This window comes from Lepidochelys olivacea, assembly GCF_965140295.1.
Source record: "Lepidochelys olivacea isolate rLepOli2 genome assembly, chromosome: 8".
Taxonomy (NCBI): Eukaryota; Metazoa; Chordata; order Testudines; family Cheloniidae; genus Lepidochelys; species Lepidochelys olivacea.
Window position 1 is genome coordinate 65,186,705 of NC_140418.1, and position 144,179 is coordinate 65,330,883.

At 39.6% G+C, this 144,179-nt stretch overlaps 1 long non-coding RNA gene across 4 annotated transcripts; it reads right to left on the reverse strand.

The window, feature by feature from the left end:
* Nucleotides 1-9,662: 9,662 nt before the first annotated feature.
* On the reverse strand, nucleotides 9,663-94,720 carry LOC311524639. 4 transcript variants are annotated; one of them, XR_014712597.1, is made up of 8 exons: nucleotides 94,320-94,720; nucleotides 88,359-88,456; nucleotides 52,216-52,329; nucleotides 37,116-37,260; nucleotides 29,810-29,893; nucleotides 15,671-15,772; nucleotides 10,449-14,576; nucleotides 9,663-10,364 (listed from the first exon to the last, which is right to left on the reverse strand). It is a non-coding gene; the product is annotated as an uncharacterized lncRNA (long non-coding RNA). The 4 variants fall into 4 exon arrangements; XR_014712598.1 differs by having other exon boundaries at nucleotides 9,663-14,576; nucleotides 94,320-94,713; XR_014712599.1 differs by lacking the exon at nucleotides 88,359-88,456 and having other exon boundaries at nucleotides 9,663-14,576; nucleotides 94,320-94,712.
* Between the last annotated feature and the right edge of the window lie 49,459 nt (nucleotides 94,721-144,179).

The following is a 144,179-nucleotide window of genomic DNA, read 5'->3' on the forward strand; positions in this document are numbered from 1 at the left end:
TGATCAGTGGCTTTCCCTCTCAGACAGCTTCTTGCTGAGAAATACGACAGGATGGAACTCTTGATTCGGTCCTTCCTGCATTAAGACTGCTCCCACACCACGCTCGGACACATCTGTGGTTACTAGGAACAGTTTGTCAAAGTCTGGGGCCCTTAGCACAGGATCAGACAGGTCTAAGCTGGTTAAAGGCCTTCTGACACTCTTCGGTCCACTGAACAGCATTTGGCTGTTTCTTTTTGGTTAGGTCTGTCAGTGGGGCAGCGATTTGGCTGTATTGTGGTACAAATCGCTTGTAATATCCAGCCAAGCCTAAGAAGGATTGGACCTGTTTCTTTGACTTTGGGACAGGCCACTTTTGGATAGCATCCACTTTGGCCTGTAGGGGGTTGATAGTTCCTTGACCCACCTGGTGTAAAAGGTAAGTCATTCTGTTTAGGCCTATTTGACACTTCTTAGTCTTAACAGTTAGTCCTGCCTCCCTTATGCGCTCTAAGACTTTTTGTAGATGTTCCAGGTGTTCTGCCCAGGAATCCGAAAATATGGCCACATCATAAAGGTAGGCGACTGCATATTCTCCCAATCCCCCAATACAAGTTTTTGGAAGGTGGCAGGTGCCTTCTGCAGCCCGAAAGGGAGCACATTAAATTCATACAGCCCGACGTGTGTGATGAAGGCTGACCTTTCCTTGGTGGATTCATCTAGCGGTACCTGCCAGTACCCCTTGGTTAAGTCTAAGGTAGAGATGAACTGGGCCCATCCCAGTTTCTCCAATAGTTCATCTGTGCGTGGCATTGGATGGTTATCTGGGCGAGTTACAGCATTTAGCTTACGATAGTCCACAAAAAAATGTATCTCCCCATCTAGTTTGGGAACTAGAACCACTGGAGATGCCCATGCACTGCCAGAGGGGCGGATTACACCCATCTGTAGCATATCCTGGATCTCCCATTCTGTAGCAGTTTTAGCTTGAGGAGACACCCGGTAAGGTTGGGCTCTAATTGGGTGAGCATTACCTGTGACAATGGAGGGGTATGCCCGTTCAGTCAGTCCTGGGGTGGCTGAGAACATTGGCGCGTAGCTAGTGCACAGCTCCTTGATCTGCTGTCGCTGCATATGCCCAAGAGTCATGGAGAGGTTCACCTCTTCCACGCCACCATCACTTTTCCCTTCATAATAGACACCTTCAGGCCACTCAGCATCATCTCCTCCCTGGACTGTAAACTGACAAACCTTTAATTCTCTGGAATAAAAGGGATTTAGAGAATTATTATGGTACACCTTAGGCTTTTGGTTGGAGGTGTGGAATGCTATGAGATAATTAACAGCTCCCAGGCGCTCTTGGACCGTGAATGGCCCTTCCCACGATGCTTCCATTTTATGGGCTTGGAGCGCCTTTAAGACCATGACCTGGTCCCCTACTTTGAAGGAACGCTCTCTGGCATGTTTATCATACCAGGCTTTTTGCTCTTTTTGAGCATTCTGTAGGTTTTCTTTAGCAAGGGCTAAAGAGGTTTGGAGGGTGTTTTGTAGTTGGTTACAAAGTCCAGAATGTTAGTTCCTGGAGAAGGTGTAAATCCCTCCCATTGCTGTTTCACCAACTGTAATGGCCCCTTAACCTCGCGGCCATATACAAGTTCAAATGGTGAAAACCCTAAACTGGGATGTGGTACAGCTCTGTAGGCAAAGAGCAACTGCTGCAACACTAGGTCCCAATCATTGGAGTGCTCATTTACGAATTTACGTATCATGGCCCCCAAAGTTGCATTAAACTTCTCCACTAGACCATTTGTTTGATGGTGGCAACCAAGTGGTTCACCCCATGAGCTTCCCAAAGGCTTTCTATAGTTCCTGCCAGGAAATTAGTTCCTGCATCTGTAAGGATGTTGGAGGGCCAAGCTACCCTGGCAAAAATGTCTGTTAGTGCCTGGCACACACTTTTAGCCCTGGTGTTGCTTAGAGCTACTGCTTCAGGCCATCGGGTGGCAAAATCCATGAAAGTTGGTATGTACTGCTTTCCTCTGGGTGTCTTTTTTGGAAAAGGACCCAGAATATCCACAGCTACTCACTGAAATGGAACCTCAATGATGGGGAGTAGCTGGAGAGGGGCTTTGACCTGGTCTTGGGGTTTTCCCACTTTTTGACACACCTCACAAGACCAGATATAGGTAGAAACATCCTTGCCCATTCCCTCCCAGTGGAACGACTTTCCCAAATGGTCTTTGGTTCTGTTCACCCCAGCATGGCCACTAGGATGATCGTGGGCTATGCTTAAGAGCTTTACCCGGTACTTAGTTGGAACTACCAGCTGTCTCTGAGGATGCCAGTCTTCCTGGTTTCCAGCAGAAAGAGTTTCCTTTGTATAAAAGTCCTCTTTCTACAACAAACCTGGATTGATTAGAAGAGCTGAGAGGTGGTGGGTTGCTCCTGCTGCTGTTCAAGCTCTCTGGAGGCTTTCATCTGCTTTCTGTTTGGTCTGGAACTGTTCCCTTGATGCTGGAGATATCGGTTCCTCATTGGATTGTGGACCTGGGCTTGGTCCCTCTGGAAGTGATGCAGGTGATGGGGCTGTTTCCATTGACTGTGAACCGCTCTCCGCTGGTGCACTATATTGGGGTTCAGGCTCTGGCTGAGCCTCTTGTGTAGGGTTATCTGCTGCTGCCGGTGCAGGTTCAGTGGGGCCCTCTGGTGTTAGGGTTGCAAGTACTGGATTCAGTGCTGGCAATGGTTCTGGTGCTGGTGGTTCCGCTGGTTCTGGTTCTGAGACTTGCTCTGTCTGGGTCTCTGGGACTGGATCCACTACTGCTGTTGCAGACGTTGGCATGGGGTCCAGTTCCATCACCCCAGACCAGGTCCTGGTAGATGTTTCCAGAACAGAGCTCGGTACGACAGCTTGCCTAGCCAGGCTGCGGATGACCATTCCCACCCTCTTGGCTAGCTTCACATGACTGGCTAAGTCTTCCCGCAACAGCATGGGGATGGGATAATCATCATAGACTGCAAAAGTCCACATTCCTGACCAGCCCTTGTACTGGACAGGCAACTTGGCTGTAGGCAAGTCAAAAGAGTTTGACTTGAAGGGTTGATTCATCACTTGGATCTCTGGGTTGATTAAATTGGGGTCCACTAAGGAAGCATAGATAGCTGACACTTGTGCTATGGTGTCCCTCCATGCGGTGACCTTCTTCCCGCCCACACTCAGTTTCCCTTCTCTCTGAGGGTATCTGGGAAGCATCTGGGCCTGAGGATCTCTGGTGTGATTCCGGTGCAATGAACTGTAATCTGTTGGGGTTCTTGGGGCAGTTGGCCTTTACATGCCCCGGCTCGTTATATTTAAAACATCGTCCAGCTGATGGGTCACTGGGGCGAGGTGGGTTTCTGGAGAACGGTGTGGCGGGACGATAAGGTGTCTGAAGTGTTCCTTGGTGTGTAGTTGGGGCCTTGGGCTGCCCCTGGTAGTAGGGTGTGGTCTGAGGGTGACCCTTCTGGTATCCACTCCAACTGCGACCAGGGTTGTTCCTCTCTCCTCCCTCCATCCATTTTGTTCCGGCATGCCCCGCCTCTCTGATGGTCTGGGACTGCTTGTATTGTTCAGCATAAGAAGCAAGACATTTGTCTGAGTCCATTTTCTTATCCCATAAACACTGTTTTATATCCTCCTTAGACATATTCAGGAATTGTTCCCGAGTCATCAAATCACACACTCCTTCAAAGCTAGTTACATCCCTTCCTTTGACCCATTTATCTAACAGATCCTTCATCTGGTTCACTTAAGACACATTACTTAGTCCTAGGCCCTCTCTTAAGGGCTCTAAATTTTACTCTGTAAGTTTCAGGTGTAACTTGAAATTGCTTTAAAACCAAATTCTTAAATTTACCATAGTCAGAAGCCTCCTCAATAGGCATCTTATTGAATATGTCCAGAGCTCTTCCAGTCAATTTTACGACCAAGGTGGTCATCTTGTGAGCTTCAGGAATTTGATGGAGTGTGCACAGTCTCTCAAAGGTGAGAAAATATTCAGCAATATCACTGGATTCATCATACTGTGGACATACTCGCTCCCATTTGTGGATTGTTGGGGAAGGATTGTTAGGGTTATCTGGTATATTCTGCTGAGCCTTTGCCTTCTCTATCTCCAGTGCATGCTTCCTCTCTTTTTCCTTTTCCTCCTCAGTATCCTCCCTTTCTTTTTCTTTTGACTCCATTTCTCTCCTGTGGGCAGCCTCCCTTTCTTTTTCGTTGGCTGCCATTTCTTTTTCTTTTGCCTCCATTTCCATCTGTCTGAGTTCTACCCATCTTTCATGTTCCTTTTGTTTTTCCTCAGCCTCAAATCTGGCTAATTCCAGCTTCTGTTGAACAGTGCAGTCTGTCATCCTAACCTCTCTGTTTTTAACTAATTTTACACCCGAGAATTAGAAAGAAAACAAAACAAAAACTGGCTTGTAAAATTTTGCTGTGCTGTAACCTGGTACCTTTTTCTCTCACAGCTGTTCTCAGACTACAGAAAAATCCTTTTGTTATGTCTGCTGCTCTGTCCCCCAGGCAGAGAGACAGAATCTACAGCTGCAATCACCTTTTACAAAACCTTTTAAAATCCTGCTGTGCTTCTGGTTCAAAATGATCTCTGGTTCAAAATGATCCCACCACTCTGCCACCATGTCAAGGTTCCTTCCCCACTCTGAACTCTAGGGTACAGATGTGGGGACCTGCGTGAAGGACCTCCTAAGGTTATTCTTACCAGCTTAGGTTAAAAACTTCCCCAAGGTACAAACTTTGCCTTGTCCTTGACCATATGCTGCCACCAGCAAGCGTTTTAAACAAAGAACAGGGAAAGAGCCCACTTGGAGATGTGTTCCCCCAAAATATCTCCCCAAGCCCTACACTCCCTTTCCTGGGGAAGGCTTGATAAGAATCCTCACCAATTTGTATAGGTGAACACAGACCCAAATCCTTGGATCTTAAGAACAATGAAAAAATCAATCAGGTTCTTAAAAGAGGAATTTTAATTAAAGAAAAGGTAAAAGAATCACCTCTGTAAAATCAGGATGGTAAATACCTTACAGGGTAATAGGATTCAAAACATAGAGAATCCCTCTAGGCAAAACCTTAAGTTACAAAAAGACACACAAACAGGAATATACGTTCCATCCAGCACAGCTTATTTTACCAGCCATTAAACAAAAGGAAATCTAACACATTTCTAGCTACATTACTTAACAGGAGTTGTAAGGCTGCATTCCTGGTCGAGTTTAGGATCCTGACATAGGGAAGAAAGGAGAGCAGCAGAATATGGACCCTGGACTTCAGAAAAGCAGACTTTGACTACCTCAGGGAACTGATGGGCAGGATCCCTTGGGAGAATAACATGAGGGGAAAAGGAGTCCAGGAGAGCTGGCTGTATCTTAAAGAATCGTTATTGAAGTTACAGGGACAAACCATCCCAATGTGTAGAAAGAATAGTAAATATGGCAGGCGACCAGCTTGGCTTAACAGTGAAATCCTTGCTGATCTTAAACACAAAAGAGAAGCTTACAAGAAGTGGAAGATTGGACAAATGACCAGCGAAGAGTATAAAAATATTGCTCAGGCATGCAGGAGTGAAATCAGGAAGGCCAAATCACACCTGGAGTTGCAGCTAGCAAGAGATGTTAAGAGTAACAACAAGAGTTTCTTCAGGTATGTTAGCAACAAGAAGAAAGTCAAGGAAAGTGGTGGGCTCCTTACTGAATGAGGGAGGTAACGTAGTGACAGAGGATGTGGAAAAAACTAATGTACTCAATGCTTCTTTTGCCTCTGTCTTCATGAACAAGGTCAGCTCCCAGACTGCTGCACTGGGCAGCACAGCATGGGGAGGAGGTGACCAGCCCTCTGTGAAGAAAGAAGTGGTTCGGGACTATTTAGAAAATCTGTGCGAGCACAAGTCCATGGGGCTGGATGCGCTGCATCCGAGAGTGCTAAAGGAATTGGCGGATGTGATTGCAGAGCCATTGGCCATCATCTTTGAAAACTCATGGCGATCGGGGGAGGTCCCGGATGACTGGAAAAAGGCTAATGTAGTGCCCATCTTTAAAAAAGGGAAGAAGGAGGATCCTGGGAATGACAGGCCAGTCAGCCTCACCTCAGTCCCTGGAAAAATCATGGAGCAGGAATCAATTTTGAAGCACTTAGAGGAGAGGAAAGTGATCAGGAACAGTCAGCATGGATTCACCAAGGGCAAGTCATGCCTAACTAATCTAATTGCCTTCTATGACGAGATAACTGGCTCTGTGCATGAGGGGAAAGCAGTGAACGTGTTGTTCCTTGACTTTAGCAAAGCTTTTGACATGGTCTCCCACAGTATTCTTGCCAGTAAGTTAATGAAGTATGGACTGGATGATTGGACGATAAGGTGGATAGAAAGCTGGCTAGATTGTCGGGCTCAACAGGTAGTGATCAATGGCTCCATGTCTAGTTGGCAGCCGGTATCAAGTGGAGTGCCCCAAGGGTCGGTCCTCGGGCCAGTTTTGTTCAATATCTTCATAAATGATCTCGAGGATGGTGTGGATTGCAACCTCAACAAGTTTGCAGATGACACTAAACTGGGAGAAGAGGTAGATATGCTGGAGGGTAGGGATAGGATACAGAGGGACCTAGACAAATTAGGGGATTGGGCCAAAAGAAATCTGATGAGGTTCAACAAGGACAAATGCAGAGTCCTGCACTTAGGACGGAAGAATCCCATGCACTGCTACAGACTAGGGACCGAATGGCTAGGCAGCAGTTCTGCAGAAAAGGCCATAGGGGTTACAGTGGACGAGAAGCTGGATATGAGTGAACAGTGTGCCCTTGTTGCCAAGAAGGCCAATGGCATTTTGGGATGTATAAGTAGGGGCATTGCCAGCAGATCGAGGGATGTGATCATTCCCCTCTATTCAACATTGGTGAGGCCTCATCTGGAGTACTGCGTCCAGTTTTGGGCCCCACACTACAAGAAGGATGTGGAAAAATTGGAAAATGTCCAGTAGAGGGCAACAAAAATGATTTATGAGGAGAGGCTGAGGCAACTGGGATTGTTTAGTCTGAGAAAGAGAAGAATGAGGGTGGGTTTGATAACTACTTTCATCTATCTGAAAGAGGATCGGTCTAGACTGTTCTCAGTGGTGGCAGATGACAGAACAAGGAGTAATGGTCTCAAGTTGCAGTGGGGGAGGTTTAGGTTGGATATTAGGAAAAACTTTTTCACTAGGAGGGTGGTGAAACACTGGAATGCGTTACCTAGGGAGGTGGTGGAATCTCCTTCCTTAGAAGTTTTTAAGGTCAAGCTTGACAAAGCCCTGGCTGGGATGATTTAGTTGGGGATTGGTCCTGCTTTGAGCAGGGGGTTGGACTAGATGACCTCCTGAGGTCCCTTCCAACCCTGATATTCGATGATTCCTGATCTGTTCCCGGCAAAAGCATCATCTCTCTCTCTCTCACACACACACACACACCCCTTTGTTCTCTCCCCCCCTCCAGATTTGAAAGTATCTTGTCCGCTCATTGGTCATTTTGGGTCAGGTGCCAGCGAGGTTACCTTAGCTTCTTAACCCTTTACAGGTGAAAGAGTTTTGCCTCTGGCCAGGAGGGATTTTATAGCACTATATACAGAAAGGTTGTTACCCTTCCCTTTGTTTTTATGACAGAGTGGTTAATATATAGTCCTTGATGGCTCACACCATATACACATGCCAAACTCAGTCCCTCCTAATTTCTGTATGTGAGATGGAACTTGTTCTTAAGAACTTGTAGAAATTCTTGGCTTTTTTGTTTTCTGTTTCTCCTTTATCTGTCCAAATGTTCTTATATCCATGTATCTGGGATATCTGTCTTGAAATTCACATAGGGTCAGTCTACATATCATGCTTAATTTCATAACCTACCGCTGCTTTGAGTATAACCTGGTCCAGGTGAAAATGTTTATATGCACGCACGTGTGCGCACACACACACACAGATACACTCTTTATGAAAACCATTTAAATTATAAGTTTTTCTCTGTGATAAGGCTGGTCTCCTCATAAGTGTCTGTATAGTGCCTAGCCTAATACTGATGTAACCTCTCTGCACTACTGTAATATAAATGTTAAGTAATATTGAATCAGTGCAGGAAACAAAATAAGGTAGAGCTCCTCTGACACAGGAAGGTAATCAGGTATTATAAAGAAAGATCCCTTATACAAAACAATATATTCAAAATCAGCTTCCTTCTATGTGGAGCTGAAGTTCATATCTTCACACCAATTCTAGTATGCAATTTTGCTAACCAAAGAGCATGAATGATTCCCATTACTTCTCTGTGTTAGGATGATTCCATACCAGGTGGTTATTCTTCCTGTGTTGCCAAATTCCAGGTTCTTCTATTCAGATGAATACCATGTCTATTCATAAACTCATAGCACACCATAGCTATCTATCTAATATTTAAGAGGCTCCCTGAGGACAACAGGATATAGCATATTATAAATCATGTTTAAATAAATCTGAATTCACACTAATGCCAGGAGATATTAGCTGCACCTTGATCTGAAAGTTACTACTTTCAGTTATAAGATGTAGCTTTTGTGATCTCCAGAGAAAATGCTCCCTTTTTTTAATATACTTTTGGGGTACTTAGAGTAAGAACTTCTATAGTCATCTGGGGCACCATGCCAGAAAAGAAGAGGGAACACAGAGAGAGGATGTGGGTGGGTACCACTTAAAATACCTTGGGCTGGGAGGAAAAGAACCTTAGGAAAAGTGATGGGACAAAGGACCCAATGAATGCAGTCTAGAACCTTGCAGTGTCTCCAACAACAGTTCACCTGGAGCTATCCCCTCTTTATTGCAGTAACTAGAACAAAGCAAAATGTATCTTCATACTAAGGGTACCACACAGCACCAAAGTTAACTAAAAATCCATACGTTTCTAGGAGGACACGGCCTTAGAATTTCAGGTATTTGTTTAGCGAACTGGTGCTCTATGCATTCTATGTGCATTGATCTCCCATTGGATGCATGTCAGATCTCTGTTGTAAAGAATAATTAAAAAAAAAAGTTAGATTCAATCACCCCATCATGATCAAGTTACAGAAGAAAATGCCATTTCATTAGCATGGTACTGTATAATACACTACTTGTATATGAGCAGGATGAGGGCCAGATACCCTAATATTTACCTGTTTGAGCTAAGAAGGAAATCTTAGGTGAAATGTGTTTGAAGCTTCTATTTATATGCATAATAAAAAGCAGACATTGTCAGTGGGAATGCATGTCACAAGGGAGAGACAAAAGAAATGATTTGTCATTCTTCTCCTTTTGGGAGTAATGGCTATGCAAAAACTCACCAACATACTAGAAACTGAAGCTCATGGATGAAATTGGCTTAGAGAATTGCATGATATTTCAGTACCCATTCAGCTGGTGTTAGAAATTTAGGTTGGTGCCTGAGATTTGTAGGTGAAGCATCGGTGGGGATGAGGAAGTGGTGGTGTGTGTCGATTTTCCCTTTTTATTTTTTTTCCACTTACACCCAGCAGCAGGGAATGCAGCATGACCACTCACCACTCTATCCCACAATTGAAACAATGAGCAAAACTTCGTTACCAGCCACACAAGTAATTTCTTTCCAGCTTATCTCAAAACAGTACAAAGAGGCAAGTCCAATAAGGTTTGTATTTTAATGTTTATTAGGTGTTTAAATAAACTTCACATAACAATGAATTGTATTACACCAAAATAAGGAATATTATCGCCGTTCTTTAACTAAGGCTCCCATTTGCAAGAAATTTTGGGGTGGGTTTGTCTTGTTTTGCCAAGGACACACACAGCTGTCATCTCTTTGCATGTGCAATGTTGCAGTGCATAAATTTGATGATGATGATTATTATTTATTATTTTAGAAGTGTTTTCAACCATCTTTCCTGTGCTCAGTGTCCTCAGGCATGCACACAGGGAAGCTTTTTCTATACCAGAGTTTTTGTTCATATCTGTAGTAAGTAAGAGATATTAATGGCCGAATGATCTCCCTTTATGTTGTAATCAACTCCAGGGAGGAGTGATTGTTGTCTCAACCATCTGAGTCAAACCAGCTTAAAACAAAAAATCCTGAAGATATTAGTCTTTTGATCAGAAAAGTTTCATATCTGAAAGACTTTCAATGCTGCTTTCAGAGCTGATATTCCTCTTGACTGTGATCGCAAAAAGTGGGGCCACAGTTGCATTCATTGTTCAGTGAGCTTGTCCACATAGTTAAACCCACCGACAGCAATGAATGTTGATTGTGACCTTTTTAGTAAAGCTTTGCAAGGAGGATGGGGTGGGGGTAAGAGATACCTTGTTTGCTGGTTTGGCAGCTGTCTTCAGTGAAAGTCCTGAAAGCATGAAGCAAGGAGGATGATGGTTAGCTGGAGGGTACAATCAACGGTCGATGGTTTTCACTTTAATTCCAAACTCACCGACAGCGTTGAATGTTCACTGAAGCAACCACTAAAAACAGAACTCCACGGACTTGACAGCATCCTTAAAAACTGAAAGGGGAGGGGGAATCATAACTGACACAGTGGTTTTAATCATACAGATTATGCAGTTTGTCATTGTTCCCTTAGCACCATCACCCACCCTCCTTGGCCCATTCTATTACAGTCCTACAGCAAGGAACTGGCAACGCTCCAGGCTTTGATCCTATGAAAAGAAAAGGTCTGTTTCATTTATTTAAAAGCTTTATTTATCTAGTTTGGAAATCTAGACTGAAATATCTAGTGTTGTTTAGCTCCATGGTTTGACTCACGTTAATCAGAGTGTGCAGTCCCATACCTCTACACAACTGGGTAAAAGCAAAATGAACCAGCAATGTCACTAATAGATTGCCCAGTCCCAGTAAAGTCTCTTCTGCTGGGTAAATTCAATCAAACCTGAATCTGTTTAAGGTTGTTGGGTATTGACTGTTTTAAGCAGCTTTTGTTTCTCAATAAGCTTCTAGGGGAAGATGGGGAGGTAGAACTACTTCATTCTCTTTGTAAATTACCATATATGCCAGTAGCACTATATTAAATAATTGTCTGTTCTAAAAGGAGCATCCTGTTTCTTCAAATGCTTCTATACAACCCATACAATTAATCTAATTTAGAAAGCCCTTCTACACACACATCTGCCTAACCTAAGAAGTCAACTGAAATCCCATTATAGTAGTTTAGAGGTAATCAGATTGCAATCTGATGCAGTGTTAGACTTTCTTTAAATGTAAATTTCAGTTCGCTCCCCCTGTTATGAAAGCAAGAGGTGAACTTATCTGGGTCATTCTAACCTGGAGATTCCTTCTTGGAGTGCAATGGGATGTGTGTGTGATAGGCTTTTTTTGTTTTTGTTTGTTTGAAGTGTCTTGTCCATATCAAGGATTTGATTATCACACTTCGTGAAGTGCTCATTCTGATAAGGCTCCAGCAATAATGGAAGTTGTTTGCCTTTCTTCTAAACTTTGCCAGTTCATTTAGACTTTCTCTTCCATCAAAACTGGCTTTTAGAGAAAAGGAAGTGTACGTAGTATTGCAATTCATGTGTAACGCAACAAAGATTTGTCGTCTTTGGCCATTAATGGGAAGGGTTGGGAAATGGAAAGACAAGTCTCGCTTTGTCCTCTGATTCATAGTCATCTACCTTGCTTACTATCTGCACTGGCAAGCAGAATTGTTCTGCAGAAGAGAAATCCCTTGAAAGGTTCAAGCTCAACTAGAGAGTTTTTATCTTACTGTGCAGCAGAACTAGTTATCATGAAACTGATGATTTGTTGGTTTTCATTAAGTGCTGCATCTGAAAGCTTGTTTCCAAGTGGGGTTGGTGTGGTATATTTGGCATATCAATGCATAACCTATTTTCACTTCAAGCATCTCTTGTTCAACTTGCTAATATTCACATGAATGGAACCCCAAAGCTAAAAGACACCACATATCATGACTCTGTGCTATTTCCTTTATGGTATGGTATGGTATAGTATGGTAAATAAGGCTCCGTGACAAGGACTTTAAGTCATAGCTATTTCTTTTAACTGATTTGTCCTGCTGTCATAAATATAAAGGGAAGGGTTAAGAAGCTCTGATACAGTACTATAAAATCCTCTTACCTGTAAAGGGTTAAGAAGCTCGGGTAACCTGGCTGGAACCTGACCATGAAATGACCAATGGGGGGACAAGATACTTTCAAATCTGGGGGCCGGGGGAAGGCTTTGTCTGTCTGTGTGATACTTTTGTTATGCGGCTGCTCTGTCTCCAGGCAAAGGGACAGAACCTTCAGCTCTAATCAGCTTTAAAAAACTCTCCCTGTTTTTCAAGCAGAGAGAAAAAATTGTCCTTTTAAAAATCCTGCTGTGCTTTTGGTTCAAAAATGATCCCACTGCTAGCACCATGTCAGGTTCCCTCCCCACTCTGAACTCTAGGGTACAGATGTGGGGACCCACATGAAAGAACCCCTAAGTTTATTTTTACCAGCTTAGTTTAAAAACTTTTTCCCAAGGCACAAATTCTGCCTTGTCCTTGAACAGTATGCTGCCACCACCAAGTGATTTAGACACAGAACAGGGAAAGGACCAGTTGGAGTCCTATTCTCCCAAAATATTCCCCCAAGCCGTACATCCCCTTTCCTGGGGAAGGCTTGATAATATCCTCACCAATTTGTATAGGTGAACACAGACCCAAACCCTTGGATCTTAAGAACAATGAAAAAGCAATCAGGTTCTTAAAAGAAGAATTTTATTTAAAGAAAAGGTAAAAGAATCACCTCTGTAAAATCAGGATGGTAAATACTTTACAGGGTAATCCAATTCAAAACATAGAGAATCCCTCTAAGCAAAACCTTAAGTTACAAAAAAACCACAAAAACAGAACTACACATGCCCTCCAGCACAGTGAATTTCACAAGCCAAAAACAAAAGAAAAATCTAATGCATTTTCTAGCTAGATTAGTTACGAACTTTACAGGAGTTGGAGGGCTTGCATCCTTGATCTGTTCCCGGCAAAGGTATCCCACAGACACACAGACTTTCTCCCCCCCACCCCGATTTAAAAGTATCTTGTCCCCACATTGGTCATTTCTTGGTCAGGTGCCAGCCAGTTTACCCGAGCTTCTTAACCCTTTACAGGTAAGAGGATTTTATAGTACTGTATCAGAGCTTCTTAACCCCCTTCCCTTTATATTTATGACACCTGCATATACTGGAATTGATTGCCCCACTTTTTAAACATGTAACAGTAAACTAAGATAAATGATTTGCTGTCCTTTATCGAACAGAAAATCGTACTGGTGCGCATCAGCATGACTGTAGTAGCATAAACTGGAGTCCTCTTTCTTCTGTGGGCTACAGTGTGTGTTGTAGACAGGAGGCTCCTTTTTCTTTTTCTTTTCTTTTTTTTTTTTTTGGCCTGGGAAATGAATCACTTGCAATTGTGAAAGCTTCAGAATTCAAAGTAAATGCAGAGTAAACTTGTTTTGCCAATACAGCCAAGAACTTGTGATGTATCCACATATAGCAGACCACAGTCTTGGGGCTTGATTATCTGCTCACTCACACTGGTTTTATTCCACTGCAACTCCATTGGCTTCAGTGAGGTTACTCCTGATTTACATCATCATGAGTGAGTGGAGAATCAGGCTCTTGGATTCGACAGGCCTTTGTTCCAATCTGCGTGTGGTCAATGTTGTCCCAGCTAAATGAGCAGTTTAGGGTCACTCACATTTTAGCATAGAAGAGGGAGGATGTTTGCTTTTTATTCTCCATTTCTTTTAGTTCTACTTCTCCTTTTCTGTCACTCCCCCCCCCCACTCTCTCTCTCTCTCTCACACACACACACACACTCTCTATCTTGCCTGGCTGATAACCAACCTCTCTATTTCCAAGGTTAGGTTCTGTGGCTGGGTTAAATTCTATGTCAAAAACTACAGCTGGCTTTTCATTCTAGTCTTCTAGACTGGAGATAGATGTAAAACCACAGTGTTGCTTTATTTAACTCTATGCTGATGGAAGCAGAGGCTCATGAGAAATCCAGGCACTCATGAGCTGCAGTCCCGATGCCCCAAACCTGCAGTTTATGTAGGGTAATAATACTTTCCTCTTGTCATCTGGTTTTCATTTAAAAAAAAAAAATCCCAACTGGACAAATATAGCTTAGCTGGCTGTGCTACAAATGCCAGATTTATTTTAAGTTTTATTTCAAATCTCCAGGCTTATGAGAACATTCAGATTACTTGTATGCTTTTTTTTAATTTAAGGTTAGTAGGTCATAAATAAACCAAAGCACTTTCCTTGCCATGAGCAATAGGGTTATAATGTACATGAAATATCACTTTTAAAAAAGTAGGAACCTAACGTGAATTGACAGAGGTACATGAGGAAGTAGTTCATTGTGTCGCTGTAAAGGCCATAGGGATTTGGGCTGTTGAGGTTGTCTGTTTCATGAATAGATTATATATCTTGTCTGATGACCTGCACTTAATTTAAGTGACTGCCTTTGCCAGTCCTTCCAGAGGGCAACTGTGTGAAATAGAGCATCTCATCTTCAGTCTCCAGTCCTTTTTTCCTCTTCTTGATGGCTGACCTAAATTGAAGATATGGGGTGTGTGTTGCACAAACAATTACTTTGCTGCTGAGGAAGCTGCATCTCAACTCCTAATTAACAGGAGTCCACATCTTGACTTTTTTATCTGGTATCAAAGAAGAATGTTTAACTGCATAATATTGGCTAATATCAGCAACTAGATTTTACTGTTCACTACCACTCATGTTTATCAGTTTCCCTATATGGTATAGTTATTTAGGCTTCCTTTCCCTATTTGGAAATAGTGACTGCAGCTTTAATTTGAAACTCTTCCCTGCCCTCTTCTTTGTCCCTCACCTTCCTTTTTCCTCCTCCACATACCCACCCACCGATTGCGGAATACATGATAGACGCCAAATAAGTCTGGATCCATGTTGACTGCATTGAACATCCTTTTGAATCTATCTTGCTACCTTTACATGCAGTGAGATTGTTAAGACAAGCACCTGGTTATACAAATAGTCTGGAATTGGGGATTTCTTGAAAGTACATACAAGTTCTAAGTATTGCACTCCTAGCATCGCTTTTTAGGGATACATTTAAAAAAAAATTCTATGCAGCTTCTGCACTGATTGAAAGATTCTGTTAATGTAGCTCAGTGGTAAAGGCTTTGAGTGGCTTACAGCATCTTTAACTTGCACTGACAACGTTTAACAGTAAATAGCATCCCCTTGATGTTGTTAAATTGTTACTAGAGGGAAAATTATGCCTTGCATATAAATATTCATTTGTCTAGAAGCAAGGGGCAAAAACACATTGTTCTGCACGTGTCACAAACAATCACTTGTGCACAGTTTTTGGCTACTTTCATTAATCTCCCACAGTCAGCAAGCCTTCAGTTATACACTTGGAGACAGGAAGAAAGAAAGTGCATTTTCAAACTCTTTTTCAATTTTGACACGAAAGTGTGAATGCCAGTGGCAGTATCTAAAAATGGTATTAAGACAGATCCTCAGCTAGTATAAATTGGCATAGCTCTATTGGTATCAATAGAGCTAGGCCAGTTCGCACCATATGAGGTCCTGAGCATGATTTGCAAGTAGAGTGAGGCATAATTATTGGCTCCTTTTTATTCCCTTTTAAAACCAGTTTACCTGTTCTTCTGTTCCATTTTTCATGTTGTTTCTCCATTTAAAATATATATATATATATAACCCTCTCAAATGCCACATCTTCATATTGTATTGACACTGGACCTGAAATAAAGTAACACACACAAAGAATGAGTTAAATCCACTTGACCATTGTCAACAGAAGCTTTATTTTATTTCTTGGCTGGCTGTCCAACGCAAGTAACTTATTGAAATGAAACTTAGTGTTAAAAGTAAAAATTTATGGACACTGCAAGAAAGGAAGTCCTTCTGTAGCAGAAAGGGGGGTGGGGAAGAAGCATTCACTTCTGCAACACATGGGTAAAAGACAACAACAGAACCTAAACTGTGAAGCAGTATTATCTGATCTCACAATATTTTTAAAAACCCTAACTGAAGTGCATAGAAGTTTGGGGTGTGTTGGGAGTGCAGAATCAATTCCTAAATATGGACTCAATGTGGGAGTTACTGGGTGGCATTAGATGGCTGGTGTACGCAGGAGATCAGATTAGATTGTCATAATGGTCTCATCTGGCCTTAAAGTTTATGAAAATATTTTAATATCCTTGTGTAGTACTGGAGCAAAAGGATGTTCTAGGGAATCCTTTCACCCACCATGAAATGCAGCCACCTCTGGGGAAAAGAGTAGCAGCTGTGTAACATGTCAGAGCAATACCACTTACCAGTCTAACACAGAAAGGGAAAATGTTATATTCAATACGAATCATAATAGATTGCTTTGTGTAAATTCTGCCACTTATGGAGCCATTTTTTCTAGTGATATGGTGTGTATATATGTATGTATATATAATGTGTGTATAAACGGAAACTATACTGTGTACCAAATGTATTCCTGGTGTAATGCAACTGCCCATGAAATTTAAAGAATAAATGTTGGCATGTTAGAAAACCTGCTTTGAAATAAAATAGCAGCTATAGAAATCTTTTAAAAACTTTGTGACCTACATGGCAAATTGCTGAATAAATACATAGCTTCCTTCAGTCCAGAAGATTTCACTGATGGCTACTGAAGATGGTTTTTGAGTAAACTTGCTGTCCAAAAATTAACTGTGCTGTTAAAATTAAACACATCAGCTAATATTACATGTCTGCAACACAATCTTTCTGAGAAATGGGATGCTGTTTAACCACAATAGTTTAGGACCAGTGCAAGTGTGAGCAGTGGTGATGACCTATTTGCTTAATCAAATATTTGATTACTCTTACAGAAATTATTCAGAGAACTAGAAGCTTTCAGTGAATACTTAGCCATAAAATTTTTAGCTTTGGAAATTTGCTAAAATTCTGATAATGACTAAAATACAAACTAGGTCATATTAATGTAATGTTTCCAAAGTGCATTTACTGTATATTGAATGTCATTATTTATTGGTTTAATTACATTTAATTATCTTAAACAGACATCTGTATTATCAGGTCTGATTATGCCATACTTACATGAATAGTCCTATTTTGAAATCAGAGGAACCACTCAAATGTGAAGGGATTACAGGATTGGATTTATAGTCTATTTTTCATGTAAAACCAAGAATTAATGGACAATTTCAAATACTGCCTGCAGTTGCCCAGCCCTCTTGGGCTAGAATTCTCTATTCAGTTTGTTACTGGAACATATTGCTATTTATGGAAGATGAACACATTTGTGTTCATAAATCACATACAAACATCTGTTCTTTAGATCACTCAAAGTAGTATGGCAACTGCTTTTTATACCAATATCCGTGAAGCAAAGCTCACCTACTGACTTCACACTTAACCTCTATTTATTCTAGCAAATATTTCAGCAATCTAACTTTCTAGGCAAGGCAAAACACTCGGAATTGCAAACAGTCTGGCATAGAGATCTGTGTGGCCCAGGCCCAAAACATGTCAAGTGGAAGCTAAATCAAAGAAGAGGTGAAAATTAGAAGCAACATGATAGGCTCAAGCTAAAGCATAAGCAGTTCAGCTAGCAACTCTCTGTACTCACTATCACCTTTTGAAGACCATTTCTTACCATCTCTCCTGTTTTGATTGCCTCAGACAGACATACTTTCCTTATCTGACATAGAACATAGTCTAGTGGTTAAAGACCAAAATGATGAATTTGGAGATCTGTGCTCTCTAGTCCCAACTCTGCCACATTATTTAATTTTTTGCATACAAGTCACTGAAGCCAATAATTTTAAAGCTGCACTCATAAAATATCTGGTGCACCTGCCAGCTGTAGTTGTTCACAAGCAAATGTTTAAGTACATGTGAGGCAATGTTGCCCAATAAATAGGGTACTGGGCTGGGAGTTAGGAGATCAGAGCTCTTTCTATTGCTGGTTCTGCTCTCTTCAGGGCTTTGTCTCCTTGTCCCCATCTGTAAAACAGAGATTAAAATACTTGTCTGCTTTTGTAAATCATGTTAAGATCCGTGGATGAAAGGCACTATAGAAGTAATTGTTGTTGAAGTCTGAAAGTGCATAAGTGCATTCAGTGTCTTAGGTGCTAAGAGCTGTTTTGTTTTTGAGTGCACTCATCTGTAAAATGGGAATATAATATTTCCCCTCCTGACAGGAATGGTATTGTGAGGTTCCCTTCATAAATGTTTGCAAAGCAACCTTTATGGTAGTTAGTGCAAAGTATGGATAATTTTATATGAACAATAAGGTATTACCTTTGAAGTCTCTGTAGTAATTGAATTTTAGACTGCAAACCCAATCCTGCATCTATACAGTACCTAGTGCAGGATTGGGGCTTTATATAAAGCTCAATTAGACATTTGTTTCCTTGGATCAAGAGGGAGCAGGATAATTGCCTGCATTCAACAGCATGAACAGATTTTAGAAGAGAGGATGATTTTCTGGTCTAGGTACTGGATTGGGAGATGTGTATTCAATTCCTGCTTCTAACAGATTTTCCATGTCCTCTTGAGCTTAATCTCTGTACCTCGGTTCCCTAGCTGTAAAGTGGACATATTACTTTGTTTCTACGGCCCTTGATCTGCCTTGTTTTCAAAATCTCTTTACAAGAAACTGTCCCTGCTTAAATGGGTTTGTACAGCGCCTAACATAATAGAACCCTGAAATTGGTTTTGTCATCTAGGAGCTATTTTAATCCATTTTGCACATTACGTGTGTTTTTTGCTGATGGCAGCACTGCATGACTATAATGGCTATATTTCAGGTTATTCATCGTGTAAGATCAAAATGAATTGCTAATTAGAGAGAGAAGGATGTTTTTAGCATTTCCTCTAGAGATCCTATTTTAAAGCAAAGATGACATTTAACGGTTCAGATGTATATGCGTGCTCCCATCACCCTTCAGAGTCTGGTGGAGTAACAATACGATTTAAACTTGTTCCCCCTTTCTTTCTGATTCACTGTAGAATTGAACCCTTGGAACTACAAAATTTGCTCAAGAAACTTCCTGAAAAAGCACAAGATCAAATCCGCACAGACATACCCCTGGAACCCCGACCTGGGATATTCTATCTACTACCCAAGATCCATAAACCTGGAAATCCTGGGCGCCCCATCATCTCAGGCATTGGCACCCTGACAGCAGGATTGTCTGGCTATGTAGACTCCCTCCTGAGGCCCTACGCTACCAGCACTCCCAGCTACCTTCGAGACACCACTGACTTCCTGAGGAAACTTCAATCCATCGGTGATCTTCCTGATAACACCATCCTGGCCACTATGGATGTAGAAGCCCTCTACACCAACATTCCACACAAAGATGGACTACAAGCCGTCAAGAACACTATCCCCGATAATGTCACGGCTAACCTGGTGGCTGAACTTTGTGACTTTGTCCTTACCCATAACTATTTCACATTTGGGGACAATGTATACCTTCAGATCAGCGGCACTGCTATGGGTACCTGCATGGCCCCACAGTATGCCAACATTTTTATGGCTGATTTAGAACAACGCTTCCTCAGCTCTCGTCCCCTAAAGCCCCTACTCTACTTGTGCTATATTGATGACATCTTCATCATCTGGACCCATGGAAAAGAAGCCCTTGAGGAATTCCACCATGATTTCAACAATTTCCATCCCACCACCAACCTCAGCCTGGTCCAGTCCACACAAGAGATCCACTTCCTGGACACTACAGTGCTAATAAACAATGGTCACACAAACACCACCCTATACTGGAAACCTACTGACCGCTATTCCTACCTGCATGCCTCCAGCTTTCACCCTGACCACACCACATGATCCACACGGGGTGCGGGGATGTGAGAAAACCTGGATTTGTGCAGGAAATAGCCCAACTTGATTGTCATGCACATTGTGTAAAGAGTTGTCACTTTGGATGGGCTATCACCAGCAGGAGAGTGAATTTGTGTGGGGGGGTGGAGGGTGAGAAAACCTGGATTTGTGCTGGAAATGGCCCACCTGATGATCACTTTAGATAAGCTATTACCAGCAGGACAGTGGGGTGGGAGGAGGTATTGTTTCATATTCTCTGTGTATATATAAAGTCTGCTGCAGTTTCCACGGTATGCATCCGATGAAGTGAGCTGTAGCTCACGAAAGCTTATGCTCAAATAAATTGGTTAGTCTCTAAGGTGCCACAAGTACTCCTTTTCTTTTTGCTAATACAGACTAACACGGCTGTTACTCTGAAACCTACAAAATTCTAATAATCCTAACTCTGCCACTCAGTTACTTTCAACCAAGGTGAGTGTTTTTACCCTCACAGTGTCTATTTCCCTTTTCTAAAAGATGGATAAGAGTTACCTGCCTCACAAAGATGAATTTGTTCAAAGCACTATACAGACATTAAAATACTATATAAACCCTAAATAGCGTTATTGTGTACAGACCTACTTTATATGCTGATAACTTGCAAGTTGTATCTAGAGTAGGCACAAGGAATTTTATTCTTCTAGGAAACATGACATTGAACATTGTCTAGGATCTTAAATAAGGCATTCAATACTAAGCATATGTTTAAGATGGAAATGAGCTCAAGGCACAAATGGCACTCCACTCAGAATTGCAACTTTAAAGTCTGCAGGGCACTAAATCAGTGATAACCTTATCATTTTGGTAGTGAATATACCATAGTGCTTTAACACCCTTATTTTTTTTTTTGAAAGCTCTGTGTACTGAACAAGTTTCAGGCATAAATATTACATTATTTCTCACATAATATCCTAGGTAGCGTCAACTGGTTGTAGCATTGTACTTCACTTCCTGTCCTAAAAATATCACTGTTACTATTAACTAGCTGCATAACCAATCTTCAACATCAGAGGCTGAGCATTTCAATGGTGGATGAACTAATCCTATGAGTATATGGGGTGAAATTCTACTCTTGAGATGTGGCCATGTGAGGGAGATGAAGTGGCACTGGATCAGCATTTACTGTTGGACTGCCCACCAGCACCAACAGGACTAGTTAGGTGGAACTGAGGTTGAAAGGGATTGGTGGGAATGCTCAGTTCACCTTACTGCTGCTCTGAAAATGAGAGCTAGTGACTGTGCCAACCTCTGCGTACACACTAGACAACAGAACACTATCACATCCACAGCTGACACATCATGCCCCCTTCCCCCCACTTGGGATCTTGAAGTGCTGTGGGTTGCAGTACAAAGGCTCCTGTCTTGAATGTTAGTAGGACTCCTCTAGTGCAATTGTATGGCATACTGGTTTGGGGATACAGAGAAGCTCCCTAGGGTCTCTTCACCTCAATCATCACTCTAATGCTCATCACAAGGGAGGATTTGGCCTAGAGTTAAGACTTCTAGCATTCTTTGAAGATGGAAATTTGTTGTTCTCAAGTACAAACAGCATCCTGGGCATTAACAATATTGTCATGTTGACTTGCTAGTATGTCCATTGTTCTCAGACATAATGACTATAGATGGCTTACTGATGGCTAAGAAGACATCAGCTGAACAGTTCAGCTGACCAACAACAACTATTGAGAAGCTTAATAAGTTTAGCCCACTTTCAACTCTTGTATTTTAATCTGCTGCTGATGTTCAGGCAACTGGAGGGTAACCCATTCCCTACACACCAAGTATTAAGATGCTCAGCCTTCCTACAAAGATGCATTGGGTTCCCCTAAGAGCTTTCTCAACAACCCCATTTCTAGAACAATGTCAATAATGATCTTCTTGGGAAAGGAGTGGTGCTCCTACAATCCCAGGAAAGGAGAGCTTTCTTCTGTTAGAGCCTAGTAGAACAAACTCCTGTGTCTCTAGAGTTTGGGAGGTTGGTAGAATTTCCATGAATCATTGGCTGTGCACTGAGACAAGTAGTAACTGGATCAGGCCATTAAGTAGCATTTTGACAATCAAGAACAATCCTTTCATGTATTATAGGCAGGTGTTTATTTCTGCGGACCCATAGCCTTAAAATCTCATCTATCCTGCAGGGAGGGAGGGACTCTGTAGAACTCGTCCTGCAGGACAGGCAATTTCTCTTGGAACAGAAACGACTTTAATGCTACAGGAGCATATATTTATCATTTAAGTATCTGCATGTTCCAAAGAAAATTTTTTAATTTTCATGAAACTTACCAAGAAATCAAGGGTCATATTCTGGCTCCATAAGTATACAGGTGAAATCCAGCCCTGTTCCTATTGCATTTCTGCACAGGGAGTAGCCCATATTTCCTGATTTGAAGCACGGGGGGAGAGAGTTAGCACCACCAATGCCACCATACACTCCACAGTGGCCTGCAGTGGAGAGAACTCATGTTGTGCCCTTTTCAAAATTATAACGATTGCTGCTCCAGTGCCTCCAGAAGTTTTCTACTGGCAGGTCAACCCCAGCCACTGCTGCTGAAGTTCCTGCCTGCTACACTCAAATATGGCAATAGTTTCTCGATCCACAGTTTAATTCTAAGCAAGGAGTACATCACACAATCTAGTATTGAGGCTAGTACAGAATGCACAAAATAGAGCTGATGATTAATGATAAAGTTGCTACTAATGTGAGATTGCCCACTTGGGAGGAAAATGTTGCTGTGTTGTCCTAGACTTGCTCAGAGGAGACAAAACAAGATGAGAATTTTTGCAGTAGAGGTTCTCTCAGTAGATCTCAGTTTTTCAGTGTCACATCTCAGACTTTTACCACCGCTTCTGGAATGCAGATACTATGTGACAAGGACTCCAACCTATTCCATAAGGTGTCTCATGGACAGAGACTCAAGCACCTTTCCCCACTTGCAGTCATGAGGACCACCTCAAGCATTGCATAACATCTGAGAATTTACAGAAATTATTTACACATGGACAAGAATTTGGGGTGGAGGGGTTAATTACCCAAAGCTAATCTCCTAAATAAACTGCCAAATTTTCAAAAATTCTGAGCACCCAGCTACACCCATTCAAAACAAATATGCTGATTATGGGCTCAGTTCTGCTGAGCTTGACATAAATTGCATGCTCAACAGCTGAGAGGAACAGACCCAAAATGTACATGTTTAATATAGCCAGGGCCACTCTACTTTGGCACTTGCTCCAGTAGCTTCAACCATCTGAAGTGGACCAGAAACCTGTTAGTACAGTGGCTTATTGTTAGTCTTCTTTTACCCCTTTAAAATACATTTTTATGTGCATGAGCAGGTATATATTGTGCAATGTATCTGTGACTAAAGAAAATTAGTTACCCATAGAGGGATAAAATAGTAGATCAAAGGCTACAAACCCCTTCTCAACTTTTATGCAAGATAGTAATCTTTATAATCTAAGGCTTTGTCCTCTCTGTCTACCTAGTGTCCTGCTTCCTGTACAGTGAGCGTGGCACTTTGCAGGGCACTTTATGGTTCAATAAGCACTGTCGACTCTTGCTTTCTATTGACAAGACTAAACAGGACCCCTACTTTATTTTTTTTTCCAATAGGAAAATGCCAGGTGGAAGGGATTGTTGAAGTACAACGTGTGCTGAGTGGGGTAATTGGAGAGTTGGGAAGAGGGGTGAGGTGTTTTTTTGGTTGGTTGCTGTGTGGTGGGTTCTTTTTTGTTTGTTTGTTTGGTTTGTTTTATATAAAGTCTCCTTTTCTTTATCCTTCAGTTCCTGGTTCAGGACTATTTAGAAAAACTGGATGAGCACAAGTCCATGGAGCTGGATGCGCTGCATCCGAGAGTGCTAAAGGAGTTGGCGGATGTGATTGCAGAGCCATTGGCCGTTATCTTTGAAAACTCATGGTGATCGGGGGAGGTCCCAGACAACTGGAAAAAAGGCTAATGTAGTGCCCATCTTTAAAAAAGGGAAGGAGGAGGATCCTGGAAACTACAGGCCAGTCAGCCTCACCTCAGTCCCTGGAAAAATCATGAAGCAGGTCCTCAAGGAATCAATTCTGAAGCACTTAGGGGAGAGGAAAGTGATCAGGAACAGTCAGCATGGATTCACCAAGGGCAAGTCATGCCTAACTAATCTAATTGCCTTCTATGACGAGATAACTGGCTCTGTGCATGAGGGGAAAGCAGTGAACGTGTTGTTCCTTGACTTTAGCAAAGCTTTTGACATGGTCTCCCACAGTATTCTTGCCAGTAAGTTAATGAAGTATGGGCTGGATGATTGGACGATAAGGTGGATAGAAAGCTGGCTAGATTGTCGGGCTCAACAGGTAGTGATCAATGGCTCTATGTCTAGTTGGCAGCTGGTATCAAGTGGAGTGCCCCAAGGGTCGGTCCTCGGGCCAGTTTTGTTCAATACCTTCATAAATGATCTCGAGGATGGTGTGGATTGCAACCTCAGCAAGTTTGCAGATGACACTAAACTGGGAGGAGAGATAGATACACTGGAGGGTAGGGATAGGATACAGAGGGACCTAGACAAATTAGGGGATTGGGCCAAAAGAAATCTGATGAGGTTCAACAAGGACAAGTGCAGAGTCCTGCACTTAGGACAGAAGAATCCCATGCACTGCTACAGACTAGGGACCGAATGGCTAGGCAGCACTTCTGCAGAAAAGGACCTAGGGGTTACAGTGGACGAGAAGCTCGGTATGAGTCAACAGTGTGCCCTTGTTGCCAAGAAGGCCAATGGCATTTTGGGATGTATAAGTAGGGGCATTGCCAGCAGATTGAGGGGCGTGATCGTTCCCCTCTATTTGACATTGGTGAGGCCTCATCTGGAGTACTGCGTCCAGTTTTGGGCCCCACACTACAAGAAGGATGTGGAAAAATTGGAAAACGTCCAGCGGAGGGCAACAAAAATGATTAGGGGACTGGAACACATGACTTATGAGGAGAGGCTGAGGCAACTGGGATTGTTTAGTCTGAGGAAGAGAAGAATGAGGGGGGATTTGATAGCTGCTTTCAACTACCTGAAAGAGGATGGATCTAGACTGTTCTCAGTGGTAGCAGATGACTGAACGAGGAGTAATGGTCTCAAGTTGCAGTGGGGGAGGTTAGGTTGGATATTAGGAAAAACTTTCACTAGGAGGGTGGTGAAACACTGGAATGGGTTACCTAGGGAGGTGATGGAATCTCCTTCCTTAGAAGTTTTTAAGGTCAGGCTTGACAAAGCCCTGGCTGGGATGATTTAATTGGGGATTGGTCCTGCTTTGAGCAGAGGGTTGGACTAGATGACCTCCGGAGGTCCCTTCCAACCCTGATATTCTATGATTCCTCGCTCCTCCCAGCACCTCTAGTTCTTTCCTTTTTGCTTTCTTCTCTCCCACTTGCCTAAAGTCCTGAGAAACTGAATTTGGGTCCATAGAGCAGCTCACAAGCCTTGTCCTTGTCCTTTAAATCTTAGCTTAAATGCCCCCCAGCTGCTTCTCCAGCCCAGCAGCAGTGATGCTTTACCTTGCAGGCCAGCCACTGCAGTGATAGCTTAAATCCTAACATCCCATTTAGGAAACTTGACTGGGAGCTGGTTTAATGACCCAAATTCCATTTCTCAGAGGATTGGCAAAGGAGGTGTGAGAGACCATGGTTGAGAGACAAGCTTAATTTTCATTATTTGTATCATGATAGTGCAGAGCAGCCCAAACAGAGATCAGGGCCCTGTTGTGCTAGGCACTGTACAAACACATAGTAAGGGACTGCCTCTGCCCCTAAATAGACAAGACAGGGTAGAAAGATAAACCAAAGGCACGAAGAGGTGAAGTTACAGATTTTGTCTGCAAAGTGTAATTTAAAAAGAACCCCCTGCGGCTGTTAGGTTAAATGGGGGATAGACTTTAGTGATGAGAGAGAGTTAAATTGTGTGTGTGTGTAAGTAAAACATGCATATAAGCTTTTAACCCCTTAATGGGTTCTCTTCCGCTTGGTAACTTAAGGACCAGATGGTACACAGCTGTGACCGACTGAAGGCTAATAAAATATGCCTGGACACCTGGGCCTATAGTTTACATATTCAGCAATGAGTTTGGGTGCCTAACTTGTGACTCATTGAAGGGGCTGGTTTTCAGAGAATGGGTGTTCAGCCCTCTCAAAAAATCAGACCCTTTAAAGGTGTCTCAGGTTGGGCACCCAAACTTGATAGTCACTGTTAGATGAGACTTTGTCTTCAGTGTCCACAACCATTGTCTAATATGTTTGTAGATTTCTGTTGTCTTGCTTTTGCATAAAACCCTCTTCGGAATAAGAACTTTCCTTGATTGTCTGCATCTCTTGTATACCTACCTATCTTCATGGATAGTAATAAGTGGGGATTCTGTACTCCATGGATTTAGCATTTTGTATAGGTAAACAAGTGAAACTGATACTTTTTGTATCTTTCTTGTTCAAAGCTTTAGGTAAAATTCACCTCTATGCAGAGGTCCAGTGCAAGGCCTGTGTATACCACTTAATTCCTATGCAAACCCTATATTGAAGGCCTTGTGTCGAGGCTTTATGCTGACTCTGCATACTGGGTGACTTTCATTCTTGGTTAATGTGATCCAGGTGCTAAAAAGCCCTGGCTGAAAAGTGTTAAGTTAAAAGCACAAGTCAGCTAGGTACATAAATATTACATGGTTAAATCTGTAATGGGTTCCCACAGCAGATTTGCTTTGTTTAAAGAGTTCCATAGCCCTGCTGATTTATGGCAACTTTTCCAATAGTACACTACTTGCAGAGAACTCCATCTAAACAGTTTCTGTCACACTGGAAGATTATTACACTTGAGTAACTAATTAGCCACAAGCAGCTAACCGCTGCTGTTTAGGACAAAAGACACGACCAAGAAAGCTTTTATTTCTGTTGTGGAAAATGACCTAAGGGGTTTGGGGAGGGACCAGAAAGGAGACATAACTTTTCTGCTTTCATTTAATATAATTCAAAAACTTTTTTACTTTAATTAAAGCTGATAACTAATAGGTAGTATACCTAAAGGTTAGAGCATTAGACTATGTCTCTGAAGACTCAAATTCTATTGCCAGCTCTGCCTCAGAGCTTCTGGACAGATCATGCTCCCTGATTGTACCTCAGTTTCCTTTTTGATAAAGTGGAGTTAACAGTTATTTGTTTAACAAAACACTTGGAGATCTATGGCTGAAAAGTGCTGTGTTTAATGGTACTACTGTATGTTGTGTTCTGTTGAAACTGTGGGGTGAGGAGGGATGGGGAAAACATTTCCAAACCTGGGCCAGATGATTTTTTAGACTTAAATTTACAGGTATATTAAGAAAACTATCAAGAAAGTGATTTAAGGTGAGATACTGGCCTCACTGAAATCCATGGATGACTTGCCACTTACTGCAATGAGACCAGGATTTCACCCTATTTTTTTTTAAATGAAATCTGGGGGGTTGGGGGGGGGAATATCAAGTGTAAAACAAGCTCTGAAATACAGACATGACATGCAGCAGTGTTGTCACTTCCTATTTCTATCCACTGGGCATGCAGCGGAGTTATCACTTCTCCATTATCCCATGTTCCCAGTGGCAGTGTTCCCCCTCCACCCCTCCCACAAATATTTGGGGAGAAAAGGAGTATATTTCATTGCTGTGTATTTACAGGAGAGAACAGATGTCCTTGTAGCCTTTGCTTTTTACTTTTTCCTTTCTTGGCAAGGTTAGGAAATGTAGTCACTAATGCATGTAAAATGTTTGAGAACCTTTGGTACCATGGAAGTGCCAAATATTATTTATTGTTCAGTAAATGTATTGGTGGGAGTCATAAACTCTCATTGCTGCTTAGCAAAACAAGAGATGAGGGGCAAGGGAAGTTCAAGCAGATACCACCTCATTCAACACCTGTCACTTTTCTTCCTCTTTCTTCTTATCTCCTCTTTTTTACCCTTCCTGCACTGCTCTCTCAGCCCCCTACTCTTGCTGGCTTCCACATATGTTGAAGCCTCACAAGTCTGTGCTGCCCACTTGTAGCAGAGCTGTTTAGAACAATTAGTGGCAGGGCGACGAGGCTGGGGCCTGATCATCCAGTTGATGGACAAGATTGGGGCCATTGAGTCTTGATAGCATCAGATTAGTCCTTCCTGGTTTTATCAGATTATCTGCACAGTGCATGTGGATATGGTCTCGACACCATATAGTCTGAAGTGTCTGACATATTGAGATCTTGCTGTTTTTCCTCAGTTCTGGCTGTGATACTACCTGTTTCGCTGGTAGGTGGAATTACAGTAAAGGGTAAGATCCTGGAGAACTTTTTATGAAGGCAGGTTTGAATACATGTCAGCAAATATAATTTCACGAAAAAGAAACATGGAACCAATATGGCAGAGCTGTCTCCGAGAGGACCTTCCTGTAGCAAATTGGCACTGCAGTGTTATCTGTACATTCAAACCAGCCTTAGCTTAGTATCTGTCTCAGAGAAATGGAGCAAACTACTTCAAACTGGGCGCACTGCCATTATAACAGATGGGCATAAATGTAGGCATCCAAGAGACTGTTAGGCAGCGCTGAAATTGGGAATATCTAAAATATGGGAGCTGGTCACAAAAAGGGGGGTGGGGAGAGGATTCAGTGAAAGCTCTCGTTACCCATGGAAATTTTGTAGCGTTGAAATTTTAAGATAGGTACCATTTACAAAATTCAAATGCAGATCCTGATAAAAGTTTTGAACTCCTCCTGTTTGGATTGTTCAAATTCGTGCCTATCTCTAGCCAAAGATGTGGAATGTTCAGCTATCATAAAATGCTGACTGACAGCCAACTGAGCATGAATGGTCTCTGTTCTGAAGACGTGCTCTAAGGCCCTTTGTTGATTTGCATGCTCAGAAGAGATGGATCCGTCATCTGAAAAAAACTCTCTTTACTGTCTAGGGAACAGTGAATATGAGACTCTCATTTTTCTTTTAAAGCAACACCCCACCCCCCCACCCAACTCCAGACTATCTCCCTATGTGATTTAAGAATAATTGTTGTTCTTCCCCTCCCTACAAACGGCTACTGAAAGATGAAATCATGAAATGCAAGGGTTGATTTGGGGTTAGGAATGTTGCACAACACCCCGAGTGAGACACCATCAACAATGCAGATCGAACCCAGGAGACCTCCTGATGTAGCAGCATGAGTCTCTCTGGCCTGAGCCAAAAGACCCAGTCCCCTAAGGCAAATCTGTGGAGGGGGACAGAGGGCCACCTTGGGTGGATTACAGGAGAAGGCATATAAGAACAATCCAACTTCACTGTTAAGATACTTAACTTTCTTGAATGTGATTCAATATTACATTAGTTGTGCCCAATGGCATCTGAACATGTGACCTCTCTTAAAGGAAAAAGGGAAGACATTAATGTTCATTGACCAAATGAATGAGGTGAACGTTAAAATGGGTATTTTGTTTTGAGAAGCTGTAGTAAGAGTTGAGCTGTGCTCTGTACATCAAATGAGGGCAAAGGGTGTAGGGATAGCACTTCTGATATTTAGCTGATTATTGTACAGTAAAACATGAATTAAAAAGGGGTGTGCATCAAAGATAAAGTATTGTAGTTTGCTGTAACTGTCACCTGGCACACACCTCCAGTTTTTTTTCCAGTAAGAACATCTGAGCAGTGGCTTCCATTTTTTGCATCTGCAAATTGTATGTCTAATCATTATTTTATTAAAAGCATTACATTTTTCAAACGGCTATAAAGCCCAAATGAGCTCCTATTATGCCAACCTTTTAAACTATGGTTTTTTATTCCATCTTCATTTTCAGCAGCAGCAACAATAACAAAACCATTGTTGTGGTCTCTTTTGACAAGACTAAGAGACCCCGAACCTCCCTTTGGAATTCTCCAAATCTAAGACTTACTTTGTTTTAAGTGAAATGTGGTAAATGAACCTGTTCTTAGCGTCTACTTTTTGTCTCTGGACTCTCGCTGGAATCTTAAGGGTTCTGAACAAATACAAATAATGAAAAGCAGTGATTAGTTTTGTGGGTTGATTTAAAAAAAAAAAGCAGGTAAAGAAAATCCCACCATAGCAAAGTCAGATGAGATCTATACTTTTTAACATAACACTTTATCTCATAAAGATTAACGAAAGCAACTCTATGTTCAATATATTTAGATTTTTCAGATACTTAGTTATAAACTTTAAAGAAAACGACATGTGAAGTTGCCGTTATGTAATAACTTCCCTGGTAATCTGCATTAATTAGGTGTGAGTTAGTTGCCTTAAAACAGAATCAGGAGGGGATATTGCTTTCTTTTTCCCTAAAATAAATGACATGTAGTGTTCTATGGATTCTGCCATGTGGAATTTGCCACAAAATTATCCCTTGTTATAGGGTTGTGGGTTTTTTGTTTGTTTCTAAAATAGCTTTCTTTAAACAGCAGCAACAAACGTTGGTTCAAAGATAACTTTGATACTAGGAACCAAGTATAAACCAATGCAATGTTTTGTCTTTCTGAGTTTGCAAACAATCTGAAACAAGGGGTCTGAAAGGAGTGAAAGTGAACAGCCTTATTCGTCTCAATTGACTGTTTACTCTGGAACCTAAAGATGTAAATTTTAAAATGTCAGCATTAACTGTTTTACTGCTGATCTTTCAGCCTAAACATCCAGTTGATGTATTAATCCAACCATTACAAACTGTCTGCCCAGGTAACAAAAGCCCCACCAAACTACTCAGCTACCAAAGCCTACAACTTCCCTGCCTCCTTTTCCCCCCAACTTTACTGATGCAATTATCCTTCTGGAATACTGAAAACTTAAAATATGGAACAGCAGAACATAACTGAATATAATGGCAAAATAAGTAATGCCAGGGGCTAATGTGCAGATTTATCATTTCCATATTTAATTACAAGCCTTCATTTTTAAAATTTAAATCAAATTGCCATGCTAGAATGTCACAGAAACCGGTGACCTTGCCAAAGATTTGATGCCCAGCATGCTGGGGGAGGACATGGCCTTGATTGGAATGCATTTTCTTTTATTGTCATGCAATTTTACAGATTATTTATTTAAATTTGGAATTGGGGGGAAAAAACAATTTCGAAATTTAGTCTTATGGAAACCTGAGCAGGCTACATTAGCTTGGTTTAAAATTATGTGCCACAGATTTACTGATGCCAAGAACTTTTGTGTCAAACTTGGAGATCTGCTGACTTAACACTAGCGGAGGATATGGCCCAATGATTCCATAGAAGAGGTAGAGTTTTGAATATGGAATATACGTCAGTATCCCTTCTTACCATTTTTAAGCCTTAGCCTCTGATTGAAAATATAAGTTTCAATCCCATCTCCAAAATAGTGACCTAAAATGGATGATTACGATCAGGGCCTGATTCTCAGGTAGTGTAAATTGACGTCAATGGAACTATGGTGACTTCACACCAGCTGAGGACTGGGCCTGAATTTTTCTAGCTATTTCAGACACATTATATGACATCTCACAATAAACAGGACAGTATTTCAGTGGACTACCTCTGTGGACAAGAGACCTTGTTCACCCCCCTCCCCTTAATCTCCTTATTAAATTAGTTATGATGTAAATAATCAATATTCTGGCAAGCAGGACAAAAGCAGTCATCTTAACAATCTGGTTATGATCCTTTCCCCCCCACCACCACCACCCAACTTCTGTTTTTTCCATATGGTTTCTTTATCTGTGTGTTGAAGTGACAGCTCTCAGGTGATGTGGACAAGAACCAAGCCAAGTAATTGGCCCTCGGGGGTTTGTATTGTCTCCAGCTGGGCAGTCCTCCAGGGAGAGGTTCAGCAAGGAAACCAGAGCCACAAAGTCTGCCTCTATAAGAAAGAGTGTTAGCTGCAATTGATAACTTGACGGGTCCATTGTATGCAGCTGCCTGTTTCTAGGTGTGTGATTATAGTGGCTGAAAATTTAAGCCTCTGTTGAGCGTTCAAGTATTATTTTTGCTCAGTATAACCTACTTAAGTATTCTAAATCCATCTCATCTCAGACTAAGGAATAAAGATAAGTAAATAGAACTGGTATATAAGGAATGGTAGACTTTTTTTATTACTACTAGCAAATAGTTAAAAAGAAAAAAGTATTACCTCGCAAACTTATCTAGTAAAACAATGTAAAACCAACTCTGACCAATTTTTTTACTACAAGATTCACAGCGTAGGTTCAGTGTCAGTGGTGAGCAACCCTCAATCCTAGAGGGAGAGTTTGTACTTGTTCCATGTGCAAAATGAGTGTCTAATCAGAAAACAAGTTGTAAAAATATGTAATAGATACCCTGTTGTTGATCTTACTTAGCTGGCTTTGAAAACTTTTTGGTTTGAGTTTTTCACAAGAATGAACATTATTGGACACAAGGGGAGAAGGAGGGATGACACTGGATATCCTACTTGTGCAGTACACTTTTTTCACTACATTATCAGTTGAGGTAAAGCTGATAAGCTATTATATGACATGATTTTCACCTGACTAAAACTGTCCAGATGCTACCAAATGTTGCTGCTAGAACTCCTACATCTGATTGGGTCTGTCTTACCCCCATCACACTCCCAATACTAAACCATGCACTTTCTCTCGGGGGGGACCTTGGAGAAACACCGAGGGATGACAACAGTGTTCCCAAATGGACAGAAGTCTGGTGATAATCTACAGGAATATCTTGGAGAAGGCGTGACTGTAACAAGGAGCCAAGAAGGCCAAATGTTAACTCTAGGTGCCACCCCTACTTGAAAATGTTGCAAAATATATTGCATGTCAAGGCTCTTTATAAATATATATACTGGAAACTGCAAACTGGGGAGGTGAGAGCAGGGCCGGTTCCAGTGTTTTTGTCGCCCCAACCAGCAAAAAAACAAAAACAAAAAACCTCGCCTCTGAACACGGACGCGGAGTAATGGTGTGGCCGCTGAATTGCCGCCAAGCACGAAACATGCTGTGACGGAGCGACCGCTGAATTCCCGCCACCACCGAGGGCGGACTGCCGCCCCAGAGCCCGACGTCCTGCCGCCCCTTTACATCTGCTGCCCCAGGTACCTGTTTGGTTCGCTGGTGCCTGGAGCAGTCCCTGGGTGAGATATCTATATCTATATTTCACCTCCCCGGTTTGCAGTTATTTATTTCTGGGGAGGTTAGATATATAATATATCATTTCATTGGTTTTTGGTTTGGTTTTGTGTTTTTGTGATGAATACCCATTTGCATCCTGATTCCATTTAGCTTTGGCTGTTGTTCCTTATAGAATTCTAATCCCCATTATTTTGGTTTTGTTATATCTGGTTTAAAGAACCAACCAACCAAAAAAAAATATATCCAGCCTATTCTGTATTGGGCAGTCAATTGACAGCATCTGTAAGACACCAAAACACAAATAGAGAACCACCTCTATGGATTTGGCTAGATCACTGAAGGTGATTGCAAATGCATACTTCTGATTCTCATCCACAATCAGATCCAGGTTCCCAGAGTCACAAAAACATGAGCCATTTGGTACCATTTTCTCTGCATGTGACAAGGACAGTAAAATCTGTTAAAATTTGCAGCTTTCAAAAGCAGGTCTTCAAAAGAGTTTTATCTGAGATAAGCATGACGATATACAGATTGTTAATTCATGGCTGCTCTGTAGGGAACCTCTGCAGTGAATTGTCTGATTTAAAGTAATTATTGGAATTAATACAGAAATTATCTCTGTCTGTTTAAAATATTTTCATCTTCATTGCCATAGGTTTCATGTGCTAAAATTGTACAATGTTCCGGAAGCACAGCTGCAGTAGGCCTGCTCTAACTTTGTCCTCCCTCTCCAGTTCCCTGCACGTTCTGGTTGATAGTGAACAAATAAGCAGCCCACAGAGCTGACATATTGCTTTTTGCCTTTCACTGTCGTCTTGACTCCCATCAGAGAGCTCTGAAACCTACAGTTTGCTATTTGACTAAGCAAGGAAGTTATTAGCATTTGTTCTTCAGGATGTTTATAAAATTAAGGGATTGCAAGTTTAGGACACTTCCTTCTATATTTAAGTGCAGGGAGATGGAGTACACAAGAGATGTTTTAACTACAGCAGGCAGCAGAATGGTTTCAAATTACCTAAAACAAATTGACATATTGAGGCTTTTTATCAGACTGTTCAAAATACAACCATTGTGAACACAACTAAATACAATCCTGTCTGAACACAGGAAGACCAATGACTGCTGCAAAAATAGATTTTGGCTGAGGTGGTAACAAATAATCATTTGCCTTTGTGTTAAAGAAATCTGTATATTTAATTGGTCTCCTGGAACAAAAACTTTTTTTGTACAGCTAAGAAAAAAAATCTATTATTGCACCAGGTTTTTGTTAAGTCTTATGCCCACTCACATGCAATAATATCTTGTTTTGCAAGCTATTTTTGAAAATGTGTAGATTGAGTCTTGGAGTGTGCACAGAAAAGCTATACATCTGTCTGAACGTACTTGACATCCTAATGTGTCTTGTTTTGGCACTTTTACATTTGGTATTAAACTGTTTTTTTCCTGAACTTAATAAATATAAATAGAATTAAATAGCAGGCTGTAGATATAACATTTCATCATTAACTCTCTGGTAATCATGGAATATACAGATTGAAATGAGATCCCATTGGGTGTTCAGAAAAAAGGGAAAGGAAGAAGTCATCTGTTGTTGTATAGAAAAGTAAATATATTTGAAAGTAGCCAGGAAAACAGTCCAAGTAGGCCTCAAAAGTCATGAGTTCGTAGCACCAGCATGGTTTATCATAAAGAACAATTTTCCTTTGTACCTGACTATTGGGCGTATATGGAAGTGATAAAATCACTTGATAGAGAGCTGTATACAACAGAAGGATTACAAATAGATAGCTCTGTGATTCTAGTTATTGTTTTAAATGCTATCATCCCGCTGCAACTGTAACCAGTGGGAGTTCTGCTGTCCACTCCTGACCCTAAGTCTGTAGATGCTTTTTGTCTGGTCCATTTTTTTTAATGTTGTATTTGAATATGCATCTTTGTGCTCCCCCAATCCTAGGGCTGGTTCATTCACTAGCATAAGTTACAACAACCTTCAGGTTTCTCTAACATAAACCCAGCTGTCCATGGCTCCTGGAGCTGTTGTGACATCAAAGGATCAGCTGGGATCCTAGCCATATCCCATACACTGGTGGCCATGATGGGGGGAGGGGAACTGGGAGAAGAGCTGCTACAGCAGTTTTATGATATTAGAGGATTCTCCTGTGCAGGGAGAAGCCATCCACGAGCCTTTAATGTGCATTTATGGTTTCTTTGACCCAGTGAAGTGATGCAAAGCAAATGATTGCACGCATAAATTGGAGCATATTGACTGATCTGAACTAAAATGAAATACACAAAGGGGATGTTCTAGAGAATCATACCACCCCGTCCAGAAAAGTTTACAGTAACCATCTGGGACTTGTATCCTTCCTTGAGAGCCAGCAAACATGACCTTTACCAGACCAATGGAGGGAAGCCAATTGTAGTTATATGGCCTCCAAGTCCTAAGCAGTCAAATCTAGGGATTTTTTTAATCAGAAGCTTCTTGGCTAGCACAATAGTTGCGATGATTTATAAGGAAAGAGCTGTTCCAGAAGGCAGCTAAGGTCCACGCCAGCTTTGGGGTAGGATTTTCAAAAGTGCCCAGTGTTGGCCTAAGTAGCTTTTTCCCAAAGTCAGTGTGAGTTTTACTGCTGACTTCAGTGAGAGCACAGTAAGGTCAATGCTGGGCGCTCTTGAAAATCCCACCCTTATAGACCAAAATCAGCATTTACACCAAGTGCACCTGGCAATAACTCAATGCAGATTCAGATTTCACTAAGGTATGAATAACCTTTAAGGGCATTCCCAACAATGACATTGCACTAATAGAATCTGGAAGTTAAGTGTGGACAAATGTGGTGAGGTCAATATCAGGCAAGAGATCTCAGAAAGATGAGAGACAGTGTTGCCTCAGTGAAAAATAGGCTCATCTCAGTATAAGGAAATAATTATGGTATGCCAGATGGTAAATGCTGTTGACTTAATGATGCATTCTCAGTCATAACAAATAACTATATGAAGTCACCTCTTCTGACAATAGTTTAAACCCTGTGACTTGAATACTACAGCCAACATGTGGATGCATTTCTCCTTAGTTTAGCAATAAGCAGATATTATATGCTAGTGCATATATACAGCATTTATTAACTCAACAGTTAAACGGTGCAACACCTCCTGTGAGAAGATTATGAAAATATTTTAAGTTTACTGAGTACACCTCTGTGTGTCTAGAGAACTGCTTGTTTCAGTGATGACAATTCATATGGTAAACACACTGAAATCTTTTAATAATGATTATATTCACTTAAATATTTTAAATTGTGAGGATCAGTTCCTGCAGCTAGTAAAGTCAATATCAGTGTTCCCATTGACTATGATGGAAGTACAATCAAGCTTCAGATATGAGAAAAGTAGAGGTATCTTGATCCAAGTCCAAGTCAAAGATCAGGTCTGTGATTAAAAATTGTGATGTAGTATAAAGTAAAGCTGATGATGAAGCAAATGGGGTATTTAAGTGACCAGCTGTTTTATAGCCTGCTAAACCAAAACCTCTTTAGTTTTAACATATTTTAGACTATCTGGTAAACTTTGAAAATGTGAAATGCTCCAGAAAGCTTTATACTAAGCCAGACTTTAAAAAAAATCTTCTTGTTTGCATTTAAAATATTTGTTGTCAACTGTTTGAATTTGTCAGAAGTACACAGTGCACTTTTCTTTAAAGTCTGAGGATAATAACAATAAAAAGCCCCCCTGGAATATAAATACTTTGTACTATCAAGACAAGGCCTAATGCTATCTAGTTTCCTTCGTTTTGCATGTTGTAACTCCCCTCTACTACGCTGTCCCTGTATCTTGGGTTGTGCACTCTTTAGGGGAGGTACTATTCATTTTATATTTGAAAATGCTTAGCCTGTCATGTGCTGTTGGAAACTGGCCTATTCCAGTGATAAATTTGGCCCATTATAATCGGTTTCAGTGTGTGCTTTTCATTTTACATGAGGAGTCTAGTGACCTACAACCTTCAGTTCCTTATGTGTGTCCAAACTGATGGGCAACACTCCGTTTTGGATTATGGAGAACTATGATCTGTGGGGAGGAGGGGAAGAAATGAGGCTAAATCCTGCTGGTCCTTACTCACCTGAGTAATCTCTCTTGTATTCAGTGGAGTAGCCCATGTGAGGTCTTGCCGGATCAGGCCCCGAAAGAACAATTCTCTGGCCTTAAAACAGCTGAATTTTAAAGAAAGCAGTTCCTTTGTTTATATCTGATGTTAGAGCCTTCCTCTGCAAAGAAAGCATCAGAGGAAGTGATTTAAAATGCAGGCTTGGAAGGGTAGGGATGTAAGTTCTGGTCCCAGCTCTGCCACTGACTTGATGTGACCCTGGGTTCCTGTTACTTAACTTCTCTACTTCAGTTTTGCCATGTATAGTGGAGGAAGGAGTTGAGGGAGGGGGGAGCCTTAGGGTATTTCCCAACCACAAAGCAGTGTTGAAGCTAAATTAATTAGTCCAGTTAGAATGTGCTATAGAAGTATGAAGGATTTAATGGGTATTTGCTATTGCAAATAACTTGATAGACGCAAAGGCCCATATGTGCCTCCCAGAAAATATTGTGCTTCCATCTATTTGTATATGTAGGTATTACTGTACCTAAGATGCAAAGATCCTAAATACTAAAAGGAAAAAACATATTTGATCTAGCTTAATTTAATTAAAAGAAACTTTGTGCTTTCTTTTATCGAGCTGCCTCTCACAGTCCTAGTTTAAATAATCATAAAAGCTTTTTAGTCTGAGCCTGCATTTTGTTTATATCAATGGAATTTTTGGATATCAAGGAGTCTTGCCTGTGCAGTGAATGAAGTATTAGGGCCCTTTGTTAGAAACTTTAGTGAGTTCTAAAGATAGCTGTCTCTTATAGCTATTCTCTGGCAGAGAGTGAGTGTGTGATTGATTGAGGACAAGTACAGTATAAGAAAGAATAGTTAAAACACAGACACGCTGACATTATAATGCAGTGTTTCGTCAGATGATGTGGTGTTTTGACTACTTGGCTGCTGCACGTCTATCATTTTAAATGACATTAAATGGGACAAAATAGCTATAGTGTGGAGACGAGAAATCTTTGGGTCTGTACTTACAATGCAGATAAAATAGCCCCCTTTGAACTTGTGGAGCCAAATGTTGTCCAAAGACCCTACTCTTCCGTATGGAAAAGAGGTGTGTGGTGTTTTCTTTTCCCCTACCATAGGCTTTTTCTGGTTAGGGTGCTTGGCTTGTGTCATTACAAGGATGCCAGGCAAAGGGAAGCAGTTTATATTTTGATATCCCATGCCCAGTTTTGCCATTCAGTACAGAATTCACTGTTGTGAACTATATCATGACTGTGTGTTCTTTGTACTGTTGACTTTTAATATGCTCCTTTATACTTTCATTAAAGTTGCACACAAAGCTAACTTTTACAAGCAGCCATTGATGTTCAGCTGTAACAGAGTTTCCCATAACCCTGTGACTGCATCCCTGATATATCTTATTTGGTTCCACCAAGTTGTTGTAATACTCTCTCTGGCTTTTAGAGTTTTCTATTTTTTTTTAATTCTCTGCTATTAAAATTATAACTAGGGTATGTTTTGCTCATTGGATTTAAGCTATGTAGCCGCTCACATTCCTCACCCTCATGGAAGCCAGACTTTTAATACACCTTAGTGTAATGTATGCTGTAACTGTTTGTTTGTCAAATTAGTGATTCTTTCCAGGAACCGGCCTGATCATTGAATACCTCATGAAGTGTGTGTGTATAATAGGTTGTGAGCTGTTTTTTCAAATACATATTTCAAAAGGGAAAATAAATATTGTGTAAATTAAGCTTGTTTAAAGTATTCCAGATTTCTAGTGGGGGGACTTCTGATGATAGATACACAATACAAAGAAATAGAGCAAACCCAAACAAAAGAATATAGCCTTTGTAAGTTGCAGTTACTCATACCACTTTTCATGTACATTGGCTCATTGTATATAACTCGATTGCCATACCACTTAAATATTTTCTGCCACTACTTGCCTCCCTCCCCATGGTTAAGTTTATGTACTCTTACCAAAATATTCATGCCATGCATGACTTAAGTCCTATTTTTGTTCTATGGACAAACCAAAAGTAAATTGTTGGTCAATAAGGCAGCTTCTCCAAAACCAGTCATCTAGTAAACTGGAGAAAGCCCCAAACCTTTAGTCAATGTGTGCATGTGCCTCTTCCCCTCATTGCATAAACCAGGTCTAAAACTCAATTGCCATTTCTATGTTGAATGATGCAAATATTGATAAACAAACAGAAGTCAAGAGAATTAAGGCTACCATGTTAATTTAAAGAAGTGTTATTCAAAACAGAGGTTACTCCTTTGAGGTGTATTTAATCCTGTGTGGTTGGTGCGGTTTTTTTTACTGGCCATAGTGATCCTTTCAAGGATCATTCTTCAAACCTGTGGAAAATTTTGCTACTTTCACAGCAGCCTACTTATCCTGTACACTTTTATATAATAAATCAAGCTATTTCATAACCTTCTGCATGTTAGGATGTGGTAAAACTCTCAAGTACTGTAAAGGCTTTGGTTTTCAGAGTTTTCTTAATACCGAATAGTTAATAAAAAGATAGCAAGATTATTAATAAACCTTGTTTTTTGTTGCCTTCATTAGGTCAGTTTCTCCAAGATCGTCCCCTCCAGGTATGACTGAGCTAGTGAGACTTGCTAGAGGCTTCCATTACTGAAGCTATTAGGCATAATGCTATGATTAGTAGGCCAAAAACCAAGGTGTTGGGTGCTTCAAGACAAGGATAGCTTACCAGAATTGCAGTAATTGTGACCTGAAGTTCTGACAACAATAAATATTCTGTGACATAATTTTGGTGTAAACTTCTTCTGTCAACCAATATGAACAAACTGAGACATCCATCAGGTATGGAAAGAAGGGCCTCTCCTCATCGTATTCCTCATATCTCCTTCCACTTTCTTTGTTTTATTAATCGGAGATGATATGAGTAGAACAACAAAGTTTGATTATTTTGGTAAAACTAATGGCAAAAAGGGAATAAAACTCTTCCTCCCATATTCTTTCCACCTCTTTCGTGTCATTGCTCTGCCAGTGTACTTATCCCATTTTTTGTTATGAATCTTAATCTTTACTGAGTACCTAATGTTTACTCTTTATGCAAGTAGAAACTGGTTTCTTAAAGAACAGGTCTCCTTCTTCTCTAGTAGGGAAAGATCTATGGTCAGAGCTGCTTTCCGGATAGGAACAACTGAATATGAAATGCACTGGTTTAGTGTCATTGTATCTCCCCAATGACTATAACAGCCTGGTATTTACTCGCTACTGAAGAAATTCTCCTCTTAGCTCAAAGGATAAATGCCTGCAGTTTTTGATGCTGAATGTCCCAAATTTATCTTTTTTTCTAATTTGGGGCGGTGTGTGTGTCTGTTTGCATGTGTACATACATATAGACACAGTTCATTACACATAATGTCAGAGCTGCTGAAATTTAAACACCTCAGATGTTTTGTTGTTTGAATTCTATCTCATTTACATAAAATAATTGTGAGTGGAACCTGTGCACTGCTACTTATAAAATGAAATGTGTATCATTTGCTGAAAATGGAAACCAAGGATGCTATCAATCCTGAGAAATCTCTCACTGTTGGCTTGTGAGTGCTGGGAAGGGGGAAAACAGCTACTTCCACAATAGCCTTTCTGCAGACTGCACACAGGGAAGCTAGCTGTTGGAAATGGGAGCTCTGGACAGGAATGAGTTCAGCAGTGGACGGACATGAATCGTTTTTCACCTCCTCACTCACAAATCAACAGCAGTTGAACTGGCCTATATCTCAATCACCTTCCCTGCTGGAACCTCCTCCTATTTAATGGGGGCATTTCTAGGATCCCCTGGATAGTCTGGCAGCATGATTCTGTTGGGTAAGGAGTGTTAAGCAGCGAAGGCTGCAAATCCAGTAGAGGCACAGTCTCTATGAAGAAGGTCCTGTGCCTTCAGCTAGTCTCCAGAAATTGTGGCCTAACCTGCTGCTGCTTCTGTTTGTTTGGGATCAAATCCTACCCTCCTTGAAAATATTTGGAGGAAACTCTGAGGGGAAAAAAGTGTAGTTTTTTTGTTTTGTGTCACCCCATCACCGCCCTTCCCCATCCTCCTGGATGTAAGGTTACTCCTGCACGTTTTACAATGGGCATGGAGATTAAATCCTATGGTAGGAATAGATCAACTCTGGAATCTAAATATTGAAAAGGATACCCCAAAGAGGCAGGAGAGAAGTTGTTTGCATCAGCACTGTTAAGACTATTATTAACAGATTCCAACTGAAAGATCATATTAAATAGTAAGGCAGAATATTGTGATGGATTCCCTCTTCCTTCATCTGAGCTGCAGGTGGGTTTAACTTCTGAGAGGCTGTGGGGAATGGAAAGTGAACAAGGTGTTTGGTGCTACCTATTGCTAGCTCTAGGGGAATAGGCATTGCTGAGTAAGCACTCTGGCAGGACTAAAGGATTCATGGCTTTCAAACTGATGTCATATCTCCTTTTTGATACCCTCAGTACAATATTGTAACTATCGGATCAATTGGGGAAAGTAACCAGTATCTGAAAGAGGTGAAAGAAACACTGGGAATCTTTCAAGTACACAGTTTGACAAGTTAACCACAGGAGCTGGTCTAGTGATGTTAGAAAATTGTGCGTTTCTATAAGATCTGATTTTATACTTTTTTTTTATGTTGAGTAGTACGTTTCAATAGAACCATTCCAAGAGTCATTAGTGGAACTAAATGAAGAGCAAGGCCAGAAGTGGAGGTTGAACCTTCCAACCTCTCCAAGGTCGTCCTCAGAAGCAAGCTCCCTACAGACCAGGACATAACAACTCAAAGTGGCACCAGACATTTCCAGAATAACAGATCCAAAACCTGACACATCTCCACGGCTACAATGATCAACACCCCCTATAACTCACCATTCAAGATCCATGGGTCCTACACATGCCTATCACAAATGTGGTGTACCTCATCCAGAGCATTAAATACCCTCAACAACTAATGTGTGGGTGAAACTAGAAAATCATTATGTTCTCGAATAAATTCACACAGGGTGAAGGTTTTTTTCACAAAGCTATCACTCTATATCTGACCTCTGTTGTCGTCCTCAAAGGAAACCTGCGTAAACGCTTTCAAAAGACAAGCCTGGGAGCCTAAATTCATTACTCTGCTAAATGCTAAAAATCATGAATTGAACAAACACACTGGATTTTCAGCTTATTACAACAATCTATAACCCAGTAACTCCCTCCTTGACCTATGAGTGCAGAGTTGTTAACAGACTACTCTACCTTGAATGGACCCTTACATTAGGTGCTAACAACTTGTACTAAATCTGTTCCACCTTGAGTTTTGCGGTGATGCTGGAAATACCTTTCCCTGACCTGAAGAAGAGCTCTGTATGGCTCGAAAGCTTGTCTCACACCAAGAGACGTGGGTCACCCACCTTGTCTCTCTAATATCCTGGGACCCACACGGCTACAACTACACTACATACTCTCTCTCTCTCTCCTGGGCCTCAATAACCTGATAAGGATCAAGATTACAAATGGTTAGTCCCTCTCACATAGCAGAGGTCAGTATCTGCTGATTCGAGTAGCTACTGTTGCACTTTTTTGCCTTAAAGCTACTATGAGGATTAATGAGATAAACTTAAAGCCAGGGGACAGCATGACACAAGTAATGACTAGCATTTTCCCAAACCACTCTGCCTGCCTTTTAAAATGAGTAGAAAGTCACTAAGTTTAAAATCATCATTAACCCTGATAAATGTTGATAACTGATGGCTTGGTATAACACTGCCTTTGATTAAAAAATTAAATGCTCATGGCTTGTGCCACTGTACTTCACTTTAAATTTGAACGAATGAAATAAATATAAAAAATTCCAATTCCATGGTATTATAGCAGTGATGAATTAACCTATTACAATATAGTTGTTTCTAACAGGGGAGGGAGATCTGTGTGTGTGTGCACGTGTGTGTGCACACAATGTATTTATGGTACTTTTATCACCTTTTCCATTAAAATTGTATATCAAACTGGCTGCTGCTCTTGTGTTTTAAAGCTACAAGCATGTTCCATAACAATTAAAACCCTGAGGAGAGTACAGCTCACTTCCTGATTTTAGAACAGGAGTCGCAGCTGCTCTCATGGTAGTAGGTTTCCAGATGTCTGTGTTTGTTGTATGGAATAGTGTTGTAATTGCAGGAAGGAAGGGATATGATTTTGCTATCAGAGAATGTTGTATCCATTGACACCCCCTTGGATGCAGTGATGCAGGCTGCAATGATGCAGATACAGAATGTACAGTAAAGTATAATATAGTGGGATAAAATTTCCCTCCAAGTCACAGTATTGCCATTTAAGTCCTGGGGAAGCCACATATGGAGTTCAGAACTGAATATGGCATCTTATATAGCATGTAAAGAAAAACAGCAACTTTTTAAAAATGTTTAAAGTCAAATTTGAACTGAATGAGAAGTGCCATTTTGTATTTCCAATACTGGCCTAGGTATTGCAGCCCACTGTAAAACTTATTCAGTAAGCTGGGAGCTGAGCAATGCCTAAACTCAGAGTGAAGAACGTAGGGGCAGTTTGAGCTCTTGATGTCTTGCTTTTGTACAGTTGTAACAGAAGTTGGGCCATGGGTGGATGATTAGAAACTCAAATCCCTCGCATGCCTTTAGCACCCCGCTGGGGCTTAATCTTGCATTTCCCCCAAACACCACAGTACATTCTGTGGGAATGCTGGAGATGTGGTTGTGGGGTTTTCTTTTTTTCTTTTGTTTTTCTTTTTAAATCAAAACCACAAAAACCCTTCAGTCTCTAGTGAGCAATTTGGTAGGGGTAAAAATATTTTCCTGGGAATTTGTAGTACAGTCTCTTTACATCACTTCCCAGTGCCCCAAAATTTGGTGACTAACAGCTGAACCTGAATTTCTGCCCATCCCTAGTAGAGATGCACACAGATTACTCTGACTGTAACTTCATATCAGTAGACACTCAAACCCTTATCCATTTTTTTTAAATGGGTCTCATTGCTCCTCTGATGGGAAAACTCACAGGAGGGAGGTTAAAGGGATGAATCTTGGTGAATTTCTCCTTGTGGTATATTTTCTGGGACTGTACCATTGGGGAATGTGATTCGTTCCCAGACAGGACACATGGTCTTCTCTCCACTCTTTGTACACATCTGAGGACTCTCTGAGCGTCCTAGTTGAGGTCTGGAATAAAACCACCATGGCAAAGTGGAGTCCCCTTTTTACACAGGAGAATGGAGATCTGCATATAGAGGATCCCTTTGTGTGCCAATCTAGGGTGTGTGACTTGATATCATGTCTTAAATATGAATAAGAAACCCTATCTGAATTAAACCAAGTCATCAGACCAAAGCTACTGAGACACCAAATGACTGTTTCAACAGCTCTGTGAAAGAATGCTCAAAATCAGGTTAATAGCTCCAAGGGAGAATTGATTTCTTTTTCTGTTTAATATGTTTGGTTACTCCTCCGAAGTAGTAGCTCTTAGTTGGGAAGTGGTGCTCCCACTGCCCCATGAGGTTGATCCTGAAAGGTGCTGAACATCTCCTTGTCATACTTGGTTTCCATGGAAATCAATGGGAATTGAGGGAGCTCACCAAGCTTCAGGATTTGGCCATTTTAGACTCCTCTTTACAGGGAGAAGGATCTGTTTCTCTTCTCTTCCCTTGTACATCTCCCACAGGCTAGATGAACTTCAGGCAATAAAACAAGCATCCTGCTGAGGTGACCAAACTGGGAACTAAAACCCCAGGACACTTCTTCCCTTTTGCTGTCTGCCACAGGCTGCAATAAACTTGATCCTGTATGAATAATAGGCCCTCATCCTAGTTTTGACCTTTCCAATAAACTGGCCTCTCCATCTGTATCTTTATTATTTTGAAAGGGAGGCGGGGTTAGAAAAGTTTTGGAAATGCTGTATTACTGGACTTCCATTTGCCTTTAAAACCCCATTTGCTCTAGCTTCCTCTGCCTAAGGAGAAATGTCTATTTATTTGATAAATAATCTCCTATCTAAATTCTAACAAAGAAACGAGGGGAGAGAGCTGCCATGTTACCATACTCTTCAAACTCAGTCCTTTTAAATTCACACTATTTTCAGACTGTTCCCCTTTCCTGTTAACTGTGCGTCTTTTCAGACGTAAACCAATCATCACTTTGCAGAGGCAGTGTGGTTTACTGGATAGGCCACTGATCAAGGACTCAGGGCACCTGGGTTCTGTTCTCAGCTCTGCCACAGGCTTACTAGGTGACCTTAGCCAAGTCACTTCACCTTTCTGTGCCTCTGTTTTTCCCCTCCAACCCTTTCTGTCTTGTCTAGTTAACCTAAAAACTCTTCTCACTGTTTGTACAGTGTTTAGCAAAGTGTGGCCCACACATAGCAACCCCAACTCGTGTGTATTATTTGTGTTGTGGTAGCACAATTTGTCTCTTGTTAATAATATACTGCTGTCATCTTTTGCAGAAAAGTGCACAGCATGAAATCCCCAAATCCATGCCCTCTTCAAATCCCTAGTAAATGTAAAAGTAGTCAGGATGGAGGATTGTAGCTGCCTTCAGTCTGAGGCTACAGCTCCAGTCACCCATGCAGCTAGTCTGTGGCCATTACTATGGCCAACAGGCTATATTAGTGGCCAGAGCCCACTGTGTCTTGTGGCTGAAAATCTGGGCAGTTTTCAAACTTACTAACCTCACCCTTCTCACAACATGATCTGCCCACAACCCTCCTTTCTCTGCATTCCTTTGGAGTTAATTGCAATGTAGCTTGGCTCAGTGTGTGACAAACAAAGGTTGTGGACTTCTTCTATCTGGTCTCTTTTCCCCCTTCATGCAGTGGCACTATAATGGTTCTTCTGCATTTTGTGCCTTCTGTGGCCCTTCTTCAGCAGGGATTTGTCCCATACTCTTTAAAAAGCAAAATGGCATGATTCATTAAAACAGAGGACATGGGGTGGGGAGTCAGATGTATCATCACTATTCAAAATTAATTGAATTATTTGGTTATATCAGGTTTTCAAAGTAGTATGAAACTCCAAATCACCATTCTCTGTGCTACAAAATTAATGTTATAGGCATATAGCTAGTGAATATTTCAGATGTGCAACAGTCTTTTAAGATCTGTGGTCTTCCATCATTATACATTTGTTTATGGATGGTGTTTTTTCCCCTTGCACAATGTGGTCCGTTCTTCACTTGAGACACAAGGGATTTCTACACACAGCTTCTATTAATGCTACTGAGGTGCCTGCACAAATCTATGTGCAGAGGCTTTATGAACACATTTAATGAAGCAATAGAACAGCATAGTGTAACTATGTGTTTCCACAATAGTAAACCTAACACAGCTTAAGGCAAATAATGATATTAATAGTTCTCTTATGGAAGAAAGCTTGGGTAGGATTCAGGCAAGAGAAAATATTAGCCTTGTTTTGAATATTTTTTCCCCATCCTATTCAATGTGCTCTAGTTATGTCAAAAACTTTAATCTCACTATGCTGGTTGTTCCAAAGGTACAACCTCTGTTAACCGTATTGCAAGCTACTTCATTTTAAGAAATTCTAAAATTAAATTTCTAGAAAACACACTTTTCTCATTTAAATAAGGATAAGAGATATTGGGGGGGGGAGGGAAATCACATTTACATCAGTACATGAAATTTTAACATACAATTCTAATGCTTGTCTTTTAGTAACAAACAAATGTTTGAGCTAGAGCTTGCTGTTTCCTCAATGTTTACTGGTGTGATACATATATATAAAAATAAATACATAATTGAACAAGCATGGTATGTTTTTTTTCAGATCAGTGGGGGAAAAAATCCACGTTTGTTCCATGGAATTTTGCACAGAAATTCTCATGGTTCCATTTTTGCACATATGTACATGCACCCCATACTTTGCTTTATTTAGAATGGCTCTTTCCACTTAACATGCTATTCTAATTTTTGCTATCTGTATGTGGGCTGCTTTTTCTCAAATAGATCAGACGTGTGCGGTGAGGGGAGAGGGATGCCTATTTACAATGCAGAATTAGCCCACTTTTGCTAAAGATTCATGTTCCTTTGTAATGTTACCTTCATCTGTGACTCCTTGTTTGAATTCATAAGGCAATGTGAAAAACCTTGAACTTCAAATACACTTAATTGTGTTGGTCAGTTTATTGTAGCATTTGTTGGAAGTGGAACTGGAGGTCCATTGTAAATGGTACAATATGGCCCCCATGAATATTTTTAGTATCTCTAGTTTGTCACATATACTTGAATACAGCTTTTAAAAAAATGTTAATGGCCTTCCCTCCCCCAGGATTTTATGTGGACCATGCCTTATTTGCATACCACTAATTCTTTGTAATCACATGTTTTTCTCTCTCTCCTTAGTCACTAAAATATCATCTTTGGAGGCATTTGTGGACCCTTATGGGTCAACTGTAGCCAGAAGAAATTGCCTCAGGAACTGACTTGTCGGTTATCTACCTTAAGGTGAGTTTCCAGCTTGATTGAAGAGCATCACCATTCTCCTTTGTTCCTTTTAATGGATCAGTTCTTCTGACAAGTATCTAGTTACTTTCCAAGCTCTCTCTGATCTTTCTGATTCAAGTGTAGTTGAGAAGATGGCAGTGGTGCAGTTTCTCCTTTGTGTATGTTTAATCTTCTCAATAAGTTTCACTCTCTTGACAAACTCACAGCACTGAAACTTTCTCTTGAAAGGATGTCATGACCTTCAGATGTTTGGCTTTGGTTGGACCTTAAAGTCTGCTTTAGACACTGTTTAAAACATCTAGTATAGCATAAGTGCATGCAATATATAATATAAGGTAGTAATGTTCAAGGTCTGCTGTAGATCTGCTAGCAGCTTTCAGTACATTCTGCTGTGTGAAAAGGGCTTTCTGTTTCTGCTACATTCAACCATGAGTTAGCCTTCATATTTTGTGGGAGGGGAGGGGGGCTCCTATTTGGTTTTGTTTTCACCTGTTTCTATGGGTTAAAGTTACATAGCACTGGCTGCTTTGTCATATGTTCACAGGTGATGAACAGCTACATCCAATCCCTGCGGATGTTGTGAAGCAGTTTGATTTTTTTTTTTATCACGGTTTCTTATGTTCAATTATAGATGCCTTGATTTTTTTTTAAAAAAATCAATACAAATGATTCAGTCTTGGGTATCTTCTAATGCAATTCAATGTAACAGAGAAAAATAGGCTGGCATTTACTGGTTCCTTATGACTCAGGTCTCTGTCATCTGTGGTGGTTTTCTTCAGTGGCAGCTATTCACATCAGATAATGCTCATTACTTTACAATAATTGTGCATTCTGTTTCTTTCTATCATCCACAATAATCCTGTTAGTGTTGTTACTTCTTAAGGCTCATTGTTGGTAAGCATCCTCTGATAAAAGTCTATATACTCTGACTCTTTGATCTGTTGAAGTCCATTATAACTGCACATGTTGCTATAACACACAGTGATTGGCTTTTAAGGCTTGCCTCTCAATGAGCGGGGTATGGCTTTAAGCATCTCACCGGCATTTTAGGAGCTTTTGCTAGATTTTCTCTAGTCTATTGCTGAAACATTAAGCCATAATTTTATTCATTAACAGCTAAATTACTGCAGAGTTTTTGTTAATAGGCCTTGTAGGCCTTTCTGGTTTTCAGAGTTTGCATTCAGTGTAGAAGTCAACAGTAGCCTCTAGTTTTAATATATCATTGAAAGTGCTCCTACTAAATTACTTGAGCAATATAAGAGGCTAATTTTAAGATTTTGTGATCAACTGATTGCCTATTCATCAGATCACCTTTTTTATTTTCCTGTGTTCCTCATGTATGGACTTCATTATGTAGACTTGCTCCAGGGCTAAAATTTGATATTTTTATTCGGCATTCAAAATTATTTCTTCTTTTTTAAAAGCTGAATGAAAGTCTTTATTTTCATTTAAAAATTTGTACCAATAAATAATAGATTTGTACCATCTCTTTGCAGTAGCATAAGAAGCATTTTTATAAATTTTAGGAATATAAAAAATATTTAAAAATGCAATTGTTTTTTGAAAGGCAAACTAAAGAGATCATGTGCAAATGTTATTGTTTGAGGACTGAGTTTGACCTTAAGACTGGAACGTATTCTTCTGACTTTAGCCCTGATCCGGCAATTGTTCTCCATGTACTGACTCTCCATGGGGCTCGATGTGAGTGCAAGGGTACTCCTACATGCGGTCAGTTGCAGAACAGAGGCCTTGATTCTGAAAGGCTTTGATTTCAGTTAATCCACTTCCTGCTTATGCTACAAGAACCAAAGGGTTTTCTGTGCCCTGTCTTCCCTGCTCCTCTGTGTGTCTCTCCCTCCCTCTCTCTACCATTGCATCACTAGTGTATATGCAAGATATATTTTTAAATAGCATTTATGGAGTTTGTTAAAAGAATGCCGCTAAGTTTGACAGGCCGTAAATGTAATCCTCATTCTAAAATCTACATTCTTTAGAGGCTGAGATTGAAAGGCAAAATACCAACAAAAATCAGCATTGCTAGTCAAAAGCTGCAGTTAAGTGTTGTTTAGTGAACAAAACACTGGTGTGGAAGCCTTGACTCCTGGGTCGGATTCCTTGCTCTGGCTCTTGGGAGCCATCCTTTCCCTCCTCCCACTCACTACCCACTACAAAATCCTGGACCCCTGTAATGTGATGGAAGTAGAAATGTAAAAATACAATCTCCCTTCTTAAATTCCTGGCCCTCTTCCTTATGAAGATAGGTTGGAAATTATTAAACCAATGCTAAATGTCAGCTAATCACTAGACTTGAAAGGAACAAGCAGCAGGGTCCAGTTTATGAAGCAGGATCTGTGGGAAGAACCTAAAGATCTTCACCAAATCTGTATTTTCTCTATAAAATGTGACTTGATTAAATTTTGGATGTAGCCCAGAGGATCATTTTGCTAATCTCCCATGCTCTTAGTTTGGCCCTATGCAGAAGTGTGGACCACAAGTTGATTGATGATCACAGTGAAGGGGGGGCCCGCAAATGAATTTTCACAGTCCCACCCAAAGTGCTGGCTTTGCTATCACTAATTCACTGTCTGAATTCATCAAATGTCACTGTATGACCTAGGACAGATCACTTAACCTCTGTGACTCTGTTTATCATCCATAAAATGGATACACTACTTGCCTCACAGCTCCTCTGTAAAACTGGTTTCCTTAATGCTCATAACGAGCTTTTGAGACCCTCTGATGAAAGACACCATGTAAGTGGCAGCACTATCATTGACAATGACAACAACAAAATCAAAAGCTACAGCAATGTTTGAAATCCCAGCTCCTAGGCAACACACCAGTAGCAAATCTGAGGTGATAAATTTGTTTTGACTGCAGACCCCCACACATAAATTGACTAGACAGATGGGATGATGTCACAATATAAACATGCAGGCACAAAAGGGGACAAATCCTGGCTCTGCTGGTGCAAGGGGCCTGAAAGCTGTCCTAAACGGGTAGCCAAGGTTTCCAATGTTCTGGGGGAATCTGCAGCTGGTGTAGAACTAAGAATTTGGGCCGAAGTCTGAGCTTTTCACGTATGTATGTTTGTTTTTACAGTCTGTGGTGCAGTATCCCACTTTCTTTGGGTGCAGTATCCCACAGAGCTTCAAGCAATTGCAGTACTAGAGAATAACACACACTCCATCATGTGACAAATCATTTTAAAGATAACACAACAACTTTTTCTGTGAGATTCAGAGTAAATAGGCTGGAAACTGGACTGGGGAGACAGGAAGCCCCCATTCTGTCGGAAAATATTCAGCTGCAAGTAGATAATTACTTCACCATATTTCTTACATGCACATTTGTCTTTTCCTAAAGAACTTTTGAGAGGGAATTTTCAGTATCTCAGTTGACTGGACAGAGCTTTCTACCCCCCACCCCATCACCAAATGTGGTTAACATTGCGTATAAATAATCTCTCACGTTGCGCAATCTTAACCGTGTATACAAAAGTGGATAGAATGGGATTGTTTCTCCCCTCTTCATTTCAATTTCTCTCCTTTTTAAAAGTATTCTCTTTGTTTGCTAGGAGCTCCCAGCATGGAACACTAGTCAAAAGCCGAGGAATGACTGTTCACACAGCAGAACAAAAAAGTGAGGGAATGGAAGGAATGGAATCAGTGAGCAAGGACCGGAAGGAAACCAGCCAGAGGGTGTAGTGCTTGCATGGAAAGAGGGAGAAAGAGACAACCCAGAAGTTACTGCATCTTACAAGTGGGGTTTGGATGACTTTCTGTTGGGGAACAAGATATTACAAAGCCTGCTAGCCTAGGCAGCCGCTTTTTTAATTTGCCTGTCTAGAACAGCTACTTCTGCGGCTACCACAGAAAGAGAAATTGTAGCTTTCAACCCTTCATTTCATCCCTCTTACCTATAATCCTCTAGTTCCAGTCTGTCTGACCACTTGACAGGGCTTTTTTAATTAGTGAAGCTTTGGGCTGGGGGGGTGGGGAGGGAGTGAAGCTCAAATATGTTTTGCATATACAGAAACACTAGACAGCCTTGGAAACTCTGGATGAGATGAAAAACATTCTGCTGGGAATATAAAACAGCACACAGTGCACAGAATAATTAGTCTCATAATTGAGATTGTCATGTGCCTTATTAGGAAGCATCATTTACTTGAGATCCTTTCCTACAAAATAAATAAATTAAAATTTGCCATGATATTTTATAGCCTATTTCAAACTCTTGTCCGTTTATTTCAGTCTCTATATGATTTTGATTCCTGAAGAAAGGCTTACAGGATTGCTTTGAAATCACTTTCATCTTAGTCCTTTTTGTCTATCCTTCAAACACTATGTTGCACTCTGCGACACAGAAATAGTTTACGATACCAGACTGCATGAGACACGTGGAGCTTCTTAAAAGCCAGTCTCTGCCCTTGTGTTAGGGTGATGCACTTCCTGATTATTTGGCAGGGTTGGCATATGTTTAATAAAATGTTAGTAAATGCCACTTAGTAAAGATGTACTTTAATGCAGAGTGCAAGACTTCTCTGTATTCCTGGCATATTCATGAAGGTCAAGGAAATGGCTTACTCTAATAATTTCTTAATTTTATGGCACAACTGACTGACTGTGCTGTACCTTGGAGACCTGATAACATGCTTCATCAGCCTCTGTGGAATTCACACAGAAGACATTGGTCAAATTGCCTTCAGCTCACTTCGTTTGCTGGTCTGCAATTCTGCTCCAATTCCTCTGGAAGACAAAGAAACATGAAATTTTATGTGATAGCTCAGGACATTGTTAAATATATCAGCTGAAAATTGATCCTGACATTAGTATAGCAGGGACCCCTAGTGTTAAATCTCTATCAGAGTTGTTTTTATTTACATATTATAATACATTATTATTCTGATGTCAAGCGGTTTATGTTTGGCTGACAGTTTGCTTTGGGTAAAACTAAGCAGGCAAGGTTTTGAACTGGGAGAAACTTTAACAAAATGTAATAGTTTAGTTTTCAGTAATGTTACGAATAGCTGGTTACTTTTTTGTATTTCTACATTTTTTGCTGTTTTTGTTGAATAGTTAGATTATTGAGGGGGACGGGACACAAAATAATAAATGTCATCAAAGTGAGGCATGGGTTTATTTATTTTTTTTTTTAACTAAATGGTGCCAGTCAGCAGGGTGTCAAGATCCCATTTTTTGTTGGTCATTTTAAAAACGCTAAAATCTGTGTAGTGCTATTTTTCATAGTAAAGTTTTGCTATGCACATTATGTCCAAACTTTTCAAATTTGAGAGCCTAACCTGCAAGTACACATGTAAGGCTTGTCTACAATACTGCTTAAGTCAATGTAACTTACAACACTTGGGGTGTGAAAAAGCCACCCCCCTTAGCAATGTAAGTTAGGTAAACTAAGGGCGCTGTGGAAAAAGTCTCCCACTGATGTAGCTTCTACCTCTCACTGAGATGGAGTAATTATGCAACAGGAGAGTGCTCGCCTATCAGCATTGCACGTCTTAACCACATGCACTATGTCCGTGCAGCTGCACTGATTTAGCACAGTAATGAAGACAAGCCCTTAAACAGCTAAATAGAAATAGCCTGATTATCCAAAAAAACCCTGAGCCCTCTTAAATCCTGTTGAAGTCAATAGAAGCTGCAAATTCTTTATGCTTTTGAAAATCAGGCCATCCTTCCATCTCAATGCCTGAAGACAGACTTGGAAGTTTAGCCTGGAATCTTCAAAAAGAGCCTAAGGGAGTTAGATGCCTGACTCCTATTGAAATTCTGTGAGAGTTGGATGCCTCGCTCTTAGTGCTGGGATTTCTAAAGGAGCTTCACTTTTGGCATGCAGGTTTGAAAATTTTGCCAGAATGGCATACCTCTAGAACAGATCCCAATAACAAGCACTTGAGTTTCTCTGTCAAAAATCCACTTTATTAAACTGTTGGGTTTCTTAAATTATTTCTCTTAAATGGGACGGTCTCACATTGAACTGTTATGGTAAAACAAAATTTCAATATTTATTTTGTGATGGACTGTGTTGTTTTATAAAGAGTTGTCAGTCAGAGAAATACTACAATAGCATAAACTTCACAGGTTATTAAAGTCTGTGGAGTTAATTCTCATACTGGTTCTATGGGAGACTTTTTGGTAGAGATTTTCAAAGCCATCTAGGGGATTTAGACATGCATCTTATGTTAAAATTAATGGAAGAAGATGTTTAAGTCCTCCAGATGGCTTTGAAAATTCTTGCCTGCCTTTCTTATTACTATAACAAAAACCAGGAAATTAAATCACCCTAAACCCAGTGTTGAAGTAACATTAACAACTAAATGTTCAGTGCAATGCACAGTGATTTAATCATGCAATCCCCATTTATGTTAATAAATTTTATCCCAAGGGTCTGACAAATTTACAATTGTCTATAAGCAAGTCACTTCAGAGTAGAGGTTGAATATCTCTGCTTTGCTCACCCTGTAGCAGCTATTGCCAGGACTTGTGATTGTTGCAACAGATTCAGACACATTAGGAGGAATTAAAGACAAGAAGATGAGACTTAATTCTCAATTGTTGTTGCATTTATAGATAGAAATAATCTTAAGGAGCTGATGTGAGAAGTAGCCTTTTTTCTATAAAATATTTGAACATAAATACATTGTGTTGTCTGAATGGGAGAAGAGACCAGCGTATGCCTGTTTAAAGGGAAGTATTTGTCAATCTGTTTAATGTGTAATGTTTGTCATCTACTTCCTTGAGCTAACTATCCTCTCAAACCTTTTTCTTGTGTATTGTTTATCGGAGAGGTGAGCTTACTAATTGTAATAGATAAAACATAACTCTACCTCTCCTGCTTACAAATCTTGTCTTGTTTCTTATTTCGTGCTCCACTCCCTGTCCCTTTCACCCAGTCAACAATGCCAGCGTCCATGCCCTGTTTATCTGCTTTCTTCCATGCTACCTGCCCCCTGCTCTTGCGATAGCTTCCAGAGCTGGTCCACAAAGCAACTGCCACTTCTGATGGCCCACTACTTTTGCACTGGGATGGGAAACTAGCCAAGTTAATCACCTTTATTTTATCTTTTGAATGTGAATTAAGCATGTGTCACTTCCTGGTTCGAAGGGATTGAACATTAAAAGAGGAGGGGATGTAGGGATACTGGAATGAGTTTGGGGACTGCTGTGGGAGAAGTCCAAAGTGTTCTGTGGTGGAGGGAAGACAGAGGAGGGTAAATTGTGTATTGTACTGTGATAGTGCCTAGGCACTGTGCTAGGTGCTATACAAACAGAACAAAAACACGCTCCTTGCCCCAAGAGTTTATGATCTAAGTCAAAAATGAGATATCCGGATACAGCCAGACGAGGGCAAAGGAAAACAAATGATAGCCAGTGGTTTCAGCACACTAGCTCCCTAACTGTTAATTTGTTAACACCACAGCAACAGAAAGTTTCAAAGAGGGAATTGAAAGAGGATAATGAAAGGGCTTTGTGGATGTTTACATGCACTCTTACCATGGGTGCAGGGCAGCATAGGAGAAAGCACGAAGGTGCTTGTTTGAAAATGTAAGAAGTGGACAGTAAAGGCTGCCATCACTGGCTGAGCAGATGTTGGTGCCAACCTCTTGATAGTCTAGGAGAGAAAAGTAGCCAGGGGATCGGAAGGGAAAAGCAGCAGCTTGTATTTGATGTGATGTACAGGGAACTGGTGGAGGTGGCACGGTTGAAGTAATGAGCTAGAACAGGGATGGGCAAACTACGGCCCGGGGGCCGCATCTGGCCCTCAAGCTACTACCGGAGAGTGGGGTCCGAGGCAGCCGGGGCCAGTGGGAGCTGCAGGGGTGGTGCTTGTGGATGGGGCAACGCCCAGAGCTGCCTGGTCGCACCTCTGTGTAGGAGCTGGGAGGGGGGGGGGACATGCTGGTGCTTTCAGGAGCTGCTTGAGGTAAGTGCCGCCCAGAGCCTGCACCCCAACCACCTGCCCCAGCCCTGATCCCCATCCCGCTCTCTGAACCCCTCAGTCCCAGCCTGGAGCACCCTCCTGCACCCCAGAGCCTGCACCCCCAGCTGGAGCCCGCACCCCAACCCCTTCCCCAGCCTGGAGCCCCTTCCCACACCTGAACTCCTCATTTCAGGCCCCATCCTAAGAGCCCACACCCCCAGCTTGAGCCCTCACCCCCTCCCACACCCCAACGCCCAATTTTGTGAGCATTCATGGTCCGCCATACAATATCCATACCCAGATGTGGTCCTCGGGCCAAAAAGTTTGCCCACCACTGAGCTGTGGCATTTTGAATGGCTATGCATGGAGCAAGACTGCATTGGGCAAGGCTGGTGGAAAGGATGTGGCAATAATTAAGATGGAGGGCTTGGGTGATATCTGTAGCTGTGTGGGGAGACAGAAAAGGCTATCTTAAAGATGTGATGCAGAACACATTTAGGGTTTCTCTACGCAGAGACTTGCAGAATGTCCACACTGCACAATAAGCTGAGGCTCTGGCTCAGGTTGAAGCCCAACCCCTACCCTTCTGTCCACACATGGATCAGCAAAAACTCAGGACCTGGGTTCTAGAACCCTGCTTGGGGTGTGGGTCAGAACCAGAGTCCCACTATGACTCAGGCCCAAGCCCTGTCATCTTGCAGTGATGGACACAGGTCAAGCCACAGAGTTGTCATAAGGTGTGAGTAGTGCAGTATGGAGGTGTTAGCAAGGTTGTGAGACCCAGGCCCAACAATTACTAATTGGTGTTACAATGCACTGTGGACACTCAAGTGTGGGCTTGGAAACACCAAGTCCACAAGCCCAGGTCCCGCAAACCCAGATTTACAATAGAGTGTAGCCCTACCCATCACACACAGTGAGGCAGGATGTAAATCTACCCACACTAGCCTGCTGTCAACTAAGTCATCATGTTGATCCTGCTGCCATGCACTAAAAATTTTGCAGTCAAAAAACTAGTACATTCACACCTCAGCTTGCTGCACACTAAGTCTCCATGTGGACAAGCCCTGAGACACTGCTTGGATGAAAGGCGCTCTAAGGAGAGGTGCAAGTTGAAGAGGACACCCAGGTTAAGGATCTAAGTGACTGGGGGCTGGGGAGTGTCTATAGTGATTGGGATGTTAGTGGAAGGACTTGGGGAGGAAACTTTTTAGTTTTATAGCTTTTTAAAAAACAAATTAATAAATCTGTAGCTAATCCACCATGTGCTTATCCTCACTACTCACTTTGCTTCCATATTGCAACCCTCTTCCCTATCTTTAACCTTTCTTTGATTCTTATGGGGTGGGGCCTATGCCTGCCTGTGTTTGACAAGCATTCAGTATCTCTCAGCACCATTTTCTATTGTTCGCTTATTGTTCTTAAGTAACTTTCTCAAACTTAGTGTAACACAAATGATGTTTGCTCAGTGTTTTATTGTTGGCTATTGTTGGTTAACCTCATTGTAGCCCTATGTTTCTAAAATTTACCCTGCTACAGAAATATATAGAAAAGGCAAATGGTGAAGACTCGAGTACAACATGGTCTACACCGAGCAATAAGGGGACTTTCCTTACCCCCCAGCATGGCCTGCCTAGCCCCTGGATCTGGGTATGCTGGAGACTGACACTATTGCACACTTGTATGCACAGGGAAAGGGTAGAGAATGAGTGGAAAGTTGATTTTGGCCTTCACAATGTGCTGGTCCTCACGGCAGAGTCCCCCTGGGCATATCTTAATGGCTTGTGGTGCAAGCCATGGAGAAGAAGGGAAGGGATTGCTTGAAAGGCAAACAGTTCCCTTCTTGTGCTGCCCCTGGGGTGCCACAGCTATGTGCCATGCCTCATGCAGGGCTTGTGGCAATCATGATCTAGCCTGAAGTGTGAAACCTGCCCTACATTGACTCCTTTGGTATGTGTGTAGGGGGTGGGGGGAAGGAAGGAGAGGGTTGAATTTTTATTTAAAATATTATAAAAATTAAAATATCCCCAGTGCTATTTCTTAGTCTGTTACCTCAACAGGTATAGTTAATTACATTTTTAACCTGTTAATCATATAGTATTTCGTAAGTCCTAATGTTTCTGCTGAAAGTCTGCTGGTTTACTGGACTGTGGAGGGTATATCGAATAGCAGCAGACCTGTAGGCATCCTGTGTAAAAGAAAAAAAGGGGGCTATTATAAGTAGATGCTTAGCAAGAGTGCTGCATTCTGATGAACAGTAATCAGAGCTGAAAGCATTTGGAAAAACCATACTAATGAACAAGCCCTTGCATACATCCTCACTTCCCCCAACAAAGATCTCCAAAATTGTCAGCCCGAGGGGAGCTTATAGACTTCCTTTAATCATAGCTACTTTTGCTATTAAGTGATAAAGGAGTGGGATCAGAGCTATCCAAATATTTTTTTAAAAATCACTTAACTTAGTGTATTTTAGTGTAAATATTCTTCTTACATTTAAATCAGAAATTTGAACACTCAAATCTTCCCCTTTCCCAGTTGCACAGCCTCACCCCAATTTCCTGATGAACAGACTCTTTTCAAAGAGAAATCGTGCTCTTCCCCTCCCTTCCACCTCACTACTTTGCATCCAACTCTCTGCTGATTTGCACAGCTCCAAGGCAGACCAGATCCAGCTCATTGATGAATGCCACCACAGATCCTAATAAGGCAAAATGAACTTACCATGCAAAGCCTGCAAGATTGCAGAGGCTTGGGTGTCAGGGTTTTAAAATCTCTCTGCAGTTCTAGTAATGAGACATGCTGGAGCGTGGGGGAGTCTTTTAATAGTATCAAACCTTCCTGAGGGTTTTTAATACCTCACCAAACATTTGAGAAAGATAGTTTTTTAAATTTGCTTTGTTTTAATTGCATATGTACTATAGCAAAGATTATTCTTAGTAAGCAGTGTAGGATCAAGTTGGATTTTATTGAACCCCAGGCTTTCTATTATTGAAACAAATTCTTTAGACTATCACACCATTTTGCAGTCTGAAAAGATTATTGGGTTAAACAACATTTGTTGGGCTTGCTGTATAATCAAGTATAATTTCAGTCATCCTTGGAATATTCATTCTTATTTTTGCTTCTGAAAATGCAAGCATGTGTCAGTGTTCTATTATTCTCATTGGTGTTCTACACATGAAATCTATTTTCACTGAGAAAATGGAATCTTTGTGTCTTTGTCTCCTCACTAGCTTTCAGGCATGTTTTGGCAGGAGCTTTGACTGTCTGAGGCACTTGGGGAGGGGCCTTAGTCATTTGTCAGCTTTTCTTGCATCTATAATTTCTGTCCACTCAGCACTATTGGAGGGGCTTAGAAAAGGGGGGAGAAAGTCAAACTCTTAAAATAACTGCCAGACGGTAACAGTTTAGGGGAAGGGGAGAGAGAACCCACAAATGTGTAAATGCTTTTTTGTGAGCTGTAGGTTGAGACTCTGCAAAATCTATCTTTCCCCCAGATCTTGATGTATAAACTTTTGTTGTGTTACAGGCTTGTTTTTCCAGTAGGTTAATACTAGCTCTTACAACACTGGTGAGAATTGTTCCATTAGTGTAGTGCTGGTATTCTATGGCCCCCATTTCCTCTCAGCAAACATAGCCTGATTTAAATATTTTTTTAAAGTCTATGGCAATTTTTCTCCTAACTAGTCCTCCCCAATACATCTGCTTTTAGCTCCTTGCATGATATTAGCATGTGTGATGTAACGAAACAGAAATTAGGCTAGCTTTTTTGTATGAGAGATCCCTTCCTATTAAGAGAGCATTTTTCCTTTTCAGCATTTTATGGAATATTTAATGTTGATCTTTCTCTCTCGCTTTCAGTAGGCTATTGAAGCTCAGAGCTCATACTGTGAGCTGTTAATTAATCAGTGTGACAGATGAAGAAAGTCTCCAACTATGAAAGAAAATGTTACTTCAGTGCCGAATAATAAGGGTAGGAGCTGCAGTGATTTAAGGGGTTTTTTGTGTGTGAGAGTGAGATAAGCAGTCTTAAGCTGTGTGAGGTAACAATGTTTTTTTGGGTTTTTTTTTTTTTTGCAGTCTCTGGCTCTGCACAAACATTAAAGGACTCATCTATAGTTTGCCTTGAAAAGTCTAGACAGGAGTTAAAAGAGCCCTCTCTTATAGTTTGCAGGGATCCTGTTTCCCATAATTAATAACAGGAAGCAAGTAAACAAGGTTTTACTGACAAATGAAACTGCGACAGTAACATGTACCCAAAATGTTAGATTCTAGCTGAGAAATGTAGCTTAGGTCTGTTGGCATTAGTGTACAGGAAAAGATTACTGTGCAGCACATTTAAGCCTTGTTCAAGTCTAATGCAGTTATGTGATAGAAAACTGAAGTCTGAAAGAAAAGATAAGGTATTTTAATTATGGAGAGTGATTCCTGACCTTAGTTTACTTTTATTTGTTTGTAGTCCAAGCACACTTCTCTTTTTTGTCATTATTTGAAACATTTTGAATTCAAACAGAGATTTTCATGTTTATTTAAAAGTTACCAGAAGGCATTTTAGACATTTCCTGGAACAAACACTGTGTGTGTGTGTGTGTGTGTGTACAACAACAAAACCCCTACCTTTCCTCTAGCTTTTCCTCAAGTTCTCTTTTGTTTATCTTCCTAAATGTATGTGTGTGTCTGTGTGTAGTTGTTTTTGCTAATTACATTTTATATTTTTGAGCAGCGGCTTTCATGTCAAAGGTAACTTTTCAGAATATGGTAGAAATCCAACCAGCCACGTTTTCTGTATATTTCTAGAGACCTAAACAACAAAATGGTCTACATTCTGATCTCATTTATGCTGATCTAAAATCAGAACAACTCCACTTATTCCATTTCGGGTTGCCAAGCCTCCAGGATTGGCCTGGAGTCTCCAGGAATTAAAAATTGTCATGTGATGAAATCTCCAGGAATACATCCAACCAAAATTGGCAAACCTAATTTCATTACACTATTAAGGTCTATGGAGTAACTCCAGATCTGAACTGGTAAGATTGAGATTTGAATGAACATGGCTCAGGAATTTCTCCTCCCTGTTCTGGGTTTTGCTTGCTGGGGGCTAGCAGCAAATGAATACGTTAACTACACAATGAGAAGCAATGGAGGGTGTAGGTACAGTTCACTCAGTATTTATGCTAGGAGTTCAGGGCCAAGCTCTCTGAATTATGGCTCAGTCTATCATGTCTCCTATACTATACAATTGTATAATATGTACTATGTGTTATCTTAGCACTGACCTTGAAAACAGAAGAGAGCAGTGATGTGGTGTCACTGATTCTTAGGTACGCTAGGCTATAAATTCCTTTGTTTTTATAGTGTTAGCTATTTAACTTAGTTAACTATTAGAATTGTATATTTTTTGTTCAGAAAATACTAAGGCAGAGAGACAAAAATAAGCCTGCTTGTAGAACTATTATGTTTTTGCCCATTTTTGTACCTTTTAGAAGATTAACAGCCATTGCTGTACAGGAGTATGGAGATGAATACTAAACAGCCTCTCCATAAGGCATTTTGGAAGGAATTCAGTTGATTCAAAGAAAGCATCCTAATAATGTATCCCCTTTTTTTAAACTGACCGAATACTTTCATCCTTAACTAAAACAAATATTTACTTTGTGTGTGTCTTCCACGCCCCTCCCCCCTTTACAATCAGGTTTATATTGTTTACATTGTTGCTATTATTACCTAGCCATATCAGGGAACAGGGTGGAAATAGTCCATTATTAATGACCAAGGACTAAATTCAACAAGGTACTTGAACACGTGGATAACTTTATGCATGTGAATAGTCCCATTAAGCTCAAATACTGAAGTATTTAGAAAGCAATCCAAGCTCCAGTTCACTAAATGCAAGTTTGAATTTTTCCAATTAAGAGGTAGATTCTGCGAACTTCACTCATGTTCATTAATAATCTACTCTGCAAGTAGTCGTGCTGGTTTCAAGTGGGGCTACTTGTAGAGAAAGGTACTATTTAATGCAAATGTGGGATTCTTAGTACAGATAAATATCTACTGTCATTAGAATGAATATTGCAATAGAAAATGGAAGCCATGTAGAAAATGGTTAAATGGAAAAAGTAAATACAGTAAATGGTCTTCTCCCTGCCTATTTATAAATTCAGTTGCCACCTTGTCACCCCCATTAGATATTTAAGTAATCACTTTTCACATAACTCCAGGCACACTATTTTATTGTTGTGGCACGGCTATGTTGTGGCACTATTTTTGCTATGGCATTGCATCAGAATTATTTGTTTCCTAGAAATCGTAGTAATTGGCTATCCTTGAAAACAATTCTGGATGAAGTGCACCATGAAAGAGTTACATTTTTCTTTCTCCCTTCAGGTAACTGACTATAGTAGTTAATCCTTCACTGAATATAATGGCACAAATTCAGTTTCTTTAATCAGAGATCTCCGATAATGAGACTTTTACATACTGAATATAATTTGTCTAGGGTTTGCAAGTTCTCAGACCACAGGGAAAACAACTCACTCAAGCTGTTTATTCAAAGGCTTGTATTTTGTTTGTTGTTTGTTAAATTTGTTTGTTGTTTATGGAATCAGCAGGCAACATCACATTGAGCTTAAGCTTTATGTTTGCTATTCAGTCTGTAGCACCTGTGTGTTTCACAGAGCTCGCATGATGTTTTTAAAATGTTTTGATTTGCCACCCCCTCCCCCAGCACTATCCTGAAATGCAGGCATTGCAGTCCAATTTCAAAATGTCAATGGTGCCATAAGCTAAGTCAGGTGTAAATTGATGTGGCATATGTGCCAAAGGGAGGATGTAGCAAGAATAGCAAATAATGAGGGTGTAAAATAAAGAATATTCCTGATTAATCATATATGTAAAAGATTCACTACCCGGATGCTAAAAAGACAGCTGTGCCAACTTCTGCTACTGACATGCTAATATCTTGACTCTGCAACCACAAGGATTCCAAAGTTGAAGTGAAGCTCCATTGGTATCTAGGACATGCCATGAGTTTTAAAAAATGATGTTTGGAAGCGACAGTACAATCCTCTACTGTAATTTTCTCTGCCAAAAAATATGAAGGCAGCTCATTTTAGGGTCTGATTAAAAGCTTACTGGGATAAATAAGACTCCTATGACTTCCATGGCCTTTGATCAAACCCTTAACTCACCCTTTCAGATTACTCTTTAGGATTTTTTATTAGTTTGTGTACATTTTTTTCAGGGGATAACACAACTCATGAAGTTCCTAGCAGGACACATTTACTACTTCACCATTTCTGAACATTATTCTCTAGAGTATAATTTACCCACAAGCAGAAAGATGTTTTATTTTTAATAATTCAGTGATATGCTGTTTTGCTATAAAAAGGGACCAAGTACTGTAAAGGGGAAGTAAAAGTGCATCCAGCTTCAAAATATGAATTCCCAAGTTTCTAATCACATTACAATGATTTTTATTCAGGTATTTATGTTCAGGGTCCATTTTTATAGACACTTATGTTAGGGAAGGGGTTTTTCCATATCCAACATCCCTGTAACATCTCTAACAGGAGTTGTACAATATTGTGTACTTTCTGTTAATCATGCTTAACTTAATCCTGGCATACCACTGAGCAACTGTGTTCCTGCCCATCTTCCTCTTAAACAAAATTGTGCTTATACAGAAGACAAATACCACCACCACTTGCCATGGACATAGTAGAAAGGAAACACATTGATTTAATGGTGAAATTGTCTACAGCTTTATCAACATGTAACTATCTGCAAATGTCTAATGTTGGGTAGTCCTTGCAAGAAGAAGGCAGGGCCCTGTTCCCCCTTCTCCATAATCATAAGTGAGGAACCCAAACCAGCGCGTCTGTGAGGCAGCAAGTCCAATTTTGCATGCCTTCCAATGCAAATGCCTGACTCCTTGAGAACTTTCATCCACCTGTGACTGTATGTGATGGTGTGTTTTTTGTTTTGTTTTTATTTTAATTCAATTCATGGAAGGCAGAGCCAGCCTTTGGGACCTGTGAAGACTGCAGTTTTGGGGAGCCTCAAAATGTCCATTCTAATTTCAATTTCTATTATTAGCCTGTTTCTACCCTTCTCCCTTGTGAAGATAGCCCTGAAAGTGTAAAATCACTGCTAGAGTTGAAAGCTTCACATTGTGTGAGTTTTTACTACCACTTGCAGGTTATCAGTGATTCTCCCCCACAGCTGAACACTGCTGGTCTTTGAGGCCCATGAAAATCCATTTCTCCACATCCCTTGATTATTTGGCAAGAGGGATCCCCAACCAAGGATGCTGTCCAGGATGCCACTACTCACTACTACTCATTTCCTGGCTACCACCTGGCTGCTCACAATTGATATGGCCCTTTGCTGAGTTACCAGTATAGCTCAAGGGGAAGGAACAGTTCATCAGCATGAAATAAAATAGGACTGGGAGTAAAAAAACTTCTGCTTTCAATCCCTGATGTTACCTGGTGAGTCCCTTTAGCCTGCATCAAGTCACTTGGGTCAAAATTTTGAATCCTACGAGTCTGTTAGGCACCAAAGGCCATATGTAGGCACCCAGAGTAAATATGGAACATCAGTAGAACCCAGGGGGTGCTTGGCGCCTCTGAAAATCAGGCCATTAATTTAGGTGCCTAAATATGGAATTAAGTGCCTAATTTTAGACACTGCCAAAATTTCCATTCTTCAACTTTTAGGCTTCTTATCTGGAAAATGACAGGTGGAGGATGCTTACCTACCATACAAATGTTGTGACAAGTGGTTAGCTTTTGTAAAGTGCCAGATACTACAGAGTTGGGCTCCTTGGGGGGGGGGGAAGGTAGATGGGTAGAACTATGCACAAGTCTCAGTACAAGCAGCTGGGCACCACTTGTGAAGTAGAGAAGGCTGTTGGCTGCCCAGAATCTGTTTGCACCCATTCATTGTATATAGGGAGTGAGAGAACTTGTGGAGGAGGAGTGGCAGGGGGAACCTCATAAAACTGTCCCACTGAACTTTGTCCATTGGCTGAAGCCAGTAATAGTGGTGGGCTGTTCATAAGGAACAGAGGAAAATGAACATTGGTTTTTCAGGTCCATCCCAAATTCCAGTGCTGGAAAGAATAAATACCCCTGTAATATGTGGAAATTCAGGTAGGAAAAAAAAACTTTGTAAAGGATGAGGGAAAAGAGGCTGTACCCCTGCTTGTGTGTTCCCTGATGGCCAGCACAGAGACAAACCAGCCTATGGGGAGGATGGAATCAACATGATGGTTGCCACTTGAGGGGGAAAGAAGAAATGAGGTGCTGCAAGGTTGTGATATCCTAGCCACAGGCCCTGTCCCTTCTGGCCAGTGGGGAAGTAAGAAAATAGCTTCTCCTTTTATTCTTCCTACTGCTGCCCCCGGTAAATCAAGATGAACTAACATACCAAATTTAAACATGCATGTGTAGCCTGAATTCTCCGCAATCCCTCCTCCCTCAAATGTCGTAATTTCTCTCTTCGCTAACTAGAAAAGCAGCCAGTAGAGGGGAATAGCTACAAAAGAAAATCTTGTCTAGAAAAAAGTGTGACAATTCCAGGCATTGGACCCTGGCCAAAAATATTTTCCTTAAAGAACTAGAAAACATCCCCCTTGTATTATTCATTGGTGGGTTTTTTTTCCTTTCAGAAACTGCTTTATTTCTCATGGGCAGTGTCTCAGTGATGTTTCAACAATTGTTGTTGTTCGTAAGTATTTGGCTTTTGTTGTAAAGCTTCTGGGTGGACAGAACAAAATTCAAGGTGACCCCTTTGTTCCTATGTTGCTGTTTCTCTGAATAGACATTCTCCACTCACACGAGCAGTATGTTTTGCCCTCTTCCTCTCCCACCGCCTTTTTGCTGATCTCAGTCCTTCAGTAGCTTTCATGCTTTAAGGGAAGCATAGTCGTTTATTCACATGGGAAGGGAGCTTTGTTAAATAAGAGAACCACAGACTTTGCTCGTTTTTTCTTTTGGCAAGCTCCTTTTGGCACAGTACTTTCTCCTGAGTAAAGTCAATATAGTAACTGGACTGATGCAGCCAAACTTGTTGCATGAGTTCATAAATCTTACCATTCAGTGAGAAACTATTTTTGTAAATCAGATTTTTCAGAGGTCAAATTCCATTTTCTTTTGTGTGTGTGAATGTAATTTGTCACTTTTTCCAAGCAGTGTAGCATATAATGTCCTCATTTTTATAATTAACACAGATTATATCCATTGTAAGGTGTATTCCACTGAAAAATGTTGTTCTAATTAGAGACTACGATTCATCAGGAAATCAAGTGGATCTGATTGGCTTCTGCTGAGGTACAGCTGAGTGACTATGACGTTGCAATCACACTAACATGACATGCACCTAACTCTCTCAACAGTGGCTGAAATAATTTTAAATGCCTCTTGCCCATCTTGTTTCACTTCAGAACATAAATCCATTCTACACCTGGAATAAGGTAGTATTTTCCAAGAAAATACTACAGGGCATGCATTGTTGGTCTACATTCACCCTTCCTTAGTTGAAAGCAGTTGGCCTTTGGCCTTGTGCCTCACAAGACACCCAAGCCAATTGTGGTACAACAATGAACACCCTGTCAAGTCTTATTACCACAGTAGATGTTACAATCCACTATACTAACATGTTTGTTCATTAAAATGGATTGTTAAAGCCTCTTACATTTTATTATTTAAAGAGTCTGAAACAATGATTCTTAGATTTAAAAAAAGCAAGATTTTATTATATTCTTTCAATATAAAGTGTTCATTTAATTCTGAAATTGGGACCTTTAAGCTTATTTGTGAGCATCTACATGAGCAATGCCTGGGAATCAAAATTACACCCTTAAACTGAAACCTACTCCATATTTCTGTTTATTGTTTAAAATTGATTGAATCTAAGAATTTTTTTAAAATGTCGAATGTATCTTTTTAGTGATGGCTTCTCAAGACTATTATATTATCTTCTGCCATGAAACCGCATAGAGATCCTCTGCCATTTTTTTAAAAAAATCCTTGCCTACCATCCCCTCACACTACAAAAAAAGAAAAAAATCAAATGCACTTTTCACTCTTGATACACTTTAATTTGTCTTCTCTGAGTTTGGATGAACTTTTTGCATACTTCTGAGTTCAGTTGTGAAGTGTTTTTTAGCTTTTAATTAATTTCCCTTCTAGGTCTCATGCACTAGCATAATGCTGCCAAGTTTGGTTTACAATAAATGAAGGGGAATAGAATTTAAAAATGACACCCCTATTTCTACTAGAATTTAAAAAAATCGTGGAAACATTGCTATTGCTCGAATTTTGTAAGAGTTTGGGGTCTTTGTTTTGTTTTTGTTTTACGATTAACTATATCGTGTGCCTAACAGTGTTCTTTTTAAAGATTTTTTCTGTTTTTAAAAAATCTGACATCTTAGTTTTAAAGTCAATGGCATCTTTAACATCAAGTATCAAATGCCTATGGAAGTGAACTGGTACATAATTCAAAATATATTTTTAATTCCCAAAAAGTTTCCTTTCAGAGCAGCCATTATAACCTTCTATGACAAGGGACTGGGTGAAGCGCAGAAGGTCCACAGAATTTTCTTGTTTATCAGAATCTTTTCTCTCTACCTCTGATCCAGCATAAACAGATGCATCTTCCCTGACACCACCCTTTCCTTTCCTTAACCCTCAATTTCTTATCCATGACCCCTAACAGGTCTTCTTTTTATGAGAGATTTAAAAACTGGTAATGTCTAGAACAGCTCTCTGGAAATCTTGTGTACTCCAGGATTTTCCCATGCGAGAAGTATCCCAGAATGTATTGGATCCACTCAAATGCACTAGAAGTCACATGATTCTGAAGATAACAGCTAGTCCAGACATTGCCATACTGTACTTGCTGATGTCCTGAGATAGTTTTCAGCAAGGATAGCATCCACTCCCTATGATGCTATGATTGGGACCGAGAAGAGATAAGTATTGGGAGTACTTAGCAAAATGTTTAGGCTTTAGTTCAGCCCACAAACTAGGCTCATTTTTTAGCAGGCTTTTATCTCCTCTGAAATGGCTTACCTGTCTCTAATTAAAACGCTATCAGTTCTTTAAATGTAAGGGAATCTTCTGGCGGCAACAGAACTGTTATAAACATAGCAATGTAAAAATCAGTGCATATTGCCCGGTAAAAACCATTGCATAGCTCTTTCACCATGGAATTCCAATTCTACTTGCAAAAATGTAATAATTAGACTATGTAAAACATATTTACACTATCTGTGCTTAATTGATGGGGCAGGTACTTCTGTTACAATTAACTAATGCACGTAAAGTGCCTTCATGTTTTGCTCTGCTTTATTAGCTCATTTCACTAGATCTTTTTACAACTTGAAAATGGTCATAAAATTTAAGCACACTTGTCCAGAATACCAACTAAAAGCATTTGTGTTACTGAATTGTGTAATCAAATACTGTCCTTCACAGGATGCCTTGTGACACAGCAATCCCACACAAGGCTTTCATTCCAGTGAAACACAGGAGTCATTAATTATGTGTCTATTGTTAATTTATGTTAAAAGCCACTCCAAGATACTTTGGGCAGATTGGCTACAACAGTAAAATTACATCATGGGAGACTGAATTGTTACTATAAGACACAGGTGTCTGTGTTATGCTGGAATAAAGTGACATGACCCTGGGTGTTGTGAATGCCCATGACCCTTAAATGTCTGATTTCTGGTCAGTATGAAAGTTTTCATACTAAGACCAAACACTATGTACTGGACACTATTTTTCAACTGGAAAACCATAATAGAGCTTATGAATTGAAATGGGAATTTACTGTGAAACCTCCTTACATTTTCAATGAGAAGCAATACTTGATCCTTGAGGTGCAATGCATGATTTTGCTGCAACCTATGTGACATGTCACATTACTAACAAGTTCACTAGCAAGGCGAAAGGATGAAATGCCACTTTCTGTTAAATTAAAAGTAGTGCCCATTCTTTCACTTCTGAAAGCTCCTATCACTTCATATAGCTGCTTTCTCACATGAAAAATGGCAGCAGTCCTGTGCAAAAGTGGTGTGTGTATTACAGGAGAGCAGTTTATGGAGAGCTATGTGGCACAAGATGCCAAGTCCTTCATAACCTGAGGTGAGGATCAGGACAGTTGTGCTATGATTTATAAAACCCATACTACTTTGTTACAATCTGCTTATATTCTTGACTAGAGAGGAAAAGGAAAAAAATAAATCTAAAGTTGGAGTTTTATTTGCACAGACTTGATAAAGAGTATACTGTTTTTGTAAGTGATGAACCTATGCAATCAATACAATTGATATCAATATTATTTAATTTTGCTTGGTTATTTGTTTTTTTAGGATCTGAGGTTTGTATGCTTTTAATTGTCTGTTATAAAGTAGCCTCTCCTGTTTTTGAATTGTTTAGTACGTTGTAGCTAATACATGGGTAGGATTATGGAGTGTGTGTGTGTGTGATTTTATTTATTTAATTTATTTATTTATAATACACACACACACACACACACTGACTAGAAAATGCCATTTCACAGCAACTTTTGGGGTTTTGAAATCTGTGTTTTATTCTGTACTGGAACAGAACCAAAAACTTTCCAATTTTTTGTGAAAAAAAATTGAGGTGTCAATGTCCTTTTTCAGGTCAAAAACCTGAGCTCTTTAGTTCAGGATGAGTGTCTGTAGTGCAGTGCTTAGGGCATTGCTTTGCCTGATTTCAACCTTTCAGTTTTGACAAAATAAAATTGCATCTAATGTTCAGACCGGCTATACCTAATATAATTTAAACATCTTAATAAAAAGTTAGTTTTATGTTGGAACTGTGTACTAGTTGGGGATAAAAGGATCAGCCTTATAACTAGAAGAATGAACAAAGATGATTTGCTGTGTGGGGGTGTGTTGTATTTGAATGTTGTTTGGTTATAAGTGTAACATGTTATTGCTGTCACAGTCTGAACACACAAAATTATTTTCAGGGTTTTAGGAGCCAGTGGGGGAGGGAACCAAACAAAGCAAGACTTATTTAAATAAAATAAAAAGTAATGAGAAATGGAACTCCTATCCCCCAAAAGACTTAGTTATAATAAAGATATATTGGATTCTGAGAGCTATGAATTTGTGGTTATGACTAATTTTTGAAATATTTGCACTATAGCCATACTGGACAAAACTCATATCTGCTTATTTTCCTTGCATTGCACCTCACTAGTTGGCAATTTGCCATTCCTATGTGGAAAATGAGATAGTATTAATTAGGGCAGGATTGAGAGATTTCAAATGTCTGAGGTGAACAAATGTTTTACTTGAATTGACAGGGAAGGAATTTTGGATAGATGGGGAAAAGAGATTTAATTCCTAATTTATCTGGAACATAATGCAATGGAAAGAACTTCTCCATGTATCTAGGACTTTGGAATAATAGGAGTACAGCTTCCTTCAAAATCCCAGAGTTCATATTACCAAAGACCTGGTGAAGTCTTTCACCTGTATTGGGTGAAACTTTTGGAGCTTTAGTTTAATTGTGGTTCTAGGTAGATATCCAACAAGGATAAGTGATGTATTAAATAAAACTACTTATTGTTTATCTTAATATTTAGTCTTTTGTTTCAAATCTGTATGAAAGAACAGCAGGTGTCCTGATGTGCAACATGACCTTTTCATGATATTCTGAATAAAGACTAAGGTCCTAATCCTGAAAAGACTTATGCACATGCTTAACTTCATACACTGTGAAGTTAAGCACGTGCATAAGTTTCTGCAGAATTTAGGCTTAAGCCTTCAGTGTTGCATAATGCATAGACACTGAAAACGGCAACCATACCCATTGATTCTGATATTTCTGATGCTTGACAAAAAGTTGACTCCATAGTCATCTTGGCCCAGGGTACTGAAAGGCTTTTTTGTAAATCCTAGTGGTATTTGTAAGCCCTAGGCCCCAATATGCTATTTGGTAGTAATTCATAGGCACATAAAAGGTATCAAGGCTGCCAAAAGTTGATCAAACACATAATTGATTTTCAAGCTGACGGAGTATATGAAAGAGGGTACTTTCATGTTAACAGGCACTTGTACACCTGGGATGTGCTTGGTCTAAAGATAGTTGGGGCTGCTAGTCTGTTCAAACAAACTCTCCTTTCCCCCTTCTTTTTTGATGTTTATAAGAATGCCAGGTGCACTCACTAAAACTATGGAAAAATAATAATTATAGGAGGGAACTGTGTGGTATTCCCACAATTTACAGTCCACACCCTCCAGTAAATGAGAGAATACTTGAGAGAACTATCATCTAATGCTACCCTCAGTGTCCTCTTGACAAGAAAGGAATAGAGATATTCTGCTCTCCTAAACAGAGGGATTGACAATCTATTTCAGTGATTAACTCATTGTGTCCTTGCTAGATTTTTAAGACCAACTTTTTGTTTAAAGCCTGACTATTCTAAGTGCTCTAACCTAATATAGCTATTTGGATTTCCTTGAAATTTGTTGTGCGTCCTTGGGGGGTAGTGTGGGAGGGAGAGCTTGTCAGGGTAGTGTCAGTAATCCAAATTTGGAGCCACTTTGCTAAGGGGTTCCTGAGATATAGAGCCCACATCCCCCCAAAAAAGTTTTTAAGTTAACTAGGCAGTCCTCTTGTACACAGAGGGATCAAACCAAGTCTCCGATTATGAGATCAGAGTCTCTAAAGTTCGAGGTTACCTTCACCCGCCATGTGATCTGGGATCAGGGGGTGGAGGCTGAAAGTAATGCAAATTTACACATTTGAAATCCAGAAAATAAATAATTAAGATAAACATCACCTTGGAGTGGGGTGGGGGCTGGCTGATGTGTCTGTCTCTGTGGGTTTAAGTTTGGGAAAGGGGCAAAGTGGATAGACCTGCAGCATGGCTGCTGAAGCAGGGTCAGGAGTCCCATCTGGGGGTGGGTGATGGGAGCAAGGGGCCCAGTTCAGTGTGAAGCCAAGGCTCCATAACCAGGGTAGTGTGCAGCCCTAGGGTAAACTGCTACCTGTGATGTGTACACATCATCATAGGACAGGAGATGGGAAGGGCCAACTTCTTACATGTTAATGGCTTCTGCAGTGCCAGCTAATGTCTTAGTGAGATGGGAAGGGGAGGAGGAGCTAGAAATATTGGTGTGTGGGGTGGTGGTGTAGGGAATGCTGGGACAGGGGTGGAGAAGAAGAGAGACCCACCACTATCCTCTCTCATGCTTAAAGCAACTGTGACCACCATGTACTATAACTGTCAAGGGTTTGGGACATAGGCCATATATGAGCTTTATCTCACTGGTTCTGTCAGCAATAAATTTGTTAGTCTCTAAGGTGCCACAAGTACTCCTTGTTTGTTTAATTTTTACACATAAAAAATTCAAAGCAAGACCATTATCTCCAGTCTACTGTAAGAAAATGTACAGGACTGGGGAGGAGCACTTAAGAATTACATAGCAACCATGTGGCCTAATGGAAAGACCACTGGTGTGTGACTGTTCTTAGGTGGGTAAACTTTAGCCAAGTCACTTCACCTCTCTGTTTCTGTGAAATGGGCATAACAATGTAAAGCTCTTTGATATCTAAGATGAGAAGCCCTTTTGACTATACCTATCCACAGTACCATATTGACTGCAAACCTAATTGAGAACTACAGGTGCCTAAATGACCAATGAGTCTCACCAACAAGTGTTTATCTGTGTTACAGAGATTAGGAAATTAAATGGCAAAGAACTGTTTGTTAATTCAGAGGTAAGGTTGCCTTGTGATAGCTGTCTCCCTTCCAGAATGCTGAATGCAGCAAAACTCAAACTGCTAAAAAACAAAATACAGAGTTAAGATAAATGCCCACTACAACCTTAATTCTGCCCTCTCTGAACAATGACCAGGCTTTTCATGTAATGGACATACACTACCTGCACTTGCCCAATGCTCAAACACTGAGCCTATTCCCCAAACAAAATACCACACTGGTAAAATTTAACCACCAATTCAAGCCCTCTTATAGCCCTGCTTCACACTTACACACGGGAGACCACCTAAACCTATACTTACCCCTACCCATCATTAATCCATAGACTGTTCTGACTCTTGCCAATATCCATGGCAAAAAGATTCCAGTGCCCCGAGACTGAGACAAAACATACACAATTCAGTATTGAAAGGATGCAGACTGGCACAATAAGGTTCGAGTGCACTTCTGTCCTTTGATCCTACATGTTGGGGGACTCAGACCCAGATCTCCTCCTATCATTCAGTACAGCTAATTAACAGAGTGCATGCAGATAATTCCTAATGGCTATTGGCACCCCCTGGGAGACGGGGGTGGGTACAGTTAAGGTTGTGTGGGTATTTACCTTAACCCTGTATTCTGGTTTTCAGAAGTTTGAGTTTTGCTCAACTCGTTGTTCTTGGAAGGGCATAGGTTATCAATGGCCAACCTTAACTCTGTATTAATAACATTTTTTGACTTTTAATATAGCTAGGAGCAGTGTGGTTCCTAATTGAAGTCAATGTCCTAAAGCAATTCTAGAGCCTATTAAAAACTCAACACAGTGTGTGTGTGTGTATAATATATATTTTTTGCTGCAGTTCAAAGAAAAAACATCTTATTTGCCCACATTGGAACTGGCTTTGGCCTATGTATTTCAAAACTTCAAACCAAAACTGAGACATATCTGATACACAGCAAAACCTTTTTGCATGAAATACTCCCCTCTGCCATTTACTGCAAACAGTAGGGAATTAACAGTCTGCTACCTGGAAGACCTCAATTTTTCAGGGCTTTGCATATGCTATACTGTAAGCAAGAGAATCTTCTTCACTTCCTACATGTGGACTCAGTCTGCCTCTTTGCCCCAGCTGCTCTAGCTATCTGTCTTTCTGGTTCCCTGAGAAGAGTTAGGCAAGGTGGAAGGTTCTTGGGAACTCCTGTGTCAATAGTAATGGACCAAAAAAGGTATTATAATGTGCCAACAGGTCATCTCTGTTGGTCTTTTTTGGCTTGTCCCAGATGAAGCAGTCAGTGCCCTGAAGCTCTGTCAGTTTCTCCAGAAACTCAGCAACTGAAGCTTCACAGCAGTTTGAAAGCAATTCAGCCCATGAGTAGCCAAGGATGGGGGGGGAATAGATCCTTCGCCTCAATAGGAGTGGCACATCTGCATTTTTTTTAAACTTTAGAAGTTGGTGGCCAATCCAGAACAAAGGTTTAATCACACCACTACTTCTGATGGGACTGAAGGAACACAAAATCTAGATTGTCACTGTGTATATGCCTTGAGTTGTAAAATCCAAAGCTAATTTTGAAGCCATATACGTATACATATAAAGCCATATACATATGAACATGGAAGTCCTCCAAAATAAATCAATTTTTAGAGACTGGCAGGCTACTCCTCTGAGGAGCTTCATGAGAAAGGTTATAGACCATTGATTTCAGGAGTGAAGCTATTAATCAATACAACAGCATTCTAAATCTATTATGAGTCACTCGCCCTAAGTGGACAAAGCTGTATCAGAACTGTTTGGCTCTGGAGACTTCCTGAATTGGATGGCTGATACAGTTGCCATAAACAATCAGTCTCTGTAACAGAGTTAATAGAAGTAGGACAGGACGAACTAGACAACTCATATGCATGCACAATCAGAGGTGTTAATGATCACATCATAGATATTAACTAATGTTCAGTGACAATCGTGCAATTATAACAGCATGAGCAAGCGAGCCAGGGCTATGTCCTCCGATCACCTGTTCCTCAGATGATGGGAGCCATGGAATGTATACTATAAACCTGATCTCACACAATAGATGCTGGCCTTTTTCTTCCACTACCTCCATGTATTAAGGGTCCCAAGTCCATGCCCAGGTCTCCCTTCTGTATTCCCATATGCACAGCTTGCTGTGGCATTGTTGAACCCTTTGCATACACTGTTAGCCATTGAAGACCACCTTCTGAGTGTCCTTTCATTACCATGCTCACAGTCCCCCAGATATATCTCAACCAGTTAATTGGGTAGCAGCCAGCCTCCGAAGCCGTGCATTGAGATAAGGGTGGTGAGCCAGGATGCACAAACAATTTCACAACCAGCATAGTCTCCTCTCCTACTACTCAAAACAATCACTGCCCACTTAAAATTCCCCCCTTGGCTAGGCCTACACCTATAATTCCCATTTCAACCTTTGTGGGTTGGACAAAAAAGTTGTTTCCCTTCTTGTGACCCACCTCTTTTTACCATATCAAATTAATCTGGTGATCTTTCATCCAATGGCCTGAGCAGTAACTAACCTCAAGCTCCTTGACACTGAGGAGAGGGTCAGCCAGAGTTTAGGAAAAGGCTAAATGTGTAATCTAATCTTCCTCCTCTCCCCTTAATCAGTCTCCACTGAGCTTCCTTTCTAACCTTTCCCCTTCACCACCTCAGTATCTCCAATTACTACTCCAGTGCCTTGCTCTGAGTAGAAAGCAGTCATTCATTCTTCCTGACCCAACTACTGCACCACAGTCCAGTTTTCTTGGATTTATTAATCAGAAATCACTCCTCACACTTTTTCCATATGAAAGGTAGGAGTTGAGCCAGGATTTCAATAATACATTCCTCCCTCATCCCCCTTAAGAATATTCTCTCTCCTTCCTCCTGCCAGTCCCTACAGTGTACACTTCCCCTGTCCCTTTATCACAAATGTTAAAATCTACTCAAACTTTCCTCAGTGATCAAATGAAGCGATCTAATGGAGCCAAACTATTCAAAGGACAGGTAGGGAAACTTTTTGTGACGGTCTCGCTATGACTGAAACTTCTGACAATCTCTGAATTACCTCCATCTAACCTCTTGAACAGGCAGATTTACTGCATCTTCTCTTGGAAGAAGATTCCTTTCAGAACATACATATTCAATGACTGACAGTCCTCACAATTCAACCCTGAGAGTTGCTCTACTAAAGTTTTGGGGGAGATTGCTGTTAAAAGCAGTGATATGGGATCCAGTGTCCTATCGCGATAGTGGAATTAAAAATGGTATTTTTGAACCAGGTCAGCCATTAATAGAAACTGAAATATTCCTTCCAATGGTAACAAATATGATCATTCAAAAGAAGAGAGTAAGACATGTTTTTTCCTTCAGTATCACGGAAGTAAGTTTGTACTGGTCTGGGCAAGACAGCATTTAGCAACAGTCAGTCTGTTTTAAAAAATGACTTTTTCAGTGCTGCTAAACTCTGTGAAATCAAGAGTGATCTGTAGATGGGACAGATACCCAACTTCGAGCTGCCTCCTGGAGACTTTAACATTTGGGATTTTAAACCATTTTGAGTTTACTTGGTGTTTTCCTTTCCAAATTGTCCAACTGTCTAGTTGGCAGCCGGTATCAAGTGGAGTGCCCCAAGGGTCGGTCCTGGGGCCGGTTTTGTTCAATATCTTCATAAATGATCTGGAGGATGGTGTGGATTGCACTCTCAGCAAATTTGCGGATGATACTAAACTGGGAGGAGTGGTAGATACGCTGGAGGGGAGGGATGGGATACAGAAGGACCTAGACAAATTGGAGGATTGGGCCAAAAGAAATCTGATGAGGTTCAATAAGGATAAGTGCAGGGTCCTGCACTTAGGATGGAAGAATCCAATGCACCGCTACAGACTAGGGACCAAATGGCTAGGCAGCAGTTCTGCGGAAAAGGACCTAGGGGTGACAGTGGACGAGAAGCTGGATATGAGTCAGCAGTGTGCCCTTGTTGCCAAGAAGGCCAATGGCATTTTGGGATGTATAAGTAGGGGCATAGTGAGCAGATCGAAGGATGTGATCGTTCCCCTCTATTCAACATTGGTGAGGCCTCATCTGGAGTACTGTGTCCAGTTTTGGGCCCCACACTACAAGAAGGATGTGGATAAATTGGAGAGAGTCCAGCGAAGGGCAACAAAAATGATTAGGGGTCTAGAACACATGACTTATGAGGAGAGGCTGAGGGAGCTGGGATTGTTTAGCCTGCAGAAGAGAAGAATGAGGGGGGATTTGATAGCTGCTTTCAACTACCTGAAAGGGGGTTCCAAAGAGGATGGCTCTAGACTGTTCTCAATGGTAGCAGATGACAGAACGAGGAGTAATGGTCTCAAGTTGCAGTGGGGGAGGTTTAGATTGGATATTAGGAAAAACTTTTTCACTAAGAGGGTGGTGAAACACTGGAATGCGTTACCTAGGGAGGTCGTAGAATCTCCTTCCTTAGAGGTTTTTAAGGTCAGGCTTGACAAAGCCCTGGCTGGGATGATTTAACTGGGAATTGGTCCTGCTTCGAGCAGGGGGTTGGACTAGATGACCTTCTGGGGTCCCTTCCAACCCTGATATTCTATGATTCTATGATTAATTCTCTTTTGGACTAATTCCTTCTCTTTTTGCTGCTTTACATTATCACCTTTTAAGAAACATGTTCCTTGATTCTTTTGATCTTGTTGCACATTTGGAGAACTGAGAGGATAGCATGGTAGCATTTGAATGAGAGATGCTTTGTGCTGGTCTTTCATTCAAAGTAAGTGAAAATCTAAGACTTGTATGATGTATAATAAGTTATGGAAGAGATTTTCATTATATGAAACATTTTTGACTTCTAACCAGAAGGGTGAATTCTGTAGTAACACCATCTTTTAAAGATCAAATGCACGAGATGTTCTGTGATACCAGATAGAATACAATATCCATTGTTCATACTTTTTGAATGACTAGAAGGAATGTTCAAATGTAAATTTCATTCAGTATTATCCAGATGTCTGTGTTGGAGAATGCGGGTAAGGAGAGTGTAAACGTCTTTCATTTTCTTTTTTTGGAAGAGATACTAAACATCTCAACAGGGCTTTGAATATTTAATTTGAGTAATTAATATGCTACACTAGTCATTCTGTGGTCACTTGTCTTCATTTTGGTTAGCCCGATATGATTTTAGCTCCTGGTTTCAATATGGACATAGATCATATCATGTAGTCCAAAACTGATATTCATTCATATCCACATTCCTCTGAGCTCATTATTTCCTAATCGTGTGGGCATGTAAAACATGAGACTAAACGAATAATATTCTAGCAGATGGCGTACGTGTACACACATGTGCCCCTCGCCTCCTTTATGAGTGTGACTGTAGCAGAGAGCAAACCAGATAAGTATCAAGAGCAGGCTACTCAAGGACAAGTATCTTTATGAATTCCTTTAAAACCTATATAATGTTTACATAATATTTAGTGATATCTAAAAAACAACTGCTAGAGTGTTTATTTTTGAATGACTAAAAGAAACAGAAACCAGAGAGGTTATATTCGTTAGGTCAGAGCTGAAACAAAGTGTAGCAAATAATGTTAAAATAAGTACTTTGATAGAAAATAGTGTTTAAAAAGCACTGTTATGTTTCCCTGTCTCTAAAAACACTAAGTCACTGCAGTTCTGCTACCTTTGACCCTTAGGAGAAGTTCCACTACAGTGGGTTTGCAGCAGAAAGCACGGAGTCTGGAAATATGTTATGACAGCTGGTACAGTCAGAGGCCTTCTTAAGGAAATGGAAAACAATACAAAGGGTCTTCCTTCAGATACGTGCTCATATAATGAAAGTGCCCCAATGACTATCTATGTAAGATGACATTCCTTATCAAATTTCATTACTTGGCATGAAATAGATTAGTTGAAAAGTAGGTCTCTCCTGTTTTTTCTTGTTCCCCACAATGAGTTTGAACTAGACTTAATTCACATTAATGCAACAAAAGAAATGTTAGCACAGTCACGGTTCTGTCTTTAAAATATTAGATTAACTTTTGGAGAAAGCAGTTGCACAGTCCCAGTTTTCTGCATGTTCCCATTTGATCTGCAATGCTAAGTAGAAAAAAAGAGCAGAAAGTCCACCAAGGATATACTAAAGTAGCAATACAATGATTCCTATCCACTGGAACGTCCACATGTTTGGGGCAAAAGGAGAAAGCCAGGCAATGCCCACTTTATGTTGGAGGCCCTGTAGATTACCTCTTGGATATCCTCTTTCTCCATGCTTTTCACACCCTTGGAGGGGAGGGGGAATCTTTTTATTGATTTCAATGGGCTTTGAATAAGACCTTAAGGCCACAGTGTGTTCACAAGGTTTAAAGGTGATGCTCCATGCTCCTTCCATTAGGCACAAATGGATGAATTTCCTGGAAACCCTCGGAGAAATCCTGGGCCCATTAAGTCAGTGGGAGTTTTGCCATTGACTTCAATGAGGCTAGGATTTCTCCTTTGAGTTCAGTTTGGTTTTTCCACAAGAGGGGATTATGTGGTTCTAGGTTTGCTTGATTAGAAACTCTAGCAAATGAGAGGCACCTCGAGAGTGTCAAACAGATTGATTGGTAAATTCTGTAGAGATCCAGACTTGACATTTAAGTCTCAGAAGGTTTTAGTCCCATGGGGAATACAGAAGATACTAAAATATATTGTTTGTAAGAGAGCAGGTGTGAGAAGACATGAAATGACCTTCTGATTATCTGATTCTTCTGTTAACATGTAATTGGCTTAAGACTACTAGCTTGCAAATGGCCTGGGTAAACAGCTTTTGTCATGGTAAAAAGGGATTTTGGCCACAGTATATACACCAATATATTTCATAAATTTATAGTCATAATTGGATTTTATTTTTAAAAAAACTCTGAATACATCAATATATTATGGTATCTCCTGTTATCAAGGAGATTCACAGAACAGTTATTTCTTATACAGTAAGAAACATGACATTTTCCTGCACTGCAACCTAAACTGTGTGTAGAAAATGGACTTGCTTCATGTTTCTTTTTCCCTCTTTATAACTGAGGGTTAATGATTTGGTTTTACTTATTCAGAGTTACAGCAAATAGTCTTTTGGATGTGCGCAAGCTCTGATAATTTACCAAGTGGCTCACTCCTCATTTACTAACTGAACGTGTCCAATAGGCTTTTCAGGGATGGAGTCTTAATTAGAGCCCAAAGTTATCCTACAGAACTGGTTGGGACTTCAGACTGAATTTAAATGTCAGTGCCAATCGAGCTCCCATAATGAATGATGATCTTCTGAATGGGATTATATAAATCAGTGGTTCCCAAACTTGTTCCACCGCACGTGCAGGGAAAGCCTCTGGCGGGCCAGGCCGGTTTGTTTACCTGCCGCATCCGCAGGTTCGGCCGATTGCGGCTCCCAGGGGCCGCGGTTCACTGCTCCAGGCCCATGGGAGCCGCTGGAAGCAGCGTGGATGGGGGATGTACTGGCCGCCACTTCCAGCAGCTCCCATGGGCCTGGAGCAGCAAACCGCAGCCACTGGGAGCCGTGATCAGCCGAACCTGCAGACGCGGCAGGTAAACAAACCGGCCCGGCCTGCCAGGGGCTTTCCCTGCACAAGTGGCAGAACAAGTCTGGGAACCACTGATATAAATCCTGTATTCTGAGCATGGATTTTTGGTGTACGAAGGAAGACGGTCTTATGATATGTAGCAGGGAAAGGAACTACCAAAAAAAGGCATGAGGCAAGGATAAAACTGCAATGTGAACTTAACCATAAAATAAAACTTAAAAAAAACTCTTACACATGACACCAATAAGGGAGAAAAGAGGAAGTTTGGATTTAGTAATAAAATGCTGACAGATTAATCCCACAGACTAAAATAACTGAATGCTTCATGTTTTGACTCTCTGAAATTTGGTGAGACTAAATGTTAGCTTCCCTGTAAGTACTTCTGTTTATCTTGGTTAAGTTTCCTCCTAGTTTTGTAAGCCTGGTAGCCTCTGACAGAATACATTTTGAGTCCATAGGCTAATGGATATATTTGTATGATTCCCACTGTTATCATGGGAAACTGTACTTGTGTACACTGTATATAAACATACCTGGAAGTGCGTAGTACAAACATATATGCAGTTCCTGATGTTAATGATGTTTCTTACCCAGAAATACTTTGAACTTCTAGCTACTTTAAGTAAAAAAACACCTTGCAGACTTACTTTTCCCAGTCTCTCAAGGCATATGGGCAAAATCCTGTTCTTGCAACTAGGGGACACATTTCAGAGGCTGGGGCTGGTGTAGAACTCTGCTGGCTGTGAAGTGGGACTAGAATCATCCTGACAACAGGAGGCAAGATGGCTCAAGGAGGCTGGTGGGAGTATAGGTGGAATGTATGGATGAGGTGAACCTGACTGCTGCTGCTTAAAAGATGCAAAATATTCTCCTCCTAGTCCATTCTGCTCACTACTACATTTCCATGTTGTAACTGTCTTGAGCATAGGGCTGCAACCTTGCCCTGTTGTGGCACTCACTGCATGTGCATCTCCTTCCTGTCTTCCTACGTGCAGACGTAAAGAGGGGGGGAGGGGACTCGGCTTCTGCACAGTACGGGGCCATTTATTTTCAGTGGGAGGGACGAATAGTCTAGTATTAAAAACAAATGATGAACCAGTGAAGGGAAATATTGTGCATATGTTGTGACAAAATATTATGTAGAAATAAATGTATGAGTTCACCATTATACTACTGGATTAGTTTCTATAAATGTGGAACTGAGTTGAAATGCTAATTACTGCTCAGAGAGGGCCTGGTCTTGAAGCCCCTTTTTACAGGCAAAACTCCCCTCAAGGTCTCTAGTAGTAATTTCAGTGGGGCCAAAGTTTGGCCCTAAGAGAGTATATTTCTAACATACATGCTGCTTTTACACATGGAATAAGTCCTTCATAGCTATATTTATAATGACAAACACGAACAATTTCCCAAACTACACCAATCAGTCAAAACAGTTTTTGTTACATGGCTGGTGCAGAAGGTAATGATAAAGGCTGAATTAAACTTCTAAGAAAATACACATAATAAGCCTAATACAAGTCGTCTTTCTTTTTTTTAAACAAAGCTTTGTGTGACATGACCTTGATATTCCAACTGTGTGTCAGACCATGTCTTAGTGTTTTTAAGCATATTTGCTTGTCTTGAATAAAGGTGTTTCAAGTGTTCTGAAGCGTGTTTGTCCCAGGATACTGGAGAGATAAGGTGGGTGAGGTGATATATTTTATAGGACTAACTCCTGTTGGTGAAAGAAACAAGCTTTTGAGCTACACGGAGCATCTGGCATCTGACTCAGAGGATGAAAATGAACATGCCTCGGTCCGAAATGCTTTGGATTGTTATCAAGCAGAACATGTCATCAGCATGAACACATGTCCTTTATAATGGTGACTGAAGCATGAAGGGACATATGAATCTTTAGCACATCTGGCATGTAAATATCTTGCAACGCTGGCTACAACAGTGCCATGTGAACACCTGAATTTCTCTGTGTAGCTCAAAAGCTTGTCTCTTTCACCAACAGGAGTTAGTCCAATAAAAGACATTACCTTACCCACCTTGTCTGTCCTGAATAAAGATTGGCTAACTTCTGTATTCTGTTGTATATTTTCAAATTACGGTAAAATCATACCTTTTAAAAATCTTCAGGTAGTCAGTCATTCTTCAAAGAATATATAGTAGTTTATTTTAGGATTATTTGATTTATAACTAGGGCTGTCGATTAATCACAGTTAACTCATGTGATTAACTCAAAACAATTAATCACAATTAATTGCAGTTTTAATCGCATTGTTAAACAATAGAATACCAGTTGAAATGTATTAAATATTTTTGGATGTTTTTCTACATTTTCGAATATATTGATTTCAGTTACAACACAGAATAAAATCAATATTATTGATTACAAATATTTACACTGTAAAAATGATAAACAAAATAAACCGTATTTTTCAATTCATTTCATACAAGTACTATAGTGCAATCTCTTAATTGTGAAAGTGCAATTTACAAAAGTAAATTGGTTTTTTTGTTACATAACTGCACTCAAAAACAAAACAATGCAAAACTTTAGATCCTACAAGTCCACTCAGTCTTCCTACTTGTTCAGCCAATCACTCAGACAAACAAGTTTGTTTACATTTACGGGACACTTCTTATTTACAGTGTCACCAGAAAGTGAGAACAGGCATTTGTATGGCACTTTTGTAGCTGGCATTGCAAGGTATTTACATGCCAGATATGCTAAACATTCATATGCCCCTTCATGCTTCGGCCACCATTCCAGAGGACATGCTTCCATGCCGATAACGCTAGTTAAAAAGATAATGCATTAATTAAATTTGTGATTGAACTCCATGGAGAAGAATTGTATGTCTCAGGCTCTATTTTGCCTCATTCTGCCATATATTTCATGTTATAGCAGTCTCAGTTGATGACTCAGCACATATTCTTCGTTTTAAGAACACTTTCACTGCAGATTTGACAAAACACAAAGAAGGTACCAATGTGAGATTTCTAAAGATAGCTACAGCACTCGACCTAAGGTTTAAGAATCTGAAGTGCCTTCCAAAATCTGAGAGGGATGAGGTGTGGAGCATGTTTTCAGAAGTCTTAAAAGAGCAACACTCTGATGTGGAAACTACAGAACCCAAACCACCAAAAAAGAAAATCAACCTTCTGCTGGTGGCATCTGACTCAGATGATGAAAATGAACATGCATCGGACTGCACTGCTTTGGGTTGTTATCGAGCAGAACCTGTCATCAGCATGGACACATCCTCTGGAATGGTGATTGAAGCATGAAGGGACCTATGAATCTTTAGTGCATCTGGCACATAAATATCTTGCGACACCAGCTACAACCGTGCCATGTGAATGCCTGTTCTCGCTTTCAGGTGACATTGTGAACAAGAAGTGGGCAGCATTATCTCCTGCAAATTTAAACAAAGTTGTTTGTGTGATTGGCTGAACAAGAAATAGGACTGAGTGGACTTGTAGGCTCTAAAGTTTTACATTGTTCTATTTTTGAATGCAGGGGTTTTTTGTACATAATTCTACATTAGTAAGTTCAACTTTCATGTTAAAGAAATTGCACTACAATACTTGTAGAAGGTGAATTGAAAAATACTGTTTTTTTACAGTGCAAATATTTTTAATAAAAAATAAATAAAAAGTGAACACCGTACACTTTGTATTCTGTGTTATATCTAAAATCAATATATTTGAAAATGTAGAAAACCTCCAAAAATATTTAAATAAATGATACTCTATTGTTGTTTAACAATGCCATTAATCATGATTTAAAAAAATAATCACTTGGCAGCCCTACTTATAATGTTATTAACTAACTAAATAAAGCTTAGTGTGCTTTGCTCCCCTGGTTGGTTCAGGCAGTGTAGAGATTTGTTTTCCATTATGAGTAGGGTTAGCTAGCCTTCTCAAAACCCTTGCCAATTCAGCATGGAAGGCTCTCTGATACCATGATGATAAGTGATACATGAGAGATATAAGCCATCCTGGGACATATCCTAGGCATATCCATGTCATATAGGAGAGAGGTGATAACATATTCCTGCAGTTAGCATCTGTAAGTATTTATTGCAAGTATAATTAAGAAATCTAGGATGTAAAACCAAAATAAAACTTATGTGCAAGCACTTATTGGTACAAAAAATTCCACAATAACAAAAATCGAGTGTCTGGGTGGGTATCTCCTCATATACAGCAAAACAAAAATTGGTGATGGTCTCACTATGATGTTACATGAACATAGTGTATAATACTACTTCATTCTCTTTTATTCCGATCCCAGCTCTATGCTGCTACGTATTTCCATCACAAAGACAAGATCTGTCCATTTTTGGTCCACAAAATTATTTGAATTCTCAGCTATGCAAAAAATATAATTTTGACAAGTGTATTTGACCTTCAGTAAAATTGAATACCTGCACTAAATTGCGGACTTGAAAACAACGCATGTCATTTCAGGAGGGAAAAGGAATAGTTTTGGTAGAAATCAATTCCAGTTCCATCGTATAGTAACACGTTTACATTTAAAATCACTTTAACAAACTCTTCCTTCATTTTAATGTATTCTTAAACAAAGAGTATTGATGACATGTTAACAGCTGCATTGTTAACAGGAACACACTGTGCTGGAAAAAAAAAACCCACTGCCTAGGTTTGGAAAGAGATTTTGAACATGCCATTCAAGACCCTAGTTTCCATATTTTTCTGACACTTTTTTCGAGTCTGTACAGTATACATGGAGTTGAGACCAAAACAGAAAGCTGGCTTTAATTCTTTCCTAGAGCTTTGGGAACCTTTCTGACTTGAGCCTACTTCAAGAATAGGCTGCACTTGAATACTAGTTCCAAAGAACCTTGAACTCAACCATGTCACTCATCAGTGAATGCAGCCATCCCTTGGGTGGAATATGACCGCTGCAGCACACCCATCACCATGCAACAGTGTAGGGCACAGAAGCTGCATCCAATTGAAACCACAGTGATAATATAGGTGGAAAAAGTTTTTAATATAAATCTAAATATATAATTAAAAGTACAAAATATTTTAAAAGGCACCTATGTTACCCTAGGTGTGGCTTTGACATATTTAGAAAAAACAGTCCAGTTAAAATTTTTAACCCAATATGAAATTCAACACCCAGCCAAAAACTTCCCTTCAAAAATCTAAACTTGAAACCTTCTTCAGACTCATCCTACCCAAATATTAAAGTGAAGACATCAGTCTTGGAGCATACCCTGAGGCTCAGCAGTCCTGGTCTATTTAGAATCTCAGTGGTGGGAGTGTGTTCCTAAAAGTAAGGACCCTGGCAGAGAAGCCATTTAAAGCTTTCTAGGTCAACTTTTAAATTTGTTCTCCCCAGAAATAGCCTGCATAGCTGCCCCTTACCAAATGGACAGTCACCAACTTAAGTTTTCATCTTGATTTTTAAATTCCTATGCCAGTGTAGAGTGCATTTCAGCAATCACATCACAAGGTGAAATCATTGTAGCCAGGTTCACACCTGAACAAAACAGTTGCAATCTCTTAGCAGGACACAGATGTGGGGGTAAAAAGCATCCCTGGAGATGGAATTTACCAAAACAGCTGAAAAAAAATCCCTTCTCTTACAGAAAGTGCCATAGAATCTTTAATGGATGCATAGGTTAGGATACCATTTTTACATCTTGCATGAAAGATGGTGACACTTGTAGCCTAATTTAGTAAACAGGCAATTTCAGTAAGGATGTATCAAACCTCTAGGGTACACACACACACACACAAATGAAATGTTACATGGTGTATGTATAACACATGGCATATTTAGTTTATAATGTTATTTATTGAAGATACACCAGAAGAAGTTCATCCAGTTATTTTTTTAAAATCCAAACCTGAATTATAGTCTTGATGTAATATGGCTCCCTTTATTACTAAACTATATACGTTAGTTTTTCTCTATATTTATATCAGCCAAGGTCTAATTAATAGTACAAGAAATCAATTTGTTTCTGAGAACATCAGTTAGCCAAAGTGCTTCTCTTGTTTTTGTGTTTTACATTTCCATAGCAAAGAAAATTAATTTAAGAGGTCAATAATGTTGCTGCTGTATCTTGCATAGCCTTTCTATAATTTACCATACTGGCTAAAATTAACTGGTATGGCACATTAATCTTGCATTTGGCTATTTAGAGGTACGGTCCGAGACACACAAGAAGGAGAATTCTTTAAAATACAATTTTGTTCTTTATTTATTTAATGTGGTAATAGCTAATGGGGGGATGGGGAGGAGGAACACATAAAACAAGTCTGTGTGTTCTAAATAAATAAAAAAAGCTAAGCCTTGATGTCGTATGTTTCTGATGATGATGTGTAAAATACCCTGTGCACTTTGCAGCGTGTGTGAAACCTGCACAAACTTTCCAATAAAGTTTAAAGCACTTGCAAAAATGTTGCACCTGGAGCCGGGGGGGGGGGGGGAAGGGAATGAAGAGGGCAAAGGTCATTAAGGCATTGACTAAACAGACTTCACACTCAGTGAAAAGTCCAGACAACCCCTGCAGTGTCATCTTACAACTCTGGTTTTCTTCTTTTCAAGACATAGTAATCCATAAATACACTCAAATCACCAGCAGCTTCACTCTCTTTTTTTTTTTTTTTTTTAAAAAACTGCAATTTTTTTCCCACTTCTATGAAGATCTGAAATTTTAACCCTTATGTCTTTGGATAAACTTTGGGAACAGCTTATCTTCTCCCTTACTGTTGTCATTCACTATACTTCTCTTTAAAATGCTCTCCTTTGCAAATTATCCTTCGGGAAAAAATAGTTTAAAATGGTCTAAAAATAATACTTGAAATTTGAAGTTAAACCTCAGCATATGGACAACATATCCTGGAAAATCACCAGATTTCTTAAATATCATACAACCCTGCAAATAATTTAACTGCAATCTTCTTTTGAAGACCATTTTAAACAAAGTCTTCACATATTTCATGCAAAAAAAATTAGTTTCAAGCTTATTTTACTGGTTAAAATAAATTGATTTCAGCTAGAAGACTGCACAGTCATGACTTTTATTTTATTTATTTATTTTTAAATGTACAGAAGGAAATACTTCTCCATGTTGAATAAAAGTAAAGGTAAAACAAAAAGTGGTGCTTGTGCTTTCATCATACAATTAAATATTTCAGTTTTGCACATATTGCTTTTACAATATGAAATCATGAGACAAAATTATTTTAATCATTTTATCCAATCCCATTATCCACATCCTACAGCTTAAGGGACTGGATAAACTGCGAATACAATCTGGTGCCTTGACAGTAACAGTAGGCTGGTGAAATACATCCCATCAGTAGCCCATAGCCTACACATTTTGCTTACTTCCCCTTTTTATCCTCTGCATTGCATGAGTCTGAAGTTCCACACAGGATATTTCAGCTCAAGCTTCTTTTTCATCACCCCGCCCATTCTGAGAAACAGAGGAGAGATGGACACGGACCTGCTACAGTTTCATTTTCCTAATGGGTTTTTATAACCTCAACAGAGCTGTCAAGACATTTGAAAGTATGTTTGTAAGTACTTCTTTTGTACGCTGCATGAATATTGATTAATGCAAACACTTTATGGAGAGAACGAGTGTTTTCTTCTTTTTGCAGAGCACCATCATAGTTGTACATAGACAAAAATATTTTTTTTTCCAGTTCTATGCATGTGATTCAGACAGCAATTTCACTTTATCACAAAATGGTGGCCTGAAAGAAACCACTGTTAAGTCTCATGCTCTGCAGGACTTTTTACAGTGCTGTGATTTTAGAAATGCTCACCCATGAATTTGTGATTTAGATCAATTAAGTAACAAAATCTGTTACCAAATAGAAAACAGAATGGCTAAATACTTCTCTCAGCTTTACTTATCCAACCCTACTTCAGTATAACAGAGAGCGGAATCAGGTTAAGGACATGTAATTGTTCAAACCAGTGCAAGGATTTTGTAGAACCAGTTTCTACAAGGTATTTAAGCATGTGCTGAACTTTAAGCACCGGAGTTATCCTACTGAAGTCAATGGACTACTTGTACACTTTAAATTTAGCCATGTGCTTGCTGAATCAGTGCCTTGCTGAATCAGGGCCTAAATGCATCAATATCACAGGTAAAAATAAGGGGACCAGAGACTGCCACCCTTGCTCACCTTGAGTAGCACCTTACTTCTCAAGTCAAGCAAATTAAATCAGTGTGACAACTTACAGAGTAAGGTACTACACCACATTAGTAGGCTTCACAATCCAGCCCTATGTGACTATATTTTATACTGAAGATGAAATTATCTCACTTATCTTCTTAAATACTAATAACATTTTGCTAACAGCAAGCAAAATACTATATGCCCAAACAGATGAAATGTTTAAATAAATTAAATGAAAATGGAGTATTGTACCTAACTAAAAGCACACACTTTCTACCTTTCCAGCTAAAGAAAGTACATTTTTGTTTAATTATTAGGCCCAAGCATACAGACCTGGTGCAGATAAACATGGAAGTCAATGGGAATTTTGCCTTCATATTCAGTTCAATGCTGCTTCTTATGCCCTTCTTTGTGGTATTTGAGCATAGGGCCTGCAACAATAATTACAAGTCCAAAGCACTAATTAATCCTGTGTGATGTAGATTCGTGACTATTACCCTGTTAGAAATGAGGAAACTGAGGCAAAGGTTAAGTGAATTGTCCACAGCTAGATAACTTATTGGGAGAACTGGCATTAGAACCAAAATCTCCTGATTCTTAGTACCATGCTCCTATTACGAGACTACAAATGCAGGAATGGCCCTAAGGTGTCTGTGCCCTATTTGGTGTTTTCAGACATATCTACTATTTTGTTCATTCTTTCTGATACATTCCTAAATGGTGTGTGTGTATATATAGATATATTGGTTTAAAAAAAAAACTGCCTCGTAATTTTTGTTCTGCTGTCTTTCCCCTTTGCCTCATTCACCTTAGACCTGAAGAATGACTGAGGCATTAATGAAACTTTCTTCAATTGAAGAAAAGAAGGATATTTCATAGTGGCATGTAAACATACTTTCATCAGTAAACCAGAGACTTATGGGGAAAAATCTCTTGATTCAGGTTCATAGTTGTGGGTTCCAGTTGAAGCATAATACTCGTCCGGGACATGAACGATACAGAAATTTTATATTTAGTTATCACAACAATAACCAATTTATTACCATCTTTGATATTTATTTAACTGTTGTATAGGGTCCAGTATTGGATTCAGTCAGGCAATTTTTCTTCCCCTTCTAAATTGTCCATCCTATCCGCTTAGCTTGTCTGCAGATTCAGGCAATTTGTAGATTTCTGATCTGTTATGTATTTCTTAAATACAATCATTGTTAAATCTCAATAAATGTACACCCATAGTAAATTTCTTACTAAACCCAAACAAAATTGTAAATGGTGGTAGACCTTGTGGTGCAATCCATGTCAATTTGATCTATAGTGTGTGTGCACGCGCGTATACGTACGTACACGTTCTCACACACACCAGCTACAGAAGATATAATTTTGACACAGTTTCCATTGCAATCTATAATTCAGTTTAAGGGAGTATATATAACACACATGTACACAAGCTGCTAATGATTACATGTTTTAGATGTTATGTTGGTGTCTGCAGTTATAAAAACGTAAGTAGTCTGAAATTACATTTTGCTGGTAATATTTTAAAATATTTGAGATTTGTTTTTATTTGAAAAGTCCCACCTCACTTGCATCTTCCAACTTCAAGAGACAATGGAAAGAAATCCATCATTCTATAATTCACTTGTTCCTTCCCTTAACGGTAATGAGCATTTGTTTAGGTTTTTATATATTGGACAAAGAATAAATGGAGAGGATCTGTTTGCCTGGAGAGTGACACAGAACTTTTTTCTTGTCCTTCCAATAGAAAGAGGAACTTGCAGTGATTTTGCCTGAACACTTCTAGCCTTGCAGTTTTGTATAACTAATATAAATTAAATATTCTTAATTATTTCAGCTCTGGCTAGAAAGGATACAAGACAAAGGGGAGACTGATGCAGCGTGCCTCACAATGGCTCTACTGATTTCTGTACTGGCCCTTCCTCTGCACATGGTCAATTAGAATTGAAAATTCTGTGCTGATTTCATTTGCTGGAATTTTAAAGCAGGTCAGGAAGAAAGATGTTATTGAAAGGAAAATTCTCATCTAAATAAGAAAAGAACACGTGGCCATCTGGTCTCACTATACCATGCCGAAAGTCATTTAAACTCCGTTGTAGTCTTGATCTTTGCAACAGTTTGCCAAAAAATCAAACGGAAATCTGTTTACATTAAAATACCCTAAATGGTTTTATCTATAAATATGCAATGCACAGTTCATTTCCTATCTGTGATGCATGAGCTCATTTGACCCCACTGCCTTACTGAGCTGGACTGCATTTCTGGCAGGCAAGGTTTCAGTCACTCCCAGCCTACTTTTGCTACATAAAGGTACCAACAGAGCAACCCATTTTTTGAAAGGCTTGTGTGATCCCAAGTAGTTTCTACTCATGCTTGATGTTTGTATTTATACTTAAAGGAGGCACTCAAAGGCAATACTTTTTTTAAAGTCATTAGAACTGGAAGTTTCTATGCGTTGTGCTGTAGTGTTTATACAACCAATCGCAGTGCACCGGCTAGCAGACCACATGGAACAGATATCAAACTCCTCATTTTGCATGGACTAGAGTCATAAATATGTGTGAATTTTCATGAATGCTTTGTTTCAGCATCAGCAGCTATTTACAAGTTTAAAGAAAAAGTGAGTTAGCAAGAAACAGAAGCCAAAATTTTCAAATTTAGACTCTCTGGGAGACTAATTTTGTAACCAAATTCATATTTAGGTGCTTCAATATAATTGGCTTTATTTTCAAAGATGCTGTGAATCTGCAGTTTACACTGATTTTGGCAGAGTTTGCTGAGTGTTTATGAAAATGGAGTCACTTTTGTTCAGGCACTTAAATATGTACATCAGGCCTAACTGTAAATACCCAGAAATGAACATTTTGGCTTATAGTTCTTGTGATTCAAAAATGAACTACTCCAGTTAAGCACATTCTGTACATCAATATTCATTTGTTAGCTGGAAAAAATCCACTCCAGTTTAAAGCTCATGTGTAATCCCTATTTTACGTTTGGTAGGAGAATTGATTCTTTTGTAGCATTTTAGACCATAGGAAATGGAAAAAACCCACTAATTATAATTATTACCTTTAGAAAATACACATCAGCACTTTAGTCTATAGCTAACAAAATGATTCTGAATTATACAGGTGAAATATCAATGTACGGTTTTATTTTCAAGGATAATACCAGAAAAAGGAAAAAAAAGATTAGCAAATAATGAAATTGTGGGGAATGCATGTTATATGTATATATTTTTCACAGATATATCCATCAGTGTAGCTACTGATATGTTATACCTTTTCAAATAAAATATATTAAATTATTCTTTCAGGAAAGTGTTTAATTATTTGTATTAGAATTTGGATTTATATAGTTTGAATACAGCAATCAAGTTCTCTGTCTTCATTTCTTTGAATTACGCTCTAGAAACCTGTAGCCCTATTAAACCTGGATGCTGTTGTCATTAGGTACAACTTAATCTTATTTTCTCTCTTTTTTCCTCTTTAAGCAACTTACTAGAAAGTTTTATAAACTGTTCAGCTCACCCAAAATAATCAACATATGGGATACCCATATTTGGGTCCTGTTTTCAAGTCTAAATCTAGTATACTATTTGCTGGGGGAGGGGGAAGAGAGTGTGAGTGTGATGACAATGATAACAACAATAAAAGAAAATCACCTAAAGTCATTTATCTTTTTCCTAAAAGCCAGCTGATATTTTGAATAAACCATACTTTCTTAAACCTTGTCAGGTGATGCGTTTAAAAAAAAAAAAGTATGTACTGTATGTAAGTGTGTTAAAGTGTTACTCAGAGTAATTTGATTTAAAAAAAACCTTCCTTTTCCAGATCACTATACCGTGTATCCAGTGACAATGAAATGCATGAATTTCAAAGAATAAAATTTCTAGTGTATACATTTAAAAATTAAATGGAAAATGGTTCAAGAAATAAAATAATCTTCCTTTCCTGTCTGTGCTAACCCCACCCCTGACCACACCAAAATAATGTGTGTAGCTATTTTTGGGAGTACTGTGTTCAAAAGACAAACTTTCTGGAAGTAATGAGACACAGCCAATCGGTGTTTCTCCAGGGAGTGCAGTAACTGCCTGACAATTGGAAGGCCAGATTCCCATAGTCAGACTGACTACCTCAACTAACCCCCCTCAATTTGGACATGGTTTACCCATTGGTATTTGAATACCACTAGGTTTGAAGGGGCTCAGAATAATCTGAGAGAATTGTTAATCTCTAAAACCTAATCTCTTTCTAAAGATTCAAATTTTCAAAAATAGGTCCCTGAATTACTAGTATATCATATATACATACATAGTATCCTGTATATGCATACAGTGTTTCTACATAAGTGTATGTGATCTATCTGAACAACATACTGTATGCAATACAGATACGTCATATACAGGAGTATACTGTTTATAAAAATCAAGATACTGGATGTACAGTGCAGGCATAGAGATATAGTACATCATGCTATAGAATTGTTGGTGTGTGCGCATATATATATATATATATATATATGCATACACCTATTTATAAATGCATTTTTTCATATATTATTTAAAATAATACAAGACTTAAAACTGAATTTGCCCAGAGTAAGACAAAAAAGGGATATTTTTGTCTTCAGTGTTTCTGCAGTATGGGTAAGACTTCTGTGCCTAGTCTACACGTAACAGAGAAATAGGCTTGCCGTGCATTGCGTGCAGGCTCCTTGATTGTAGAGGGGAAAAAATCTGGCTGGAATCCAGAGAGGCTAGCATAGCGCTCTGTTGATCATTATGTCTAGCCTTCAGGTGTCTCAGCTCACAGTGAGCGGCAGTTGGGGGAGGTGTAGATAACAGGAGAGCAGACAAAGAAAAAAAATGGTGTACTTAAAAAAGATTATATGAAAATTCATGTCAAGTTCTCCTTTTAAACAATAAATTCTTTGGGTTCCTTTCTCCACAATGGGAGCACATGAACATCTGCCCAGGAAGATTTATTTAAGCCATACTTAGTAGTGGCTGAGCCTTTAAACAATTTTTCCTTATTGGAATTAATTTCTTTCTTTTTTTTTTCTTTTTTTTTTTTTTTAAGAATAAGTATGAAAATCTTTCACTCAAACTGTTTTCATCTCCATGTTTTCTTACAGAGCCAGACTAACTGGGTCTGAATCAGGTTTCCATTGTCTTTTTTTCTCTTTTTTTCTTTTCTGTTAGTCCAGTGAAAATACTTTCAGAATGTAACTTTTTAAAAGAAGATTTGGACTATTCAAGGATTTCTTAATTTAAATACAAAAGGATAAATCAGTGTGCTATTATCTATTGGAGTTCAATTTTGTTTCTAGGGAATGCGGGGGAGAACTACCTCTGCTTTGTCTGTTGCTTCTGTTTGAGAACTCGTGTAAGTAAATCTTACACAGAAAGCAACTTAGATCTACCGAGATCTCCTGGCGAGCAAAGATCTTGGTAAGCTATCAAAATGCATCTCATTATGAATGGCTTATTATTTCTCCCCCCACCCCCGCCTTCTGACATTATGCTGTGAAGAGTCTCATACCCCTTCCCAACCCATCAGGAATCTGAGTGAATTCTTTCTAAATAGAAGGCAGGATTCAGAAATGTTTAAAGCAGCCTGTCCAAGCCCCTCCTCACACTGAACGATTCCAGATTGAATATTTATTACCTGCCTTTTTTTTAATGCAACTATAAACCTTTCTCTTCCCCCTCCCTGTCCGTTTCCCCCTCCCAAACATTGAAAGAGGTGGGATGGGAACTTTGCTTGATTTCATTGTTCAAAACATAAGAGCTATTTGCCCCATAGTGTCTTTGCTGCCTTTCAGGGCTAATTATAATAACTGTCAGATGTTTGGAAAGTCTGGACTGTCCTTGCCAGCAGAGACAGCAAAGTTTGCCTTTATTTTTTCCCCATTAGGGACAGATCAGGCCTGAGTAAACACAGAGTGCAAATAAAACTGAACAACATACATGCGTGGGGCTTTTTTGCCTTCCTTTTTCTTTATGAACAAAGCAGCACACTGGCTATGTTAGGAAGCAGTGTGGCATGCAGCTCTTATGCAGACACTGCCCTTAGGGATAACTGATTTTCCCCTCTTCTTTTTTTACTGAAGCCTACAGGAAATATTCCTGAAAGATTCCCAATTGTTTTAGATAATTTTCAAACTCCATAGCCAGGGAAAAATAATAAAGAGCATATTTTAAAGATATGGTGCATGCAACATGTAAACAGCATTACACTGCACACTTTAAGGGGGAAAATAAAAACCGATACTCACAGTTTCATACTGCTAAGCTGTGCTAGTCACTGTTTCCTTCAGTAGAGATGTGTGTGGTGGGTGAATGTCAAGGATGCAGATCCCAATTTAATGCAGAAGGAAAGTACAAAAGTGTTTTATAAAGTCACTCGGAAGTCAGTCACTTGTGCTCAGACATCCCATTGCTGCTGTGCAAGCTGTACTATCTGCAATTCTGAATTCAACTAAATACTGCTCATGTGAAAGACAGGGGAAATGCTGTCATGTGGGACACACAAATCCACCCTATTGGCTCTGAAGGCATAACTTAGGCATCCTTGTTTTTCCACTATTGGTTAATAGTTAAAACTGAAAGACTAGGTCTTCCTAGTGAGTCCCTTTTCCCTCTGTGCGTGGAAGAATGAGTGTAGGATTTTACAGTGACAGGATTAGTTAAGAAAGGGACTGAAGTCATCCTTTGACTGAGACTGGTGGGTGGGGATTGGAGGCTGAGCTTTTTGCGCGCGCGTGTGTGTGTGTGTGTGTGTGTATATCCTTCTGCAGTCTTGCTTGAGCTTTTTATGTCAGAAATACTTGCAATTAACTTTGGAGATTAAACTAAAAGTTCTTATTTGGGGTTAAGCAAGGATTTTTGGTTTTAGATTAAGGTTTAATATTGCAGAGTTCAGTATGGTGATTTTATTCGATTCATTACAGTGTCCTAACTAAACAGATTATTTATTAACACTTTTCATAGATTCACAGATTTTAAGACCAGAAAGGGATGGCTATGATCATCTAGTCTGATAGCCTGCGTAATTCATCCAGTGATTCCTATATTTTGCACAATAAACTTGTGATTAAACTAGAGCATAACTTTTACAAAGCTATCCAATTGCACAGAACTATTATTATGTTAACGTTATTACATTCAGTAAGCACTGAAATTTCATAAACTTCATTCTTGCCAAGGTGTAGCAATTGCAAGAATAATGAAGAAAGTATTAGAATTAAACAGGAGGGGAAGAAGATCAACTTTTCTCTATTTAAATGTTCTGCCCATTTGCCTGATTTAGTTATGCAGGCATCAGCGGTAATTTGAAACAGTAGTCAGTCATGTGTGACATACTACTCCAATTAACCCTTATTAAAAAGACCTTTCTGAAATCCAGCATGCACACACACAGTCACAGAAATTAGATATAGGAGAAATCTGTCAGAGTTACCTAGCCCATCCTCCTGTCAGTTCAAGATTGTTCCCTCCTCTACATTTCAAGGGCTTTCATCCAGTCTAGTTCTAAATATCCTAAACAATGGCACTTCTGTCAATTCTATGGGAGAGTATTCTTGAGTGCAAAGGCCCAATTCAGCAACCAAATAGCTTGTCCACACTTGGAAGTTTATCAACATAGCTATTCCAGAACTTCAATTTTGGTAAATTTCCGAGTATAGACAAACCCACAGTTAGTTGGAGTTTCTCCTACATAGGTGGTATGCAGCATCCCGTACTCAGATTTTGGTGTCTGGAAATTTTACTGCTATCTAGCCTAACCAGCACACTTTTATTTCTTTTCTCATTCATGCTAGTTAAACTCTATTGTACCACCTTTGAACAATTCCTCTCGCTGCTTAGTGTTTACATTCTTCAACTATTTATAGACTTTTATCATGTCTACCCTTGTCATTACTTAGCTCAATACAGTATTCCAGGTGTAAAGCCATATAGAGTGTGGGGTTGTTCTCTCCTTAGTCTGTGATGCCTCCACAACAAATTGTTTTTGACATGTTATGAATATAGTAAATATAAAAATAAGTTTCCTATCCATTCAACAAGCCAGATTTAGTGGAAAAAATACATACATTGGAGGTTGTTATATCCTGATTTCTCTCTCAATCAGAGAATGAAGCAGAAACCAAATGAATGAATGTATCAAATGCAGCTTTTCGTCTCTCTGCTGTGTTAAAATTGCCATCTTGTCCCAGGAAATGTGTTGACGGCGTGCTTCATCAATAGTGAACTGTACAGAAACTACAGGATTAACTACAGTCTCTTTACCCACCAATAGATTGCTATTTAATATGAGAGGAGGGATCTAGATGCATGCACGCATACATTAGCTGGCACAATGGATGGTATCTTTGGAGCAGGGATAATGTCTGCCTGTATTTTTATACATCTTCAAGTATGCTGGGGCCCAGTCCTAATTGAGGCCTATGGATATTACCACTGTACAAGTAATTAATACTAATCAGTGCTTGCAACACTATGGAACACCATTCATTCTTCCTATCATCTTCACCCCAAATCTGATTGGGTTTTAGTCATTCAGGCCCAGATTTTTCAGTCATTTACATGAAGATAAGCCTGGGTTGTTTGTGGGGAGTTGTAGTGGTGTAAGTGTCACCAGAATGTGGCACTCGATCATAAGGGAAAATGATCTGCAAGGGAAACGAAAATGTCTTTTTGAATGTTTTAATGTTACAAAATCAGGTGGTCTCTGCTCTGTTTTCCGTAGAGGTCTCTATGGATGACTAAAGAACTATTAGGATTGGATATCATAAGTACCAAGAGAGTGAAATCTGAATCTTTGAGAAGGAATAGGGGTTTTTATTCAGACTTTAAAAAAATTTAAAAAAAAAATATTTAAGGCAAATTCTGGACAAACAGGTGGGATTAAAATTTTTCCCAGCCCTTTCAGTTAAGGGCTGAAAGCCTCCACCCTAGCTCTATGGTTCTACAGCAAAACCTGGGAAGATAAGACTTGATATTCCTGGTATATCTGAAATATAATACAAGAACAACAAATATTTTTCAGAGAAGGAATAGAGATGACAGTTTTTAGGCCTTTTGATTATGAACAAAGAAATCCCAGGTCATTTTATATTTTCTGTGTAGGTCCCCTTTTAAAAATATGAAGTAATAGTTGGCAATAAAGTAGCAGAAAAACAATTTCTGCCACTTTAACAAGCTGAAGTATAATAGTCCTAATAAGGACAGGTACCTGTATGGTTTCAATAAAATGAGGCTAGAGCAGTAGCATCAAATCTTTCTCTCCTCCTTCCAACAATGTGTTCATCTCCAATAGACCCTTCACATCTGGACTCCAGAACACTGAGGGGGCAGAGTTGCAAACCCTGGGAGACTTTTTTCTTTTTTTACAGTGCTGGTGGTCTTTGTAATTTTGGTTACTTTTAAAAATTCAATTAAAGTGGGAATAAATACTAATAAAAGAAACCTTACTCCAGAGAGCAGTAAACTCTTTGGGTTTTAAGCCTTTATACATGGTCTTGTCTTAAATATATTTTGAGTACTGATGTCAGGTTTTGGTTTTGAAATGTTTGTGGGTGGGTGGGTGCGGAGGGGGGTTATTTCAATAGAGCAAATAAACATCTGACTCCTGTTAGCATTGTTTTGCTTTTTCCTCAAACATCAAGGTTGAATGGCACCATTTCCAGGGAAATGTAGGGAATCTAAAGAAGTGGTAATCTACCCATACTTCTCAAGCCATATCCAGGTCTTGGAGGTGTCATGTGTGCATCGAGCACAGGCTACAGATCTGACTGGTGTGAGAGCACGAAAGGAGAGAAGAAAAACCATTACGTGACACACATGGAGATCTTCTTCTGATTTTTTTTAATTTCTAAGGACTCTTCTGAAGAGTCTAGAAGCAGACATTCTGTTCTCAGAGTTGCTAACATAATAATACATTAATACTGAACTCTGATATAGCCTGCAGAGACAAAACATATATGCCTGTATACATACATACACTGTGTTCTCGTGGGGCTTTTACCTGTGTTCATTCCAGTAGTTCATAGAATCACAGAACTGCAAGGGACCTCGAGAGGTCTCCTCGTCAGTCTCCTATACCCAAGGCAGGACTCAGTATTATCTAGACCATCCCTGACAGGTGTTTGTCTAACCTGTTCTTAAAAATCTCCAATGATTACCTCCCATTACCTACCTAAATAGTTTACTCCAGTGCTTAACTACCCGGACAGTTGGGAAGTTTTTCCTAATGTCCAATCTAAACCACCCTTTCTGCAGTTTAAGCCCATTGCTTCTTGTCCTATCCTCCAAAGGTTAAGGAGAACAAGTTTTCTCCCTCCTCCTTGTAATAACCTTTATGTACTTGAAAAAATCGTTATCCTGTTCCCTCTCAGTCTTCTCTTCTGCAGACTAAACAAACCCAATGTTTTCAATCTTCCCTCACAGGTTATTTTTCTAGACCTTTAATCATTTTTGTGGCTCTTCTTTGGACTTTCTTCAATGTGTCCACATCTTTCCTGAAATGCATTGCCCAGAACTGGACACAATACTCCAGTTGAGGCATAATGACCTTGGAGTAGAGTAGAAGAATTACTACTTGTCTTGCTTACAACACTTCTGCTAATGTATCCCAGAATGATGTTTGCTTTTTTTGCAACAGTGTTACACTATTGACTCATATTTAGCTTGTGATCTACTATGACCCCTAGATCTCTTTCCTCAGTACTCCTTCCCAGGCAATCATTTCCCATTTTGTACGTGTGTAACTGATTGTTCCTTCCTAAGTGGAGTACTTTGCATTTGTCCTTATTTAATTTCATCCTATTTATGTCAGACCATTTCTCCAGTTTTTTCAGATCATTTTGAATTTTAATCCAATCTGCCAAAGCACTTGCAACCCCTCCCAGCTTGGTATTGTATCATACCAACTTTTATCATAAATTTTATAAGTGTACTCTCGATGCCATTATCTAAATCATTGATGAAGATATTGGGCATAACCGGACCCAGAACTGATCCCTGTGGGACCCCCCACTTGATATGCCCTTCCAGTTTGACTGTGAACACTGATAACTACTCTCTGGGAACAGTTTTCCAGTGAGTTATGCACCCACCTTATTGTAGTTCTATGTAGGTTGTATTTCCCTAGTTTGTTTATGAGAAGGTCAGGTGAGACAGTATCAAAAGCCTTCCTAAAGTCAAGATATGCTACATCTACCCTTTGTCCCTATCCACAAGGCTTGTTACCCTGTCAAAGAAAGCTATTAGGTTGGTTTGATATTATTTGTTCTTGACAAATCCATGCTGACTGTTACTTATCACCTTATTATCTTCCAGGTGTTTGCAAATTGATTGCTTAATTATTTACTCCATTAGCTTTCTGGGTACTGAAGTTAAACTGACTGGTCTGTAATTCCCGGGGTTGTCCTTATTCCCCTTTTTATAGATTGGCACTATATTAGCCCTTTTCCCTTCCTCCAGAATCTCTCCCATCTTCCATGACTTTTCAAAGATAATCACTAATGTTTCAGATATCTCCTCTCAGCTCATTGAATATTCTAGGATGTATTTCATCAGACCCTGGTGACTTGAAGACATCTAACTTGTCTAAGTAATTTTTCACTTGCTCTTTCTTATTTTAGCCTCAGATCGTTCCTCGTTTTCACTGGCATCCACTGCGTTAGATGTCCAATCGCTACTAAACTTTTGGTGAAAACTGAAACAAAAACGTCATTTACTCATTAAAGTCATTTATTTTGCAACTACAATATTTTCTTTTAGACTGCAAGTACAGTTTTATGTTGTGTGCATAAAACTCTCTTCTTCCTCTTTTCTACCTCCCCTTCCTGGTTGCTGAAAAACAATACATGTGTGAGAATGCCAGATTGAATCAGAGAGCCACAGAATTATCATAGTATGTTAACATGGCATTGCTTTGCAAAAATGCTTTTATCATGATGATGCTTAGACATGATGGTACAGAGTCACGATGACAACATGTTGTCATAGTATGAATATGGTTATATACTATACATATGGTACCTAATTTTTCCCTCCATCACTGTACATAATTATGTGCATCATATATTAAAGATAAAGGACTTAAATCACATTCCTTCAGATATATGTAGAATAAATGCAAGTTTGGAACTGGCATGTTGGGGTGCTGTACTGTATAAAGCAATGGGTCTGAAAATATTTTACATTCTTAATAAGAAAATCAAATGTATTTCAATAGTGTGCATGCTGTTAGGTTTCATTTTGTCCAATACATCCAGCTATTTTAATAATTTAATCTTGCTTCAAGAAAATAATTGCAATCTATACAGTAATGGTCAAACTTGTAAATTAGCTTGTGACTTAATGAGTGGTGTCTGCTAAAGTTTAAATCAATGTACCTCTTAGCCACTGCTACTAAAGTTCTGCTCTGTGTTAGTAATGCATTGCAGAAGAAGGAAGCCATTACAGAGAACAGGAGCCAAGCAGGTGTCTGGAAAGAGACCGCAGAGGGAAAAGCAAAGTCACTAGAAGTCCTTGTATGGGAGGGAAGGCGGCAGAGGGAGGAAAGAAGACATCATGGAGTCAGTGCAGCAGAAAAGGACTAGTAGGGACTGGAAGCATAGGTCACATCAGCTATGGCTTATTTGTGTTTCTGTCAGAAGCTGTTTTATCCCTTGGCTAAGAACAGTCCTGAGTTAACATGAAAAGAGCTTGAGTTACAATAAGATATGGAAGGATTTTAAAAAAATGCAGAGCAGGCATTCTTGCATACTTTATTGAAATGGCTGTTAATTGTTAAAATGCCTTCTGATCTGATAAACCATCCTATGAAGTATCAAGGATATGCAGAATGAATGGTCAGGTTGCAGAGTTTTCATTTAGTTAAATAAAATTGCCAATGTTCTTATTAAGGTTACAGTTGTTACTTTGTGTGGGTTTTGTGAGTGACCATGGCTTTTTTTTATACCTAGTTTAAACAGTGGATGAAGTTGCATGTGTAATTTGGGGGCACTTGTGAGGTTTTTCAAAGGCCAAAAGAGTAGTCAGTGCCCAACTACCATTAAAAATAATGGATGTTGGGTCCTCACTTCTTTTTGTGCCAGCTGGAAAATCTTTTCCTTCACTGTCCACATTGATCAATTCCTGCGGTAGAATTTATCCAGCCCTTACATGGAGAATGATGTCTTAGTCCAGAAGTGCCTTGGAATTCAATGGGCCATGACTACATATGTTGAAATTCGTATTTGTGCCATTTCTAATACCAAACATCCATGTCTAATAGATGTTGTTACTTCACATTTTCCAAGCATGATTCTGGTTACAGGATATTTGAATTAATTCAAATATCTGATGCCACTAAACATAAGGAAAAATGTGGGGAGACCCAATCAATCTATTATAAAATATTGTCAGCTTCTGTTCAAAACATTTTACAAATTGTGTGTAGGTGCGAGAACTAGAATAGGCTAAAAACAACTGCATCTGCAGAGAAACTTTCCCAATACCAGAGTGGAGGTTGTCTCATATGGATTTTAGTCAGGTGGATTTGAATGAAATAATACTCGGAATTGGGTATTTTTCTAGAGCTTCACTGAGCTGTTTATCTCCAATTCAAGCTTTGGTCAGCAATTCAGTGATTAGTGATGCTTTAAAGCATCACTAAACTCAGGTTTACATGTTATATTTGCCACTATTTTTGAAAGTATATCAAAAGTAAAAGACATTGATATGCTTTCTTAATATTATAGACTTGCAAATTCCAAATAGTGGAGAATCTTTTGTTAAGCTTACCTGATTGTTGACAGTCTTCCTACTTTCTCCCTCTTCTCCAACTCATTCCTTTCCCTTACTCCTTTCATCCTAAACATATTCTTGTCCTTTCCCCAGCACATATTGCCTTCTCTCCATCCCTCAGTGGGCCCCTACTTCCCCAATCCCAGTTCCTGACCATCAGCAGACTCCTGTTTTCTCAATTATTTGGTGTAACCCCTAAACTGTCCCTGATTCTAAACAGGTTCTTTGATCTCAATAGACCTGACTTTCTGCCCATCCCCAGCCTATACTGTCCCTTTCTTAGTGATATCCTGGAGATTACAGGGTTTTCATGATAAACAAAAACGATCTGTTGTAAATTGCTCTAGTGTTTCCTAGGCATGAGGCACAGCAGAATGAATGTCCTCTTTTCTGACCAAGGGGAAACCGACAGTTACTGTTGTGGATTTGAAGATGGCAGATATCTAGTTTGGGTTACTAAGCCAAATAGAATCTTGAGAGCTAGGGAGTACGTTAAGGGCTAAGGAAAAGGAGTGGGATACTTTTTTTTTCAAAAATAAAAGAGAAAAAAGAGGGAAGAGGGACTGGTTTAATTTTTAGACTGAAACTTGGTCCAGTTCTTAATCTCTCTGAGCTGGTTTCCAGTCTTCACTCAGGATGAATCCTTTGTCTTTTCACAAAAGAAACAGACAATGAATTAGAGGTATTTTTCAAACAAAAGTAAATAAGACCCCTATCTACAGTTTTCCACCCTCACCTGCAGTCTCTGCTAGAAAGGTGCTACGTAAATGGTGTGATCCACAGCAAGGCCACAGGTCAGTAAACATACTGTGGTTTCTTATTCAGTAAAGTAAAACTGTTAAAATGTTCAATAGTTTGTTATATATTGATGCCCAATATGGTAAAGTTTGGACCTGAAGTTTATTTCTGTTTGGTTTTTGATGAACCAGGCATTCTAATAAGATCTCCTATATCAGGTTTGTTAGTCTCTTCTGACGTCTCAGTGTGTTGGAGATGAGTCTAGGTAGTTCGTCACAGTTATTGTTCCAGTTTTTGGGTGGTCTCAAATTGTAATAGTTCTTTAAAACTCCTTTTGTAACCATCTGCCTTGCACATTTTCCCCCTTTAATGAATGAAATTATTTCATGCTTTACTTAAGGGAAGCTAATACCCCAAAGAGGCAATACCGATACCATAGTTTTCATTGAAAGAAAACAAGCCCAATACTTGTCTACAGAAATGCATTTTCCTTGGTATCTTGTGAAAAGTTAAATTAAATTTATTTAATAATTTAAAAAGAGTAGTCTACTGGTTGAATCTTAAAAGCCAGAGGACTTCGAAATTGCTAGTGAAATACTAGGGCACTTAAACATTATAGTTGGATTTTCTGCTGCTTTTTAAGGAATCTATCCTTGCTAGTTGCACAAATACCATTGGGATAGGATGTTATAAGAAATAGCATAGCATAGAATATAATAAAATAGGATTGCTAACTATCAAGGAATTTCTAGATTCTTATATAGAAACAAAGAATTCCTTCTCCAAGCTAATGCCAGGGTTGAGTAAAGAATGGAGGGAAAGGGTGCAGGAGGGGAGGGGAGGGGGGAAGAAGCTGAACACATAGCTCTTGGGGGGGAAAAAACCCACAAACTGAAACATGTTCACATAACTACTATTATGTGAAATATATTCACACAATTTCCCACAAGAAGTTTAGAAAACAAAAGCAAAACTGCCCTCCAAACCTTAAAAATGTACTTATGCCTTTACTGAGTGCTCTGTGATCTCTCTAGCTATCAATTTTCTACAGAGCCAACCACAGTAGTATCTACACATCCTTATTTTTGTAACTTTTTTGTCCAACTTCTCCTTTTCGTCCCTGTTGTTTGATGATTGGCCTCATTTGTGTCAAATCTAGATTGTAGGTTTCACACTGCAGAGAGCTTGGTTGAAATCCTGGCCCTGATGGAGCCAACAGGAGTTTTCCCATTGACTTCGTGGGGCCAGAACGTCTTTTTCCATTTTGCTTCTAACCACCTAAAAAAACCCCCCAAAATGAAACAAAAAAAACCAAACTACTACTACTAAGACTAAAGCATTTGAAAAATGTCAACCAATGAACCAATTTTTACAAAGTGAAATTTTGGAGAAAATTCAGACAGCGAAAAAAGGGCTAAATCTGTAAATTTATTCACAATGCATAGTTCATCCAGCACTACTTTAGACAGAAGGAAAGCTGCGGTGGCATCAAACTCTCTACTCTTGTGAGGCGCTGCTCTGACACAGATTTCAAATGACAAGTCAACATGAGGTGAACAGATGAATCTTCTTCCCTGCCTTACTCAGCTGGAGAGATCTCAAAGGGTGGCCAGGCAGACCCCAAATTATACTCTTCAGGCATCCTTTAATTGTGAAGGATAAAACTGCCCAGGAGGTAATTTATGTAATTCCTTAAATCTGCTTTGACAATATTACAAAGTATTGGGAAACATTTCAATCCTACCACAGCATGGAAAAAAGAAATTAAATTGAATGAAGGCTGTGTGATGCTGTCTTCTCTTGGGATGGAAGGAGACCTATAGGTTAACAGCCAAATTCTCTGCTGTTAAAAATGGAAGGAGCATTGTATTCAATAGAGTTTTGTCCATTTTACACTAGCAGAGAATTTGGTCCTAAAGCTCTTATTGGACTTCAGTGGGCTCTATTGGAGCTATATGAGGATTGGACTACAATGATGAGACCTGCTGCATGATCAAATAAATTGTCCAATTTTAGTTATGGTGGGGATATTCCAACTGCAAGATTTTGTAAACGGACATTAAAATATCTTGAGTTCCTTTAGAAATGAGGTCATTCTCCCCAGAGTGCTGCCATTTATGGATTATACTCCAAAGCACAAGGGGTATGTCTAAGTCATTATACCTCCTGGGGCTGCTCCTGGTTTGGTGAAGATTACATACTACCTGTGTCTCAGTGCTATGCTAAAAGAAAGAATCTGGCCCTTAGCCCATTCTGTATGTCATGGTGTGTTCAGGCAGGGAAAACCCAATGACCTGGGCCATGAACCCTGTAAAATTCTTCCCTGGCTGGCTGTTCAGCCTTTTTGGGGAAGAACCCATCCTCATTCGTAAGATTCATTGCCCAAATTGGGAGTTTGAGTAACCATTGGAGTATACTCAGTGAGTGAATCAGTGTGAGTTCCATAGAGCCATACATAGTAATCGCATAAGGTGGAGTCACAGACTCTGCTCCTAGAAAAAGAAAGCGGTGGTATATTTAGTTCTGTTTTCTGTAGCTGCTGGAGAACAGAGTGTTTTCACCAGTCAAATAAGAGATGCCTTTTGTAGCTATGGAGCCTAAGTCATTCGAAGATAAGAACAAACATAAGAACGGCCATACTGGGTCAGACCAAAGGTCCATCTAGCCCAGTATCTTGGCTTTCCGACTGGGGCCAATGCCAGGTGCCCCAAAGGGGATGAACGGAACAGGTAAATCATCAAGTGATCCATCCCCTGTTGCCCACTCTCAGCTTCTGGCAAACAGAGGCTAGGGACACCATCCCTATCCATGGGCCAGCAATAGTGTGTTGGGGGGGAGGACAATTTTGCCTAAATTTTGAACAGAAAACCTGTGTTTTGATGACAACATGGACCTTTATATAAAGTGTATAATTTGGTAGCTTGTTCTTTAAAACAACAACAACAAAAAAAGAACCTGACAAGTTATTTCTGCTTTTTGCCTTTTATTTTTCTACAATTCTCCTTATTTACACTTATCTTTGAACTGTTTACAACATTGAAGGCACAATTTGGAATCAATGTAACTTTTAAACAGAATTTTTAAATTCTTTTGATGCTTCAGAAGCCTATTGAAATTCTGTACAATGAGGTCAAATTGCAATTTACAGTCTTTTGTGCATATTGAAAAAGCTTACTTTTTCTGTGATATGTTTTCAATAGGATAATAATGCCAGTTATCTTAGGTTGGTCTAAATTTAATTTTAGCAGCTTTTTATATATAGCATTCCAGCTTGCTAGAATTTCTGGAAATGCATCTCTCTCAAAGAAGCAGAGTTCTACTGAGGATGCATTTTTATCCTTCTGTTAAAACCTCTGCATCATAGACAACAATTCATGGAGAAATATGTGTTTGTTCCTCTGAGAGAAGTGATCTGATAAACTGTCCAAGGTACAAGGAAATAGAGCATGTATAATGCTGATTTGAGATATTCTGTTGCTTAAGTGATGCATTAAATCAATATTCTGCAAAGCCTTTTTCTTGTTAAGTTATTTACTTGGCTGCTGTCACAATTCACCATTTAGAGCATCATCTTTTTAAAACATTTTTTTCTGTCTCCTGGCCCAATTTAACTTTACTTAAGGAAAGCAAGAATTTATATAATGAAATTGCTTCAGATATTATAATTTTAGCACCATTTTAAAATTTAATTTTTGTATCAAATTCAATCACTTGGCTACTAGAAGAAAGAAATATTTCAAGTAAATTATTGGTTTACTGTAACCATACCTAAATTATCACCCATAATAATACTAGCAATCTGCAATGATAATGATAATCTGGTAGTACATGTTTAGAAATGCTTCATTAAAGTTATGAAAACTGGGTACTTCAAAAGAGAAATTATATATTCTTTCATCTATGTACTATTTTGATTTGAAGGTACATTTGCATAAATTAGAGATCAAGTATCCCTTTTACTGAACAGTCAAAATAGTCCATTCAAAAATAATTATGGGGATAATCAATACCTTATTTTAACTGGAGCTGAAGGTGTGCTCTCAGTAACAAAGCAGTGATCCCTCAGGGAAACCTTCATCTTGCTATCACTAAATGGCTGAGATGTGAAGTAAGTGCCATGGAACTTCAGCACCCTGGAGGTACTTTAGTTTGTCAAAATATGTAGACGTCTCCTTGATCAAGAATCACCTCTGCTGTGCTAGGATTTTACTGAGCTCAAGATAACAAAATCAGTTTAAAACATGCAATTTATACAATTAATTTTTCCTTTAATCAAGACTTAAAAGGATTAGATCACTCACTTCCTATTGTAAACTGTGTTATGGTCTCTCATCTATGCAGTACTGTCTGTGAGATACCATTCACATACTGTGTAATTAATCACAGTGCCTACAAATGTATGTTGCCAAGTCTGCATTTAAACTTCAGAAGTTTCCTTTAAAAGAATTGTTGAGACATTTTTAATTACAAATGGCAGCCAAAGGGGGATTTTGGTGGAAAATAGTCCATTTTAACTTTCAATTGGACTTGGAAATCTTATTTTCAGAGTGAGATTTTATTTTAGATTTATTACATGCAACAGAATCACTAAAACTACACTTATTCTTCAGGGATTGTAAAAGTCCCAAACCAAACATAAATATCTTATTTTAAAATTAATTCTAACTAAATGCTTAAAGAAAAGTGATTGTCTTAAATTGGATAATTTTATTTTAAACTTAGGACATGGTCCAGGAAAAGGCATGGACCTGACTACATGAACACTAGCTAAATATCCTTACAGAAGTTTTGTGCACTGTGGAGGCTGCAGGAAACTCGTTAGATCCTGAGAGAACACTGCATGTGGCAGTGTTAAATGAGAGAGAGACCTTGTCTAATCCTTTTCTGTTAACTAGGTGGAGTAATCTCCCATCAGGAAGTGAGGAGATGGATTTAAATTTAAAAGCTCTCCCACACCCTAAGAAATTTCTTGGACTGTCAAAATTTTTCAAATGAAAGACTTTTTTTCATTAAAAATGTCCTTTTTTCAAAAATGAAAATTTTCATACAATGCTTTTCTTTGTCGTTGAAAGAAAATGATTTTAGAAAAATCAGGATTTTTATATTTATTTTCCTCCAGCCCATCCCCTTACTCTTTTCCCCCCCGATAGGCAAAATGGAAAAGGGGATGGAAAAGGGGAGTAGATGAAAAATATCAATACTTTCAATTTAACAAAAAAAAAATTGTGTTGTTAAACTGCAGAAAAAATATTCTGTTATTTTAAAAGTGTTTACAAGTCTTTTACCAACTCTACTCAAATTTAACTTAAGTTTTAGGCTCCACTGTGTGTGTGTGTGTGTTGAAATTTAGTTCTTATGAAAAATACCAAATTTGATAGCCTGGGAGAATAGCATACCAGAAAACAGTGCATACTTCCCATCCACATATATCCTCACCAACAGGCTTAAACATGAATTTTAGTGGTGCAAGCATAGCTCCACTGAAGCTTTCACTTTGCTGCTGAAACTGCCAACAGGATTGTCCATTGTGACAGTGATTTTGTGATTGTAAGACCTGTCCACTAGGAAATGAGCTGAGACCACAAGCTCATTTCCGATAGGCCATCAAACAACCATCAGAAAGTAGTGATGATGACTTCGTCACTCCCAGTCTGGACTGGATTAGAATCAGTGACCTTCAGCTCAATATTCCATTTACAGTCCCTTCTCTCTTCCAGTGCTAATGTAGTCTCCATTCTGAAGCCTTGCTCTTATCCTTTTTTTAAAATCAATCAGACTGCTACCCCCTGCAGGTGAAAAGTGAGCTAAAATTATTTTGGAAAAATCAATCATTTTATGTAAAGCTCATCTACTGTAGTTTAATCCCTGCTAGTATTGCTTTTAAACATAGTGCACTTGTGGTGTTATATAAATAATACATTGTAACTACAAGTTACTTAAGGAGCTGTGACTTGTTTCCAGTTTTTATATTATAACAACACTGAAAGTAATATTTTACTCCTTTCCTTGAAATACTTAGTGGATTCAATATCAAGAGCAATCACGTACATGAAGATTTTACTCATTCCATGTGCTCCCCAAAGAAGAGATAAAACATCAGTTCTAATGCTATTTTAAGTGCATGTGTGTAAGTATGTATGGGGGTGTGTGTGTACATATGTGTATATATATTATAATAATTTTATAATTATTAAAATATATTTTATATTATTAATGATATATTATAATAATTTTAAATTATGTTTGGTTACAAGTGGCTCCAATAAAAATGCCTTGCCAAATGAACATCAGCAGATTATGACTCTGTTCAGTCTATATTCCATATATTGTTTGTGTGTACTCTGTCTTACACGTGTTTGAACTAGATTGTTAGTGCCTTTCGGGTGAAATCCTGGCCCCTTTGAAGCCAATAGGAGTTTGTCATTGACTTTATGGGGACAGGATTTAACCTTATGTCTTAATCTTTTCATAAGGTTCCTAATACAGTGAATTATTGGTTCTGGGAAAATAATAATGCTTATGTTTCAACTATAGAAAACAGAAGAGACTAATTTTAAATGAATATTTTAACAAGGATTTACATAAACTCATTCATTTATTTCCTCTCCTCTGTTTGAATCTGATAGCGTATCCATGTAAAATTTTCCATGTGATTTTAGTTATGCCAGTGGATAGAAGCTAACTTGGTAAAATGTGCAGGGATTTTAAATACCTCAACAGTAAGAAAAGGAATTTTGCCAGCATTATTGAGAATTTGATATTACTTATGGTATGGCATATTCTTATTGGTGATTTGAAGTAGGAATACAAGATCAATGTTGTCAGATAGCAGTATTTTTTAAAGGTGTGTGTGCTGAGAATATGTCAGAGAGAAAAATTGGGGTTAGTAATAGATAAATTGAGCTGAATGAATAATAAGCAAATCATTTAATCAACTTACTATTCCTGTTTTTCTGTTTGCAGAGTATGAGAACGATTATTTCCTCAGATGTATTTCATTGTCTGATTATTGTGCGGTTTTTAATCTAACTCTATAACATAATTATGAACAGTTGCTGCAAGTGCTCAGTAGCAGATATTGAAATTTGATCTAGTTTGGTTGGTTGTGGTTGGTCACATGGTATTGCCTCTGTTCCCTAATTTGATGAGCAATAACTCTTTATAATTAGGAGATGTTAAAGAAGTTACTGGGGCTGTCAGAAAGAGGCAGCAGATAGTAAACCTTAGGAATTTTTGACTTCTTGCTTTCTGGACCACATAACTGTTGCCCAGGACATACGTCACAGAAAAAAAATAGGCTAGTGTAAGATTTATTGGAGATGTGGGGGAGACACTGTGTGTAGGAGCACAATCAGGCTCTTTGTTAGGGGTATTCCAGTAAAGAAAAGTCAATTGTTTCACCTAGGAGGTAGATTCTATTTCAGCATGTAGAACAGAGAGGATTGTGAAGAACTTCAGAGAAACCAAGACAATCTAAGTCAATGGGCAACAGGATGGCAAATGAAATTCAGTGTTGATAAATGTAAAATAATGCACACTGGAGGGGGGGAAATTACATTATTCATACACCTCAGAAGATTCTAAATTAAAATATCTCAACTCCAGAAAGAAACATAGGCATCACTGTGAACAGCTTAATGAAGACATTTGCTTATTGTGCAACTGCAATTAAAAAAAAAAATCTCATGGCGGTAAGATGCATAAGGAACAGAATGGTGAAAATGAAGAGAATATTTATCTTCATACAAATCAGTGTTGTGGCCTTATCTGGAATATTATATGACATTCTGGTCAACCCATCTCAAAAAAGATATTGTTCAAGGAGCAATGAAAATTATCAAAGACGTGGGAAAACTCTCTCATGAAGGGAGATTGAAAAGACTGGTTTTGCTCACCTTAGAAAGGAGATGAATAAGAGGGGACATGATAAGAGTATTTAAAATAATGAATGGTCTAGAGAAGTCCACTCAGGAACTGTTGTTCTCCTTGTACAACACAAGAACACAGGGACATTTCAATGAAATTAAAGGTGGCTAATTCAAAACTGACAAAAGGAAATAGTTTTTTCACACAATGTGTGATAAAACTGTGGAACTCTTTGCCACAGGAAGTCAGTGAGGCCAAGAACTTAACAGGATTTAGAAAAAGATTCAACATTTATATAGATAATGAGAATATCCAGAATGATCAGAATTAATGATAGTACACATTTTGGAAGGGATATTAAACCTTAAGGCTTTAATCAGTCTGGAACTATTAGAGATCACAAAACCAATTTGGGGGGCAGATTATCCATTTCTGCCTACTATGGAGTTCTTACATCTTTCTCTGAAGTCTGTGGTACTGTACAGTGCCAGAGATAGGACACTGGGCTGGATAGATCTCAGGTCTGATCCAGTATGGCAATTCTTATGTGCCTCTCTCTGTTCATTGGGGAGAGAGGGGCCAGGAGTGCCTTTGGAGGTTTCTTTAATTCTTGCCTCCCTAAAGTTCTCTTTGCCCCTCTGAATGTATTTTCTTTCCTTCTGTCTCTCCTCTGAAGCACATCCCAACCACATCTGCCCTCTTCGGCTAGGCTTCTTTTCAATATGTTCTCCCCTCCCCCCTTATCCAGCCATGAATCCTCTAGCCTGATTTTGCTACCTACAAATATTTCTGAAGTCTCCATCCCTAATTTGTTTCCTCTACTGTATTTCCCTTCTCTCCACTTTACCCACCTCTAGTTTACCTTCCAACTTGGCTTCCTCTTTGGGCTGATTTGATGCCCCACTACCTATCTCTGATTCGATCTTCTATCCAAGCTACACTAGACACAGAGATTGCACAGATGAAGGCAAAGGTGGATTTAAATCTTCTTTGTGTTTCTCCTGTTTACAGGCCACCCAGAACAGCCATCAGAAACATCTTAAATCCATGTTCCTATAGCACCAAGAAATCATCCCAGCTGCTGGATATATAGAGAGCACAGTGGTGCTTTGCCCCACATGAATGCTCTCTACACGGCCCTTGTGCGTGAAGCTGCAATGGTGAAGGCTTGATTATGCTGGCCCTATACCACCTGAGATTACCCTATGCCAAAGATATTGCCTTGTGCGATTATCTGTCATCTTTACGACCATTTGTTTCCATGAGAACAGTACACAGGGACCATAATATTTGATCCACTTCCTGTTTCTTTCCCTATTGTTTCTTCTCTTTCCTTCACAACCTTCATTTGTGACTTAAGTCTCAAAGGCAGAAAAGAGAAAGCTACAGGCTAAGTAGTTTTTGAGCTGGCAGAGGCTTCTTCTCTGGCCAGTTATTTATCTCCCTTGAGCTTCTTTGTCTGCTTCCTCACCTCCAATGAATAAAATACAAAAGGAAGTAGGGGAGGAGCTAAAGGGAGGGAGTGTGTGTGTAGAGTGACTAACCAGGCAATTGGAGGAAGGGAGGATCAGCCTTCAACTCCATCCCAAGATGAAGACACTGCTGATCCTCCAGGGAGCAACAGGCCATGTTTCATACCAGCTTGTAGAGTCACTGTTGCATCTGAATTATTAAAGGTGATCACTCAAGTGGCAGCTCTCTTATTATTCTTCGTGCTAGTGTTCAGGAAGGAAAGGTATGCCTTTTATTAAAAACCAGAATTGTTAGAACCTCAGTCTGCCATCCCCCAGGCAAATGGCCTTGTAGAGCAGGACATCTAGACCCTTAAAGTATAGTTCTACTTTTTTTTTCTTTTTAAAAAAGTGCCTCTAAAATGGTATAAGAACATAAGAATGTCCATACTGGGTAAGACCAATGGTCCATCTAGCCCAGTATCTTCCTTCTTAACAGCGCTTCTCCCTGTGTGTATTCAGAATCCTATCTGCCTGCAAAACTAACCAATACACGTCAAATTCCATCTATCAGATATAAACAATCTATAGACACAATTATTTTAATAAGAATTATTTGGTAAGAAATTTCAAACAAACTATGTGAGATGATTGTGTGCCTTTTGCAGACAATTCACAAACCAAAGAAGGAGACTAAATTAACTCAAAAGATTTATTCAGTATGAATAATTTATTACACAGTTTAAATTATTCTATCATTATTCTTTACATTAAGCACAGATTGGAGCAAAAAGTTATATTGGAGATTGAAATTTAAATCTGGAATTGCAAAAAAAATGTTATTCATAAAGCAAAACCTGGATCAAAGGGGACCTGTGATTCTAAATTATTTCTTCCCAACTGAATAAATAGTACCTATCCATTTACTGCAGATTTACAATGAGAGAGACTCCTAAACATTACTTACCAGGGCTTTATTGAAAAAGTTATGAGTAGATGTTTTCAGCCCTGAATGCAAAGTGCAAATTTATTGAGCTCACCCATCATCACAGTGGATACCCGGTTATTCAGAATTTTCAGGAGTTCATTTCAAAACACTCCCAGTTTTTTTTAAATATAGTGCATATTTATTAAGATACTATATCATTATAACAGCGTCTAAGGAACAATATTTTAGAAGAATCAAGCTATCTTGTTTTCAATATTCCCAGATAACTGAACATATGTTATGATAGCGTTAAAGCAGAGAGTGTATATGAGTAACTGACCTGTAATTTTTTCCCTTATGTTGTACTTATTTCCTCCCAGCATCCCTCGCCCTCAAAATTTACAAACTCAGAAAATTAAGGTTCAATTTAAGACATTCACACATGATAAACAACCTTAAACCTGATCTATAATGATGCCATACAGTAGCCATGCAATTGCAATTAATGCATTTTAGCATGTAGTCCTAAATTAACTAAAAATAAGTCAATTAGTTGTTGTTGTTGTTGTTTTTCAGATGTTTCCCTTCATGGTGACCAGCACCTCAGTAGTCCTTTTATTTAATGGTTTGAAATACCCTTGTATTCTAATGTGAATCATGATACTGTAAAAGTAATGCCTCTGTAACTGACTTGTATTCTTGCCAGATCAATGCACTAGCAATGTGATCCAGCTGCTCATGTCACTTATCAGGGTATTATCAAACCAGAAACATCAAAACTGCAAAATGTTCAGTTTAGGCTCAGCACAGGAGTAAAGGAACAAAGGCATTTTCATAAAGAGTGAAAAAAATATTTGAGGTGCCTAGATACTATGGTGATGGTGCTGTGTAAGTGCATAGATAGGGCAGCATGACAGCATGTTCTGAGTAGGGCAGAATCAATAGTTTAGAGACCTGGAAAAAGAAGTCAGTGTGGGGGGAAATAGTTATTCCTTGCACAGCCAAAATTCCAGCTGACTCAGCCCAATTCAGCAAAGCAGTTAAGTAGTCCCATTGAGGTAGGGTAAACTGAAGTAAATAGGTGGCAGTCATGTGTTTAAAGTTAAGTATGTGCTTAAATACGCTGGTGTATTGGGGCCTTATGTGACTTTTGAGTGAATTTTGGGAGGGCAGGATTAAGCCCTTTAGTGAGGCCAGTACTAAACATGTGCAAAACTTGTTTAAAAACAAAAAAGTCAAATTTTTGCCATTTGAAGCTCCACTTAATAAATGTGTGTTTGAAAATAAGGCAAATGGAGCTGTGCTACAATAACTGTCGTGGAAAGTGCTGTATAGGGGTTTTTTTTAATGGTTTCAAATACAGTATAGCTATAGCATGTATTTCCTCCTGTAGCTGGGAGAATAAAAGCTGTCCTATTATCTAAAGTGTTTTTCATTCTTATATTGCATCAAACACAATTGTTTCCTCTCTGCATGTTTTCTCTGTATGAAAACTGAACACAGTAAAACACTTGTCTTCTTTATATGTTTGTATGTAAGTTGCAAAGGATATACGGTGCAGTGGTTGGTAAATTTATAAGGAAATACACAGAGATAGGGTGGCAAGGGTGAAGCTAAGCACAGTTCTGAAAGTTTACTGCACAGTCATTTAACACAGAAGTGTAGCTCGCTGAAATTCAGTGAACTGTCTCATTAATTTTGCTTAAGTAGGAACACTTGCAGATTGTATCCATTTCCCAAAGAAAGTGACTATTATGTTTATCCTTAATATCAGGTACAGAGAGAAGAAAGACATCATAAAAGATACAAACAGACTAATGCTTGGAATCTGATTAATGGGATTTCAACTGTGTCAAAAATACCTCTTTCATATGAGACTGTGAAGACAGATAGTACAAATGCACTCAGTACAGGCACTGTTGCAACAAAAAAATGAAAACTGTCTCAGACTAATGAGGCTAAGTGGGTTTTCAAATTACGAGGCAGTGAGGAATTATTTATATACAGTACATTCTTGATGGAATAAAAATCCCCAAGAAAGGGAAACAAAATATAAATTGGGTCCTTTAAAAAGATGCAGGGTTTCCATCAATAGCTAAAATTATGATCTTTGTACTGTCCTGGGACTGTTGTCTATAAATTATTTTGCACAGTGATTGCATTCTATGTATATTGTGAAATACTGTACAGAGCGAACCCTGTGGTATAATTATCTAACATCACAGGCATTAAGAATGCAAAATCAGCTTCCAGACTGACAAACTATCTTAATAGCCAGAAGGCAACAGTCAATGCCATAAAGGCAGCTGTACAGCACGGACACTCTACAGTACAAAAGCAAAATGGATCCTTCACCAAATGAAAAGCAGGCAGATTAAGAGAGGGAATACCAGTGTTCAGGGAGAACAAAGCACGCCAAGGAAAAATGATAGAATAGCTGAACTGATGAAAACAAGGCGTTCCAATGAACCAAATGCACCAGAACCAGAAATGTAAAGTATTGACCTCTGCTGACCTCAGCAAGATGTTAATTACTAGAGGATTAACACCCTTTTCATGTGACAGTGAGCACAACCAATCAATAGAAAATAATGTGCATGCAATCAAAGAACTTCAGGGCCTAACAAAAGATTATACACAAAGATTCAAAGGATTATAAAAAAGGAACTTTCTGAATCTAGCAGATGGACACATTATACCTTCCAATTTTCAGTTTCGGACAAGGGCCATTCAAATTTAGGACAAATGTCCAACATCTGGAAGACAAAAAAATTAGTACAGCGGGAAGATCAGTTGAAATGGAAATATATTCCTGTTTAAAAGTCTGGGTTTCTACCTCCTTAATTTCAATACTCAGCATATCTAATGTTAGCATTTTGCAGCAATAATTAATAGGGAAAATTCTGGTCCAGACAGGTGTTTGTATATTTTGAGAAATTACCAATCTGCTATAATACAGGGGATCGGGAAATATTCAGAACAGTTCTAAAAACATAAATCCCTGTAGTGGGTTGGTCACCCACTCCGGCCCTGAAGGGGTTCAAAGAGCCCCGGGGGAGGGCTGCGGGCTGCCCTGGGGGAGCCAAGAGGCTAAGCTGATGGGGAAGGCAGCCACAGCTGGGGCCACACCCCGATCAGGCCACAGCTGGCCCTGTAAAAGGCTGTGAGCGATGCAGAGAGATGGGCCTGGCTGCTTGGGAGCCGAGCAGGGTACCTAGAGTGGAGCAGGGCTGGGGGAAGGCTAGAGGAGCTGGGGGACCTCCAGCCTGGAAAATTCCCAGGCTGCAGGTCTGGCTATAGGCCGGGAAGGGTACTGGGGTTTCAGAGGTGTAGCCCAAGGTAGGCAAAGACAGCAGGTCCAAACCCCCCTTGCCAATGATGTGTGGTTTACAGACTTCCGTCCACTCCAGTGTGCGGGGGCTAGATGGTGACTGGCAGTAGCCACTGATGCAAGGTGGGGATAGAGGGTTGGGGGGTTCCCCAGGGATGGGAGACCCAGAGTCTGGGGGCACTGCCAGGGGGCAGCACACCAAGGTACTGGGGCACTGGGGTCCAGGAGGGACTCAGGAGCCAGAGGCAAGCGGGACACCAGCCTGCGGAGGGCGCCCCGGAGGCTGGAAGAGCTAATTCCCAGGATGGCTAGCAGGAGGCGCCGCACCAGTGAGTCTCACTCTCTACAGTCCCCCAAAACTCTTAAAGTATATTTAGTTTATATTTTCCATAGCTGTGGGCATAAGGCAACTAATTCCTCTGTATATGAGGCATGATTTGGTACTAAAACTGAAAATGGTACAAAAAATCAATAAAAACCCCTCACTCTCCTCTTCTTCTTATGGAACTAGTATTGACATTCAAAAGGCTGACCAAGAGCTCAGTAGTGGTTTCACCCATACCCAGAATAAGGACCAGCATGCTGTTGTGCTTCTCCAGAAGCATCTTGGGAGACAGGTTTTTTTTTTTTTAAACCAACTAAATTTTTGGACACTCTGATATCTTGTGGCAGTGAGTTCCACAAGTCAGTTATACACTTAAGATGTATTTCCTCTATCACTTTTAAGTTTTTCCTTTCATGTGATGCCCCCTTTTCTTGTATTATAAGATAAGTACCTTATTTACTCATTTCATTTTTTGTTTCCCTCAATCATGTCCTGTTTTATTCATTTCCTTTCTAAATTAAATTTCTTCTATCCCTTTCCTATGCATCATAGCAATTTGATTGTTTTTAAGCCACTACAGTAGATTAAACAGAGATTCTAGTAATTTAGACCCAGAAATATGTATGAATAATTCCATTGTTCTTTCCAATGTGCATTATGCTGCATTTAACGTTGCACAAGCTGGAAAGAATCCAGTTTGACTTTCAGATTTGAAGCTGAAATGTTTCTTGTAAACTAAGCAGATATGATTCATGAGTCACTGAAAGACAGTAAACATGCACAATATCATGTTTAGAGTCACTTCTCAGAAAAGATCCACACTTAAAGTAAATAAAAGCACCTACAGTAGGACACCCTATTATAATTATAATGAAAAACACCACATAGTTCTATATCATATTTAATATTTTCCTAAGTGCTGTAACAATGTGAAATATTTATAGATGTGCCTGAGTTGGAAAACTCTATGTGAATCCACATTTTATCTAAGTTCTAGAATGTTTAAATCCAGCCATTTTTGGTTTGGTCCATTTTATAGACAGGAGAGGTAAGTCTGGATCTAAAGATTGTTTAGGAACCATCTCTATAGGTAATGAATCACCACCTAATTTTGGCTTATGTATATAAAAATGCAAGACTAGAATATTTAATGTTTATGTCTGATTCCCCAAACTTCTAAAAATAACCTTACTCCGCCTCAGATTTGGTATATAAAATGCCAACATTTAGTATTTAAAAAGCAATACAACAAATAAACCACCATCCCTCCCCCGCTCCCACAATACATAGGAAAATATTCTGACCAATCACAATGGACCCTAGTCATCCACATCCATATATGCAAAAGATTATTGGTAATCCTAGTAACCAATAGGATGGATTCTGATTTAGCTCCCTTTTTCAGATGAGGGAAAAAGCTCAACACATATCAACCAAAAGTATCATTCTCATTTAATTCAAGAGTTCTGTATAAGACTTATTTCAGCATTCTGGTGAAATTCTTCTTGCCAACTGTTTCTCTTCCTTACCTGGATGGGCATACAGCATTTCTGTTGAAATTCTTGCAAGTGCAGATTTGAATTTTTTCTGTTTCCATTAATGTCCACATATGCACCTTTGAAATTTATTTCCTGCAAATACTTTGCCATCAAATCTCAATCATTCACATGTAGTTGGAAAGCAAACACAAAAAATGCAAAGCAAATAAAATGAATATTGATGGAAAGTGTTTGCATTGCCCATCTAGTTCTTGTATATAAACCCAGCAAAATATTCTGGGCCAGGTCCTTGACTGGCTGGCATGAATTGACATAGTTCCATTGAAGCCAATACTGAGTCAGACCAAATGTAAATTTGGCTCATATTTTCTAACTTATACTGAAATAAGAAAATATAAACACCACCTCATTTATGTAGTATTTCTTATCCTGCCACTTCAAGCCTTAACAGCAAGATTATCATGTAACCAGAGCTTAAATACTGCTCTCAAGCCTCTGTATAATTAGATCATTATTTTCATAATCAGGGTATATAAATAGCATCTTACAGTGAAACCTTGTGTTATTGATGATTGAATGCCAGAAGTAACATCCAAACATATCTGAAGCCAAAGCATGAATTTTGGAAAGCTTTAAATTTCTGACAAGCACTCACTCAAAATACCCACATGGGTATTTACTGTTCATTTTAATTATTCTCTATCAACAGACTGACAGGATGTGTGCAACAGTAACTGAGGTAGTGTTTGTAGATACTGAGATATGTACTTCTGAAATTACTTAAAATAAAACTTAGGTTTTGGACATAGACTTTAACGTAATTTACTCTACTGGAATGGGTTTTATTCTTGGATGTTTGATTAGTGAACTTGAGGGGCAGTTGTCTGAAACAGCACATCCAGGAAGAAAAAAAATGGTTTCAATCTATAATGAGAACAAGAAAAGTAAAATGTAAATGACTTCATGACACTCTCTACTTTTATCTTGTGAAAATGTATGGAAGGGTTCAGTAGTGAGGTGACTATGAAATATGGCATTCAGTTCAATTAGGAATCTAAGTGCATCAGTCCGAGCTTTTCCTAGGAACTGGCTTTAGTAATTAAGCATTCCTGTTCCACATGCAGGAGCCTGGAAGAAGCCAAAGAGCAGGTTTCTGCATCTTTTGAACACTTATTTATTTACAAAACTCAGTTAATCAACAGAGGACTTCCCCAGAGAGAAAAAAAAGTGGGTGAGGAGTTAATTATGTTGACTATCCTCCCACTGCTCCAAATTTGCCCCGTGCTTATCTTATTACTAGTTATCTTACTGAGAACTATTTCTTTATTTTTCATTCCCATTAATCATGTTCAAAGATAGTTTTTCAGTGCATATCCCTTAATCATAGGCATTAAAAACTGAGGACGGAAAGCCATATGGTGATGAAGCCTGGGAATTATGCCCTAAACTTTCACACTTAATGCACATCTATGATCTTATGGCTACTTGATGCCCATCTGTTAGGATGTCAGGAGACCCATTTCTAAATTGGCCAGATTGTTGCCCTAAAGCATAGGTGCTAAACAATGACTAAGCTTCAATGCACAGCATCATGGAAAGCCATAGTCCCTCCCTTACACCAACATTATGGAATTATCACATACCTCCTTACACTTGGTCATAACTCTTAGCACTTTCATGCTTAGAAAAATGTAAAAATGAAAATATAGTGCTCAATGACCTCTTCTGTCCCTGATAAGACAGATTGTGTTGAAATCAGCATACCGAAACCCATCAAGAACTCCCAAGAGGCAAAAAGTATGTAACCAGATATAATGCTGGGCATTCTCTGTACAGAGAATTTCATCTGAGACAAGATACCAGAGAATAAACTAAGACACGAAATAGGTATGCACCAAAACTCCAGGTACAAACTATACATATTCTTCAAGAAATTGGCAACCAGCTTAAGTAGAAGCAATTGTTCAAAGCCCTTCTCAGTGTCCTCCATGTTTTATGATAACACAAGAGACTTATCTTTGTTTTATTTCATTCAGCCTCAGAAACAATCTTTACCTCATTATAGAGCTAGGGAATTAACATTATCACAGAAAAAATACTGTCCCTTCCCCAAAGTGTTTTCAATCTAAGATGGATAAAAATGGGCAATGAAAGCAATAGACAAAGGGATGGATGGAGAAGCAAGGGTCAAACAAAATTAAAAAAATAATAGAATGAGTCATATTACATGGCTCTACTCAGCGCTGCTTAGGCCTCAGCTGGAGCACTATGTCCAGTTCTGGTCACCACTATACAGAAAGGATGAAAAGAAACTGGAAAGGATCCAGAACATAGCAACAAAGATGATCCAAGGAATGGAATGCAAGCCATATGAGCAAAGACTGAAGGAACTGGCTATGTTTAGTTTGGAAACCAGGAGATTAAGGATGGACATGATAGGCTGCCATAAAAAAAAATGGAGGAAAATTGTTCTCTGTTGCCACAGAGGGAAGGACAAGAGGCAATGGGCTCAAACTACAGCATACCAGATTTAGATTAAATGTCAGGAAAAACTTTCTTATTGTAAGAACAGTAGGACAATGGAATAAATTGCTTGGGAAGGCATGGAAACGCCTTCACTGGAGGTTTTCAAAAAGGCTGGATAGCGATCTGTCTTGGATGGTTTAGACACAACAAATCCTGAGTCTTGGCAGAGGGTTGGATTAGGTGGCTCCTGTAGTCCCATCTAACCCTGTGGGTCTAAGCTATAGCAGGTGAATCTCACAAGTTCTTATATTTAAAAAGAGAGATTGAGGTCAGGCAGGAGGTGGGGAGGATTAGACAGCACAGGAATGTATGTAAACAATGGGAAGCAAGGAGGGGAAATAGCAGGGCTTGGGGAGGAAATCAGACAGTAAGGATGCTGCATGTTGAGGAAGAGAAATGTCATTTCATTCACAGCGTGGGGAAAAAACAGGAGAGCATGGGAAGAGGAGAAAAAGAAGCACCAAGGTGGAAAAGGTAGAATGAGTACAAAGAAAAAGCTGGGGGGAGATGAGACGTAAGCAGTGGCAATCACCACCCACCCACCAGTACTCTTTGCTGATGTGAGTTGTGCGACTATTATGAACCAGAGCCTGCTGATTATTTGTCAGCAAGTCTAAGGAGGAAATATTTCTGTCTGTCATTTTCTGAGCATCTTCTCTATGGTTGACTATCTCTGTTCTGTATAACATGCCCATTGAGTCAATTTAATAGATGTATTCCTTTGACAACAATGCTTTCCGTATCTGTGCGTATTGTGGTTTGGCTGGCAGAGCTCCACATCTGATTTTCTTGATAGCAGAAATGAATACATAATGGTTCTAGAATGCAGGTTTTAGAGTAGCAGCCGTTTTAGTCTGTATCCACAAAAAGAAAAGGAGTACTTGTGGCACCTTAGAGACTAACAAATTTATTTGAGCATAAGCTTTCGTGAGCTACAGAATGCAGGGTGGCCCCTGTGGAACCCAAGTGGGAAAACATGTTGAGGCTCTGTGGTCAAAATAGCTAGTAATAACTTCAAAGAGAGAGCCACATTTTGCAGTGAAGTTTTAATTGTCGTCTTGACTGTGTCCAGTTTCATATCAGAGACCATTCTCCTGCCATACTAGTCTTCTAAGGAAATGGCACAATATAAAGATTTAAAATTGAGTCTGATCATTTCTTAGCTCTGATTATAAACAGACTTGTGCTTTCATTTCTTAAATAAATATTTCATAAAATGACGATGCAAGGCTCTCTTTGTGTTACGTGCTCTTGAAAGTTTGGTCAAACATGCTGAATATTCAGCAATAATGGAATCACTGATGTAGAATGGTAATCTTGCCTGGAGTCATATTTTCACAGCAAAGGGTCATTATGTAACTAAGTTTCCTTCTTTTTATACTAGACTTACTTCATTTTGTAGCAATCATTTTGCGAGGGTAATATGTTAAAACATGAGGGCTCCTGTCATATAGCATATCTTTTTTTTTTTTTTGGCTGCATGAGATTTTGTTAAACAGAAATTATTTAGATCCACATTGAACTCACTGGAGCTTTCTTTGAGAGACACAGAAAATGTGAACCTAATTTTGAGTTTGGCTCAGCATCTGAGATAAAGCATGGGAAAACTGAGAAGTATGCAATTCATACTGGAACCTGAACTTTAGCTCCAAATCTTTTATCATCTAAGATCTCTGAAATAATGGAAATATAGTATCTGTTAATAACCAGATGGAATTTAAGCAAAATAGTTTGTTTTAACAGATGGACCTTTCAAAACCACTGATAAAACTGAACAGTTTATTTTGACTGTTTTTTTTTCCTGGAGGGACGGTAATACTCTTAGCCCTTATTTGCATATTTGTCTGACTACATTAATTAGAAGAAAATACTATATTGCTGTACATGGCATTTCTGAATGAACTAGGACATGAGCTTCAGACAAGTACGTTAATTTGGTCTGTGGATAAATCAGTAATATCATAGGTGCTCCACACTCTCCCATTAGAAATAAAATTTTGAATACTTATGCATTTGGGAAATGGGGAAAAAGTAATTGTTTGCCAGGGGACTCATTGCTGGGGAAATATTTTGTTGTCTTCCCCATTACTTACCCACCAATAGACACTATATATTTTTAAGAGTTGGTACATCAATAGTCTTTCAAGGCATGATCCAAAACCAAGTGAAATCGGTATTGACTTTCTGTGGGTTTGGATTGGTGTCCCAGGGGACAGCAATGATCTTCTGGAGTTAGAGATTTTCAATTTCAATCCCTGAAGAATGTTTAGAATTGAGAAATGTACAGCCTGCAATGATGATTCAAAATGGCAGATCAATAAATCAGCATCTAACTGAGGAGAGGACGTTATTGCATAACTTTGTGATTCATAGGTTTTGAGGCCAGCCAGGAACCTCCTGTGTGGTACAAGCCATATAATTTCAACCAGTAATTCCTGCCTCAAATCCAGTACTTGCATTTGAACTGTAGACTACATTTTAGAAAGTCATCCATCTTTGATATAAAGCTTTTAAAGGAGGAAGAATCTGCCACATCCCTTGACCGGTTGTTTCAAAGTTGAATTGCACTTACTATTAAAAACATGTGCCTTATTTCCCATTTGAATTTCCCTAGTTCCAACCTCCAACCATTAGATTTGTTTTGTTCCATTTTCTGGTAGATTGGAGCTCTCTAGTATCAGATGTTTTCCTGAGCACTCCCTCAAAGGAACTCTGATGAAACACATCATGTAGTGGTAATCAGCATTATGCTGCTATTCAGCTTAATATGTCATGCAAATATGCGCAATGTCAGTTCCCTATGATAATTAGATCCCAAAAATGTTTACTAAAGTACAGGAAAATGTTCCAGGAGCTCAACTCCATCCCTGTAATGACAGTTTTATACCAGTGCTTCAGTTGCATACTACATTCCAATTTACTAAAATTGTGACACATAATTTGCAAAAAAACCATGGATCTCATGTTTAGTTTCCTTAGGCATTCTGGGAGGTGCACTGTTAAATCTAAGCATGTCTTTACCAGACCATCTTAATTAACTGTACTTGAGATCTACAATCCCCTGGGATGCTGCAACTTAAACTGGAAGTCTGGTGTAGCTTCTAAAACAATCTTTTCTGTGAGAAGATTGAGTCAATCGTTTCTGTAACTCAGTACAGCTGAGAGAAAGGGAAACAGTGGTTCTAAGCCATCTTTCCATGCTCCTGATTCTGAGTTAGCCAGGGGAGATGACTCCACATCATAATTTAGACCAGCCTAAGGGATGCTGTAATGCATGCCAGTCCCATAGAGCATGCATATCTGCCAAGGATCAGGCAGAGCATCATGGAACGTTATCCTGCCTCCACCTACTCCTGGCATGCCCCCCTTCTGTATGCTCTATACCTCCCCAGGATTTTTCCATTTTGGGGGGAGTGGGAATTCTGGCTGTCCCCTTTTGAGCAGATTTCTGGCTGTATAGTTGGAAGTGGAGCCAAGGATCCTGCCCTACACTTGTAGGGAAGGGATTTTCTTACAGAACTGAAAGTGACATTGAGGTAGAAGGTTTGTTATCATTAGTGCATATGAGGAACTGCACTAGGGTTACTAGGAACTGCACACTTCCTCAGGGGTTAAATTCTCAGTATTTAGAATTCTCAGTTCTGGATGTGGCACAGGATGATGGGCACCAGGAAATTTTGGAAATGCCATTCTCAGTGGGTTCGTGCTTAAGAGATGCTCTACTCTTATCCTTTTCCTGCCACTTGCTCTCACTGGAGTACATCAGCTCCGCTTTACATAAGCATCAAAAACCCTCCTAAAATGAAGGCATATCTTCCAGAGCCACCTTACAAAGCAGTGATGTCATGTTCACAATTACTTTTCATTTCCATTCTGTTGGTTCACCCATGCTTTGGAGCAGTTTGACTTTCCTTCCAGTTCAGTGATTCTGGGCTTGGTTCCAACAAAACATGAATATGTTGACCTTCAGGGCATGCAGTAAGGCACAGCTATTCTCCTAGGCTTTCCATGGGAGGGTGAAGTAAGTAGGAGGTGAAGGGAGAATGTAATTTTTGCAGAGGGTGTTCTAATGTGGGCACTGGCCATATTTTTGGAAATGTTTTGTGTGTACAGCTTTAGATTTTTTTCTGTTTATCCTTAATCACAGTCAAACTTGTCCAAAAGTGTTCATCCTGGTAACAAAAGGAAAAGAAAAAGCAGTTACCCATATTGATTTTTTTCATTAAAACTATAATTTACAAACATGATGATGAGAAACCAAGAGCAGTGGAGACTTGTTTATCTGGCATTTGTGTTCCACAGTTACCCTCACTTATACATGTGTAATCTGAGGACTGGTCTGCACTAGAAAATTATATTGACCCAGCTACATCACTCAGGGATGTGAAAAATCCACATCTCTGAGCAATGTAATTAAGTTGACCTAAGTCCCTGTGTAAACAGCGCTAGGGTCAACTAAAGAATTCTTCTTCGAATAGTGTCCCTATGGGGGCTCCTCTTCAGCTGTAAATGTTCCTCTCAAGCCTTGAATCGGAGATTTTCTGTTAGCAGTGTCTGTTTGGCCCATGCACATTCTCTGCCATCCTCATGCCACACACGAAGGATATATAGGGTTGTGTGGGCAAACTGCCTTCAGTTCCTTTTCTACTGCCTTGGCCAGAGACAGAGCTTTAGTGTGTCTGCCTTGTGTATGTTTTGCTGATGTTCTGTAGTTAGTGGTGGTGACAGTATAGAATTAGCTGGATAGTAGTGAGAAGTTTGGATTTCCCACCCAGCCCCCCCTTTTTTTTCTGGGAGTTTATCTGACCTGATTGGGCACTCCTGGCTTGCCAGGTTTCAAATGGTTACCTCTCTTGTCAGGAGCCTATTCCAGTCAGGAATGGCTATTGTAAATGTATCCATAGCTTGGGAGAGTTCCATATCTCCCCAAAAAGGTAATTTTTGCCTGGCTCTCAAATCTAGAGCACAGAAGAATTAGGAGACCAAATTGAATTTTCTGATGACAGAACACTCCTTTCGATCCACTTCTGAGTCAGGTCAGAAGACCCGCACACCCCCGGTACATCCGTCTCTGGACAAATCCAGTTCCCCTTCGACCTTGTCTCCCCTAACTGGGGGACGAATTTTGAGGACTATGGGGGAAGGCTCTGAAGAAAAGGATCTCAATCTCCCACCATAAGGAGCTAGCTCCCAAAAGGCTCCAATCTCCTACTAAGTCTATGGTTTCAGAGGCCTCTCAACTTAGTACTGTGGAGATGAGACTCTTCCTCTGGTATGGGTGGGGAGGGGAGATCCAGCACACTTCAGAGAAGTATGGCTCCCGCACACCCCCAGTACCATCTCTGAAGGACAAGGAGACCCAGGATGTACCTACTCTAGAACACCACCATCTAAGTTAGACTTATGAACAGTACCTTCATACTGTGCTCTAACGGTACCTGCAAAATTGAAGCACCAGACACTTTTGGCCCTGGTGCCTGCACGCTCCAGATCAATGGTACTGTCTACCTCAACTGTTGCATTGGTACCAACCAATGGGGCAAGAATTCTGCCCCAGGAACTTGTCAGTGTTAGATGAGCCAGAGACTCCACTGCTTATGGGTACCGAACAACTCTTGGTACAGAGACCCCTCTGGATTACCATTGCTTCCTGGTAGTGCATGATTATTTGCCCTTTTCTATGGCCACTCCCTCCATTGGAGGACATTGAGGAGGATGAAGAAGACATTCAATCATTCTCCTTAGTACACAGTTCCCCATCACATTGTTACAGAAGCCCATGCTTTGAAAAGCTCCTTGTCCACATCAGTGATGCTGCTAGACCCATCTGTCACTAAATCCATCTCCACAGCAGTTGTCATGCATATGTCATGGTTCCAGGTGTTGGGGCTCCTGAGAGAGGTTCTGAATACTGTGGAGGATCTTCCATTTGATGATCAGAAGCTCTTTTTGGGACTACAGATGAGTCCCTGCACACACTGAAGGATTTCAAGGCCACATTGAGGTCTCTGGGTACATACACTCCTACAAACAAGAGGAGATTGAGCAGGTCTCACAGTGCCAAAGATAACACTGGCCCAGTTCTCTGGATTTCACTGAACCCCCAAACTCACTAGAGAAGGACCAAAATTCCAGAGGAAAAGTTTCTGCCCTCCTTCAACGAGTATCCAGTCATCATCTAAACAACAATTCTGATGGGTTGGTCAAAGGCTTGACTCTTTCCTAACCTCTAGTTCGTAAGCTGCAAACTTTTGCACACTTTTGGAGACCATCTTTCCCATTTCCAACAGGCTTGGTGGCATACTACAACAGACAAGTGGGTCATGACAGTTAGAAACATCAGCCTACACTATCCATTTTCTGTCCCTCCCTCCTTCCCACTCCCCTTTCCCATCCCCTTCAGGGACCCCTCTCAGAAGACTGTGAGTCAAATGGTACACTATCCCTTTCATGTAGGAGTGACAGAACTGGTTCCATCCCCTTACAGAGGAAATATTTTATTCCACGTATCTTTTCATGCCAAAGAAAGATGAAGAGTGGGGACTGGTCTGAGATCTAAGACAACTGAACAAATTTGTAAAGTCTCTGAAATTCAGGATGGCGACTCTAGCAGCTAGAATCCCCTTTCTAGAGGCAGAAGATTGGTTTTCAGCTCTTGACCTGCACAACATCTATCTCCATATAGTGATACATCCTGCACATGGGATAGAGAATCATAGAAATGTAGGACTGGAAGGAACCTTGATAGGTCATCAGGTAGAGTCCCCTACAGTGAGGCAAGATTAAGTATTATCTGGACCATCCCTGACAGGTGTCTGTCTAACCTGTTCTTAAAAACCTCTAGTAATGGAAATTCCACAACCTCCCTAGGTAATTTGTTCTTAACTACCCTGATACTTAGGAAGTTTTTTCCTAATGTCTAACCTAAATCTCCCTTGCTGCAATTTAAGCCCATTACTTCTTGTCCTGTTCTCAGTGGATAACTAAAACAATGTATCACCCTCCTCTTTATAACCACCTTTTATGTTCTTGAAGACTATCAGTCATCTGTTCTCCAGACTAAACAAACCAAATTTTTTCAATCTTCCCTCATACTTCATGTTTTCTGGACCTTTAATAATTTTTATTGCTCTCCTCTGGACTTTCTCCAATTTGTCCACATCGTTCCCAAAGTGAGATACCCAGAACTGGATACCAGTATTCCAGCTGAGGCCATATCAGTGCTGAGTAGAGTGAAATAATTACTTCTTGTGTCTTGCTTACAGCATTCCTGCTAATAAATCCCAGATGATGTTTGCTTGTTTTGCAACAGTATTGCATTGTTGGTTCGTATTTACTTTGTGATCCACTATGACCCCCAGATCCTTTTTTTGCTGTAATCCTTCCTAGGCAGTCATTTCCCATTTTGTATTTGTGCAATTGACTTTTTTCTTATTCAGTTTCATCCTGTTTACTTCAGACCATTTATCCAGTTTGTCAAGATAATTTTGATGTGTAATTCTATCCTCCAAAGCGATTGCAGCCCCTCCCAGCTTGGTGAGAACCCCTGCCATCAGTGTAGGTAGAGTCTACCCTTGAAGTGCTACAGCTATGCAATAGTAGCTTTTCAAGTGTAGACAAGCCCTGGGTGAAGGTAATGAGGTTATATCAGTTTAACTGAGGACAAAGTGTGGCCTGGTAGTTTCAAAATATCGCATAGGAGCCCATAGAGAACATTCAGCCACACTCTAAGAAGCTAATTCAGCTCTGCTTATGCTACGGCTCAATATGGCCCATTCACTTTAGCTATGTGCATTAATTTTTTTTCTGACTCGTAACACTGTTAAATAGAGGTCTGATTACTGTATTACTGTGTCTCTTTAAACAAAAGCTCACTGTTGTAATGATTGTTTTGTTTCTGATATTTACATGGCAAGGATCTGTAAACCTGTTAATACTTCCTAAATAAATATTAAACAAAAAGAAACCGATCCCAACTGCTTGATATTTTTTTAATGCTGAATAAATAATGGCCAAATCCATTCTATTAATTATCATGACAAATTTAGCAATTTCTGGTTTCATACGTAGACTCTCCAGATTTTTTTTTTAAACCTTAGAAGTTGAAACATTTTGAAGGAGGCTTTATCACTGTAATTCTGAGCAAACAGTATTTAAAGGGAGGGGGAAACAGACCTCTGCATTTATTTTGCAGCTCTTTTTTCTTGCCTGGGTTTTGCTAATTCTGAAGTGTTGTTCGTGAAGCCAGGAAAGCAGTAAAGTCTTTGAAAGGCATGAAATAAATTCTGTTCACTGAGTGGGTAATTGTTCAAGGTCATCTGTTCGTTGTCTTTGTCTTGATTGTTTGAATTAGTAGCTAATAATGGGGCTGAACGGTGAATGAATTATTATCCATGGGGCATATTTTGGGGAGTGTCAGGAAATATTACAGGGTAATTAAGGTTATCCAATAGCAAAGCTGTGTTACCAGCAGATGTCTAGTAATTACTGTGTTTAAAAAGTGTGGGTCTTAAGCTAAGATTATAGCTTTTATATTGTCTGCCTTTGCAAGTCATATCTGGAATTTATTCAGTTTTTTTTCTTCAGCCCTTTTCCTTTTGTTCTGATTCTGTCACTTAAATTCTGACTTAAACACAGGCCTTTCCTGCGGAATTAAAATAAACATCAGCAGATGGTATGCAGTGTATGTGTGTATATAAAATAGAAATGCAGTTAGTGAGGACTTTAAAGATGACTGCATTGGTAAATACCCTCTGCTACTATTTATTTGTTAACCAATCCTGATTCCATTCTAGGGCTTGTACATCAGCTGCTTAAGTCCCAAAATAGTTCCAAGATGAGTTCTTGGAAAGATTCTTCATCAGCTTAATCATATTTAATAGAGACACAAGGACTCATTTTGATCAATTGTGAGTTAATTTTAGTTTGTTGGGTTGACCAACTCCTGACAGGACCAAACGTTCTGAGTTCAAAGTTCTGTTGTTGTCACTGACCCTACGCTGGCTGGATTCTTTCAGGGGCAGGGTAGGGAGGGGTTGAGTACCAATTCACTTAGTCCCTGATCCAGAAAATTTGATTTTAGCAGCTGGGCCGAAGGGACACAATGCAGTGGACAAGTATCTGTGGCATCTGGAATGTATGGAATTAGCACAGTTGACTGGCATTGGGGGCTAGTTGTTGGAAGGCAATATATGCATGTAGTGAGGTGTAAAAGTAATGGGAATGCCATTGAGTGGAAAAAGGAGAAGCTAGTCTGGAGATCTGAGGATCTACAACAATTACAGGAAGAAAAGTGGGAGGCTGGAAAAATAGAGGGAAAGTAAGAGATACACATGACCAAAAGGGTAGAGAGGGAGATCAGGAGAAAAGAAAGGGAACCAAGGGAAAAGATTGTGAGCAAGCAATCTAACTAGAGTGATCTGTCTAGGCTTTAGAGCTGAATACATATTGCCTAAGATGTGGGAGTTTGGTTGGTTCTGACTTATTTTTAAGGAAAAGGTTAATTTTTGAAATGCAAACAAATAACATTTTAAAAGGTTGATCACATTTTAAGTAACTTCCCATGAACAAAGTTTTCTTTTGGAAAGTTCTATAACATTCTGGGATTGGCTCTCCATCTCCCTGCACATATGCAATCATTTACACCAGTACAAAAATCCTAAAATGCTACCACCACAGAATTGTAGCATTTTGCCTTACTGTACGTTGGTGTAGATTACAGTGTACAGGTCAGTGGAGAATCAGGACCTTTTTGGAACGAACACATACACACACTCTCTCTCTCTCTCTCTTAGTTTCTGCCTGTTGGTTTCCCCACCCCTACCACTTATAAATAGTGAGAAAAAATATGTGATGGTCATTGTACTAACATTAAGCACTGTAAGGTGCTAGGTTTTTTGTTTTCCCAGACTGCTGGCACCATAAATGTGGATTACATAATCACTAATGCAAAAGCATTTATGGTTGGGGAAACTCTTGCTACTAGTGTTAGTGATTTTTATTGGTATGTGGCTAGCAGCATTTAAGGCTGAGGGCCTGACTTATCACATAGGAAGTGCCAGTATGGACTTCTGCTTACTCTAGCTATCTACTGTATCCATTTCATGTCAATCACCCAATACCGTTAATACACTTTACATAATTCTAGAAATTATTTTAGCAAAATCAGCAGACATTTCATTAGGGCTGACTGAGTACAAAGCTGCTTTTGAATTATAAGCAAAGTGTGTTGAATGTACAGTGTTTATAATTAGAGATGTGCTGGCTATAAAATACTTGTATCCATGGGCAGAGAGAAATTACCTGAGGTGACTTTGACATGTCAGTTATCCATTCTGACTCGACTTGGGCATATGGTTCCTGGATCAACCACTATGACCCCACTCCAGCAAAGTATATTTGTATTTGCTTAACTTTAAACACGAGTAATTCAATTGAAGTCAATGGGATGTTCATGTGCTAAAGTTAAAAGCACTGTCTTAAGTGTTTTGTTGGATCAAAGTATATTTCTGAGGCAGGTTTCCTTTACAGAACTGTCACTGGAGGAGCCTTGAAATGCCATTAGTATTCCAACCACTAACTTTGCTCTAAACATTAGTTTATTTATCGATTATCAGATGTGCTTGCCGTGCAACGAATTAGGTTTCAGTGCAAAGTTAATGGTAAGACTACAGCCACAGCCTCTAAGTTTTCCAAGTGAGTACTAATATGTGGGGAGAGGGAAAAATCTCTGCACCTGCAACTGTATTGATTTTAATATTCTGTGTTTATAAACGCAAGTTGCAATTGGGCTTTAAATGTTTGGGTTCTCTGAGTTTAAAAATGTAACATCTCTCCAAATCAAATCAATTGAGAGCTTCAATTGACCTGCAATTAATCTATCAATGAAACCGTTTAGTGCTCATTTCTTGCATGCACCATTGTGTCCCAGATACTTGGGAGTCTTCGTTAATATTGAGCCATTCCAGTATTCATTCCAAAGTGCTACCGGCTTTATTGAACACATCTATTCTGGCTAGACATCTACCTGTCACCAACTAAGGGCCTAGTTCAAAGTCTGTTGAAGTCAATGGGAGTATTTCCACTGACTTTAGTGAGCTCAGGATCAGGCTCTAACACTCCCAAAGTCCTGTTCTAGCCTGTCATGAGTTTTTGTATAGTAAAACCTGGGCTGAAGACTAGTACTTGTAGGAGCACTGGAGGGGATGATGTAGGAGGGTCAGGGAAGTTGGTTCCAAGAGACTGCAATTATTTTCCTCTTCTTTCAAGTAATGCAGTTTTCTCACCTTTTGATATGACTGTAAATCAGCAGCCACTGCATTAATGAAGATGGCTGCAATTTTTATAGCACCATTTTTTTCCTGGTTGGAAAAAACTTAATGGGCAAGCTATATTTTACTGTAATGCTTCCCTTTCACTTCACTTCATAATAAAATCAGGGGCAATTAAAATTTTTTCCATGGATGGCTGACTTCAGTGTTTAATAATAATAATTAATTAAAAACTCTACACTACCAAAAACAAGATATGCAAATCAATTGTTTAATTATGTCGGACATCCCCTTATTCCCTGTAGGGACTACCCATGTTGTGGGTCAGCACAAGGACAGAAGCTTCCACAGGACACTACTCTCCCTGCCATGCTGAGGGGTGGGGAGTGGATGGAACCTTGCATCACAGGACTCCTTATCCAGAAAAAGGAATGTCCTGCATCCAATTTCTAGTGTTATATTTAATGTATCTGAGATTATTCAAAGAAATCAAAAACAAAAAGTAAACTCCTTTTCTGTGACTAGGTATCTTTGTCAGACACTGATCAGACACTGATCCTTGAAATTAATCGCAGTTTTACCATTGACTTCAGTGGACATTTGGCTCAGGTCTAGCGTGACCATACTTCCCATTTTGGCTAGGACAGTCCCTTTTTTTTTTTAAGCCCTGTCCCAGCCATCCCAACTTTTTTGACAGAAGTGGGCATTTGTCTCATTGGCTCTTGCTGACTGATCAAGTTGACAAGAGCAAACAGGACAAATGCCCACTTTTGTCAAAAAAAGTGGGGTATGGAGGAATGTGGCAGGGAGCGAATGGCACTGCCAGCCCCACGGGGGGGGGGGGGGGCAGGGCGGGGCGGAGGACTCGAGCAAGCAGCTCGGGCCAGCCCCGCATGGGGGATGGGGGAGGGCTTTGGCCAGCCCTGCATGGTGTCCCATATTCCCTTTTGGAAATATGGTCACCCTACTCAGACCCTAAATAAACATGACTGAACAGAACATTTTTAGTAAAGAATTGTGCTTTTTGTTGTGCATATTTAAAGGAGGCCTGATGTTAAGTGGCAGATTGACAGGTGCATTTAGATTATGAACTGTTTCAATGAAGCAAAACCCAGATTTTAAACATCCCCTGAACAATATGAGAAATGTTCTCCATTTCCCAGGGTAGTCACTTAAATAGTCCTGTCCATCATTCCATGATGGACATATTTTTTTCCATCTGAGTAGTTAGTGCCACAAAAACAGTTAGTGTGATTTGTGTTCCCATGAAAGGGAGTAGAGATGCTGAGTTTCCTTCTATTTTGGGTTGGAAAGCAGCAGACTATTTGGCCCTCAAAACCCAGGCATACTCTGAGAGCCAGGAGCCCAGCAAGGGAGTCAAGTAGCTCAGGAGCTGATTGGCTCCCTGGGAAGCCAGGGAACTGGCCAGTCCAATGAGTCTGGTAGCCTGCCAAAGTCACTTTTGAAAATGAGACTTCCACTCTTAAGTCACTTCAGCACTTTAGAACATTTTACCTTAAGTCTGGAATCATCCAGTTCTTGAAACCTGCATTTCCTTTCCCCACAAACCCTAAATGCATTCTGACTGGTACTGAATATTCCTCTTTCAAATACTCCCTTGCAATTTATGATGTGTTTCCTTCAGCCTCAAATTGCATGGAAAATGCCATTCAATTCACTTAAAGCTCAAATTATACTTTTTTTTAAAGTATATTTAAATAGAGAACTAAAACCCACATAATTTTAGGTTAACTAATGTATATGAAACTGTTTGAACTGCATAAACTTAGTTACATTTTCAGTAACCCAATGCAAAAGTACTCTGCCATACCATCTAGTGATGTTGAGTGCTGTACGTTACGGCCAAGCTTCCAAGTTCTTTTGCAGTAACTCTGAGACAGTTCATAGCCCCCTCGATCTATATGTGGAAGGCATGCACAGAGAAAAGAGATCAGACCCCTTATGTCTCTAGATCTGCAGACAGCTCCCTTTATGTCTAAGGGCCTGCATGCACTTGGCAATGGGAAATGGTAGGGCTGGAGGGAGATGGGTACCAGTGATAAAGCTATCAAATACTTAATTGCCGCAATCCATTTTAGAGAACACTGGTTTAAAGGAAGCCAAACTGGTCAGATGCCTTGAGGCAGAAGTTGGATACAAGTGGAAAGGTTTCTTTTGAGATGGTGCAGAGGCCCAGGGCATCCATATGGATTGCCTCCATAGGATTTTCAGGCAGATACTGGGGCGGGGGATCCACAAGGTTTAAGGGTATTTTTTTGCTCTATAGAGAGGACAGGTAAACCTCCTCTCCCAACTCACTTTGTTTTTTATTAATAAAGAATGTGTGTACTAACAGAACATCTTAAAAATAGGAGAAATGGGTGACTGTATCTCCTATATAGCCATACAAAAGTCTTTCTGTTATCAGATATTGTTTTAAAAGAAAAAATCTATAGCTAGATAAAAATTAGACTGAAGTTGTTGCACATGGAAGACAAATAATTTTGCTCTGTCAGTCTTTGATCATACATTATATCCTCCATCTGATTCTGGGCTTTAGCAAAGAGTGGCTGGTGATTATTTTTAACATCTTAAATCAGAAAGGAAACAAGAATACTCATTTCTTGAAACATGATTTGTTGAATTTTCAAGGAAAGGTAGTTTACCCGGGTATCCTGTGACAGGAAAATACATGCTGCATTCACCAGAGCAAAGGCGGTGCTGTGGTGGTTGGATCAGTTTGCAAATGTTGACCTAAGACAGAGATACTTACACAGAAAAAGCAACAACTTTGTACAAGTCACCAGAAAGTCTGAGGATTTGGGAGGAGGCAGGGAGGGGTTCAGGGCTACATTAAAAAGGCCCGAGTCATCAGACTTTAAAAATAGCATGTGTGGCCTCCTTTAGTGAAAATATAGAGTAATGTGACTATAAAAAGCAAGGCAAACTACCAGTTGACTGACTCTCTTTTATGCCATACACATCTTTAAAATTTTAAATTTGTTATTTTAGAAAAATATATGGTAGACTAAGAAGAAAGCCCACAGTGTTTGGCCTTTACTGTTTATTATGTGAAATCAAGGGCCTCCTAGCACTGAAGATGCTTAAACCCTTGTATTTAATGTACAGTAGTTGTGTTAATAAACACAAGTTTGACACCCTCCAAAATCAGATATAATCTTACTTAGCACTTTACATTCTCAAAGCACTCCATAAACATAAATGTACCTGTCAGTTTAAACTTTTTTTTTTTTGTAAGGGGAACTTCAAATGCAACAGAAGCTAAAGGATCCATCTTCTCATACTACTGTTTAGCTGTTGAGATCAGACTCAGTATAGTGCACCAAAGTGCACTTTATTCATCTGCTTTTCAATTAAATGCCAAGTTTCTTTTCTGCTTGTTAACACTTATCAGTTATAAACAGAGTGCAAACCAATAGTGGCCCTATGCAGATTAGTACTTAGTTCCAGTATATACCTTTTATAACACTGAGTCACATTGAAAATGACAATATCTTTGAAAATCTCCTGTTAAAAACAGACTTAGGGAAGTGAAAGTTGCCACTTTATACACCTAATATGTGCAGTAGTACGTCTAAGGACTGGCAAGTCTCAAAGGGTTCTGAATTCTGGTTCAGCTGGGCTATATTTGTTTTTGTAATGCTCACCCAAACTACCTGAACCTCCTAAAACAACGTTTAAATAGTAATATCACAAGTATGGACTCTTCAACACTTCCTGCTTCTATCCTTGATCCAAAGACATTATCACAAGAGCAGTTTCCTTCACAGTATATTTGCATTTTAGCACCCACTGGAGTTGAGAAGTGCATGAATTAGAAAGAAATTAGAAAAAAAAAAAAAAAGATAACCAAGTACATAGGAATCCTAGGAATGGATTGGCTTAAGTTTAGAAATGCACAAGATTCAGAAGGGTTCTAGGAGGAGTGTTTTTTTGTTTTTTGGGTTTTTTTAAAGAACTAGTTCGCCCATCCCTAATGTAAAGTTACACAGGTACATTTGTTCTAACTTTGGCTTTTGACTATGAATGACAGAGAATGTGAAGTTTCAGAGTAGCAGCCGTGTTAGTCTGTATTCACAAAAAGAAAAGGAGTACTTGTGGCATCTTAGAGACTAACAAATTTATTTGAGCATAAGCTTAGTCTCTAAGGTGCCACAAGTACTCCTTTTTCTTTTAGAGAGTGTGAAGTACATCTATTAATTTATTTGCAATTATCAGTATAAGCAGTTCCTACAATTTCTTTTTTCATACCGACAACATTGGAAACTGTCAGCTTTCAGGTTTCAGAGTAGCGACCGTGTTAGTCTGTATTCAGAAAAAGAAAAGGAGTACTTGTGGCACCTTAGAGACTAACAAATAATTTGAGGATAAGTTTTGTGAGCTACAGCTCACTTCATCAGATGCATTCAGTGGAAAATACAGAGGGGAGATTTATATACAAAGAGAACATGAAACAATGGGTGTTACCATACACACTGTAACAAGAGTGATCACTTAAGGTGAGCTGTTACCAGCAGGAGAGCGGGGTCGTGGGGGGTGGGAAACCTTTTGTAGTGATAATCAAGGTGGGCCATTTCCAGCAGTTGACAAGAACCTGTGAGGAACAGTGTGTGTGTGTGAGGGGGAGAAGCGGGAAATAAACATGGGGAAATAGTTTTACTTTGTGTAATGACCCATCCACTCCCAATCTTTATTCAAGCCTAAGTTAATTGTATCTAGTTTGCAAATTAATTCCAATTCAGCAGTCTCTCGTTGGAGTCTGTTTTTTTTGTTGAAGAATTGCCACTTTTAGGTCTGTAATTGAGTGACCAAAGAGATTGAAGTGTTCTCCGACTGGTTTTTGAATGTTATAATTCTTGACATCTGATTTGTGTCCATTTATTCTTTTACGTAGAGACTGCCCAGTTTGGCCAATGTACGTGGCAGAGGGGCATTGCTGGCACATGATGGCATATATCACGTTGATAGATGTGCAGGTGAACGAGCCTCTGATAGTGTGGCTGATGTGATTAGGCCCTATGATGGTGTCCCCTGAATAGATATGTGGACACAGTTGGCAATGGGCTTTGTGGCAAGGATAGGTTCCTGGGTTAGTGGTTCTGTTGTGTGGTGTGTGGTTGCTGGTGAGTATTTGCTTCAGGTTGGGGGGCTGTCTGTAAGCAAGGACTGGCCTGTCTCCCAAGATCTGTGAGAGTGGTGTGTCGTCCTTCAGGATAGGTTGTAGATCCTTGATGACACATTGGAGAGGTTTTAGTTGCGGGATGAAGGTGATGGTTAGTCTCTAAGATGCCACAAGTACTCCTTTTCTGTCAGCTTTCAGAAATCTACTGGTTGTGCTTTTTTTTAATCTTTCATACCTACTGTTTGCTAGCAGGTGTAATAGTTTTTCCTAGGAAGGCCAGTAATATGAAGTTATCCTTTAATCTATGTGATTTATTTACATTTGGCTTCTTTTATGTAAGGGGACTGTTGCCCCCTTACTAACATTCAATGGGGGTGTTTTAGTTGCTAGCTCCCAGTACTAAAAAGGGGGAAGTGTCGATGCGGAATCAGGACCCTGAGACTGACAGCCCCCAGGAACAATGGGGAGAGGCCAATGCTCCAGGTCAGCCTGAATGACAGGGTGGGCAGGCTAATCAGGGAGTCAGGAGGCCAGGGAGGTCCCGTCCTCCATGTGAGCTGGATTTGCCTGGGTCAGACAGAGTGGGGCCGAGCTAAGGAGAAAGCAGGGGCCCCAGCTATGCTGGGGAGCAGAGCTGTGCCAGATCCAGAGGGACCAGAAAAGCTGCCCAGAGAGAGCAGAGCCTGTCCTGGGAGCAGAGCTGCAGCCCCAAAGCCAGAGGCACAGCCCAGAGAGAGCAGGCTTGCCCTGGGAGCAGAGCTGCAGCAACCAGAGCCAGAGGGGCCAGAAAAGCAGGTCAGTGCTGGGAGCAGAGTCACAGAAGCAGCCTGAAGAGCAGACCTGTCCTGGGAGCAGAGCTGTAGCAACCAGAGGCAGAGGGGCCAGAGAAGCAGCCCAGGGAGCTGGAGGCAGAGCAGCAGAGACAGAGTGGTGGAGCTGGGGCTGGAGCAGTCCGGAGCTGGGTGCGGTGAGCAGCTGGGGAGAGTGAGGGGGACCCTGGGCAGCGGGCCCAGCACAGGGAGACGCCTCAGTCAAGAGGCTCTGCAGGCCAGGCTTGGATCGTAACCCCAACAGGGCGGGGGCGACACTGGGAAGAAGGGTCCTACCACTTAGAGCCTGAGAGTGTGTGGCCACCACCAGAGCAAGTGTCCAACCCACAGCATCCCTACAGCACAGCCAGGGCCTGAGAAGAAGGCCTGGGACCTACGAGGAACAGATTGTGAACTCCCCGGACATTCCAGAGACACTGCTTGTGATGTTCCCTGCCACTGAGCGGGTTGATGTGTTTCTTTTAACCTTTTCCATTTTTCCTTATTCTTTTTAAAATTAATTGTTGATTAAATAACTTGCATTTGCTTTAACTTGTATGTAATGGTCAGTGGGTCAGAGAAGTGCCCAGTGCAGAGACAGTACCCCGGAGTGGGGATACCCTAGCCCCTGTCCTAGGTGACCACAGCAGGGTTGGGGGTCGAGCCCCCCAGGAATCCTGGGCTCAGCCTTGGGGTTACAAGGACTCTGCCAGACAGAGTGGAAGGGGAGTCCTCAAGGGCAGGGAGGCCACTGGGTAAAGGAAGTGGGAGCGAGGACTCAGGTCCTTTCACTAGTCCACTTCACCGGGGTAGTGCAGAAGCCAGGAAAGTTCCCCACGATAGCAGTACTATTCCCCCGCTTACATTTAGAAAGGGGAGTGCATTGTTATAGCTACCATTATTGTGTACATGTTAAAGTTTTATGTATAAAGCCATAGCTGAATCCTGCTTTGATAGGGAATTTGATGCTGTCATAGGGATCCCCTTTTATGTGCCCCTTCTCCACTTCTCAGGATAGTGCATGATGCTGTAACAGAAAACTAACAGAAAGCACTATCAGCTTTACTCCTCTGTATCAACCATGGCACAGCTACAAGAAAACCTTCACCTAATATTGTAGCATCATTATCCTTCCTACCCAAGCAGTGGTAACATGAGGATTTTCAAATGCATGCTGTAGAATTACACATAGAAGCCCATCTTCATATTAAGTAGAGCTGTGTAAATAATTGTTATCAGATAATTTATCTGAAGTCAGCCCCCACGCTTTTCTATTTATTTTCCCGGCCCTTGAGCTGCTCATTATTTACCAGGATATATTCATTATTTTGATGTATTAAACAGTTGTTTTTCTTGGAATTTCTTATTTCAGTGAATTGATCAAAACAATTCTCTGCAAATATTTGATATTCACTGTTGGAGTTAGGATGATCAGTTTGATTAAGGGTGACCATATGTCCCGATTTTATAGGGACAGTTCTGATATTTGGGGCTTTGTCTTATATGGGCGCCTATTAACCCCCACCCTGATTTTTCACATGTGCTGTCTGGTCACCCTAGCTTGATTAGTCAGATAAGCCAGATGGTGGAGCTTCTCTTCCCCAATTGGATGAAATTGAAAGGATTTCTCTTGTAAATGCTTGTGCATGCAAATCTCAAATTTGATTTACTTGAATACTAAAACATGTGCCTTTGAAAATTGCTTTCATTTATGCCAGTAAAACTTGCACACAGATTTATGGGAAGGTGATTAGTAAAGGGGGATGTGAAAATGACCTATGTTCGTTAATGCAAATATTCAAGCAGAAATTCATGGAAAATATCTTGTAATCACTTATATCAAGTGTTCACCCTCAAACTGGCAAAGGAAGGATGATGTTATTTCTATAAATAAGGGCAAGGAGTTGGTGTTTTGTTTTTTGCAGTAGTATTACTGAAAATATATTCATGTGCATGGGATGTTATAATGTTTGCAGCTTAATTTTTCTTCCTTCTCTCCCCCCCCTCCACCATCAGCCTCTAGAATCATGATTTTTGTATGCCTGGCAGTATTTCATTCCGTTGTCAGAAGAAGTAAATAATTGACACAACTCCAAATAGAAAGCTAATCTTAATGGGAAGTAAGAGTTTTGAATGATTTATTAAATGTATATTTTTGCAGTGCATTTGAGTCAGTGCCGTGGCATTACTATGATCTTACATTATAAATTCTATTATAAAGTTACAAAAGTTAATCAATTGTTTTCAAAATTTACAAACATTACTTAATTGAGAAAAGAAAATGGATCTGTTCTAATGAAGAATTTGATTTTTATTGTGTTATTTTCTGGTTATGTTACTATAGTATACTCTACTCTCTATTCTATAGAAAGAGTGAAGTTTAACAATGTCTTATTACTGATGGTTTTTATCAAAGAACTTGCAGTAACCAAAAAATAAAGAATGTAGCCCAGAACAGTGAGAAATAACATGAAAAGTGCTCTTGGGAACCAGAAGAGATGATTCCTTGGGTGTATGTAGCTCTGAGGAATTTGGCACTCCCAAGACCATTTGAACGTTGGTACAGATCAATGCAGCTTCATAATATACATGGCTCACAGCTGGGAAGAACTGTATTTGTCTACCTTATTACATTCTAGTATCTGCCTTATTACTCCAATTAAATTATGTTACATGCCTTAGCAAGCTGGGAGATGATGTACAAGTGTGCTCCCTTGCACATACACTCCTAAGCAAGCATATTTTTTTACATAAAGAACAAAAATACCAGAGTCATGTGTATTTGGCTTTGGTGCTTAGTTTCAGCGCTCCAGCAAGTGATAGAGCGAATCATCTTTTAAATTTTGTAGGCCTGGTTTGAATCTGCTTCTCTTTGCACACAAATGTGGAGAACATGCATCATGACACAATGAGATACATAGAATACTTAAATATGGCTGCTAAAAACACAACAAGTCAATATGAGGATTTAAACTTGTGTTTAAAAGAAGAAAATCCCATATTTTAATTTTTACTTGATAAAATCTGTGGTCCATTGAACATGTTATGAATACTGAATCAGAGAACATTTGTATGTTTCAGTGTCTTACCACCCATAAAGGCTCATCTGAAATCAGGAGATATAAAATACCCTTATTCTAACAATAGAATGTCCTTCCTGTCTCTTAATTCAGCCTTATTTATGCAATATGCCTTCCCTTAAAGACTCAGTAAGATGGTATCAGCCAGCAGCGATAACATCAGAGGCACTTCATTGTGCATGATCAAGGAACCATCCAATGTCAATATGAGGGGTGGGTTTTTTTGCAGCTGGTTGGCAGCCAGCCAGGCACCAGGCAGTTATGGAGATCCTTAATGTTGAAGTGGCTTTAAGAGGGTTATGAAAAAGATTGATGGAAGACCTGCTTCTCTAGATTACGCCGAGAAGGGACCACTTATACAATACAAAGGTAATATTTTTGGTTTGTGCTTTTTCTTTTTTTAAAGATTTCCACACATTTTGTCAGCTGTGCATGCTAACTTGGTAACCAGTGTGTATTACAGTTAATAGAAACATTACTGGTGGCCTCTTGTCTTGCCAAACATTAATAAATTGTATGATCTAAAATTTTAATGTAAAATATACAGTAATGTAGTAAAAAAATACTGTGATCCTCCTTAGTAGGGATTACTTGTCTCTGGATTTGAGGGTTGGTGATTTGATACAGAAAGTTAATTTATGGTTGTAGCAACGGGCAGTAATATATTCCAACTCTGTCCTGGCTTCCTTCATGGAGTGTGAGTTGAGAGTTGCAAGCTGCCAGCTTGCATGGCCAAAGGTTCTGTTGCTTGTCTGTTAGTTGTGCTTTCAAAAGGCTTTTACTGATTGGAGTTGTATTCTACTCTATAGTCTGTGTGTGTAATGGGGGCTGGACTCATGGCACACTTCATTTACTTTCACATGGGGCAGGGGGCACCTTGTTGTGGAACCTCCCCAGTACTATTATGCTGAGAGTCTGAAAGTCACATTCATACTGTCAAGCCCATCATGGTGGTCTTGGAGATCTGGGGCCACCTACAGGTTGTGTAGTGCAAGCAATTGGATGATGATTAGGGTATTGCCCCATTTTCCTTAGTGACCTCTTTGCCATTGAAGTTTTTGTGCAGTGCTGGAATAAAGACAGGTTACCAGGCTGGGCACCATCCATTCCAGGAACAGATGAAGGCTTGGATCCCAGAAGAGTTGGTTCTGTATTCAGATCATGTGTATTCAGCTCAGTGTGAAAGGGAGCTTTTATAATGACAAGTTATTAGGTGAATTACTTGGGATATGGGAGAGACAAGGTGGGTGAGGTAATATCTTTTTCTTGGACCAAGTTACAAGCTCTGGGGCTGTGCAGAGTTCTTCTTCGGATCTGGGAAAGGTAGTCAGAGCATCACAGCTAAATACAAGATTGGTTTCACCATGTATAATCATCTGACCACTACATGCAACTCCAAATGAACTTGAATTTAGCTGTGATGCTCTGAGTACATTTCCTAGGCCTGCAGAAGAGCTCTGTGTGATTCAAAAGCTTATCTGTCTCACCAACTGAAGTTATTCCAGTGAAAGATATTATCTCAGTCACCTTGTCTCTCTAATATCCTGGGACCGACACAGCTACAACACTACATTCAGCGTTGGGATATGAGATCATTTATATATATCAAGTTTTTTCAATTTCCAAAACACATCTTTCACCTCTAGGCACAGTCATGTGATCATTGGAAGCACATACCATAAAACATCAAGATTGTTTCAATCTCACTTGTACAGAGCAACAAAAAAAAGCAGCAGCTGAAAATCAAAATCCAACCATCCTTTCAGCTCACTTCCATAGCCAAAAAACAGAGTAAACAGATCAGGCTTGCAAACTGTCCCAATTGTCATCAAACTAAGATTGTGTTGGTCCAGTAGGTTATCAGACTGATATTTATACCAATATAATATAGGTATTACAATGCTCATAGAAGGTGTAGGGAAATCGTTTTTCTGGGCCCAATTCACAATCATCAAAAGCTTCTAACCTGACCACAGTTGTTGTGATGGAACAATAGGGAAGGTGGTGAGATGCATTCCTGCAATCTTTACATCTATATATAATGTTAAAGAAACAAATGGTGTGTGTTAAAGAAACAAATAAAATATTTAGATTGCACATAAAGTTCTAGAAATGCAGAACTGAGGCTAAATGATGAGCTTCAACTATGTTTTCTTGAACATGTGCATAAGAGTAAATTACATAGTCCCATACTGTTTCTCTGATAATATACATTTTAATGTACATTTTTTTTCTACAATGCTTGAATTACATGTGGGCCTGATTCTCCACACCATTGCAACTCTGTAGTACCAACAGTGGCTACAATCAAATTTGATTCTAACTATGCACTATTGCGTCTTTCAATATAACTTTCAATTGCGTCTAATTTATAAAAATTATAAAAATTGAACTGAAACACACAACGTGACTATTCCTCACTGAGGTCTAGCCACATGCTAAGCTTTTTGTTTATTAAAATTCAGCCATCTGGAGCTTTTTGTGAGCAAAAAGTCTTTAAAAAAATTTAAAAAGTGGCACAGCTTCTCACCTAGTTCAAAAATGTAGACGAGGACAGGACATTTTCACGCAAAAAGCAGAGGATTCCAGAAAGGTGAGTGAGTGAAAGCACAGTTCAAAACTGAAGTTGACTTCAAATCTCAGCTATAACTTTGGCTAATGTGAAGCTAAGGATAATAGTGAACTAGCCAACAATGGTAGGGTTGGCTAGTTCGCTATCTGTGAGCAGCAAATATTGGAGAACAGATTATTCATTTTTGAGGGTGAAAGGTTCACTAATATATTTAGTATACCATTCAGTCTGAGAATTTTGTGCATAAGAATAATGAGTTAGCCCCCTCAGTAGTAGACAAAAGATTATTTGATGTTAAAAGAAAAAGAAAACTTAACCCTTAAGATTTCTTAAGGAGGTCAGATGCCATAGCAGTGGGTGTTGTATAAGAATCTAGATAACAAGTAGGGCCGGTCAGAAAATTTTCATTGAAATATATTTTGTTGCAAAAAGCTGTTCCAATTAAACAGATTTTTTTCATGAAATTCTATAGATTTTTAACAATTTCCTGGAAAAGGGAAAAAATGAAATAATTTTCAGATTTTCCATTTTGTGGGAAATAAAAAATATATATTTCTTTTAATTTATATCCAGGTAAAAACAAATTTTAAAACATCAAAATTTCCTGCAAAATGAAAATGCTGAGTTTCAACCAGCTCTATAAACCAGGAGGTAGAAATAATACATCATATTAAGCAAGGATTCAATGGAAGTAGGAGTAAAAGCCATTTTTATTGAGAGTTGGGATAAAAGGTCACTGACAAGTGTTTTTGGATTATTAGATACTATTTTACTGGAAAAATATGAACCTAAGATGATAA